Below are 121,898 nucleotides of genomic sequence, written 5' to 3'. Positions count from 1 at the left end.
GAAAAAAAAATCTTTTCTGTTTATATTTTAACATAGCCTATTTAATTTTGTGTTGAACCTCGTTTCTTTTAGAAATGCCTTGTTTCCAAAATCATTGGAATCACAAAAAGCTACTGGACAAACCCAGTGTTCTTAACTGGAGGGGACTGGACCCCCTTTCATGATATTATCATACAGATTGCCACTAATCTTACTAGTCTTAACCTTGAGATTGCCACTGATCTTACTAGTCTTAACCTTAGGGAGTGGGTGTTGGTTTGGGTTCTTCAAACACACAAGGAGTAAACATCGGTCTTATATGACAATCATATGATACATTTTTTTATGTATATTTTTCATGTATATGTATCAGTGCTCACATGTCTGTTATTACTAATTTTGGATGGAAATGTTATAAGAAAATGTTATTGCTCTTTATGAGGGGAACCCAGAGGCATACCCTGTGTTTGCTCATAAGTAAAAAATTATTTAGTCTATCCTCTACATACAGATGTATAGCAAACATTTAAGGGCTAATGTTTCTGAATATAGTAGATGATGTAGGTTTCATTTCATTCAGACAAATATGATTTCAGAGGCAGCTGAAGGTGTCTGAGTGAGGCAGCCAGATAAAGAATGGATGACTATGATTCAGATAGTCCGAGTTACTCAGCATCATCTTCCAGACATTCAGATGAGTCATCCAATGAGTAGGTTTTTATTCTTTGGTACAGTGGTAGCAAATAAGCATGTTTTCGCCTTGGAGTAACTCTGTGATAATCATTACTGGTATATACTGTATTTGTCAAAATTTAGCCACTTTTTGAAGGTACTCCAGAGTTTGTGATATGGGATGCAGCACAATGTTTTCCTTTATTGACTGAGTCCAGGATATCTTATTTCAATTTATTTATGTAATTTGGTGATTTTTTTCGGCTTAGGATGGACTTTCCAATCTGAAGGGTTTAGATATTCCCTTAAATTGCCCTGTAGTATGACAGCCTATCTTAAGCTGAATGAAATTTTCTGGTAGCAACAAGAGTAAACTAAATTGAATGTCAGTTGAATTCTGATAGTTAAATACTCTGCATATAGTAGCTAATGGTGGAGTAATGGCAACATATTCTTTATATCAGTTCTCTTAGATTGCCACATACCAGTATGTTAACAGGAGCAACTTTACTGTGAAGGTGGAATGGATTAATTGTGAATAATGTTTTTGTGTGGTTGGTTGGGTTGTGAGTGCAGTAAGTGACAAAGTATTCTAGAGTGAGGAATGGCATTACTGTTCAAGTAAAGTGGATTGGTTGTGAAATTGTGAATTGTATTTATTTGTTAAGGGAGTGAGGTGGCTAACATAAGTAACTAAATGTTGTTAGGTGTGAAAAATAACATTACAGTGAGGGTAGAATGAATTGCTTGTGGTTTGTATTATGTGTATGTTTGCATGTAAAAGTTGTAAGTTATGGTGCAAAGGGAGAGTTTAATATGTGTGAGGTTTATTTTGTAGTCACTAAATTTAAGTGTAAACTTAAATTCCTCCCCTATGTAGAACCCTGTCAGAAGGTAGGCATATAATCAGCCAGTAGATTTGTGGCTGTCTTCTGGATTAAGACAGTCCAGCCAGATGTGACCTAAAGGGATTTAAGTGATGACCAGTTGGGAGTTACTGTTAATATAATGCCACTCAGAGGCTAGCAAGTAGTCACTATTACATTAAGTGTCTTGACTGAGTAGCTTGGTCTTGGATCCTTACAGTCCTGATGGAACAGTATAGGTGTAGATGATGGATGGATGACAAATTAGTTTCCCCCAAAAAGGTGTGAGGATGCTGAGTGGCTACAGCACGTGGGTCGTGATGGGTCGCTGCTTTACGTTGAGTCGTACGTCTCCAGCACCGTACGAGAGAAGCAGGTTCAGGCACTTAGGGCATCTGGACCCTCGGACAGAAAGCCACCATACTCGGGACAACCTAAGGACATTAAGAAAAAGAGTAAGTATGATTCAGAAAGATCTCAGTACAAATTGCCGTTTTTAAGGGCATTAAGTAAAACGCTGAGTTTGATACAGTAAGAATTCTGTTCAAGTTGTCATTTTTTTATGTCCTTTTTTAATATTAAGACCTAAAAATGCATGTTACTCAGGCTAGCCACAGGACATTAGGAAGAAGAGTCAGTTTGATACTGTAAGTTTTCATTTTAAGTTACCATTTATCACACTCTTTTTCATTATCAGATCCATAGTAAATAAAAGGAAAGTTACTACAGTAGTTGCTTTTTTTTTTCTTTTCTTTTTTTTTTAACTTTCTCTTTTGCTGTCAGGTCTTAAATCACAGAAAAGTTGCTTATTGAAGTTCCACGGTTACCTGTAAATATGATTTGCCAGTTTCTCCAAATTTAGAGTACTGTACCCCATAGGCTATATGTAAAAAGCTGTGATATTTAAGAACCCATTCCTTGCTTACATAAATGAGAACTTCCTTGACCGTATTATGTTTTGATTAGTGTGAAGTATGCTCCTGCACATTTATTTTCTGCTGTGGCTGCCAGTGCAAGTATCATAATCACTGACGTAAATTAAGCATGATAGTAAAGGTATTATATGAGCATTATGACTGACAGAATTTTTTCTTTCACAGCAGACTTACTCTTTCAGATAACTACTGAAGAGATGGCCAAGCATGTCTGGTAAGGTATCAAGACATGAATTCAAGGGCAGGGGTGGATAAAGAGAAAAATTTGGTGGAGGTGGCAGGAACATTTTAATTGATAAAATTTTTGGTTCCTCAACAGACAACACATACAGTTATTGAAGAGACAACTGTGCACATGTGAGAAAGGTATGGGACATGGTAGGTTTGTGAGCAAGAGAGATATCTCATAGTGAATGGATTAGAGAAGCATTATCAGTGATTGATTTTTTGGTTACTCACCTCCACACAAGGTTTTTTATTTACCAACAGACAAACTCCTACGGTTACTGAAGAGACGACCAAGTGTGCGTGTGAAGGGAGCAAGGCGTGGTGGAGTTGGAGGTGAGGGTGGGGCAAGAGGCGGACCTGACCTGGCCTCACCGCCCAAGGTCACCTTCAGGGACAACCCGAGTGGGGAAGTGAGAAAGGTTAAACTCCAGGTATGGTTTGGAGGTTTGGGGATTTTCTCTTACCTACAGTATATTCATGTTCTTCCAGTTTCACATATGAAATTTATTGTCTGTATGTGTATGAGAGTGTCTTGTTTATATATTGTGGCTACCCAGTACTAAAGGTACCTGGTGCATTTATTGAGAGAGCCCTTAAGCTGATGTTAAAATATTTTGCGATCATAGATTTGAAGTAGTATTTCCAGAGTGAGATATTTAAACTCTTCATCTGAGGGTTTCTCTCTTAAGGTGATAACATCATCTGTTTCTGCCACAACAGAATACAGATGCATCCTAGGGCTGAAGAAGTTAAGTATGTTTATGGCAGATGCAAATATGTATATGGATGACTTGTATGATCATTATAAATGCCTTTTTGAGGAGTTGATATGTTACACTCTCGAGTTACTGATTGTATCACGGGTGTAGCCTGTGAGGGTGTCTTCGGCTGTGGTCAGAATTTGACGGTGTGTGTTGTAGATACTATCTATCTATTGCCAGACGCCTCAATCCCGTTTGGGGTGGCCACAAACAAATCGCCTCCAAGTCACCCTGTCCCCTGCCATTTCACTGCCCTGCTCCCAACTCACACACCCCTCTCTCATATACCTCTCCACCCCATCCCTCCATCTCATCCTCAGCCTCCCCCTCCCTCTTCCCCCCTCCACCTCACTCACATACACTCTCTTCATCAGTCTTTCACCCTCCATCCTCTCCACATGTAATATTTATTTTTGTGTTTGCATCTGCATTGTACTTTACCAATTTATTAATGAGAAATAACATTAGGATAATGATGATATTACCATTGCTCTTCTCACTACTGTATATGAGTTACTGATATATTGATGTGAGACCCTTTTGCTACTGTTTTGCCACTGAGTATATCACAGGTGTACGAAGGAGGCAACAACTTAGGCCGACGTGCAAGCCTGTGTGAGACTGTGCTGGGCATCATTCCAGGCCGCTTCAATGAGCCCCCCTACACACGGGTCATGGTGGCTGGACTCCTCCCTGGCTCCCATGCTCTCAGGGATGGGGCCATCAAAATAGGTTGGTACAGAGAGTCCTCATCAGTATTTTTATTTTTTATTTAATTTTTTACATCCTCATTGCTGTTGATTAATAAGCTAATTAGAGAAAAAATTTGCATTAAAGTTCCATTGCCACCTGTGAACTTTAATTGCCATTTTCCTCCAGTTTACAGTACTAGTTGTATGGAAAAAGTTGTAATATTTTAGAACTTAACCCATTCTTATAATGAAGGTTGCCTCTATGCCCAGGAATCTATTTATTATGTTGGATGATATCCATATACAGTATGTGAATAAATGGATGCCTGGTTGCTTAGTGGATTAAGGTCCTCCAGCTGGACGTGTGATAGTCATATGTGTAACTGGATGGATGCCTGATTACCTAGTCAATCAAGACTCCCCAATTCGATGTGGTCCATAAGGTGTGCATCTGAGGGGTGGTTGGTGTTTATTGGCAGCATAATGCCACTCAGGGATGAACAGATGATCACTCTCACCTTAAATGTCTGGAGTGAGTTGCCAAGCCCTGGGCCATCTCCTCTTGATAGGGCTGTAAAAGATGTAGATGATATATAGAGACATACAATAATGAAGTTGCTAGTAGTCTAGTGATATAAAATGCCATTTAGAACAGCATCGTCATAATAGGTTAATGAAATGGAGTTGCTGGTGATGTATATAGTGGTTCTAGGACACCATTTGAGACAGTGGTATTGGAAAAAGGTTTTAGCAGTGGAAATGCTAATGGCTTATTGGTCCAGTGAACTATTTTAAAGGAACAGTCATGTGCTGCAGTAGTCTGAGTCCTTAAGAGACTACTGGAAGTTAAAACAAAATTGATTTAGGTTGTCCTGATTGATGCTTTATCTTGACAAGCTGGGTGTCTGCTGTGGTTTGGTAGGTGAACACAAGCCAATTTTTGGATTACAACCACTGTAATTGAAAAATATTCATTATGGAGAAAAGTAAACATTTTGTATACTGTGCTTTACTGCATAATTATGACTTCTGTGATGCATGTGTATATGAGGCATGTTATTTACAATAGTTTTTAAACCCTTCTCCTAATTCTAGATCTTGCCTCCCTCATTTCCATGTTTACAGGGGACTGGCTAAAGGAGGTTGAGGAAACAGATGTCACTTGGGATAACTTGGACGATGTTTTAGCTGAGCTGCAGGTAAGGGTCTGGGTCACTGGGAAGCTTAAAGGAGTCATTTTTATATTTTATTAAGTATTTTATAGTGTTCTTAATTTCTTTGTACCTGTGGATTGTTGTATTTGGTATTATTTATTGTGTTTATTTTTTTTTATGATACTACCTTTTATTATTTAGTAGTAGTAGTTGTAAAGTTCTCCCTACGTGTCAAGTGGGGTTGGTGGAGGATTAGTGCCCCTCCCTGTAAAACAATGAACTCTAAGCCCTTGACCACCCCGTTTGGGATACATGGCGTCTGGCAATGAATGAATGAATGAAAGTTGTAAAGCCAGACATCTGAAATGTGAACATAGTGAACAACAGGCTGAATTTGCTTTTCTGCAGTCTACCATTCTCCTTTTGGGGGACAGGGAAGTGATCGAGGAACATTTGTATAGCCAGACAGGTGAGACGTCCAGTTATATCAATGCCACCACATGGAGGCATCCCTCTCCAGCCTTGTATGTTATAATTTCCATAATCATACGTTTGAAATCTAGTGTGTGTTAGCTTTCAATGTGTTGTCTTCTTTTTGTTTTCATACCATCATTAGGTGGGAAAACATTTCATGATATTGTTGCTTATATAATTATGATGATGATAATGATGATGATGATGATAATGATAAGAAGGATATGAGGATGATAAAGAGGAGAAGAAGGACATGATGATGATGATGATGAAGAGGAGAAGGAGGCTGTTATGATGATGATGGTGATGATGGTGAAGTTGATGATGAAGATGAGTACCTTGTCATATAGCTACCAGTGAATAGAAAAGATTGTGGTAATACTATTTTGTTCTCTCTCTTTATCAGATCCCATCAATGATCACCCTGTCAGTGCAGAAGTGTGCCTCTGAAACCTTGCCTGATGAGATGGACAGCGATCACAAGGTATCATAAGTAGCATTGTACAGAAAACCTTGTTATATATGTTGCCTCTTTTTTTTTTTTTATTAATTTTTTTTTCACTAATGAATCCATAGTAATGTACAGAAAAATTGTGTATTAAAGTTCTGTTGCTACCATTCTTATTTACTTATTTATTTATTTATTTTTGCTAATAAGTATCATATCGTGTCATACAATTTATAAAGAATATTGAGTTGTTAATACTCTTGAACCAGAAATGATCCATAAGGGTGTACATGTAAGGGATGGTTGGGGATATTGCTCACATGATACTGCTCAGGGGAAAGCACCTGGTTACTCCTGACAAGGCAGCAAAATATTAGATGACAGGAAGATAATGTGTATTTGTGACAGAAGTGAATTTAATCATATTTTCATATATATATATATATATAGTGCAGATATATGGAGCCAGGATTCCCCTCTCTCTGTATTGCTGTAGGGGTGTAGCAACCCCACCACCCAGCATTTTTGTTGTAAGGAACCAAACCCTGTCACAGCACAGGAGAGGGTGAGATATTACCTGGGGCTTCCTCCTCCCTCAGATTCATGTGCCCATAATATAAGAAAAAAAAAATACTTTCCTGATCGGATTGTATGACTGATGAATGGATGGATGACTGGAAGGAAAACAATCATTGCCTTGGATCCCTCCATCTCCAGTACATTTGCCTTTGATAGTTGGTTACAGTTACATTGAAAAGAGTGCCTTGGATCTGCCAGTAATATAAAATCTACCTTTGTATAGTTTGAAAGTGTTTGGGTAATTAATTCAGCCAAGTCATGCATTTGTAAGGGAGGTTATGACACTGATCATTTGCCGTAACCTGTACTGTACTGGCAGTTGTAGATGAATAAATAAATGGGTGGAATAACTAACCACCTCACATTCAACATCACTGTCTCATTCCTTAGCGAGTGACTCAAACACAGCTGGTGAGGGTGGTGACAGGCAGCTCCTCCAGCACAGCCCAGACCCCTGCCCCATCCCCACATTTGGTCCGCCTACCACACACCGTCCTGTACCTTAGTCTCACAGGGGTCACTGAGGACTCACCAGATGAAGCTGATATCAGGTACAGTACTTGGCTTCACCCGGAGTATACTCTCTTCACTTTAACTTGGCCTAAAACTGCCATTTGTTTATCATGCATACTGGGTTACGACAGATTGACACAACATACTGCTGGCCATGACGTGCTGTGGAAAGGGGATTAAGCAATAGTATTGCCATTTTCTGATGCTGTGCTCCATGAAGTAAGCCTCAAAAGGACAAAAGTATGGGCCAAGTTGAAGGGAAAGAACTGTAGTTGTGGTGTGTGGGAATGTATACCATTTTCATACACTCAGTACTGTTGTGACAATTTTTCATACTTGAAGAGACTTTCCCCCAGTGAATGATCATGGCATTTATTTCCTGGCTGCTCAGAAATATTTATCAACATAACAGCTTAGAGAATCCTCTGTCATCCTAAGAGAGCTCAAAGATGATGGTGATGTTGATGGTCATGATGATGTTCATGATGATGATGATGGTGATGATTTACTGCACTGTTCTACTTGAAAAAATATACAGAATGATTGCACGTATTAAAGAACATCAGCAAGCCATTAATCTTGTGCAGTATTACACAGTTTGAAAAGGGTTTTTGTATAACAGGTACCAGTTCCCAGGGTGGAGCAACAAGTTGGTGCAGGTGCGAGGGATGTTCATCACTGCCGCCCACGCTGTGCAGGAAGTGGTGGGTGCTCCAGCCCTCTGGTAAGTCACCCACCTGTCTACTGTGTCACTGTTTATCCATCCAACTGTTTTTCTGGGTATCATTCAACTGTGTAAAATAAAATTAATACTACACGTACAGTGGGATAGTTTCATTGAGCATGACCTAAGGGTTAAGGGACTAAATAGGGAAGCTGCCTGAGATCAAGCAGCATGGAGAGCTGCCATTAGGTGACCAAGGCCGATGCATGTAAGCATGTTGGAGCCTTCACAAATGAAAACAAGCAGTGGGTGTGAAAGTGATACTGGTATACTGTATATCTATGTAACTGTCAGGTCACAGCCCTCTGGTAAGTCAACAGTCAGTACCTCTGTTCAGCCTGCTAACTGTATTTCCGTGCATCCCATTCACCCAAGTAAAATCAAACTAATGATGATGATGATGATTGTAATGAAAATTAGGACAGTTACAATGATGACTATGGTGTTGATGATGACGACAATGATGATGTTTTTACTTTCCAGCTCAACAGTGTGCTTGGATGGGGAGTATTATCACGTGGCGTATACGAGAGAGAACAAAGACGTCTTCCTTCTGGCCCTCCCAAATTCTTAGTAAGTATGATAGGGATCATATTATTGATTTTTTCCCTTTATATCTTGGTACCAAAGAAGGATGCCTTCATGTGGTGGTACTGATATAACTGAGTGGCTCCTTGCCTGCTTTTTTTCAAATGTTCCTCACCTGCTTCCTTATCCCCTGCAGTGAAGTTGATAGATTGCAGAGTGGCAGGTAAAGCCTGCAGTCCACTGGGTTCACATTCAGATGAGCTTGGGGCTGCAGCTACTACTGTTACCCTTGTATCTTGAAAATGGAGTAATGAAGGATTGGTTGTTACTATATTCTTCATTCAAGATATTTTTCAGTTACTGTTTCTTGTTGGTTCTTGTTGATGTCTTTGTGATCCTAAGCATTTTTTTCAATCTGTCTATCCATATTCAGATACATTAATCCCAAAAGGGTTGGTCACAAATGAATTGCCTTCATGTCACCTTGTCCTCTGCCGTCAGGCTGCCTTTCTCCAAGTCACAATCCTCACTCATATGACTTACCTCTCCTTCCGCATGCCTGCATCTCATCCTCGTTCTCCTCCTTCTCCCCTCCCACTCCACCTCTCTCACATACACTCCCCAGGTCAATCTTTCATTCTTCATTCTCTCCACATGGCCACATCATCTCTTACAAGCAATAGTATGTAACAATCTACACAATTTCAGTTTTATTTAGTGTATAGTCTATAATTGTACCGTATTTGCTTCTTGGAGCACAGTAGTTTCAACATATACTGTGAATATAATCATCATTATTACCCTTTGCTGAGCTGTGTGAAATGATTTTTTTTCTGTGTATTTTATATGAAAATTTTACCACATACAGTACCTGTCTGGTGGTAGGGCTGTCAGGTCAAAACAGGCTGTGACTTTTGTACTATGATTTGGGTCCTAGAAGTGCCTGTGCTATGATCTGAGTCCCAGAAGTGCTTGTACTATGATCTGAGTCCTAGAAGTGGCCTGGGTGTTTTCTTTCATTTAAAATGCTACAAGCGATATGTCAGTCTCTTACCCCAATGTGCTCCGGACTACAGTAGCCTAGTCTAAGGGGAAAATCTTTAAAGTATCTCTCTCTCGTGTTGCAGTGTGTCAAGTCATGAGCTGGTGGCTTTGATGGACCAGCTGGCCACACTCATCAGGTTTGAGTTTGCCACACTATCCAGGTGAGAACATTGTTTGGGGTTCCTGTGTTTTTGCTGTCATGTTTTTCTTGAAGTTATATTTGGTATTTATATATTTATTTATTTATTCATATTATTGCTTCATGTTTCCTCAGAGGTTCATGCTCCTTTTTGCCTTCATATTTCATAGTTTTATATATGCTGTATATTTATTTTTGCCTGTGTTTTTCTGAAAGATTTTTCTTTTAACATGTTTTTTTCAAGGTTTTATATTTATTTGCTTTCAAGTTTTTCATTTGTGGTAGGTGGTGGTGACTGTCATCCACTCACTGGATGTAGTGCTGCCTACTTCATCCTTCACCTTTAGCATTCCATTTCTGTGTCTGCCCTCCTCTCTTCCTATTTCTCCCATCTTTCCTGTCACTCTTTATTACTCTTCTTTCCTTTTCGGGTGGCTTTACATTGAGTGACAAGCCTAATGGTTTCCTGTAAGCCAGGAATCCATTTACAGCACTAGGTGGTAACCATATAACCAACCTACAGGTGTTCCCTATGTGTCAGCAAGTGGGTTGACGTAGGGTTAGTGTCCCTCCCCATAAAACAAGTAACTCAGGGACAAACGGCCATCCCTTATGGGATTAAGGCATCTGGCTATAGATAGATAGAGAAGTTTTTCTAACTGTTATTTTTTAATGCTTTTCTGTTATTCTTTTCCTCATGTTTTTCTCAATGTTTTATGTTCATTTTTGCTGTTACATGATCTAAAGTTCTCCCTTTCCTTACTTTTTTTTTTTTTTTTTAAATTCAGTCTCATAATAATAATTTTGCCTATGAATGCAGTCCAGTTTCCCTCATATTTGTACAGCATTTTATTGTTATGCATAAATACTTCATTATGTGCTAAGAGAATATATCAGTGTTAGAGTAACCCTTGTTGTGTGCCTGTGTTTTGCAAATACCAGGTAAATACTATGAGAGTTAAGTAAGTCTCAGTTGGTATTACATATTTTGCATAGTGTTTTCTAAAATTATTGATGTCATGTTTAGGTGAAGAGTCATAGATTGGTTGTATGATACTGTTTTTCTTTTTCGGCATAACCTTGTTGATATAATGGACTGTGATTGCAAATACTTATGATTGAACAACATGCATGTTGCTTTTGGTGCATGTTTTGTGTGTCAAGACTGGAGAGTGCGATGTATGGTACAGTGAGAAAAACATTTTAGAATTGTATTCTTAGTGGCTTTGGAGGTTTTGTAGCATCCCATCTTCATTACTTTATTTTGCTTGTTGCACCTTAACCCGTCAGTGCCCGGTGTTGTTGTGTGTGGAATTTCAGTGGAAGGGGACAGCATACTGCCCATTGCCTGTTGGCTCATGGTCACAAAGCTCATAGGTTCAAGGCTTGGAGTTCCTCCCTTGGTTAATTTTTGAAGTGCTTAGTTCTGTCACTTTAAATTGTTATGGGGCACAGATGTGTTAATATCCTCTTGCATGTCTCTGATACAGACTGTCAGTAATAAAATAATATAAATTGCAAACAAGGGAGTGTTAGGGTTTAACCCAAGTATGTAAAAAATATTACCAAAGAATAGATGCAGTGAAGCCTTCATTGCCTTCTGTGAGTATAATATGAGTCCAAGTGTTGTCATTGTTTTGGAATCTTTCTATCAGTGGTTTTGGCAGTGGGAGACACAAGGCTTACCTGGACCACCTGTTTAGCCTGGTGCTTGGGGGTGTGTTGGGGGGCAGAGGGACAATGAGTGGTGGTGGTGTGGCCGGGGGAAGGGGCTGGGGTAACGGTCTCAACCCCTACCTGCCCCAGCTTATGGCCACATCTGAGAGCTTTGTTCTAGCCAACCCTGTCTGGCTTCCACTGCACCACGCTTCTGAGGCAAAGGTCAGTCTTGAGTAAAAAGAGCCAGAATAAAATAGGAAGATTGTCATTGTAGGCAAAATTCTCTTGAGACAATGAACAATATACTGTTTATGATAATGTTTTCATGGTAGAGGAAGATTGATGGAAGTTGGATTTAACCATTCCAGTCATTGGTCTCCCAAAGCTAAGTAAAACTTTGAAGAGGTAGCCAGAGTAAACTTGGAGTGTCATCATCATCGTAGGGGAGGGGTTAACAAAAATTGCCTCCAACTCTTTCAGTCCCAGAAATTAGTTTAGTAATAGTAGTAGCAGTTGTTGCAAGCTGAAGCTCAACTGGATGTGAACTTGGTGAACTGCTAGCCAGAGTTGCCCATTTCCTGCAGTACAAAATCTTTCTTTTAGCTGATAGGGAGGGAACTGAGGGACATTGTATAACAGGGCATTGGAGTCTCCCAGTCATATCAGTGCTATCACATAAAGGCATCCCTCTCTCACACCCGAAGTCAGTGTAAGAGCAATTAAACCCTTCACTACAAGCAATCTGTCATAACCTGAATAAAATCGTTTGGCAGCAGTATTAAAGAAAAAAAAAAAGAGGAAAAAAGGAAGAAACAGAGTAACACCAGTTCTGTATTAACCAGTTTACTGTGTAAGGAACCAAGGTGAGACTGCAGTACTATTGTCCAGATCAGATAAGGAGAAGTCACTGATTTATGTTTTTTGGTGATTGTATGACCAAAAAGCATTCAGCTACTTCTTGGGGATTCAAACTTGCATGGAGCATATGTCTGTCACCCTTATACCACTTGACCCCCTGGCTTCCTTTTGTTTTATCATTGCCAGGTGATTCAACTTTTGATGACTTTTGCATTGAAGAAGTTAGAAACACTCTCCAATACTTATTTCAAACAGTGAAATCCTTATGTATCATTCATTTCTTTCTGTAAAGACTGAAACAACTTAAATTTCCTTGAATGGATATACAATGTGCAAGTTTTGGTAGAAAATGCCATGGTGTCACTGAGGTATATATTTTATTCTGGCTAATACCACTTGATTTTGTTCAGCTAAGAGAATTCCTAGATTGTCAAAGTATTAGCAGGAGAAATTATGGAACTTTTTTTTTTTTTTTTTTTTTTTTTTTTCTTTTTACTACTACTACAGTATCTCTAAGAAGGTGAGAATACTTTGGTTATGTTATGATTGTTAATGTTTATCCTCATAGCATGGTAATACTCAGATTTCCTTTACATTGTTTGCTTTTAATGTACCATGAACAAGTACAGTATACTGTATGTTTGCATTTTTTTTTTTTTATGTGTCCGATTCTGGGCTTGATCTTTATGATTGCTAAAACCTTACTCCTGCGTCATAATGGATAACCTACACAAATCTGTTGAGTTATCCTTAATGTAATGTCATAAGCAAAAGTCCGCTGACATTCTCCTTTAACAGTGCGTCTTATCCTTCGTATTTCTCAGTCCTCCTTGAATGCCATAAAATATCCTTCTTTCTCATACTCTATTGCTGTGTGCTTCATATTGCTGTCACATAAAAACGTTTCATATAACAGCTTTCATTAACCACAGTTAGCAGGGAATTTTTGGCAAACTTTTGATTTTGATGGTAAACTTTGAAACTGTAAGCTCTTCTTTATTTTAACTTGCAGATGTACAGTATGTGAAATGTAAATAGCTCTGCGTTTGTTAATTTGTGGAATTCATTAAATAATGCAATAAATTTCCTACAGCACATGTTTATATAGGATTTTAAGTATCACTGACAGATGTTTGATGAAGTGCTTTTGATCTGTTGTTAATCCCATGAGAATGATATTGTCTTTTATGTTCTTGCCACTGCCAAATATTTTGCTTGAGCTCAGTGAAGGGGATAATGGAGATCATTTCCCTAAGTTAAAAATGGTAAAAGTAAGAGCCATGTAAAATCATGCCACTAAGAAGCATAGAAAAAATGTCATCACAGTGAAAAGGTTAAGCTTCACAATAGAGTACTCAGATGTTTGTTTGCCATGTTGCAGTATTATTTGTCACAGTAACATTAGCCTGTATTGTAACAGAACGGTGTAAATTTGAGGATGAGTCTGTTTGCTCTCCAGGTAAATCATGTATCTAGAGCTTTTGTTTCTTTCAACAGCTCCAGATTGACAACTGCCTGAGTGAATTGGAATCAGGAGACTTTGGAGATGATGTAAGTAAAGTAATTAACAGTATTTTCATAGTTATTTCCCAATTTTTGATATTTGGAATCACGGTTGACGTTGGACTTATAAGTACCTTAATTTTTTTTCTGCACGTATCATTGAATATACAGCACAGTACTTGAATATGGAGACAAATAAGTAAGAGCAGATTTGGCACTTTCATTCTTCTGCTGCTGATATAGATTCATTTATATACAGAGTTTTGTTCAGATTTTTATTCAGATTATACCATATTGCAGAATTTTGTTCATATGTGAGAAATCATAGCAGTCATTGAGTTGTTAATATGGTAACATTTTTTTTGCTATGACTGCACCAAGAACTTCTTTAGACAACTATCAGACAGTATTATGCTTCTTTCTTAGCAGTCAGAGAGTTCAAAATTATCTCAATTAACACTGACACCACTGTGTATGCACCCAAGTATTTATTCAGGCTTTAATCATACAGTGGTATTCAGCAGAGAAAAATCCAACCAATTAGATGTGTAATCTCTTTTTCTACCCACAGGACTCAGATTACGAAGACTCACTTTCTCTCTACAACATCCTGGGCTCCTGCCTGTTTTATAAGGTAGAAATTGTTGACGCTTTTTGACCTGTTCGGCTTGCTGTTGGCTTGAAGATTAGTGGAGGAGAAGATAAGATTACGAAATGGGTAGTTGGTAGAGCTTAACAAATCCATCTAGTAACACTTTCCCATTCCACCCCTTCTCCAACTCACCACCCTCTTACCATTCTTCTCTAGCTGCCATCCCTTGTGTTATAACACCTCAGAGTGTCCAGAGAATGGTTGCACATTTAAAGATTGGATGCCCCAGGATGTCCAAAAAATGGTAAATTGACACTTAGTGTAAACACAAACTTTTGGTGCTTAATACCAGGTGGTTTCTTGAACACAAGAGCTTGGAATCTTTGTATTTTATCTATAGCCAGACACCTTATTCCTGGTGGGGGTGGTTATAAACAAATTGCTTATGTGGGCCCCTTTCCTCACCCATCGGGCAACCTTCCCTCCCATCTCACACCACTCTCAGCTATATTCCTCTCCACCCACTCCTCCACCTCATCCTCGATTTCCCATTTCTTCTCTCCCTCCATCTCAGTCATACACTTCTTTCTTTTCTAAGTAATAATATCCTGAGCATTGTTACCAAGGTGTTCCTCTTCCTTCTCCCTTGTTCAGGGTTATATAGTAGCATAACACCCAGCACCACAGAAATTGGTGTAGATGTTAATGTTGCTGCATCATCTGAATAAAAATCTTCAATGTTTGTTTATCAAAAATTAAGAAGCATTGTTTCCACTGTCCCACATGTTGTAAACATATTCTGTTCCTGTAATGAATTTTCTGGCCGTAGTGCTTTAGCCAGCAGTTGGGGCTGAAGCCCTCCCCTAGGTTTCAAAGCCAAAGCTGAAGCCATTGGAAAGTTACAAAGCTGAAGCCAATGCCAAAGCCATGACCTAAAAACCATGGCTTCATGAAGGCAAAGCCGAAGCTGACTTCAACCCCATGTCTGAGTATAGTGCTTGTTTACCAAAAACTTCCCCTCTTTCCTTCCATCCTTAGCAAGGTCACTTAGTAGCGCCTCACCTGGTGCTGGAAGAATTTCAGGTATCTACAGTATAATACTTTATTGCTAAAATGTTCCTCTTTCCTCCACCTTTGGCAGGGTCACTTAGTTGCCTCCCACCTGGCACCGGAGGAACTGGTGCATGTGTGGCTGCTGGTGCGACATCATGGCCTGCTGCACCTCACTGCCACGGAGGCCCTCAGTCAGCTGGTGGGGTGGCGACGTGTCCATCCTAGTGCAACAGCATCTCCCAACACTCCACCGGAACGTGCACCACCCACACACTATCTCCTCCTTGTGGCCATGGTGGGTTTAGAGGAAATGTAAGGGTAATTTACTGATGTTTCACTGTATAGTATTTACTTAGTTCTGCATCTGGCCCACGACGCATGACCATAATGCAATCCTCCCCCACATTGCCTCCTTCTCCTGGCCATGGTGGGTTTGGAAATAAGATAGGAGTGTATTGTGCATGGCTACCCATCCAATGTTTCACTCCTGTTTATTTGTGGTACAGTACATAGTTTTACGCCTGCCCCAGCACACCACTTGAATACACACCACCATCGCTCTATCTACTCCTCGTGGCCATGGTGGGCTTGGAGGTAGAGATAGTATAGTAGAGTACTGTAATAATCTTTCACTATATGGTGGACCCTCAGTTTATGCAGGACCAATTTGCACAAGACATATCTTGCATGGAATGATAAATCCTGACCTGGCCCAGTAAATGCAGAAAAAAAAGTTGCATGAGAAAATCGCAGAGATTGACGTGCATCCGCGGCTATCACCCCCAAAGTTCCAGTCAGACCACGTAGATGCATGCTAACCCCACTTTGCCTGACCTTGCTTCCAAGAGGCCTTCACCAAAAGGAGTGTACATATAAACAGAGTTGTAGCTGACCATACTCCAAGCTAATATAATACTGAATAGTATGGTATATATACTGTACCAAGCTATACCTATGTGATATAAAAATTTTACCAAATTTTACAGTGTAAAGCTATACTTGAGGAATCGCTTTGTAAGTGGAACCACAGTTTCAGTTTAGTACTCATTACATTTATTGTATTCGACAATTGAAGCAGATACAAAGAGTACACTGCACTCAAACCCTGCTATACAATCTCCCATTACATAATTGACGACTTATACGATCTTAACATCTTAGCACCCTTTTTTTTTAATACAGTATATGATCACCATTTTCACATCCCATCACTATAATCCCTATGTTCAGTATACGGTCGATCATTATCAAATTGGTTTTCCATGCATATAACCCAGTCATTTAGTGGAGTTTGAGTGTATTTTAGATTTTTTTTGTGTGTGTATCATTGAATATTAATTATATAACTCATTATGAATTAGTATCCTAGTGCTTATTGCCCATCTGTATACTGCTTCTCTCCTCCACAGAACCACTGTCTGCTGTGTGTGATGCTAGAAGCGGGGGGAATTACAGAGCCGTAAGTTGAGTTCAGTGCTGGGATAAGATTTCACCAATATTCATCAGTATAATGGGTTTCATCTAAGCTGAATAAAGTGTAAAAGTTATCATTGTAGAGAAGTGGTTAAGTATCTGTTGCTGTGATGCATGGTAGCTGAGTGGTCAGAGCACCTTGGTCAAAGTGACAACCTAATCATGCATGTAGGCTCAGTCCCTAAGAGGTGACTGGCAGTTTATCAGTCATGTAATGCCATCAAAGGAAGTAGGCTGGTTATCTGCCCATATATGTACTCGATTGTGGTAATGTAGCCTCAGGCCATTTCACCTTGAAAGGAGGACTGTAGATTTTTTTTCTCCAGGGTTTGGCATCCCTTTTTGACTCGATGGTTGCTGGATTGATTCTGTCAGATAGGTGAGTTTGAAACTATGTGCAGAATGTTTTTTTGACATACAGTTTCAGGTTGAGGCAGGCTTCTCAGGGCTTGAATGGTGAGTGATTGGAAGTATGGCCTATTCAGTTGGGCAAACTTTAGTTAGAATCTTATATTCTGTCAAGTTTTTTTCTGGCTGTCTGGACCCTACCTCACCCCACCTTGTAGTGGGAAAGGAGGTCTGAATGATGACGACGATGATTTTTTTTTTTTTTTTTCCCCACTGGCAGAGTGGATGAAGGTGCTGGACCAGACCCTGTTCTAGTGGACCAGGTGGAGGCCTCACTCTACCAGCTTCATGCCCTCCACATACACAGTATCTGTGAGGAGAGGTTTGTTATTTTACCCTTCCTTTGTTCTGTATTATTACATTACAGATCCTCATATAATATTAGGGATATGTTGTAACATATCACAACTTTTTACATACAATTGATGCTGTTATTTTGGAAAAAAACTGGCAGATCAGTTTTGTAGGTAGCAGTAGAGCTTTAGTAAGCAGCTTTTGTGTTGCTACTGTTTTAATAGCAAAAGAGAATGTCATAAAAGATGACTGAATGAGGATGTAATTTATGTCTGCTGTACAATGAATGTTTTCAGGTAAAAGTTTTTAAAATTATCTCATTAGGTGTAATGACTTCTCAAGTTTCCTGCAGTACAGCATTTTATGCTCATGAGTTTTGCAGTGACCCTTTCATTCACTGGATTTTAAAATTTGTGGCCAGTATTCCTGAATTGTGCACTGCTTGTTCATTTATTCTGAGTAGCTGTGAAGTGTAGCCAGAACTGCACAGTTAGGATTTGACTGAAAGATAGTAGAAGCATTTTGTGTGAAATTTAAATTCTTTGTGGAAATTTACAAAAAAAAAAAAAATAAATGCATCGTATAGTACTGTATATGGATGAGCTGAAGTAAACCTTAGCCTCCTCAGATGATGTCATATGAATTTTCTTCTTTGTTATTTACTTCTATTAGAGTAAATTTAGGATAAATGTTTTAACCTGGAGGGTTGGGATACAGCCTTCATTAAGCACTTCACTACAAGGGGGCCCCTCTAAGTAGAGTCAAACCGATTGGCTGTAGCAGATATAAACTATAAAATACCATCCATCATCATAGTGAAGGAGTTAAGTGATGTATGTTCCCTCAGTCTGCTGGGTGGTGGCATAGAGACAGTGGCAGCGGATGACAAGTTTGGCCGAGGAACACCCAACAAGAAGCCAAAGGAGCGTCACGACCCCACAGATGGTGAGGGAGTTGTATTTTGTCCACCTTGACTTGGAGGAATTTTTAGTCTTTTTAATGCATTTTTTCTCTAGTTCTCTAGCTCAGTGGTAGAATAAGACAGTACAGTATTGTGGTTCTACATCCTTTTCGTAGCACTTCTTTATGGCATAGTACCATATTCTACAGTTAATGTGCAATACATGTACTTCAGCATTACATAAGACAGTACTGTGCTTTTACATCCTTTCCATAGTGCTGCTTTATGACTAGCAGCACGATCTAGAGTTAATGTGCAGTGCTGCTGTTCTCCATCTTCTCCATAGCCGTTCTCCATCTTTTGTATAGCACCATATTCTAGTGCTAACATACAGTACAGTGGCTGTATGTCCTTTCCACAGTACTTCTTCATAACTAGCACTATATTCTACTGTTAATGTGAAGTGCAGTACTTTGGCTCATTATTCATTTTATAGCACATCATCTCCAGCTCCACATTCTAATGTTAATGTTCAACACTATGGCACTACATTCTTTCCATAACAGCTCTTCATGACTTAGCTTTATACTCCAGTGTTAATGTGTGCACCTATAATTTGGTTTTCCTTCCTTTAAATAGCTTTTCTTAATGATTGGTACCATATTCTAGTGCCTATGTTTAATACTGTGACTGTACATCCTCCATAGCACTTGTTCATAACTAGCATTTTGTTTTAGTGTTACAGCTCACCATTGAAGATAGGGAGATGGCATTTATACTTCAAGATAAGTGGACAAGGTATAAAGATTTCCTATGTTGAGGTGTCCAGTCTTACTCCAGAAGTCATCATTATACACCGGCTCCTACTTCTCATCTCTCTGTTCTTCAGTGTTCCTTATTTATTTATTTATTTATTTTTTATTTGGGCACACCCACAACTTGATTACTAAGTCGTGACTGCATGAAATTTAGTAAGCCATAATTACAAGGTCAAAATGAGTTTCCTTGGTTACTAGTCAATTCAGCCCTCCAATCTGAGTGCACTTGGCCATCAACTGAGCTGAAAGGGTGTGGGGATCTTCATCAAGTTAAAGAGAGAAAGAGAGAGAGAGGGGGAGGGGTGGAGAGAGAGAGAGATTGATTGTATTATGTTCTTTTATGCTGTCCTACCTAGATTCTTTTATGCCATTGTACTATGTTCTTTTATGCTGTCTTACCTAGATTCTTTCATGCCATGACCCCCCCTCCCACTCTAGGAGGTCTGCGGCTACCTGATGTGCCATCCATACTGAAGCAGAAGTCAGGGGGTGGGGGAGCTGAGGTGCGGCTGGAGGTGGGGCCGGGGGTGGGTGTGGGGGAGGGCGAGGGCAGTCTCAGTGGGGACTCCTTTACCCCGAGTTCCCTCGACTCATCACTCCAGCATGATGAGGACCACCGCCTAGAGAAAGAGGCCGAGGAGGAGGAAGATGAAGAGGACGAGGAGGAGGAGTCTGACTGGAGGATTTATAAGGTAGATGAGCTGTTACGGGGCAGTGTTTTAATTTAGTTTTTGTTCCTAGTTTTATATTCACAGTATCTACCAGTATTTATTAACGACTGACAATAAAACTTCACTCCATCCTTAGGTGAAAAAAAAGTTTATGATAATGATGATGATGATGAGACAAACGTTGCTTCTGTTGTACAATAACAGCATCATTATATAGCAGCACATACTTTCATTCTTTTTCTGTGCCTGCCCTCCTCTTTTCCTATTTCTCCCATCTTTCCTGTCACTTCTTATTGCTTTTCTTTCTTTTACAGGTGGCTTTACATTGAGTGACAAGCCAAATGGTTTCCTGTAAGCCAAGAAACCATTTACAGCGCTGGGTGGTAACCATATAACCATACGTGCTCCCAACGTGTCAACAAGTGGGTTGGTGGAGGGTTAGTGTCCCTCCCCATAAAACAAATAACTCATAGTCAAATGGCCATCCCTTACGGGATTATGGCATCTGGCAATAGATAGATAGATAGACATACTTTCAGTGTTTCAACATAGCAAATAATGACCGACCTTTTAATGGCAGCCGTCGGAGAGCCGAGTGCTGACCCAGTATGACTATGAGATCAGCCCAACCCCATCCCGCCCCACTGTGTCCCCCATTAGGTGAGAGGCACCACACCATCATGTTGGGAGTTGGGTGGTTTGCTTGTATTAAAGGTATTTAAGGTATTAGTGGTGCATTTTGCTGATATATTCAGTCTGAGAGGTCTTTCAGGTTAAAAAAAAAAAAAAAAAAAAATCTCCTGGAATTGTCTTTATACTGTGGTATCTAAAGAGAGTCAAAGATGAGAAGGCCAGTATAGTATTAAGAAATATTTTACTGCAACCAACATCTTCCTTGATCAATAATCAGTTCCAGTCAAGTTTTTCTAAAGCCTTTTCCAGAGCCATGAATCCCGTACTGTATACAGTTTCTTACCTTTTGCAACCTCTGCCAACATCCTCTTTGTGAAAACTTTATCTGTTTATATAACTCTACCTTTGCATAATAATAATAGAAATAATAACAATAATACCGTAATGACAATAACATTAATAGTCTGGTTTTTGTTTTTAACCTGCAGAGTAACCAGTGGGCAAGAATGTGCTCTGTTCCACTTGGTTCAGCTGGAGGTCGGGGAAGGAGTGCTGATCCAAACCCGGCCTCCTCCCTCCTCTGACCCCCCTGGCCAAGCCCCTCCCCCTCCACCTCTCCACTCTCAGGTGCTCCACAACTTCCGCTCTACCTGTGCTCATATTCACCACCTCCTCCACGCCTCTACCCGAAGCAAGGTTGGTTTGTGGATGTTTAGGCTTGCTGTTGGTAGTTCTTTCATTCTAGTACTTTCTCTGTATTTTTCAAATCCAGCCTCTTTTCTCACATCACCATTTGTTTCCATTTTTGCATTTCATTCCAGCAAGTATAGTACTAGCAGATACAGTCATTATTCCATTTATCACTCCAACCACTGTTCTAATTGAATAAATGCCAGGACTGTCTTATTTAAGAGATAAGACTAATGTGATGGTAATCGCATTGCAGGAAATTATGTTTCAGTGTATTTCAAATAAACTGTTCCATGCCATAGCTTGGAATCAAGTTCTGTTTTAATGAAGTTCAAATAGTCAGACTCCCCTGCCCCAGCCTTGAATCAGGCTCCCACCATACCACTTTCAGGAAAACATAGGAGGATATGGAAGCAGTTCAGCCCTAAGTGGGATCCGGGAGCATGGGGTGCTCTTCACGTATACTCCACCACCCAGCCCGGCCAAGAGGAGGACACACACCTTCACATATTGGGTTGTTGGGTTAGTTGGAAGGACATTTTTATTATGTGTTTAGGATTATATCCATCTCACTAGTGGGCAGGGGTGAATGTTGTATCAGTGAAAGTCTAACCCGTTTTACCGGGCATCAGGAGGGAGGCCTGAGAAGACGGATTGAGGTCCTGTAGAATGACCTCGGAGTTAAGGGATCAATTAGAGATGCTGCTAGAGATCATGTTCAATAGCTTGGAGAGTTGCCGTTAGGTGAACAAGGCTGACGTATACTAAGATGTACAATATTTTTCGAAGTGAACAAATGATAGTTTTCCAGCTTTTGTACTTTCTCTTTCCTTGTTTTGGATCTTACCTCACCCCATCTTTAGATGAGAGAAAGGTCATGATGATGATGTTAATGTAGTAGTCGCTTTGGTTGGAGATAAAGGTTAGAGTAATGGTGGTGGTGCAGATGATGATGATGTGTATATTTTAAAATACAGTACAGTATTATGGTGTCATTTCAGACGTATCCTGGGAGCACCATATCCTCGTGAAATCTATGTGTGCTACCATGAGGCCGTCCCACAGAATCTCCTGGAGTTGGCATTCAGAGTTGCTCACGGTGCAGTCATCTGAAGGGAGAAATGCACACACTGGGCCACAACTTCATCAGATATTCCATTTCTTTTGCTTTTCATTGTTTTTCTGCTTGCTAATAATCCAAAACTGAGATGAAATGTTTCTCAATATAATGTTTCACCTCTTATACATTTCAACTTCCTTTGCTAGCTAATACTTCTAAGATGAGAGGGACTTGATATATTATCTGCCTAGTATTTCACCCTTCCAATCTTCACTTTTATCTGTTGGCTAATACTCCAAACTGAAAGAGGTTTATGTATATCCACCTAATGTTTCACCTCTTCTTTAACTCTTCTCTCATGCCTAATGTTCCTAAGATGAGAGAGGCTTGGTATGTTGTTTGCACAATGTTTCATCTCTTGTACATCTCACTCCTCTCTTCCAACTAATGTTTCTAAGATGAGAGATGTTTGGTATGTTTCTCCTCCCATAGATGGTTCTCTTTGATAATGATGTATCAGGGCAGGAAAGTGATGGATATCCTCTAAATATGAAGCAGCAGCAGTGGAATAGTGGTTGAACTTTTGTCCCTGACAATATGTTGCTGCTTGGGTAAATTTCTTTTCACTAGTGGATGTTGCCCTTTCCTGTTTCATTATCAGCACAAAATACAGCTCACAAACAGTCCACATGCCACTAGTGGAATGCAATCTCCAGCACCACAGCACAGTTGCTTATCTCATGTATCTTACTATTGCATCACAAAATACAACTCCCATATGCCCTCCTGGTAATGCAGTCCCCACAGCAAAGCACACTTACCCACTTCATGCACCTCACTTTTACCACACAGACATTCCTTCAACATGGCCTCAACAAGAGATCTCTGGGAGCACCAGGCTGAAGTGATTGGCTTCCTTCAGTCCGCTGTGTTCTTGTCTGGATAAGGTTGGGACAGCAACAACAAAATTAGTGACCTTGACTTTAGACCCTTGACATTCTTATTCAAAATTATATAGTACAAACACTGTGGCTTCTTCAAGGCTGTCTTAAAGTTAAAACCCAAACATGACCCCAAAATATCTGTCCCTGTGTGGTTGATAACAAAGATGAGAAAAAGGAATGCAAATTAGAAATGAAGTGCTAAAAGGAATTAGGAGTAGAGGCAGCAGTCATACAGGTCTTTATTTGTTAAATGAATTCTGCTCAGGTTTGGTTATCCAACTGAACCTCTAAACCATGATTGGAACACTAAGATTTTACCCAGGTTGTCATCATTTTACATTGAAGACCTTGGCAATGCATGAATGTGTAAGCTTTTTTTTTTTTCAAGTTGATGATAAATAACTGATACTGGGTGCCATGTAGCTCCATCACCAGACCAATAAGTAATTATTCATTTATTTTTAAAACATCCTGTATGCCATTTCTATCCTCAGTCCTTACCTAGAGCCTCAGGTGTGAATTCACAGATTATCATCTCCTGGGCCAGCTATCATCCAAGGCTGTTGAGTCCAGTACACCCTAGGGAATAAATTTCAGTTTTGAAGGAGTTATATGCACATGTATGTGCAGTAGAGTAGTGTCAGTCTGGACATTGAATGCATATTCTGCATATGTATAAAATCCCTGGCGTGGGAGTGTGCCATGGGAAAAATATTCTCTTCTGAGGGAAGCACTATGTCCTTCACAAGTTAAACGTAATCTCAGTTAGCTTTAAGAGGTTAGCTGAGACACAGTGTTCATTTTAGCTACTGAAAGAATATATACATTATAGATATATTTTCTTTAGGAATGGGCCCCTTCCTTAACTCATTCAAGCTAGGGACATCTTTTATATTTCATTCTAGCTATCTTATTATGATTTTATTCATCTTAAGAGAAACTTATTGAACTGATTTATAGGATACTGTGTCTTATAGTTAGTGCCACAAACAGCATAATACTCATACATTCCAGTGCAATTTTGGCAGCTAATTCTCACTGCTAGGATGGAAGTGGTGTTTTGTTATTGACCCTAGAATTTACATATATTTTGGTGTATTTTTATAGTTTATTAAATTTGTAATAAATTGATAGCCTTATAAGTAACCTTTGTATTTCATCCCATAGCGAGATGCCTGGTGGTTTGGCAACCTGTTAGGGGTTTAAATCCAAGTAGTGATTGGGGTTTATTGCTCACATAATGCCACCAAGGGGATTGAGACTGGTCATTCTTGCCCTCATTATCTCAACTAAGAACCCTAGCCTCAGGATACAATACTCTTACTTGGGCTATGAAGGTTTGGATAAAGGATAGGTGGATAATTTGGCTTAATATATGATGGAAAGTTTGTACAAGCAACTGAATTAGTGTCCAAATGTTAATATACAAAAGTGTTTGTCAGATTGAGTGTCATGTTCCAGTTTAACTGTTACAAATTTTTTATGAATGGAGGACACCTGTAATCTCGTGTATGGATTTTCCTTTAAACTGAATTTCTTTTTCCCTTTTCTGTTCAGTCTCTGTAAAAAACAAAAATTTAGAATGACTAGGACCTCAGGGAGTGCACCTTATTATATTTCCAATGAGTGATGCATAGAAAAAAGGACACTGGATGAGGGATACAAATTTTGAATGAGGACTTGGCAATGCAGAAGGAGTTCCAGTGTTCCAGTGTGCTTGCTGGGTGCAGCACAACCAAGCTTGCTAGAGGCAGCTTGGCAATGCAGGAGTTCCAGACCGCACACTCCCCAGAGTCCAGCAGGCTTCCCCAACGTGATGCTGAAGCTGGAGAAAATGCCCCCCCCTGCACTCACACATGCCCTCCCACAGGTAGAGGTTGCCCTCCAACCCCTGGAAAAAGAATCCCAGGCTTAGTAACATAAGTTGTTGTCCCAACTGTCTTGGGTCCCTTCTAACTTTGCCCCTAGACCCACTCTGTGCACAAACCACCCAACCCTATCACCAGGCTGAGAGAGAGGAGGCAGACATTCGGGCCTCCACTTTCCGGAGCCTGGGTCATAGCCTATCTCCCCCTTAGCCCTATCATCATTGATCCACTACACTACAACACCCGTTACAGATGTAGAGCCAAACCCCGGCCCCCTTCCTTTTCCAGAGAGTACCCCAGTGGCAAGTGTAAGTGCAATATCTGGGACACCTCCCTCCAGATCTCCCCTCCCAATTCCCCTTCGTTCTAGTTGACCATTTCCTACAGACCTCACGATTATGGATATAAAGCTATATATAGAGGCTATTGAAATAATAAATCTTTCACCTTACCTTCTGCAGTTTCTGTGTCTAACCTGTACCCTTATGGTGTGTCGAATCCTGCTTTGGTATTCCTCCTTGTTTGGAAGAAGCCCATTTGACTAGAAAAGTTCAAGTATAGCATATTTCTTAGGTACTGTGTAGTCTGTTGTTTAGCTCAATATGAGACTACACAATATGTATATTTATTTCAGAAATGAATTCCCCGAGCTGGACCTTGATCGATCATATATACCCGCAAGGTGACGGGAGAGCGCTGCCTCTCCCAGCAGGTCAGCCACCCAGCAGAGAGCGAACTCGCGACCCTTCGGTCTCAAGTCAGGTGCTCTACCACTGAACAGAGACCCTATAGGGTCTTTACCACTGAGCTACCCTGTCCCAAAGTAAATAGAAAACTGAAACATAGATCTCCAATACTGTAATTCGATAAGAACCTCTCGCGATGAAAGGGGTTTATTCATAAAAAGGCATTTCCATTTTGTGGGGAATATATATATATATATATATATATATATATATTAGCAGTCCCATGAGGAATAAGCTAAAAATGGACCTACTTAATCGCCATGTGTGGGCGTTATCTTTATCGGCGTTAGGGTGGATATGAGGGTAGACTGAGCGGGAAGGTCGAATGATACTGATTTGAAGAACTTAAGATAGATCCATGAGAATATTTTGTGACAATGCACCCTACGTTATCCTGAATAGGCTACTCGTCTTAATATGTCAGCAAGTTAAAAAAAAAAAAAAAAAAAAAAATCGCCATTTTTAAATGTACGGTTTGACAGGAAGCACCACTAAAGTGGAGTTTGAATACTCATAATGGCTATATTAATTTATTTAACGTGTTGTACAAGGAGGTTAATTAAACAACGATAAAGTTGGAGAAAGCTGAAAGCTTTTTCTGTTGCCTGGCACCTGTGTTGTCATCTGTGTACAACGTCCTAACTTCCTCTCTGACTTTGACTTAGGATCATTATTCCTAACTTGTTTTCAAAGGCACTATAAAATAATAGTAAATTTATATGATAATAATGTCAGTATACCACAGTGCTAATGACATAAGTAAATAAGATATCATATTTTACTTGATTACTCGAAAGAAATATTATTATCCAGAGAGAAAGGAACAGGAAAAGTGGTTGTGTGGCAGTCGAGATGATACGGAGAGGAGGTGGCCGGACACCCCCATTTATTTTGGTGGGACTCTTTGTCTTACTCCTTATTTTGGGATTTAATTACTGGACACTATCATCCCAAAATGCGGACTTGCAACAGGAGATCGAAAAACTCCAGGCAGAGGTTAAAATAAGGTAAGACAAGGGAGAGAGCGATCGTCTAGCCACCTTCTTGGCCTTGGCATGTTAGTGTTTACCGTAATTATTTTGTCAATGATATCGGTAATTTGCTGTGTCATGTTACACAAATGGGTAATTATCTGGAGTAACACTGCCCCTGTGGATTACATTGAAGTGGGTTGGGTTAAACATCGTCTATTTTTTTATAGAATGAAGCAGTAATGAATCTAAAACTAAAATGACATTCTAGTAAGCAAAACCAGATCCATGCTTGTCGAACTCACAGGATCAGTGTTGTTCTGGACAATTACCAGTGATTATGGCAGTGTGCAGTGTGGTGGATGAGCTTTGCAGTTGCATTATTTGACAGAATATTCCTTGTGGTCTTCATTGTCAAAAAGTTGTATATATTCTACAGGCATAGTAGCTTGAAGTGGAGAAAGCTGTTTGTACCGGTAGGGTTTTCCCAGAAGTAATATTTGGACAGCACTGAAGAATTTGACAGGCTGTTCCTTCAGTATTCAAGTTTTAACTGTACAGTATATCATTGGTAATTTTTTTTTTTTTTTTTTGTATTAACTAACAGATACTCTCAGTCATTGTAGAAGTGGCCCTTATTAAAGTACTGTACTGATATAATTAGGCAAATAAAAGAATTAGCATCCCTACGTGTCAAGTGGGGTTGGTGGAGGATTAGTGCCCCTCCCTGTAAAACAATTAACTCTAAGCCCTTGGCCACCCCGTTTGGGATACATGGCGTCTGGCAATGAATGAAAAAAAAGAATTAGAAGTGAAGAATAAATGAAAAGTGAATGGGAATAGCATGGTAAAAAGTGTTTGAATTTCTGTACTGCACTGCAAAAAGAAAAGTACACTAATTAGTTTATTGTAACCCATTTAATACCATGATTTTTTTCCATTTCGGATTACTGTTGCTTTCCATTTTTTGTCAGGATATTGGATCCCTTCTGTACTCAAGTTGAATGACACTAGCTTTAGATTTTTTGTTTATAGCTACAGTTATGTTTCACCACTACCCAGTATAGTAGGTAGACTTTTATACTGTCATATCCAAAGAAAAATGCTTTAACCTGTAGTTACAAGTAACCCTTTTAGCTCATGAGAAATCTGAGTTATTTTGTGGATAGCCAAGTGATTTAATCAGTCCTAGGAATTATGTAGTATTGTCTGAGTTAATCATTGGTTGGGACTGTTAGAGGTATGGCTATATATATATTTTGTTGTTGTTGTTGTTGTTGTGTATTGAGATAATTTTATAGGTATAGTATTTTTCTTTTGTTTTTCAGTTCCATATTTATCAAGGTTTCTCATGATTAGTACTGAACTGTAAATTACAAGCTCGAGGATCAGGTGTTATATTTATCAATCTATCTATCTATCTGTTGTCAGACACCTCAATCCCATAAGAGGTGGCCACAAACAAATCACCTCCATGTCGCTCTCTCCTCAGCCATTTCACTGCCCTCCACCCAGCTCAAACCCCCCCCTCTCATATACCTGTCCACTCCATCCCTCCAAGGGGGCAGGGTGGCTCATTTGTAAAGTGCCTGACTTGAGACCAAAGGGCTGAGAGCTCGCGCCCTGCCAGGGTAGCTGTGCTGCTGGAAGAGGTAGTGCTTTCCTGTCACCTAATAGGGCTATATGATCCATCAAGGTCTAGCTTGGGGAATTCATTCTCCCATATTGAAAATTCAAATTCCATCCTTCCATCTCATCCTCAGCTTTCCCCTCCACCTCACTTACATACACTCTCCTCATTAGTCTCTTGCTCTCTGTCCTCTCCACATGGCCAAACACCTCAGTTTATTTTTCCTAATGCTTTTTATTGTTTCCACATCCACACCACAGTGCTCCTTCTCTTCCTCATTTGCCAGTCTGTCTCCATGTTACTCCACATGCTCCTCTCAGGTAACTCATTTCCACTGTTCTCGCTCTTGACTTACCGTATATCCATCGAACAAGGTCCAAGCTTCACTTCCATACGTTAGAGTTGGTATCACAATATTATCATGCACGACTTTTTACTTCCATGCTCGCTTCCCTGTTTCTTATCACTGCTTTCAGAGAACAGCAATCTTTCTTCCCTGTTGCACCCTTTCAAGCATTTCATCCTCCAGACTTCCATCCCTACTCATCACACAACCCAAGAACTTAAATGTACTCACATTTTCCATTTCCTCAACATCCAACCTCACTTTATATTCACTGACTTCATTTCTCTCGAAGACCATAACTTTACTCTTCTCTACATTCATCTTTATATTCCGTTTCTTGTACACTCTCCCAAACTTATCCACTAAGCCTTGCAGTTCCCCCTCATCTTCACGTAACAATACAGTATCATCTTCAAACAATAGTACAGGAAGTTTCTAAACACTGTCCTCTCTCATTAGGGCTGCTCCAACATCCACTGCCCTACCTTGTACCTCATTTATAACCCCATCCATATATAGATTGAACAAACATGGAGACATGACACATCCCTGTTTCAGTCCAACATTCAGATAGAAAAATTCACTGTCCACATCACTGTAGCCTTAGCACTGTCATACTTACTCTTTACAGCATTCAGCAACTTCCCATTTACTACTTATAATCTTAATATTTTCCACATTCCTTGTCTGTCCACTCTGTCATATGCTTTCTCCAAATCCATGAAGGCCGCATACAACTTCTCCCAGCCATTCCCCAGTCACATACAGTATACTTACATTACTTTCATTCTCCATGTTTAGCTTTTCTTTAAAGTGTTCTCTCCATCTGCTCATACTTCTCCAGTATCAATCTACCATTTTTATCTTTCAATCCCCAGCTAACAAAACAGTGATAAAACTGTTTTTTGTCAGTTTGCGATACTAATGCTTTAACTCCATATAATCTTTGGTTAAGTTTTGCATTTTTCTTGTACTGTCACCAGATTGTTACTCAGCTTGGGATACCGTAGCCCTCTTAAACTGATGAGTTAGATGTAGCCCTCAATCTCCCTCCACCTGACTCATATACACCGTCTTAATCTGTCTGTCATTTTCCTTCATGTTTTTATTTCAGTGCCGTGAAGCAGGACCAGTCAGAGAAAAAAAATGCAGCTCTTCAGGAGACAGTTCATGAGATGGATACCCTCTCCGATAAGCTCAAGAAGAAGTTACAGGAGGAAGATGACCAGTTGAAAACCAAAGATCAAGATAATCAGAAGAAAGAATATGAGATAACCAGCTTGAAGAGTAAAATTGTTACACTACAAGAGCAGTTAGTAAGTATTTTGCCAGACAACACTTCTTTCTGCATATTATTATTATTATTATTTTTTTTTATTTTTTTATTTATTTATTTTTTTTTTACATGCCACATTCTTCTTGTAGTCTGTTAATCCTTAGCTACAGTATCATTTGAATGAAAAGATTAAGCCACAAACCTGACATCCCTCATTCACGCTTCAGAGCAGTGCAGGACAACAAGTAGAGGATCGTGATTTGGAGTTGTCCAAGCTGAGGGAGACCAACAAGCTTCTGGCGTCCCAGCGTGATGATGCCGTGGAGGCCATCTCAGACAAAGATGCCCAGATCAACACACTACGCAGGCAACTCGAGCAGGTAACATTATCACTCCTTGTCCTCCATTTTTTTTTTTCTTATGGTCTGTAACCCTTGTCAGTCTTAAGCCTCCATTTATAGTCTTTCCTGATGGTCCATAACTCTTATCACTTCATATGCTCCATTTATAGTCATATTTTAAAGATCTGTAGTGGAATAGAGTCTTTATTATTTTATTTAAGTACTGACAGGCTTATGCAAACATCTCTTTATTTCAGTGTTCTTGACCAGAATAAGTATCGGTAGACTTTGATTTCAGTAAGCGTTCTCTTCTTAATCCAAGCTTTATTATTAAATTCATTAATGATTGTGCCAAGAGTATCTGTAGGTTGTAGCATCAACTTAATCTGCACAGTATTATATGCATATCTCAAATCTTTTAACAGTTTTGTTGTGTTCTCATTTTATTCTTAGATATCACACAAAGGTGATTCTTTTTTGGCCACCCCATATGGAATTAAGGCATCTGGCAATAGGTAAATGAATAGATAGATAGATAGATAGAATTAATATAACCATTAGATACTTACGGGGTTATATTCTGGTGTCTTGCTATTTTGGAAGTGACTCATGGTCATATTTTCATCAACGAAGGAGGCTTTCTAGAACTTCAGCTTATTTCCTCTTCAGCTTATTTTGCATATGGCATATTAACCCCTTCATTGGAGAGTGATGCCTTCACATGGCAGCACCTATACCTGGCTATACAAACACCCCTCAGCTCCCTTCGTATCCCCTCACAAGAGGGTGATGGATTATACTGTATAAGGACAGCTTCATCCTACAGTTCACAACTCCTTTACTTTGATGATGTGTTTTGGATTTGGATTTTGCTAATTTCTGAGGGTTTTATAGCATATAGAAGACACTGTACTTCACAGGTGAGAGGGGTTAGATAAAGCCTGAAGAAGAGCTATGTCTACCGGTACTAGATATGTTTCCCAAGTTGAATAAATTTATCTGTAGATAGGAAGACTGAAATAGGAAATACGTCACCAGATTGAATGGAGTAAAAATCTGTTGTTTTTTATGCCATCTGTAATGGTATTTTAATGATATGTTAACATCCACAAGAAGTAAGGTGTACCATGTACAATAAATCACTAATGTAATGTTTTAGAAAGCCTCATAAACCCGTGAGAATGCAGCCTAGGGACTAAAGTACTAGAGAAAATGTGTTGCTATGCATAGTTGTGACCAGCGTGTTGTGGGGAAGGTATCCGTAAGTCATGTTTGAGCTGGCATCCGAGACTGTGTTGCATATTTCTCATGACAATTTATGGTGCATGTTATGCCTTGATGTTCTCTTTTTTTATACATTTTTGGTATCACTGTAGTTTGCCTCAATAAATACAAGAGGATAACGTGGTGTATAATGCAAATTAAATCACTGAGGAAGATGCACAACAAAGTCTCCTGTGCCACCAAGAGTAAGGGTTTGTGTCCGGTGTAACAAGGAGTGTTGGCTGAGGGTGTGCTGGATGGTAGCACTGTGTTTTTTGTGTTCAACTCTGGCCGTTAACATCATTGTCTTTTCCCTAAAGTCCAGCGTCATATGTCACCACTTCAGTGCTGATACTCATCTTCAGTATTGAATGGACTTTAACAAAATTCATGTCACCAGTCAGTTGTCTGTCCCAGCCTGGATTTAAATTCTCCTTTTAGACTGCAGATGACTTCTCTAACCCCCCGTGTATTGGGTAACAGGTACTGATATCTACTGTCCATATTGAAACCTGCATTAATGAAATTCAAGTCACTGAGTTCCCTCCCCAGCCTGGGTTCAAACTCATGTAATTTCAGACGGCAGATGACTTCTCAGACCTCATGGCAGTCAGCTTCTCCTGTGAAGTAGATTGACACTGACGGTATATTACTGCAGCCTATGCACTCCTTGTCTACTCACACTTGCTACCATTTTTTTTATTTTTTTTTCAAGGTCTGTATTGTATATGATTAATGTCATAATTCTTGCAGTTGAAAAATGTAAATGAGTGGTGAGCACCATTCTAGTGAATTCCTTAGGAAGAATTGACACTTTTGAGACACAAGAGACCAGATTATTATTACTGTACTGTATTATTTATGTACAGGGTGGCTTTAGGAGTGACAGAGGATGTGTGGATCAAATATTTGCAGTGAGACAGATAGTGGAGAAGGCTTTTGAGAAGGACTATAAGGTGTTTATGGCATTTATGGATCTGGAAAAAGCATACGATAACGTAGGCAGAAAAGGATTGTGGAAGGTTTTGTGCATGTACGGTGTTGATAGTAAGTTGCCAGGTGCCATCAACAATTTTTGTGATGGTAGTGAGGCATGTGTAAGGGTAATGGGCATCTAAATGAATGAATCATGATCAGTGTGGATGTGCAACAAGGTTGTGTGTCCCCATGGTTGTTCAATGTATGTATGGATGGGGTGATGAGAAAAGTAAAAACACGAATAATGGAGAGAGGGATGGTGTTGGTAATGAATGGTGATGGATGGAATATCTCAGATTTGTTGTATGCTGATGATGCAATACTACTGTACTTGCAAATACTGGACAAGAACTTGGTAGACTAGTGCAGAGTTTTGCTGATGACTGTGAACATCGTGCCTTGAGAGTAAACGTAGAAAAGAGTAAAGTGATGATAATTGAGAGAGAAGGTGACCCCCAGTGTGATGTTGCAATGAATAGAGAGAGACTGGAATTGGTGTGAGTGTTCAGATACCTGGATACAGTGATAGAAAAGAGAGGAAAATATGCAAAAGAAGTTGAAAGTAGAGTGACACAAGGAAGGAAAGTAGCTGGTGCTATGAAGGGCTTTATAAGAAACAAAGGCTTGAGTGTTGCAGCTGTGCAAGGCTTACATGAAGGAGTGTTAGTGCCAACTTTAACACATGGATGTGAGACAATGGTGTGGCATGAAAATGAGAAGTCAGGAGTGAGAACAGTGGAGATGGGACTGCTGATGAATGTATGTGGAGTACAGAGAGTGGATGGGATGTGAAATAATGGGATTCGTGAAAGATGCGAAATGAGGAAGTCTGTGGACACCAGAATCAAAGAGAGTGTATTGAGGTGGTTTGGTCATGTGGAGAGAGTGGATAACAATAGAGTGGTGAAAAAGGTATATCTGAGCAAATTTGAAGGAGGGAGGAGGTGAGGTAGGCCAAAGAGAAGGTGGAGGGATATGGTGGATGAGTGTGTGAGGAAGAGAGGTATGGAAGTAGGTGAGGCTAGGGGACTGACAAGAGATCAAGCTGGCTGGATGAATGTTGTGAGAAGTGCATGAGTAGGGATTTGACACCTCCTTTTTGATGTGACAACATTCGGATTGACTCTATCGGATACGTTTATTTGAAGCTACAGAATGTGCTGAATGTTTTTTGGCAAATCAGATAGAACCAGCATTCCGGGGGCTTGAATGATGAGTGAATGAAAGCGTGGCCCATTGGAGTGGGCAGACTTTGGCAGCCTGGACATTGATACTCCTCACCCTGCCATATGGTGGGAAAGGAGGTCTGGATGATGATGATGATAATTATTATTATTATTATTATTAAATTATTTTTATTATTTGTGAGTTGGCATCCATCACAATGCTGTACAGGAGTCGGCATAAAGCAACATAATTATTTTCTGTCCCAGTACATAGTTTAATCCTCAGTAATTGCTGTATTATAAGTATCCTGCGGAGCAGTATTTTCTTCCTTTTGTTTTTGTCAGTGGAGTGTTAGTATGGGTTTGTAAAGGAATACTCATAAACATAAACTGACACCAGTTTGAATATTGCAGTAGTGTACCTGAATACTGGTCTTATCACACTGTCCATGCACTACATAATTTAGTTTTGGAAAAAGTAAGAAATTAAGTAAATAAATAATATAAAGGTGGTGTCTTACTGTATAGACATAAGGTTGTGGTTGACATACAGTTTTGGTTATTCAGGATGTTATTTGATAGATTTCTATGTGGTTTATATTCTCCACTTGGTTCTTTGTTCAGCAGAGAATCTTGTTATAATCAAGTGCAGGTTTGTAGTTATTGTCTCACTGGAAATAATCACTTATTATTGAGTTATGTTGTATTATGTAGTGGATTTGTTCCTGTGTTTTAGGGTTCCAAGGAGGGAGCAAGGTTTCAGAGTTGTCTGGTTGGTAATCATAGAACCAAGAAGTAGATGCCTCATAGTCAGTTGAGTTGTTACCCCAGCTGGATGTGGTGGTTGGTAAGGGTTTGAATCCAAGGAGTGTTTGAGGTTTATTACTAACATTATGCAACTCAGAATCACATAGCACAAGATTCTGTAGAGGACTGCACAGTCACACGTAGTCCAGTGTCTGACTCACACTTCATAAATATGTCCCGGGATAGATTAGGATTTCACTTATACAGTATTATGTACAGTCAGGGAGAAAAGTTCATCTAATGTACCATACCACTGAGTCTGTGTTATGTGTAGGACATATTTACCATCTTCATCCCTGATGCATCATTGGTGGCATACCGTACCTATGGAGAGCTGTGGTAGGGCATAGACTCCCCCCCTACCAAGTCAGACTCTGCCTCCCTTTCACCATTAGAGCCTCATTTGAAAATTCATATAATCTATTATGACCACTGTGTAGCAGTGGTGCCCCCCTCCCCCCCAGCCAAATAGGGCTCAATCCCACTGTGCCCCCCCTCCCCTTAGTTGTGGAGACTTGGCTGCACTACTATGCATTATATAAAAAAAATAATAATCATTGGGCAGGGAAACATACCAGTCCTCACTCAGCTTAGAAATATTAACCAGCAGAGGAAAGTGAGAAGCACCCAAGAAGAGGTGAAGTAGTAGGTGAATTTTTGTACCTCATTATACCCGGACCTTTTGTGGGGTGTCTAAGGATGTATCGGCATGACCGTTACAGGAAAGAGTCCACTCCAACACGCAGCAGTTCTCCCTCGAGGACCTCAAGAAGAAGCTTACACACACTTTTGGCGACTTGTCAGAGTGTCAGGATAGAGTGTCCGAGCTGGAGGCCTTGCTGAGGGCAGAACGGATGAAGGTAGAGCAGGGAGGGAAGTTGTTTGTTGGGATGAAGGATAATATTCCAAGTGGCTTCGAAGATTTTTTAGCATATCTTCCTAAGTGATTTATATTGCACATTATATAATAGTATCCCTTTTGTATGTTACTGAAGCAAACTATAACGATGTTAAGTCCTTCCTGACGATGATGTATATTTATTTTGTTCTTGCTATCACCAGGTAATATCACTCATGTTAGGAGAGATTTGTCACTTTGGAAAGGTTAAATGATGCCATCATTTGTCTTTCCAGTAGTAGAAATCTCTCTCAAGGTGAATACAGTTGCCAGAAAGTAGCAAGAATAAAATTTAATATCATCTGATTGAAGATGCTAAAAATGATCTGAATAGCATACAGGGGAATGTTAAGGTGTAATATGCTAAATAATCACTAAAGTCAAGTTACTGAGAAACCTACAATGTCACTTAGAATATGCTCCATAAGCCTGTTGTTGGTGCTTGGTGGGGGATGCTGAAAACTCTGTGGGACTGTTGTAGTGGGAATTAGTTGGTCGTTGGTCTGGGTTAAAATTTGTAATGCTGGGTCTATGAAAGCTTATTTTTTCCTGTGCAAGCTGAAATGCAGTATATCTACTGCATTTTTGTGAGAAACTGTATGCTGTATTGGGATTTTGTAAATTTTGTGGAAATGTCCATGTAAAGCCTGTATATGTGGAGGATTTGGATGGTTGGTAGTCTGGCTTGAAGAGAGTCCTGCTGGATATCTATAAGCTTTTTTCTCTCTGATAAATTGCAGTTTTGGTGTATCTAATTGAGTGCATTGTCTAAATACAGCTTGTCCTGTCTTGGGGTTAAATTACTTGTAAATACAGTACTACAGAAGCTACGCTTTGATAGGTGCCAGGTGGAGTGCATTATAATTTCTCTCATTGTACTGATTTTTTTACCCCATATCACAGTCTCTCTCTTTCTCTTTCTTTCTCAAACACAGGAAAACCTTTGTAATCTGGACATCATCATAGATTTTCAATTACTTGACCAGTTTTAAAAGTTTAAACTTCCTTTTTAACTGACATTATTCATCACAATTCATTCATTCATTCAGTAAATATAGGTGCTGATGAGGGATACCATCACTCTGGCACTGATTTAACTAGGTGGCTCTATTGCCTGGTTATACATTCATCCCCTAGCTCCCTCCCTCTTTCCCAAAAGGAGGATGGTGGACTGCAGAAAGAGTGCTTTAGCCTGCTGTCCATTGGGTTTAAGAAAAAGTTTTAATAGGATTTCAATTTTGCATTTTCCCACCATTACTTAAACCTTGGAATACAATACACATGTGGTACAGTAAGTCTTTGTTATATGTTGGTGATATGTTCCAGAACATCACATCATTTTCCTTACAACTGGTACTGTAAACTGAGAGAAAATGGCAAATCAACATCAGAGGTAGCAATGGAACTTATAGAAGCAGTTTTTCTGTAAATTGTTTTGAACCAAGTAGCAAAAAGTACATCCATAAAGGCAACACATGATGAGGATTTTCTGTATACTGCTGGATATATGTTTCAGCTCTGGTACAAACATTTGAAAGTAATTTGATGGTGTGTAATATTTATAATATACTGTACTATATTGGTGACCTGTGTCCAGATTAGTGCTGATAATTAAGGTTTTACTGTGTTGTTATTAAAGAAAAGGTACATTCACCTTTCACTTTACACTAAACCTTTAGCATCTACTGACATCAGTTCATGTCCAGTTTCCCATGAAAAAATGAAATCCCAAACTCTTTACAGTATACCTATATAGTTTCCTCTGTGTTGATAATTTACTTCCGTACCATAATGAGAATTATTTGGAGTACTGTTGTTATGACTTGCATAAAAGCCCATGTAGTGTGGCAAGATATGTAGAGTACACGTCTTGGCTGAAAGGTTATGTTGCACTCTGAGATAATTATTTCAGGGCACAGGATCAGATCCTGTTTCTGACAGTGATTAATTTGTCAAGTTTTGTTTCAGCAGTGATGCAGAATGTATAGCAGGGCTTGGTTGGCGTTGTCTTGGATGTATGGTGTCTGGATAAACTGACAGTATCTTTGTCCTTATGTCGTAGAGATAGGGAGTAGTTTCCATCACCAGTGGTGGTGGCCTCTGATGCTTTGTTACTATGTTGAAAGTGTACAAAACTCACGGTTTAAGTACTGAGGGAGAAAGTAGCCAAGTAATGAACTCTGTTGTTTGCATAGCCTGGCAGGCGATGGAGAATTCTTCATAGCTCAGTGGCCACATTGCTGACTTAGATCTCAGAGGACCCAGGACCAGTTCAATGTCAGATGATTAATTTGTTAAGTTTCATTTCACAAGTTTTCTGTATGTAGCAGTTGTCATTAGTACTGTACAGCAGTTACTGCCATATAGATCCTTGATGGGAAACCTAAGAAAAAGTCTGATTATACAGGTAGCTTTTGACTCCAGTTTGAAATGTTTCTTCGCTGCTGAAAGAAAGGTGTACTTGTATTTGGACAGAAAGAATTATTGGAAGTTGTTTGCAGCTTCACCACTAGGGTGTGTCTCACCTCAGCTAATGAAGATTATCTTGTAATAGCAAGAATACTCATGCAAAGTTTCATGGTGCTGAACAGTCTGTGTGTTTTATTCTCTTTGACTTAACATTCTGTTTCTGCCCCCCTCTCCTCCTAATTCTCCCTTTTCTTCCTCTCACTCTTTATTAGTCTTCTTTCCTCTTCAGGTGGCTCAAAACTGAGTGACAAGCCTAATGGTTTCCCGTAACCCAGGAAACCATTTACAACAGTGGATGATAATCATATAACCAGATCATGGGGTGAAGTGGAGCCTGCTATGGTGCCCTTGCTAACTGGGTGGAAAGACACAAATGTGGCATTCACCCAGAAACCAAACCTCCACACTTTTCCCACACCTTCCTGTAATGAGATGTTAACTACAAATTAACAGATTTTTTTTTTTTTTTTTTTTTTTTTTTTTTTTTTTAAGGGAATAATCTTACAGGCTTCTGGCTTTTGGCTCCTCCTTCCATGCATAAAAAGAAAAAAATAAATAAATAAATGAAACAGAACATCCAGTTCACTGTATAGGATGCCCCTACAGGAATGGTTGCTTGCCTGTGGTTGATGGGTCTGCTCAGCCAGACAGACTGGGGTTGGTTGTCAACAACATTGACAGAATTCAGCATAGAATGTATTAATGAAATAAGGAAAATATTAAAATGCATTAAGTAGAAGGAAAATGATAAAAGAAGTGGTGTTGGAGAACCTTCAGGGCTGATGAAAATAGGGGCGTATGTGTTGGTAGTCAGGGCACAACACTTTTCAGGAGAAGACAAGGACTGGGACTTTGAGAAGCAGTGAGGATAATCTGAGTGCCAAACTAGCCAGTGTGAGGGCCGAGTTAGCGGAGTGTCAGGGCAATGTGTCAAAAGCCAAAGCATCGGTGGTAGTGGTCCAGCAGCCAACAGAGCAGGTGAAGATGGAAAGGTTTTTATTCACTCCTATCTGAATTGCCTCCGTTGAGCCCTTGTATGGCTTTCTCTGTTCCCCTCATTGGTTGCATCGTAATTTTTTTCTGAGTATGTTCATTTTTTTATCGTTGTGAATCTAGGGTTGTCTTTTTCATGTGGTTCTTGCCACCTCCTGATGATTTTATTCAGCTTAGCATTGATCCTTTGAAATGGAGGGGTTAAATTACAAACATGAGAGTGTGAAGTTTGGTGGTATGTGTTTTAACCTATCAAGTGGATCCCAGGATTCCAGGGGCTTGAATGGTGAGTTAATGGTAGTGTGGTTCATTTAGTTGGGCAGACTTTGGTTCGTATCTCATTCTGTCAATTTTTTTCTGGTTCTCTCGACCCCACCTCATTTCACCCTGGGGTGGGAAAGAAGGTCTGGATGATGATGATGATGATGATGATGAACCCCTTCATTTCTGGAGGTCTTTCCCAAGCTGAATATAATCATCTTGTATCAGCAAGAATAGGTTATGAAGGACATTACTCAGAGTCAGGAGGTTAAAGTGTTTGGTCAATCCTCTGGACCTACTTAAAGCTATTCTTAGGCTGTGTTTAGGACCCTGTCTTACTGTTCTGCTTTGGACTTGTCATGCCAGTGTATAAAAATCTTGTGCAGTATTTAGAGCTCCCATGCAATGCTTAGAGCTCCTATGCCTCAGTGTTTATAACTGTTATGCTTGACTGGTAAGAGCTCACAGCCTACAGTGGTTAGAACTCCCCCTTTCTGCTGAGTGTAGCTTTTATGCTGTTGTGTTTACTGTAGAAATGTCTTGCTGTAGTGTATTGAGCTTTTGTGTCGTGGTGTTCAGAGCTGTTGTGTTGCATTGTTTGGAGCCCTCATGCCCTAGTGTATAGGGCTCTCATGCCTCATTGTTTATTGCTGCCATGCATCATTGTTTAGAGCTCTGTACTGCTGCTGTCTTTTGAGCTCTCATGTCTATGTTTAAGGGCCCATCAGGCATGTGTAATAGAGACACCAGAAGAAGACGGGTCACTCATGTTTGTTCGAACTTCTTTTTCCCCTTAGTTGTAGTTTGTATTTCTGGATTTCCATCTCAGGTTGGATTTTGAAATTCCTTTTTGCACTTCAGATATTTTGTTGTTGTTTGTGTCTAAGTTTTATGTAGAATTACTCATTCATGTTGTTATGTCTACCTTGGTGTTAAATGACTTATCAGTACTTTATATGCTCCCTACGTGTCAAGTGGGTTTGTGGAGGGTTAGTGCCCCTCCCTGTAAAACAAGTAACTCAGAGTCAAATGGCCACCCCATACGGGATTATGGCGTCTGGCAATAGATAGATAGATAATACTTTATATTTTGTGTTTGATGGTAGTGCTGTTTGTACTATTACAGTCAAAAGTATGGGGACACATCCCTGTCAGCTGTGATGATGGAAGGTGTTACATGAATTATTTTTATGTTAGCAGTATAAAAGCATACATCATTAGAGTATCAGAAGGAAGACACTTTGTGACATTCAAGGAGGAATGAAAAATATTGAGGACAGGACACAATGATGGCTGGAATTGTCATTAAACTTTTGCATGTGATAGTTATTATTATGTTTTTTGGAAGGGCTGAATACATGAGCTGCCATATCCCATGTTCAGTATCTCACATTGCTGTCATTTATGAGCCTGTTTGTTAGTAGTATGCAGGACAGCACAAATTGCATCCTCATTGTTGTGGGAACAAACCATTTTCCAGGTGTGGTGTTCTGTTGGTGTGTTTGTTATTTGTCACTGTCACTTCTTGTTTATATTTATTTGTTTTTATTTATTTATTGCTATTCAGTCCACATGACATTCCAGAATATTGAAGTTCCATCGTTACCTATAAAATGATATTCAGGTATCAGTTTCTCCTGATTTACAATACGGTACCAGTTATGCGGAAAGAGTTCCTGTAATTTGGAAAACATATCTCACATATACCAGGGATTGCCTTCAGTATACTCTGTGTCAGGACTGAAGTACAGACAGTCATCCTGAGTCAGGGATGTGTTCCAGAATATCACAACACTCTAAATACAATTGATACAATACATTAAAGCAAAGTGGTAAAACTAGATGATGTAGCATTTAAACAGTTGGCAGTGTTCTCTAATTGCTTTGGATTTACTAGTTACAAAGAACAACAAAAGAGAAATAACATGGTCTTGCAATAGTTAGCTAGAATATTCAGTGAAAGTAGAGACAAGATACTAGCTGGAAGTGGAAGGGTTGAGTGCAGTAGGTAAAAAATGCACAGGTAAAGAATGTACTAAATATGGTTGATTATTCCCATAACAGAAGCAGAATGTCACAGGGAAAGTAAGATATGCATTGTACTACCCTGTTTAGGCCGTGTATTGCCCAGTTTTGCCTGTAGTCTTGCTCGTGTATTAGTAAGGTAGAGTATATCTTGGTGGTACTTTCCTGTGCAGTTGACGTAATGAGTGTTGTTATCCACATGTTTCCTAAACTTAGAATGACAAGATGTTTCTTCATTTTGAAATTCGGAAAAACTAAGAGTACAGTCAGATGCCTAATTACTGTCTCTGGTGAAGGCAGTATTCCATGCTTGTAAGCATCGTCATTGTTCACCTTTTCACCAGTCTCCAGGTTCCATGATATCCCTCAGCATCACTGTCACGTCTTCTAGGAACGCCAAGATCCGTTATCAGACTTGCATCCTACATTTTCCTTGGTCTGCCTGTAGGAATTCTCCCCTCCAACCAACTGCTCTCACATAGTGACAGTACACAACTTAATCACATTAGTGCTCCCATGTGCATTACCTTTGAAATATATACTGTACTGGTGCATTTATAGTTGAAAATTAAACTGACATTGGTGAAACCAAAGTATAGTGTACCATAAGAAGAACAGTTAGTCATACATATAATTATGGAGGTAGTAGAGAATTTAATTACAGCAACAAAGGCATCTGTATCTCGGACAGAAGTCAACTTTATTCTGAGGTTACATGCCAGAGCCTTGTGTAGTAAAGACATTATCAGTATATCTGTGGCAGTCTGCTCGAAGAAACATGACTCACCTTCTACTGTAGTTAGAAATGTTAAGGAACATGGCCTTTTTTTATTGATGTACCTATTTAAAACATGCTGCAGTATTGCATTTTATTTCACCCTGTATGTACAAATGTATGTTAAAACTTGCTTTTTTGAGATCTGTGGTTTACCAGTCTCGTAGGCTTGATTATGCTTGATTTGAGCACATTTTATTTCAAATTGATGTTGTTTGTTTCATGGGGAGTTTATACTTCAGTTGGCCTTGGTTTTTGTGCTGTTGGAAATTGTTAGGTTGTATTTATAATTTGTGCGCCAGTTGTGAGATGTTTCCTGGTATATTGGTCCTAATCACTTGAATCGGATGATGTCTTTAACGGTTTGTTCGTGCTATCTCTGAAATGAATTTTGCAGCTTAGGAGAGACTTTCCTTTTTCGAGTTAGGTATAGCTTTTGTTAACTCACCCAAAATAAAAATTCTTTCCCAGGTTGAATATAATCATGTGAAGGGGTGAAAATGCATGTCAGTTCAGATTCCCGAGAGGTGGCTGGAGTTTATTGTTGTTATTATTATTATTATTGTTATTATAATTATTTATGTTATTTTGTCATTTATTTTCAATCATGTAATGCAACCAGGGGCATAAACTGGGTACCTACCCCTAAATGTTACGAACTAGGGTAGCCTATCCTGGGATCTTTGCAACACATAAAGAATGTAATGAAGTGATGTTGCCGTTTGGGGGCTTCATGCTTTGGTTGTAATTCTCTGTGCTAAATCTCTGTGGCATCATGCAGTAGTTAAGCTTCATCATGCATTATTTAAATCCACTTAAGCTTCTGCCTTGTCTTGGCCTCCATTTAAGACAGTAAACCAGCTTTACCCATCCAGCTCCTTCACTGCAAGAGGTCTCTTCGAAACTGCATAAAATCACTTGTTACGTGCAAGAATGAAATAGACTTTTTGGTACTAAAGGACTTAAAGGAGTGTTCCTAACCCCTTCATTAATAAGATTCATCTTAAGCTACATAAATTCTTCTGATGCTGAAGGAGGTACTGGAATATATATCTGAGCTCTTCACTGCCAGATGTCTTCTCCAAACAGACTAACATGCCAGCGTGGTGGGAACAAGATTATCATACTACTGTAGTATTATCCCTGTCACAAAGATTGTTTATTTTCTGTTTCATTCTTGTCTCTGTCAGACTAATTCGTTCATCAGAGGTGACTCAGCTAGTATAATTTGATACGGCCTTCTTTAACCCCTTCACTACTAGGGGTCTCTTCTAAGCTGAAAAAAGTCATGCCTAGATAAAATAGAAAGACATCATCATATCAAAGGTGTTAAAGAGATGTCTGGTACTGATGGGGCTAATTCAGTGATTGAGAATAAATCCTTTAGCATCTGTTGTCATTGCAGCCATTCTTTACCTGTTTGCTGGTACAATTCAGTCTATCCTCTTATTTCTGTGAGTTCTCTTCCTGTTTCTGTGGTATGAGTGTATCCTAGACATTGATCCTCTTGCATTTTCATCTTTTATTGTTAAACTCTGTGCTACATTATTGAGCTTGTGAGATGGCAAGGAGATACTTATGAATGTTAGCTTGTCTCTGTGTTTTTTGGAATTTGGGTAAGAATTCTGGTAAAGTGCTGTGCTTTTAATCTGTGATATTATCTTTGTTCAGTGTTAAACTTTTTATTATATAACGGTACTAGTATATATATATATATATATATATATATATATATATATATATATCAACAGATTCCTGTGATTTGATTGTTATTATAAATTTTTATTATTATTATTATTACAGTAAACTCTCAATTATACAGTATAATTCAGCCAAGCCCTACACCTGTTAATGTAAAATGCCAGAATTTGCGTACTACCCTCCATCGGCTCAATATTTGGTGTCTAGCCGGATATTGCATTACTATCCGTTTCGAACCTCTATCCTAAAAACTTTCCCATGAGTAAAAGATGAAGCTTAAGCATAAAATACAATGAAGTAATGATACAACACAGTAATACAGTGCCATTTGGCTACTGTTTATGAGCCAGTTGATACACCTTAACACTGGATATTGCATAGAACCGCTGGTTACAATCCCATTTTGGTGTCGGATATTGCTTTTATAGAGCCAAGTCAGCAGCACTGGGTATTGCGTTGAGCTGGATCTTGTGATGACGGATAATTGAAAGTTTACTGAATTATTATTATTATTATTATTATTGTTATTATTATTATTATTATTATTGTGTATTTTTGTTGTTATGAAAGTGTTACCATTATCAGTATTATTGTTGCTAGTTGTTTAATTATGTAATGAGATGTCATGGTATGCAGTAACACAGTATTTCCTTTCTCTCCCTACCATCCTCTCCTTTTCTCTCTTTCTCTCTTGTCGTATCCTTCCATCTCTCCTCCATATTATCTCCTTGCTTCTTTTTACTATGGTTGCAACTCTTCCTTCCCTTTCTTTTCTTATATTTTTCTTCTTTTCCCTATTTCCCACTCCTTCCATTTTCTTTTGCATCTCCTTCTTCATTCCATTTCTTCTGTCCTTTCCCTACTTCTTCTCGTATTCATTTATTCCTGTTATGTTTTCCATTTTTCTGTCATGTTTTCCTCGTCCTGTTTGTTTTATTCCCTTTTCCACCATTCCTCTCTCCCTTTTTCATCTTTATTCTTGCCTTTTTTCCTCTCGTCCCTCCTGTCTTCCCTATTTCCTCTTATTCCTCTCCTGTTTTCTTCTCCTTTTTCCCACTTCTCTTAATTTTGTTTTCTCCATTTTCTCTGTCCTTCATTCCATTTCCTTCCCTCCCACATTCCTGTCTTTCTTTTATTTTTAATTCTTCTTTGCTGTTCTGCTGTGTTTTCTTCTCTTATTTTATATCTGCTGTCCTGTTCCTTTTCTTCTTCACTCTCCTTTCTTGCCCTTTCCTTTTTCCTCCCTCCCCTTCTGTCTTCTTTCCCTTCTTCCTTCTTTCCTCCCTCCCATTCTTTTCCCTTTTCCTTCTCCCCCGTTTTTCCATTTTCCTCTTTTCTAATCTCGTCCTTTATTCTTCATTTTTTCTTCATTTTATTCCTTGTTTTCATCATACCTTCTTTTGCATTTTTCTTCCCTTCTTTCCACTTTCCTTCCTCACTTTGTTTAATCTTTTCTTACCTCCTTTATTTCTACTCTCTCTCTCTCTCTCTCTCTCTCTCTTTTCACATCCGCCTCTTCCAGATGGAAGAACAGTTAGCGTCACAGAAACGAGAGGCATTGGCAGCCCAACCCCCGAAGCCAGTACCAGGACCCTTCAACCTGCCAGGCATGGAAAACAAAGGTGAGGTGGAGGGAAATAAGTGGGTTGATTGACAGAAAGGGGAAAAAATTACAAATTGAGGATTCAGGAGTAGAGAACAAAGGTGAGGTGGACAGGCTATCAGGTAGAATGGTAAGAAGAACAGTAGATGTTTGGTCAATACGGTGGAAGAATGACAAGTTGAGGATTATAGAGTGGAGAGTAAGGGTGAGGCAGATAGGCTAGCAGACAGAAGAATGGAGAGAAAGCAGCCAGTTGGTAGGTTGAGAGGAAAAACTGATAAGTGTAGGAGTAAAGAGTGAATGGAGAGTGAATTCAGTAAGATGGGTTGTTTGGAAAGGCAGATAGGCTAGCAGACAGGGTGGAGAGAAATGGGTGGGTCAGTAGATAGAGGGGGAAAATTACCATTAGTGGGTTAAAGAGTGAGTTGACAAAGAATTGAGTGAAATGGGTGATTTGGAACGTTGTTGTTGTTACCCAGGGCTCTTCTGACCATGAACCTGGTGAACTGTAGGCTGAAGTTATTCATTTTTCTACAGTCCATCATGACCCATTTAGGGGATAGGGAAAGAGTTGAGGGTCACATGTATAACTGCAGTGCCACTGCTTGTGTGACTCAGTTGAATAAAATATTTTGACATTCACCCAAATAGAATACTAGAATTGTTCTTACTTTGAGAGGATTGATAGCTTGATTGGTATAATACAGTAAATAGCTTAGAAAAAAGTGTTATAAATCATCCTAAGCCCACAAGAATACATCCGTTTGTCTGTCAGGTGACTAATTTTTGACTGGCAGTGTTAGAGATCCAAGAGCCCTACCAAGATTTGAATTTCAAACTTTGTTATCGTTTCTTACATTTTGTGTGTGTGTGTGTGTGTGTGTGTGTGTGTGTCTTCATTTCAGACTTGTTTAGATTTGCTTAAAATTTCTGGTATGGTTGATCCACTGGGGTATTTTATTTAAGCTAACACCAGATAATTTTGTTTACTTGAGAGAATTCATAGCACTTAGAGGGTTTAAATGTACTGTAAGAGGATTATGTCGCAGCATTAGTCATAGTAGCACAGTATAGTACTGTAATTCCAATTTTGGGGCAGAAAGCAAAAAAAAAAATCTTACAACAACATACCTGAAGCTGATGGTTCGGAAGATGGTTTCCGTCATATGAGAGAAGCATAGAAGCATAAGGATAGATTGATGAAAAGGGTGAGTCAGTAAGATAGAAAAATCCAAAGGCAGTAGTCATAAAAAGTTTTCAGTTTCATGAAGGTGAGGGGTATAGCATAGTTACTTATGTTTTTCTCCCATACTAATTAAAACATTCAGTAGATCTTTGAAATTTACATTAGGTTCCAGTAAGTTTGTTCAAAAGTGTGGGGTAGAATTTAAGTGTCAGAGGTTAGAGTGAAGATTGAATGGATGACTGGGCGTGGGTTCTTGTTGGTAAATCCTGCCCTCCGTGTTTATAACAGTGGAAAATAGGGTTGGGGTGATGATGGGTTCATGTAAAGAACTGAAATGACATAAAGAAGTAAAATGACATAAAATAGAAGGAAGAGGAGTGCTGTATTATAATGAATGAAATACTGGACTATTAGACAATGTACGTGAGGGAGAGATGGAAAGAGGTATAAATATTTAGCAGCTTATATTATGGTCGTTATAATATAGAACAGAAGTATGATGCAAAGGAAATGCATTTGTAAAAGGCAGGAAGACTGTTAAAGTTTCACATGCAGTTGACAGTGCAGCACTGTATATGCAGAACCAGTATAGCTTATAGGAAAGAACATAATGTTTTTAGGTTTATACTGAATGCATGTAGTGATTACAGTTGCCTGCAAAAGTTCTGTTCTTTCCCCTGCACTTCATTAGCGCATAATGATATAATAGGTTAGGTAGTTGTAAGCAGAAGTTAGCTGAATGTTTAACTAACCAAGCTGATTGTAGTAACTACAGGGAAGTTTACCCAGACTAATGTTACGAGTTACTGAAGTTCAGAGAGGAATGGAACTTTTGCAGGAGACTGTCATTCCGCAAAATGTGTAAGGTGTCATAGGTAACTAAAAGTACTCTAAGAGGTGAGACTGTTTTACTTTCTTGGGTTATTTAATGTCAAATAGTTACAAGTTTTTGAAGTAGGGCATACAGTAGAAAACACGTCACACTGCATTTTTTGTGTTCCAGAATGTTAATCAAAAGAGAATAATGCTACTTATGCTACCTGTGTATTGAAGTAAAAAAAAATTATATAATATTTAATTCCTTGAATCTAGGTGATGTCTTTTTTAATTTGTTCTTGCTGATACCTGATGGTTTAATTTAGCTTTGGAAGGGTCTCTCGTATTAGTAGTGGTAGTTGCAACCCGCAGGCTTATCTGAAACATGAACCTGGGTGGACTAGAAGCTGAAGTTCTCCACATCCTGCAGGTCACCAGCCTCCTTTGAGGGCATTGGGAGGGAACTGAGGAATGTTTGCATAACCAGGCATAACAGTTGCTTGGTTATATCAGTACCACGACATGAAAACATCACTCCCAGCACCATTCTCATACTGAAGAGCTTTATTCAGATTTTATCTAACCACTTCCAGTTCAGGGGTTTTATTTGGCTTAGGACAGACTTTGTGTATGTGAAGAGAATGGATAAAAAAATTACAGTTAGTAGGACAGTGTTGGTGAGTGATGTGGAAGGGTAGTGGGCAGGTATGGTGTGGAGAGATATATGAACAAGGATGGTTGGAGTTGGAGGACAATCTGATGCCATAGGACAGGGTGACGTGGAGGCAATTTGTTTGTGGGCATCCCTTTCAGTATTCATGCATCTGGCAATGGATAGATAGATAGATAGATTGGATAGACTTTTTGAACATAGTGGGTTAGACATGATAAGATTTTATATATTACTCTTACAGTACCATTTCCAGGTCATCCAGTTAAAACAGCCTGTTCTTAGTTAAATAAAATTGTCAGGAGATGGCAAGAATAAAAGGAAAAAGACATCCTGGGGTTGAGTAAGCTAATAATGTACTGGGGGTATCAGAGGTTTACCAGGGCCCGGGGCAGCTTGGGTATGTGCAGGGCGGTGCAGTGAGGACGCGCGATGCTGGCCTGGGGGGCATCATCTTCCACCGAGACACCCCCATCCTGCCCCGGGACCCACCCAACGCACCCAGAGCCAAGCCTAGATTCTCTGTGGCGGACATGGCACAGAATGTGGCAGGTGTGCAGATTATCACGCCTGCATGATGCCTTATTACTTACACTATGATGCCTTGTTATACTTACACCAATGCTTTGTTTTCACTTATGAGTACACTGATACTTTGTTATATTTACACTGATGCCTTATTATCCTTACACTAGGATGCTGTGTTTTATTTACACTGATGCCATGCTTTATTTACATTGGTGCTTTGTTTTATTTTACTGAGATGACTTTGTTTTCACTTACAAGTACACTGATACACTGTTATATTTACTCTGATGACTTATTATTCTTACACTAGGATGCTATGTTTTATTTACACTCTGATGCCATGCTTTATTGACATTGGTGCTTTGTTTTGTTTTACTGAGGTGACTTGTTTTATTTACATACCTTTGCATTATTTTATATACACTGATGGCTTGTTTAATTTGTAGTATGACCACATGCACCTTGTCACTCTGTTATACTGCAGTTTGTCTGCCTTATTACTCAGACTCACTTATAGCACCATGTTATATTAGTTTATCCACTTTTTTTTTTTTTTTAGGCCACTGTAACTCTGGCTTGCCACACCACCCTAGTGTAGTTCATCCTCTGTAACACTTTAACTGTCATGATTCATTCACAGTGGAGTAAATTCAATGTCATAAACTGGAATGCATAAACTGGGGTCTGCATCACACAGTCTAGTACAGATTCATGTCCATGCTATTCAGAATGTTATTGCAGAACTTGTATTCTTTCTGCTTTACCCATCTACTGCTGCTTAACTGAACCACAATACCGTACATCTTTAACCCCCTTTCCACAAGAGGTATCTTCCAAGCTGTAATTGATCATCTGAGCAGTAAACAGAAAAAAGAATCATCATGAAGAGGATGGGAGTTGTTTCTCACCTAAGTTGAGTAGTAGCATGTAGAGGCAGCAAGAATAAAATAGAAAAAGATTTTATAAATCTGAAGGGATCAGTGTCAAAGAATGGTAAAAGTTGCAACATGTGAGTTTTAAAGATTTTAGCTGTGTGAAAAGATGAAGGAACAATTTTTGATGGATAAATGAAATTCTGCTGAGAACACAAAGCCAAACAACCGTACCACTATTGTATCAAATCGCCCTTTACTAATAGTAACAGCCGATCCCACAATACCCCATTAAGGTGTAGCGGCCCAAGGCTAGGCTTCTGTTGTTCAGTAAATTCACAAGTAGATGATCATCCTACTTCGCTTGATGGCACTATATGATCAAAAAACTTCCAGTCATCTTGAATGTAATTTATGCAAGGCCATCGCTTCACTTCGGCCAGTCTAATAGCTATACCCTTAGAAAGTTGCTTTCGAGTTGTTGGCCTTGATGTTAAAAGTGTTAATATATTTTGTTGAGTGATATGAGCAAGTTCATTGACAGAGAACATTTTTACTAAATGTAGCCAGTCTACATTTCTGTGTAAGTGGATAGGTAGGTTTTTCAATCAAGCCATAACACCAGACAAGAAAGTTGCCTTGCCTGTTCTTTATTCCCAGTCATGTATTTTGTTCATATATTCTTGCCATCTAAGATTGTTTTCTTCACCTAGGGCTGAATTGCTCCAGCTGGAAGGGTTAGATGTAGCTTCTAATAACCCCTTCAGTACTAACATACAGGTCCATCCTGATGTGAATATAATTGCTCGGAGGTAGCAAGAATAAGATGAAACATACTCCACAGGACAGAAGAGAGTAATCTTTTAGCCTAAGAGCATCTTTGATATATTATTCAAACTACCACCAGGTGCTATTGTCCAGAGATTTTTTGTGGACTAAGAAGTTAGAAAAACCCCTAAGTCCTCTCAGCCTAATCAAGTTTTATTTTCTTTTTTATTATTCATTTATATTTATTTTATTTTATTGTGGTTAGTATCAAACAGTTTTACACGTTGTAGGAAGAAATTTCCTCAGGCTGAAGGGGTTAGCTGCAGAAATTTTTGGTTGCGCAGTCCTGTGCAGTCAGGGACAAAAGTTTACCAAATATATTGTCTTTATTCCTCACTTCCATCAGCTGGCTAATACTAATAAATTAACCCCTTAAACGCGGTTGTTTACAGTCGTTCCCCCCCGAGTGGCGGGGTTGTATCGCGGTCTGAGTACCTGTAGGAAAATATTCGCCAAAAATCAGAGATTAACCCTAGAACATTATACTTGGTATGGCAGATAGTACTTACATTCAGCTTTCTCCAGAGACAGGTGTTGAGCCTTCGTGGACTACCCAAGGACTTGTGGAGACTTGCAAAGTTGGGTAACCAAATCTTCACTTTCACACCTCCAGCAACCCGGTTTCCCCTCTACCACAGCCTCATTCTGTCACAGTAAACTTTATACTACAACGTAAAGGTAGTTAGGAATCCGTATTTGTACAATAAGCACTGAAAATAAGGCTAAAATCAACAGAGCGTACGGCCGACATGCACTGTGGCGGCGGTCTTCCCGTCACTCAACAAGCATTTCCATTTTCAAAGCTAAAAACATGTATACTACATTACTTTCAATCATATTACTTCCCAAAAGATCACCTCGGCGCGCTTTTTATTCTGCCTTACGCCCGCCACTTTATTCTCGTTCCTGTCGGCCGCTTGCACTGACTGGGAAGAGCTAGAACTCGCCATAATGTCACTTTGAAAGCCTGCAGTAAACAGACTAAACAGGGGCAAACCGTGAGAAAAAAAGCTAGTGTTACAACTGGGGAAACAAGCGTTTCCTAGTAGCATAAACTGCTTGTGAGAGGAGAGCGCAGATTTACAGTTCTTGAGCGCTCAGAGCGCTGCCATGTATCACAGCCAGGCTGGCCGGGCCGTGGTGGGGGGGGTGGGGACGGGGAGAAAACGTGATACTTGGCAACAACTGAGGTCAGTAGTACAAAGGTAAAGTATGCTAGTTGTAGCTAGAGGGTGGTGGTACTGATAGACAATACCAGCTGGAGCCTGCTTGCCGGCGGTTATTCAAAATTTACTAGAATCGCAAACGCGACGATCCGCCACTATGTCCTTTTCGCCGAGCGTCGCAAACACGACGATCCGCGTTTAAGGGGTTAAGGGAGGCTTGGTATATTTCTCTGTCCATGTATGATTCTCTTTGACATGATGCATGAGGGAGGAAAGTGATGGGCTTGCCCTAAGCACCCTAAGCATGCGGTATATACAATGGAACAGGAGGCAAACTTTTGTCCCTGACTGTACATAACTGTATTGATATAAGAGGTAAGGTGATTGTTCTGTATTTAATATATACATTTGTGGACATAAGTATTGATTACCCAGTAACTTCATTATGATAAAAAAAACAGTGACCACTGACCCAGTATTTCTGTCCTCAGAGTCTTACAAGCTTCTCAGAATATTGTGTATGAGTTTTGTAATTGTTCATCTAAAAAGTAGATTGATATTTCTGCACTGTCCGCAGTTGTACTTTTGTCCTTCGATGGTCATTCCTCTGCTTCATCCCTCCCTCATGGTGCAAATTCTCTTATTATCCTTTCCTGTCCTTTATAAGTAGGTGATATTTGTAGCTTAGATATAGAGCATCCACTTTCACATGACAGATTTTTGTCCTTTTGCACCTCAGTGCAAAATAAGATAGTACAACAGCTCTGCATTCTTTGCATAGCACCTTTTTGTGACTAGTTGTGTATTCTAGTATTAATTGCCTTCTCAGTATTCAGGATGGAGAGATAGCAGTTTTAGGCCATGTTAAAGTGGATAGAGTATAGTGCTAAATTAACAGTTCTTAAATGGGATTTATGGGTAGTAGGCCTACAGTATAATACAGTAACTCCTCCTCCTTGTATCCCCTGACAAAGCAGATTTCAATAGTCTCCTCATCTGCTTGATTATGACATTAATCATCATATTCTTGGAACATTTTGTTTGGTGTGTGTGTGTGTGTGTGTGTTTGAATGCTGGAGAGAAAGAGAGAGAGAAAGTAGATGCATGGAAGGTAATAGTAGTACTTAATTCCTCAGCAAAGAGTGGGGCAGCTGCAGGGAAGGAGGGAGCTGCCCAGCCTTACATTGAAGACCACAACAACAACCACCCGCAGCTGCAGCCTCCCGGTATGTCACGTTTACACTTAACTCCTTCACCACATTGACTGATGCTGGAGATTGATGCCTTCATGTAGTGGCACTGATATAATCTTGTGGTGCAACTGCCTGGGAATACATATATACCCACATACACACATTTTTATTGTACTTTCATCTAGCTCATCTTCCTTTCTTCTGTGCCGAAGACTGGGACATCCGTATACAGTATTTTTGTCTGGTTAAAATACCTTTCTCTTTAATATATTTTACACACTTTTCCCTAATACAGATGCCATCTCTTGGCATGTCATCTCAGTACCCATACCATATTCACTTTTTACTGTCTTGGACATGTACTACTCATCTTACATTCTACACGTCTCCATCTTCATTTGTTGCAAATATTGAATGGGAATTGAGTTATTGTGCTGTGTGCATAAGCTTGAAAATTACAGTGTTGTCTGTGTTATGTTGAAGGGTTGTGTGCTGTGCTGATATTCTTGTAAAATGCCACTAACTATTATATTGCTTAGCAGTGTGTTGATATATTGTTCCAATAATACCGCTGGCATTGTATCATCCCTGAATAGCATTTGACTTTAATTTCACCGTTTTGAGTATTAAGTTGCTGTCGAGTGGCATACCCTGTGGAATGGCAGGGTTGCCCTGGCCACTCCTGATACATGCTTGGCCATTCCATATTTCTGGGAGAATACATCTGGATCTTCCTAAAGAGTTATCCTTGGGTCTCCCCAAAATTAGGCTTGGCCACCCTGTTTTAAGTTATAGGTACGCCCTTGTTGCTGTCCATCTCCATCCATCATCTAGTCGTGTTACATTATTAGTTGTAATATCGTGCTTATGTCAGCTATCATCTCATAGTTACTTATCAACTTCAATAACTTGCATATACATATTTTATTCAAGGCACATATTTTATTTAGCAGTTCACAAAGGGCAGTTCAAAACATAATGTAATACTTTTGAATCAGAGTCATGTTGTTAGAATGAGAATACAGTGTAGTATTATTTGTGTTGAAAAATGTCTGGAAATCATCATTAGTTTTCCATATGATGATTTATGGTAATATTTAAATGGTATTACACAACAGTATGATATTACAGTAACTGAATAGCTGTGTTTCAACTAAGTGAATCTGGATGACAGCCACTTGTATTCTTGCTGCTACCAAATAGTTCTCTTCAGCTTAATAAAGACATCTTGTGTTGATATTATTCATTAAGGTTGTATTTGACTCCTTGATATCAAAGAGTCTCTGCTCAGGTGAATAAAAAGAGATGGCAGGAGTAAAATGAAGAGACATCTCTGTACTTAGTAGGATTGATAATATGATCATCCTTTGTGCATTATTGTGCTATTGGCCTATTGTGTGTTGTGTTCTTGGACATATGTTATTGTGTGTGTGATTTAGTGCATTATATTGCTATTGTGTGTTACCCTGTTGTCTTTGTTTGCTATTGTGTGTTATTGTGTGTTGTGTTGGTGTCAGGACTGTCCTTCATTCCTGTTGCCCGGCCACCGCCTGTGGCCAACCTGGCCCGCCCTCGCCATGCTCAGCCCCGCCCCCTCCCTCTGGCCATCCCAGGCCAAGGTTAGTTTCTATCCCAGCTCATGCATGACCCCAGCACACACTTTCATTTCTTACACACACCTCATTACTTATGCATGACACCTGCACACCAAAACACATCTTATTTTGTTTTTTTTTGTTTGTGCATGTGCCTATATACACTGTTTTATATTTTCTAAGTTTTTATTAAAGGATTACTTTTGTGTAGTACAGTACAACATAGATTCTTTACTTATATCATCATAGAAACACACAAATGAAGTCTTAGATGCGTAGTACAGAGCCAGACTATCTAGATTTACCACAAACTATTAATCCTTGCATCCTGAGGACATTTTTAGATTTACTATAATCAGACCAACTCCAGGCAGCTTCATTCAGCTTAGGAAAGACATCCTTAGACAGAATAGATTATAAATGATCTCAGTTATCCCCTGCAATTAGAAACAACTTACAGGTTTTATTCTGGCTAACACCAGATTGTTTTATTAAGCAAGGATAAAATTGGCTGGTGCATTTTTTAGGAAAGTTGTTATTCAGCTGAAGGTGTGAACATTAGCAGTGTTACAAGAATTTTCTTTCTTCTGTCTCTAAATACCAAGATTTTTATGATTGTCAGGTTAGGGCACAGCTTGTTGGAATGAAAGTAAGAGGGGAATGAAGGAACAGAGAAGGAAGTGGCTAGAATGGATGCAGGAAGAGGGTTCAAATGAAAGAATACTTGGAGAATAAACAGCACACAAAGAGACCAGTAATTAGAGAAAGTAAGAAAGTAAATAATTATCTTGTAAGAAAAATTAATATAAACTGCTATGGAAATGAGAATATTTTAACATAAGTTGAGAGAGTGTGTAGGAAACGGAATCTAAAGGTGAATGTAGGGAAGAGTAAAGTGATGGTCTTTGAGAGAGGTGAAGTCAGTGAATGTACAGCGAGGTTGGATGGTGAGGAATTGGAAAATGTGAGTACATTTAAGTACTTGGGTAGTGTGATGAGTAAGGATGGAGGTTTGGAGGGTGAAGTGCTTGAAAGGGTACAGCAGGGAAGAAAGGTTGCTGGTTCTTTGAAAGCAGTGATAAGAAACAGGGAAGTGAGCATGGAAGTGAAAAAGTTACTACATGACAGTATTGTGATACCAACTCTAACGTACGGAAGTGAAGCTTGGACGTTGTTGGAAGGACACAAGTCAAGAGTGAGAGCCGTGGAAATGAGTTATTTAAGAGGAGCCTGTGGAGTCACATGGAGAGACAGGCTGACGAATGAGGATATAAAGGAGCGTTGTGGTGTGGATGTGGATGTGATAGGAAGCGTTATGAGGAACACACTGAGGTGGTTTGGCCATGTGGAGAGGATGGAGGGTGAAAGACTGACGAAGAGAGTGTATGTGAGTGAGGTGGAGGGGGAAAGAGGGAGGGGGAGGCCGAGGATGAGATGGAGAGATGGGGTGGAGAGGTATATGAGAGAGGGGGGTGTGAGTTGGGAGCAGGGGAGTGAAATGGCGGGGGACAGGGCGACTTGGAGGCAATTTGTTTGTGGCCACCCCAAACGGGATTGAGGCGTCTGGCAATAGATAGATAGAGAAGTAGCAGCTGTAGGGCAATATTTTCTAACAGATCTGATGTCTGATAAATTAAGAGTACAGTATTTAAATAAGTTTCATTGGAAAGTAGACAGGAATATTTTACTGTGTTCAGTTTCATCATGGATTTTTTTTTTTCTTTGAAGAGTAAATCACACCTAATATTTATATTATTGGAGAGCATTCATGATAAGCTGATATAATGGATGGGAGGTAACACACGATAGTTTTTGTTTGCCATGTTTTCCTTCCCACTTAGTATATCCATATGTCTCACTGAATACCATGATGGGAAGCTTTTCTCTCATCTAAATGCTACCTGGGACAAAGAATATTCTCCTATGGTGTAAATGATCTTGCCCTGTGCCCTTCAAAAGAGTACTGTGGTAAAAGATTGGATGCTTCCATTACTATTACAATGAATTATTATACAGTACATATATTCTTGCAACCTCCACAATAGGATTTGGTTGTGTTTGTGACACTATGTGAGTATGGACTGTATTCTGATTGGTACGGGAAGCCTCGTAGCACCTCTTCCAGAAAGATTTATGTTGCATATTGTCGGTATATATACATACACACTTTAACATTTTCTTGTATATTACCATATTGAAGTGTTATTGACATCAACCTGGTTTGCATTAGTTCCATACAAGAGGATACTGAGATATAATATGCAGAATAAATCGCTATGGAAGAAGCATCACATAATAGGCAGATCCATTTGGAATTCGACTGTGTTTCACCGTCAGCAGGCCCTGGGGTAATGGAACGTCCAGCTGCACCCGTGGCAGCCAGCAACCGCCGCCCATTGCCGCCACCCCACAACAATGTCAACCAGCCACAACAGCAGCCACAGCAGGAGGTCTTGGCCCCACCACCCCAAATGCCGCGTCACCAAGGTAGGAGCACTGAGCCTCATACTCTTGGAAAACATTCACTTGACCCAGATGTTTTTTTAAGATACAAGAAAATTCTACTTGGTGCAATGAAGTTTGTTTCTTCCATGTAAAAGTGTGGAGGCAGTGTGCACCCATGCATGTTGAGATTCACAGATGTAGAAAATTGATCCAGTAATTCTGTAAAAATACTGAATATTACAGGAAAATTCCACTTGCTACAATGAAGTATTCATCTTCCTTGTAAATTCATGGGAATAATGCACATCCTTCAGAAAAAGTATTTTGCCCCTTGCTGTACTTACCATTTTGCAACATTGGATGGTGCTTGAGAGTGGTGCCTTCACATGGTGGTTCATACGGCCAGATGGTTCCAGCGCCGAGTTATACAGACATCCCTCAGGTCTCTCCGTGTCTCCCCAAAAGGACAATAGTGGACCACAGGAGAAAGACAGCTTCAGTCTGCAGTCTATCAGGTTCACATTCACATGAGCCTGGTGTTACAATTACTGGGTACTGCCACTGTTAAAGTTAGAAGCATTTTGATATATATACTGGAAATACCACCATCTTGGAGTACAGGGTGTGTGAAATACATAAAGTAACCAAGTACAAAGTATTATGTATTGTATAAAGCAAACTTAACTGATCCATATGTATCCAAGACTGATTATTTTGATACCCATTGGACCTTAGGGGTACAATACTGTATGTTTTTCTTTGGATATATGTAAATTATGTCATCCTCCAGTCATTGATAATGTTCATAGATACAGGGAATTCTTCTTGTTTGGCTAATGGATGTATTGCCATAGTAAATCCAGGGAGTAGCATATGGAGTGTGCACCTTTTAGTTGAAATTCTCATGAAAAGTAAAAATAGTAGTCAGAATTTATTAATAGTATTTCATACCAACAAGTAGGATTTTCTTGTATCACTTTGTCATGAGTTTGTTACGTCTGTTTTTCTCTCTAGTAGTGTTTGTTCACGGTTAATTATTGTAGCATGAAGCTAAGCTCTTCTTTAAATAGAAAAACAGAATAAACATATAAACAGAAATCTCTAAAAATAGTTGTACATTCTTAATGGCTTAACTTTTTTGGTTTATTGATATTGTACTGCAAGTCTGTGCATTTGATACATAATATTAGAAGAGGTAGCTGTATCTCAGATGGTTTGACATTTCCGTGACTTGCTGCCAAACATTGACGGGAGGATAATTTGATTAGTCCCCTTGAATCTTGGACTTTTTTTTTACATTTTATTCTTCATGCCTGTAGACTTGTGCAGGAGAGGGATGCCTTCATGTGTTGGCAACAATTTGACCATGGTGCTTCACTACCTGGTTATACAAATGTCCTTCAGTTCCCTCCCTGTCCCCATAAAGGAGGTTGTTGGACTGCTGCACATGGAAGAGTTCAGCCTACAGTCCACTGGGTTCGTGTTTCAGATGAACTTGGTACTACATCTGCTGCAACTAGTAATGCTACTCTTATATCTACCTCCTTTAGACTCTTGTATTCATTTTTTTTTTTAAGTAGAGGGATTAAATATAACCTTCAGTAACTCCTTTGTTACTAGAGATCCCTCCTGAGTTGAATATAAGCATCTGGTGATAGCAAGATTGAAATTGAAAAAAGCGTTATCAGAAGAGGCCAACCCCTTAAATCCAGTGATGCCCCCCCCCCCCCATCAAGCCACCAACCAGACTATAGTATTATATTCAGCTTAAGGGAGGTGTGTTTTGAAGGCTTTATTTAGCATTCCCAGAAAAATCTCCTCTAAGCTTATTTTAGCTGTCTTCTTGTGAATAAGGGCATTATGGAGTTTGAATCAAGCCTCTCAAATTTAAAAAAGTTTCCTTAAGCTGAGTAAAACCATGTGGTGTTGACAGATATAAAATTGTCACCAGATTGAAGGGATTAAGCTGTAGTTTATGTCAATTGCCAAGAAAATTTAAATCCACTTTTGAAACAACTTTATGTTGTGGCAACTGTATTTATTTTTTCTGTTAGCTGAGGTGTTTTTGGTTCTGAATAACCCTTTCTCTGCAGTGGTTGGATTTTTTTTTATTTTTTTATTAACACCAGAAGATTTTGTTCAGTTGATAGAACTAGCAGCCAGAGACTAAATAACTGTCATACAATATTTAGTTCATTCAAGAGAAATCTTAGCAGTCAGAGGATCAAGTTAGTAAATAACCATTAAACCCTGGCAGGTTCACAAGTTTCACTCATTTTAATCATTAACATGTTTTCTTTCTTAAATAACAGTGGATTATAACAGATTTAAAGTAAGATTAAAAGCTATATTCTTTTATTTGCAAATAGACAAGAATACTTCTGTAGCTTTTGTCATATTGCTCTAGCAACAAGTTGAAGTATGGTAACTTACATCCATTTTCCAGGGGAAAAAAAAAAAAAAAAAAAAAAAAAAAAAAAAAAAAAAAAGGAAAAATAAGTAACCAGTGGGTCTGTGAGACTTAATAGAGACAGAGGAGGTGATCCTTTCCTATTCACTGGTCCAGCCACGAGTGACTGGGATGACAGGAGAGGCACCATATTTAGCAGAGTTAAAGAGAGGGGAAACGTTTGTACATCATATGATATCCCCCAGAGTGCAAGGGTTAAAATTCTTGGTGGGAAAACACCAGATGTTTCCATTAAGAGTAGGAAAGATTTCCCATTTTGAAGAGGTTAATGAAGCATATATCTAACACCTTCAACTTGAAAGTCAGTCCTAAGGTTAATGAAATTATGAAGAAATAATGAGAACAGATTTTCTGAACTGGTGGGATTGGATAATATCTCTCGTTAACCCGTTTGCTAAGAGATCCTTCCGAAGTTGAACAAAATTATATGGAGTTGCAAGAATAAAATGAGAAAAATGTCAGTGAATTGAAGGAGTTACTGTGCCTAACACTGATTTGCGTTGTTGTAACCCTGAGCTTCTGAATTACTCTACCAACATTTTCCTTTGCAAGCAGTGCTGGACCAAAGACTTGATGATAACTCAAGGGACAAAAGAGGTCTGTCCCAAGTTAGCTTTTCTAGGTCTGTATTCTTGAGGGCTTCAGAGGCTTGCCAGCATGTCTTCTGAAACAATTTCTTTTCCATTTGACAGTGTACTAATTACTGCTCTATTCTGTGGCATTAAAATAATTTGTGTCAACATTCTTCCATAAGTAACATGCAGAGGGATAGTAACAGCTTATATGCATAAATTTGACAGCGTACTACTGCCTATTCTTTTTTGTGTCATTAAAATAATTTCACTGTTGACATTCTTTGCATAAGTAACGTACAAAAGGATAGTAACAACTCGCATTATTAAATAAACTGGTGAGAAAGTACATGGGTGAGCCTTCTTAGCCAGACAGAATACAGGCCTATAGCATTTGTTTCACTCCATTATTTTCATGTCTAGGAGCCATATTAAAAAACACATTAGCCTAAGTTGTGAATAAGGTATGCTTGCTTTTGCTTTTATCTGACTCATAAAGTTACCTTACTATTCACAGCCAGACTAGAGAAAGTAAATAATGTGACAAAAGAATTCCTGATGATAATTAGCTGTTATGGATAATTGTTTATGATAGAAGTTGACTAAGATATTTAATAGTTATGGCTCCTGGTCTGTTTGTAGTGTTGAGCTTGGTAGTTTGTGTAGTAGGTTATGATATGTGTTGAAATATTTAACAGGCGTCCTCACTTAACGTTGTATCGTTGTGCAGTTGAATAAATACGATATCTATGCTCATTTGTATATTGTATTAGTGGGCTAGTGATGATGACTTACAGTATTGTATTTTTGCTACTAGTTTAGGAAAGAGTTATTGAACTGTAGGGATTAGATACAGCCTTCAGTAACCCCATCACTATTGGAGGTCTCCCTGGAACTGAATAGTCATTCATTATTGGCAAGAATAAACTATAAAGGAAGTCACTGTCCTGAAAGAGGGAAAGTTAGAAATTAGTAGTTTGTGATTTTTTTTCCTCTTTGTGTGAAGGTTTTGTGACCTTAGCTGTGAACCTGTTGGACTGGAGGTTGAAGAACTCTCTCCCCTGTGGTTCACCATCCTCCTTTAGGGGATAGGGATTGAGTTGAGGAATGTTCATCAGCCAGTTACATCAAAAACACCGTTTGAAGGCATCCTTCTCCACCACCCTCGTGTATATATATATATATATATATATATATATATATATACACACACACACACACACACGTCACTTAAAGTTGCTTCACTAAAAATACAATCCTTCCCCCTTGTAATTCAGAAATGTGTTCCAAAAGTACTTCAATTTTTTTTACATCCAAATTTTTCTGTAAACTGGGGGAGACTTGCAAATTAACTTTGTAGGTAGCAATGGAATTTTAATAAGGAATTCATCCTGTAATTTAGTGTGGACCAAAAAGTAAATGAGGAGATTTGAAGAGGTGACTTTAACACATATGCGATGAATTATTACCTTCACCAACAAAGTTGGGTGGAAGTTATGTTCTGCATTTAGCAGTGTCTGTTCATGTAGATATCTCAAATAGTTATTGCCAGATTTCAGTAGAATGTGGTGGGTCCAAAAAAATTTAATCATTTTTAAGGTGGATCCAAATCCAATGAAGAAATCATAAATTTTATTGGTGTTGATGGAGGTATGCACTCTCTTAGATTGTGTAGCAGGGCAAACTAAGACCAAAGAATTAGTTGAGTATGTGAGACTGTGAGAGTACTTATCTGGTAAGAAAGAAGGATAATAGTAGTAATTCATATTTATTCGCATTGACAGAGGTATGCACTCTCAGAGTGCGTTCTGGCTATATATTTCATCCTTTTTACCTCAAAATTATTATGTTAAACTTAGGGGAGACCTCTTGTAGTAAAGGGATCAATGAATGCTTTATCTACCGTATCCAGTTCAAAGAGTCTGAAACGGAATAAAAATTGTCTGGTAGTAGCAAAAATTAAATATGAAGCACATCGTCATACTGGAGAGGTTGATTAGGACTAACTGTGTCATGTTGCTAGTTCACATCCTCGGCTTTAAGTGAGGACCACCAGTATTTATTGTCCATTGCACCTGGAAGCATTGTGCAGTGTGTGTTTGTCTTGATCTCCTCAGTGTTAAATTTTCTTGCTTGATTTAGCATTTGTGCAAGTTAAACTGTGAAGTGCATGTTTCAACCAATACTCTGTACCATGTTTTGTTTTGCTTCTCGCACTAATATCTTCCATTTGGGGTTCTTACCTAAGTTTTCAATACAGTGATAATAGTGTTAGTTTATTCATCCATCCATCCATCATCCAATCCTATGTTGCCCCATAAGGTTAGTTTAACTATTGAAAATAAAAACCAAAAAGTGTCATCTTCATGAAGGGATTAATAAGTCAGACACCCATTACGATCTGTCTATCTGTCTATAGCCAGACACCATAATCTGCAAATGGTTAACACTCTCTGGCTCCTCTGCTCACTCTTGTCTGAGTAAAATCATATGTTTGCTGGAGCAGAATAATAGAGTTGTTGTAGCTGTAAGAATGTTAATGACACTTTCTTAAACAGTTGGACTCACTTTTAGCTGAATAAATTTGTGTGACAATATCTGGAAGAGAAAAATAGAGTTGCCTTGATCATAAGAGGGTTAACCCTTGGACTCACTCTTTGATAAAAGCATCTGGCAATAGGTAGAGTAGAATACTAGAGATGTCCCAGGTATGAGAGGGTTAATCATTAATACCAGTACTGTTATATTGTTGCCAGTGCTTGTATAAAGGTGGTGGAGGTAAACTTGTCAAACCACACTGTTATACTAAGCTAATATGAACTTTATTGCTGCTATATTTTAAAGTTTTAAAAGCATTGGGCAGATTTTTGTTAGTTCTCCTTCCATTAGATTTTTTCTCGCTTTTTGGGCCCTATCTCACCTATTTATACGTGGGGAAAACAGGTCTGGAAGATGATGATGATGATATTGTTTGGTACAAGCAGTCCTCATTATAAGTTTGGGAGGTATTACAGAATTTCACAACTTTTTCTATGCAGTTGGTACTGTAAATTGGAGAAATCTTGTAGTTCAGCTTAGTAGATAGTAACAAAACATTGATATTTAACTTTCTTTCAATGTCATGGACTTAGAACAAAAAAGAATGTCAGCATAGAAAACTTAGAATGAGGACTGACTAGTACATTACTTACTTACAGGTCTCCCTCGTTTTACGATTGGTATTCGTTCCTAGAAAGGCAATCGTAAACCGAAATATCATAAACCGAAATTAAGGTTTAATGGGAAAAATAGGGATGCGTTCCTGGACTCGTGTATAAGGAACTGAAGACCCATACAAGTGATCTAATATGCAATAATAATGATGATGTTTTATGTATTGTAGTGCATCTGAATCACATATGTATGTACATTTGCAAACATAAAGACATGAAATAGCAAAAACAACATGAAATACAGCTGTACTGTACTGTACTGTTATGTACCCTCCTACTGTACTGTAGCTCCATCCACCCTTAGTCGGTCCCTCCCGAGGCTGGAGGACGTAATGCCGTAATGTCTCCTCCTAGGCTAGGAGACATCCTGGGCCAAAGCCCATCACTCGTCAACACAAGAGGTGGAGAGGGAGGAAGCAGGGGTGGTGGAGGTTTGGATGGCAGGGATGGATGACTCAGGAGAATGAGAGGTGGTGGAGGTTTGGGTGGCAGGGCTGGATGACTCAGTGGTAGCAGAGGCAGATGGACTAGCAGTGGGTTTGAAGAAGCTGGAAATTGTTGTTTGCTTTGCAAGCCTCCTCCTGGCCTCGTACATCTCCTTGTAAACTTTTAGGGCTTGATCCACACCATGTGTAGCTGTTGCACTCCGAGCTGGGTTGCAGTCACGTTCCCTGAGAAGTTTCATGCCCCTCTCTATGCTCTCAAACGCCTTTCAAAGTGTTTTTACATCAAGGCCCTGTTGTGGATCCTTGTCCTCATCCTCATCGTCCTGTTCAGTAAAGGCCCTCTCCAATCGTAAATGGGAGGGAGCTCAATCGTAAAATGAACACTTGGTACTAAAGAAGAAGGATCGTAAATGTGAAATATCGTAAAACGATACAGCGTAAAACGAGGGAGACCTGTATATTGAAGCCAAGAGGGAGTGAAAGAACCATAGGTGTGTTTACATGTATGTTTTAAGTACTTGAAAGTATTACAGGAGTCACAGTAGGCTGTTTTTAGATGGGTGTGTGGTACTGGAAAAGGTCACCTTCATGTGATTGCAGTGATGTAACAGGATGACTCTACTACCCTGGTATACAGATGTCTCTCATCTCACTCTCTGTCCCCTGAAAAGAGGGTGTTGAACTAAAGGAGAATGAGAGTTTCAGTCTGCAATTTACTGGGTTCACATCCAGATGAGCCTGGGGTCACATCTACTACTACATCTACTCTTGGATGGATTTATCAATTGTTAATCCTTTTACTGGCATGTTGAATGAGGAGTCTGACTGGAACAGGCAAGGTTTGGAGCCAGCAGATCCATTGTTTGTCCCCTGGCCTCTGATTGATGCTGCTACTGTGAGCAGTGCAATCAGCAGGATCCAGTTGGGGAGGGCAGCAAGTTTGGGTTGACTGCTTAAATGCTGAAATCCTCAGTTGATACAAGAATGGGGTTAGTTACCGATCTGATAAATACGATTATATGTGAGTGTGTTGTCCCAGTTGATTGGCTGAAGAGTGTACAAGGGGAAGGGTGATGCCCTGGAAAGAGGAAATTATAGAGGCATAAAGCTTTTGGACCAGATAATGAAGGTAATGGAGAGAGTTCTAGAAGGTATGATTAGAGAAAGAGTGACTATTGATGAGATGCAGTTTCAGTATATGCCAGGCAAATGGACCACTGATGCCATATTCATTGTTCAGCAGCTTCAGGAAAATTATATAGGAAAGAAAAGGGATGTGTACATTGTTTTTGTTGATTTGACGAAGGCCTTTGATAAGAGTCCTGAGGGAGGTGGTGAAGTGGGCAATGAGAAAGTTTGGGATTGAGGAGTGGTTGGTTAGGGTGGTTATGGCTATGTATGTGGGTGCTTGCACCCTGGTAAGGGTGAATGAAGATTTGAGTGATGAGTTTTCTGTGAATGTTGGTGTGCATCAGGGGTCAGTCTTGAGCCCCTTGTTTATCATGGTATGTGAAGCCCTCTCATGTGGTTTCAGAAATGGACTCCTGTGTGAGATGTTGTATGCCAATGATGTGATGTTGATTGCAGAGAATGAAAGGAAGGCAGAGGAGAGGTTTAGAAGGTGGAGAGATGGTATCATCATCATCATCATCATCATCATCATCATCATCATCATCATCATGACCTCCTTTCCCACCCTAGGGCAGGGTAAGGGGTAAATGCATACAAAACAAAAATGATGGTATCTAGGGCTGGTGGCGGTACTGTCAAAAAAGAGGGAGAGTCACCATGTGCCATTTACAACAAAGGCATGAGATGTAATTCCATCTTGTCCAGTGTTTATGATAAGTGGGTGCATAAGAAATGTAGTGGTATTATAGCTAGACTGCAGGATAACGCTGTTTTCATGTTTGCAATGTGTCGGAGAGAGTGTGGGGAGATTGTCAGGTATGAATGTGTTGAAGAGTTTTATTATTTGGAAAACATGTTATGTGCTGGAGGTTGGGCTGGAGCTAGCTCTGTGGCTAGAGTGAAGAGTGGTTTGAAGAAGTTCAGGGAGTTGCTGCCTCTCCAGACATTGAGAGGGTTCTCCCTCCGTGCTAATGGATCTTTGTATGTGGCGTGTGTTAGGAGTGCAATGCTGTATGGTAGTGAGACATGGGCAATAAAGGAAGAGGATATTTGCAGACTCAGACATACTGAAACAACAATGATTAGGTGGATGTGCAGTGTGTCCTTGAATGCGAGGCCTGGGGGGCTAGGTTTATGATGAAAGAGTTGAGAGGTAGGATGGGACTGGAGTGTATCGGTGTTTTAATGAAGAGAGGTAGATTGAGATGGTTTGGGCATGTGGAGAGGATGGGGGATGATAATTGGGTGCAGAAAGTGAGAAGAGTTAATGTTAGGGGTAGGGTTGCGAGAGGTAGACTGAAAAAGACCTGGAATGAGGTCAGTGAGTGTGACCTCAAGGATAAGGGGCTGAATAAGGAAGGCGCCAGAGATCGAGCAACATGGAGAGCCACCATTAAGTGACCAAGGCTGACACATGCAAGCATGTTGGAGCCCTTAAATATGAAATGAAACAAAACCAAACACTTGGGTATTGCACTGGGGCTAAATCCAGACAATTTTATTCAGCCCTAGGAATTTCTGGAAGTCTAAAGGTTAACACTAGAACTCCCAAAACTGAGTAAAATTATCTTCTGGTAGCTTGTTTGTAATAAATATGCCCATAGAAGGTGAAAGGGTTAATATAAGAAGTTATCATAAAGGTTGCACCTTTTTTTGAACCAGGTTTTCATTAGTGTTGTGAGAGTGACTCAATCAGATGAAGAGGATTTTTGCTTGTGGAGCAGAACCAGAAATTTCAAAGGCATGACGATAAATGAATGGATTTATTTCCGTGCCAGTATTTAGTGGATTTAATGCCACTTTCACTGTACACTGCACCAATAGATCCACTGTTTTATTATCTTTTTAGTGTGTCTGGAACTTGCCCATCCCATTTGCATGGGAAATAGGGTTATAATCATGATGATGATGATTATATGCTGTAATGATTGCACTAGGCTTGCATATTTATACTGTCCTGTACTTACACGTAGTTATGATACAGGGTCTTTCGTGAGACACTCATGTAGAATCATGTAAGCACATTGATCGCATATTGGTAGTCTTATTGGTTGATCAATCTTACATAACTGTGTTGAGATATTATAAAGTGTGTTTTTTGGGATAACTTTCTATGCTGCAGCCACTGAGATATTTTATAGTGCACATTAGTATTATTACATTATTGTAAGTGTAAATGTGTGAATTGTGCATATATTGGTCTGGATATGTTTTGGACAGGTAGTTTAATTTTTTTCTTTTTTATAATCAGTGTTATTTGGTGGATGGAATAGAGCATTTAATTATCTAATCATTCTGTGTCCTTTGTTAACTCTCATGAAATATTTTCTGATACGTAGTTAATACTTCATGAATGTGATATACGTTTGTGGATATATCTTATGTTTAAGGCAATAGGTGATATTATTTGGTTTTTTGTTGTATTTTTTCATGTGAGATTATTGTATCCCTGTATACAATTATATGATCATCTTTTTAAAAACAGTTGTATTCTGTTGTTAAGTTAGGGTATCATATTGTGATTAGTACAGTACAGTATTGTGAATACCAGCACTTTGATCTGAAAAGGATGCCGCAAAAGAGTTATGATGAACACATCATGAATAGGATTATTTCTGCTTATGAGAATTGCAATACCAGTTGTTGTGCCACCTATTCAAGTTGTTTTCTTAGAGAGCCTGTGCCTGATGTGTTTCAGATACTAGTATAAAGAATGTGCAGAGTGCTGTGGACAAGCCCGAGCCAGCGGGCCAGAAGCAGGTGACAAACAATCAAGAGAGACTGATGGTAGTGAGTAAGCAGATGCAGCAGAGAGAGAACCAAGAGCAGCAGGAGAAGGAAAAGGGACCTGGAGAGGGTGAGAGTAATAACAAACCCCTGGAGAACACGCGGGGGGAGACGGAGGACAAAAATCACGCCCAGGAACAAATAGACGAGCCACTAGTCGAGCACCACAAACCAGACGACCACAACCATGCCGGCGAACAGGATGATGACGCCCCCATGCTGGTACAGAATCCCCTACCAGCCCTTCAACAGCCTATGCCAGCCTATCAACCAGAGCAGTTCAACCAGATCTTGCCTGCCTTTCACCAGCCACAGCTAGAACCTCAGCACTTGCAAGCCTATTACTAGCTTTCTTGGCTTTGTGCAGGTGGTTAGAAGCCTTGTCCAGCTGCTAAAAGAAAATGGTGAGATGGTGCAGCCAGGCATGCATGTCTTTTCATTGGTGAGAGAGAGAAAAAAAAAATCAGTCACTAGAACTGTGACTATCAGCTTCTCCAACTCTGGTAAATAAGGTGAACACAGACTAGGAACTTACTGTATGGAACTGTGCAGCTCAAGGTTCAGATTCATTAACAAACTTACTCTGTTGTAACAGAGATTTGTTTTTGCAGGAATAACAAGAGACATGGAGAGATTCTACACTCTCCTTTCTCTGTTTTTCCAAGAAAAGCTGATGTTAGTCACACAGTAATTTTACTATAGCATTAAAGTTGTTGTTGTTGTTGTTGTTTATTAAATAGGAGAGAGAGAACAAGAGATATAGGTAAATTCTGCTTTCTCCTTTCCTTGTTCTTCATGCAAGCTAAATCACAGCCACAACAAGGAATCGATCACAAGTTTGTTGGTGAATCCTGACCATTTGTATTTCTCACGTTTCCTGTCGGTATGTTAATGGTGTTTGTTTATATCTGTTTGGGTTGATGGATTCTGGGTGGTTGAGGCTAATCAGTCAACTTACTGTAATATTTCTGCAGTATGTAAGTGGTGTCAGCATTTGTCTGTTTGGGTTGATGTAGTCTGGGAGGTTGGGGGCTTTGCTTGGTTTATGTGATCTGTATTTTTTTTTTTCAGTTTTATTTTTGGCATGGGAGATTCTGTACTTCATCCTTAGATATTTTTTAGTAACTTGGGACCTTATTACTAATGCAGACTGTTTCACTTTTAGAAAGACGTACCCATAACTACCATACAAGTCAGTGTCAAGGTAAAATATGGAAAGAAAATTGCTAAAGAAGTGCTGTGAATCCTCTGATGCCAACAAGATTATGATGTTATGGTATATGGTAGGATTTGAATTGGTGAGTTGTGGTGATGGACTGTATGAGGTTGATTTTGCACTTCGGTGAGGTCTTACTTGCTGGCTTTAACCCCTTCAGTACAATGACATCTCCCCCCCCACACACACACACACACACACCTCCAGATTATTTTTTTTAATCTAAGAAAAATCACTTGTATTGAAAGTGTTAAGGAGGGCTGTATCTGCTCCTTCCAGTTTGAAAAGTCTATCCACAGCTAAATAAGATCATCAAAATTTATCAAGAATACAGTGGAAAGTACATCGTTGGATTGAAGTTGGCGTCCACTTCAGTTTAAGTGGTTTTTCTGTAGCTTGACACCTTGAATAATGTGACGTATTTTTCAGTGCATTCTCTGTGTCTCCAAACTGTTTTATCAACAGTTAGCTATGGAGACCTTTTTCAAACTGGAGAGGTTAGATGTAGCCCTCCTTATTCCCTTCAGTACGTGTGGTCTTTCCTACGTTGAATTAAATCATCATTGACAGAAATGGGTTAAAGCATATTCTTTTGGGAGGAGTCTTTTCAGTCCCATTTCTCAGGGGGAGGGGAAAAAAACTGTCTTCAAGCTTTGGGGGAGGGGAAAAAAACTGTCTTCAAGCTTTGGGGTCATTATTTAGCCCTCTCAGCCTGGGGGCATAGTTTTTGTTTCAGTTAAACCCCAAAGATCTTTAATTAGGAAAGTCCTCTCATGTTAAAGTAACTAATGAAGTTGGTTTTTACCACCTTCACTCTAAGGTGCCTCTCCTAACCTCAGTAATATCATGTGACAGTAGCAGGAGTAAACAAAAACGATGTCTTACAGTTGATTTAGGTAATGCATGTCGAGTGGATTTAAGGATATGGAGAATCATCCATTATCACAGAAGTTCTTGGTGGTTTTTGGAAAGAAGCTTTGATACAGTAATTCCTTCAGTCAGAGATATCCTTATAACCAGTGTTTCCCTCCATCTGATAATTTTATTAACATTGAATTTACTTTTGAAACTGGAGGAGTTAGACACACAGTTACATTTCATGAACCGTTTTGGTACAAGAGGCCATGACAGAGTTGAATGAAATCACCAGGAAATAGCAAGAGTGAACTAATAACATTATGATCAGACTTAGTTACGTGGTAGAAGTGAGTCTCCTTGGTTATTAGATAAAGCAAACCTCTAGGCTTACAACCCAGGGTCATTAGCTGAGCTGGAAAGGGTTAGGACTCTTCATCATCCCCCTTCCCCCATGATTGTAGTGGTCTAACTCATTTTTGGGGAGGGAAAGTTGGATGCTCTGCACTTCATTATGAATCCTTAACCCCCTTCACTCTGATGATGTGCATTCTGTTTTATTCTTGTCATTACCAGACAGATATAAAAGCTCTGGAGAGACTGTTCAGACTGGAAAGGTTAGATGCAAGATACATTTACCCCTTTCACAAATGGTCATCTCCCCAGGCCTGAAGAAAATCAAATCATCTAGAGGAAGGAATAAAATAGAAAATAAATCATTGGAGTGAAGGAGTTAACTGTACATTTTATTCTTGGTATCTCTTGACAGATATACCGTCATAGTGAGAATTCTCAAACCATAAGGATTGGATGTGACCTTAACTGAACTCTCCATTTCAGGAGATTTGCCTTCATTTGAATAAAATTGTGTGGAGGTAACAAGATAAAATGAAAATTTTTCAGGCCTCTACAACCTGCGTGATTCATTTCAAAGTTGATTTCCTTTCCATTATCACGATATTCCCCAGTAATATTAAGTGTTCTTCTCTCACTAGCATGTGACAGTGGGATTGGTACTTTGAGCATGATGTTAGTAGTTTTCCCACTTTTATTCTTTGTTTTCTGGCTTTTACCTCACCCCATCCTTATGTGGGAAAACTGATCAGGGAAAAATATTTTATAATTCTCCAACTCTGCCCTCTCTTTCTTTCGTTCATTGTTTGGGGGATCGTGCCTAACCCCATCCTTACCTGAAAGAAAAAATAAGAAAGAAAAGAAAAAAGAAAACAGCTAGGATGATGATGACGAAGGAATAGACTGAAACATTATTTGATAGTGCAGTGCATGGCTTTTTAATTGCATGCTGAGCTTAATACAGGTAGTGTCATTATCAGGCTTGATGATGTATCTATTAGTTGGTGTAACCAGTTGCAGAAGTTGCTGGTATAGAGGTGGCAGCTATGAAAATTTTTTGCTTTTTGCATATTAAGGATTTTGTTTATCTCTGTACTGAATTTTTTAACATATGATGGAGTATATAAGAAAATTGAACATTGTCTGATGTATGTGTGAGTTACTGTTTTATTATTGTCGTGATCATCTTTGTCATCATCATCACGATCATCATCCTCATCCTCATCATCCTTGTCATCATCATCATCGGTGGCTGCAGTGGTGGCATGTCATCATCATCATCATCATCATCATTATATTCCAACTCCTATTCCCAGGATGGTGATGATGATGATGATGATGATGATGATACAGTTTAAGTAAAATAATCATAGAACACATAAATGCTTTTTCCATCTGTTTGAACTTATTGCTGTTATTTTTTTTCCCCCTAGCAGTTATCCATTTACTTTTCCTACCCCACAGACCCAGTCTGCCTCTCTCATCAACCGTCCACACCTTTTCTCCTCATCTACCTGCCATACCCACTCCTTATTCACCTTACCTACCCACTCCTCATTCACCTTACCTACCCACTCCTCATTCACCTTCCTTCATTAATTCCATCACCACAGGAGACTGTACCTAAGTGAAAGGAAATTGCAAGAGTAAAATATAAATTACATATATAAGCTCCACACTGCTGTACCTCTTACATGTCTGCCATCTATATCTTTTGTCCAGACACCTTAATGCTGTAAGGGGTGGCCACAAACAAATCGCCTCCATATCGCCCTGTCCCCTGCCATTTCACTGCCCTGCTTCCAGCTCACACCCCCTTCTCTCATATACCTCTCCATGCCATCCTTCCATCTCATCCTTGGCCTCCCCCTCCCTCTCCTCCCCTCCACCTCACTCACATACACTCTCCTTGTCAGTCTCTCACTCTCCATCCTCTTCACATGGCCAAACCACCTCAGTATGTTTCTCCTAACGCTTCGTATCACATCCACACCGACACCACAAAGCTCCTTCACTTTGCCATGTATCTGTCTTATATATATATTACAGCGTGGTTACTTCACACAGCTCACTTAAAACACCCCATTTCACACGTACTTCCATACTTCCTTACTTATCCCATATCATCATTTTCATCATCATTGTAATCATCATCATCATCATCATCATCATCATCATCATCATCATCCTTATCGTCGTTGTCGTTGTCGTCGTCGTCGTCGTCGTCATCATCATCATCATCTTCATCATCATCATCATCATCATCATCTTCATCTTCATCGTCATCGTCATCCCCTAATAACCCATTGTTCCGATTTACCACAGACAACCTAGATGCAGCGGTGGACCCAGAGGGGGGTGGCGGTGGTGGTGGAGGTGACGACTTGACGGGGGACCAAGACGAGGAGGGTAATGAAGTACGTCCCCACCCTGACGACCCTGAGGATGGGGGCCGGGGGGCAGAGGAGGAAGGGGGGGCTGGGGCTGTGGAACTACCTCCTCACCCCGGCATGCTCGAGGAACACTATTTTGACCACAACCTCGACAACAACAACAACAATCTCTTCCGACCAATTAAACTTCACTGAGTTTTTTTTTTTGGGGGGGGGGGAGATTTTTTTTTTTTTGGGGGGGTGGGAGATTTCTTTTTCCGTGATGTAAGATTTTTTTCTATGTGTGGTGTTTAGGGTTTTTTTTTTCTGTTGGGGTGTAGGATATTTTTTTTTTTGGGGGGGGGGGTATGCATAGATGCCAGGAAAACAGAACCATGGTATAATATCACTTTCATTACTGTATTTGTTATCATTCATCCACTACCCGGACAACAATAACAATCACCTCCAACCAGTTATACTTCACTGAGGAATATTGTGAATATGTTTATTTTTCGTACAATAGTAGCAATTTTTTTTTTTATTGGAGGGGGGAAACTCGTGATATATTCTTATTAATATTACTGGATTTGTTCCTTTTCAGCCACAAACTTGATAGCAGTTACAATCTCCTCCACCTGGTTAAGCTTCAGTGATGCTTTTTTTGTGATTGTGTTCATTATTACTATTATTTTTATTATTTTTCACTCTCATCTTAAATGTCAGGACCAGTTTGCCTTGCCCAGGCTCCTGCGCTCCTCATGGGGCAACATGAGATTGGATGGTGGATGGATGTATTATTATTTTAGGGGGACTTCATATCATCACTGGTTTTGTTATTACTCACCCTAAGCCTCGACAAGAACAATACCCTCCACCTACCCAAACTTCACTGGGGCTTCTGTTATTCACTATTTTTGGGGGGTTAAGATATTTTTGTGTATATAGATGCAAGGGAAAAGGCAGAGTGATATACGGTATAATTTTACTCTCATTACTTTGTCAGTATTTGACCACAAGCTTGACAACTGTAACATACTCCTCTGGCTGGTGTAGTTCTTTGCTGTTTTGTTTTTTTCTCTGAGTGTAAGTGATGTTTTATATATTTTTACAATGATTATTAATTGTTATTCACCCACAACCAACATTAACAGTCTCCTCTGGCTGTTTAAGTTTTGGTGAAGCTTTTAGTGAAGGTTTTTTTTTTGGGGGGTGAGGGGCATAGGTGGTACTTTACTGTCATCATTCTTCACTATTCAGCTACAACCTCAGCAACAATAACAGTCTCTTTCAGTCTGGTTAACCTCGCCAAGACATTTTGTGAGGCAGATTTTGGTGTTGGTGTCACTCATCATCATGAAGCAGTCACACATCTATATTTTTTACTCTCATCATTTGTCATCTTTCCATGACGGCCTCAACAACAGTAATATTCTCTTGCTGGTTAAACTTCACTGAGGCTTTCCATCAGGCCCTTTATTATTATTATTATTATTATTATTATTATTATTATTATTATTATTGTGTTATTGTTACTGTATTATTATTATTGTTACTATTGTCATCATTACTGTTATTGTTGTTATTATTATTATTATTATTTTCATTTTATTTTTTTTTTTAAGCCCAGGTCCAAGTCTTTACAATCCTGATGGGGCATTTTCAGGATTGATAGATGGATGGATTGTCATTATTGTTGTGGTTATTGACGTGTATTTAGTTTTGGTTATTGCTTGAGGGACAGGTAACTAATAACTTTTTCACCTGTTACATATTATATATTTTTTGTTTTTATTATCATAGTTATTGCAGCTATTATTATTGACTTGCTTGAGTCACAGGTAACAACAGCCATATAAAAGAAAATGGTTGTTAGCTTTATGTAAACAGAGACAGTCAGAACAAAAGTTTGCCTGCTATTCCACTGTATGTACATCACACTTAGGGCATGTCTGTCACTGTCCTCCCTGATGCATCATATTGAAGAGAATTATATATATGGGCAGTGAAATATAAGCCTCTCTCACCATAGGAATATTAACTAGCAGAGGAAAGTGAGAAGTAAAAGTGGTGAAAAGTTAGGGGAACTTTTGTACCCACCAGTACACCAGGCATCACATAAAAGACTGATGTAGCTGTTGAATTTGTAAGAGCATGAGTAGTAAGTCTGGGGGGGGGATTCTCTCACAAATTTACTATCAAATTCCCTGTCATAACTTGATTATTTTTTTCATTTAGTACAAACGGGAGACATGAGAAGATGCAGTGCTGTGCCTTGCTCTTCCATGCTGCTAAAACGTACATAAAAATCTACAATAATTTTCCTCTCAACCAATATTTGTTTTGTAAGGAGAACGAGGGACATGGGAAGATTCTTTCCTATCCTTGTCATTCTTGAAAAAATTGCATACGGTTACGGCAGAGGATCAATCATAAATACGTTCAAGAATTCCACCCCTGGTCTCTCCAACCTCTTATACAGTAATATACAGCCATCCATGCCGATAATGTGAAATGGATGCACTTCAGCTTTCCCAGTTCGCTATATATATGCAGAGAATACTAAAAGGTGTTGAATTCCTTTATCGTATTTCCTTAGGTTTGGTTGTTTGTGATAATGGTTGATGTTATCTGTACAGTATTTGTATTCTGATACAGGAAACAGACACCATAGTCAGCCATTAACTGCTAATTGCAGCAGAGTTTCATGTTAATATTTTTGCAGCTAAATGTTCTAGAGTTGTAAAAGGGCTGAGTTAAAGCTGAGATGTTGTTTATTGTGGCACATTTATGGTCAGACAGTACTTATGTCACTACTTACTTTTCTTTAACCCTGCAGTAGTTGGAAGAGAGTATCAGTTACCCCCTTGTATCCAAATGATGTCTTTTTATTTTTTGCTGCTCTCAAATGATTTTATTCAACTTCAGAAAGGTGTTTCATGATAAAGGACTTTCAATAAACTATAAATTAATCCCCTCCTATTCAAACAGTCTGTTCAGAAATGAATAATAATGTCAGCAGATGGCAAGAATTTAGTGGAAAAGACATCCCCAAATTCAGTAGCATAAAGTAAGGGAAAGCAGATTCATGAGAAGACCAGAGGTTAACCATAGCCACCCCATGTCAGGAAATCATTAACCTTTTAAGTGAGAGAACATTTGTATTTTATTAGCATCGGCTTCAGTTGATTTTATTGAACTTAAGGGAGACATCTGGAACTGGAGGGGTTAGATATAGCCTTTCAGTTATCCCCTTCAGTACTGGCGATCCTTCGTGTCGTTTTCATTTTCGTTTTTGAAGGCTCTAACGTGCTTGCATGCGTCGGCCTTGGTCACCTAATGGCGGCTATCCATGCTGCACGATATCTTGTAGCCTCCCTGTTCAGTCCCTTAACCCTGAGGTCACACTCAATAACCTCGTCCCACGTCTTTCTCGGTCTACCTCTCACAACCCCACCCCCAATATTAACACTTCTCACCTTCTGCACCCAGTTATCATCCCCCATCCTCTCCACATGCCCAAACCATCTCAGTCTACCTATCCTCATCACAATTCCTATGTTGACCTAAAATTGTCTGATGGTAGTGAGAATACCGTGAAGTGAAAAAGTTGTTGCCCAGTTCAGGGGGTTAAACTGGAATAAGATGTTGGCAGTTAATTATGACAGTACATTGATTTTACACTAATGGTTACAACGCCCCAGTTGGAATGATTACCCTACTATCATGTATAGGTTTTGTCCCCTTATCATAATTATAATGTCACCTTTTGGGGGGGAGTGGGTTTTGGGGAAGTGGGTTGGTCATCAATTTCAAAATGTACTGGACTATGGTAGCCACACCTCGGGCCCATACACCTCAGAGGGGTTAATGTGGGACTGGCTGTTTACTGTTTTTATATTATGCTGCACAGTGTCCAGAAGTACAATACAGTATTTAATTTCAGCGCTGTCCTTGTGGCTGTCCACCTCCATTCTTGATGTGTGCAATTCAGTATCCTAACATTTTGCAATCTGGTAACTTATTTTCCACGTATTCTTGGTGCTAGCAGATGATTTTATTCAGTTTAGGATAGACTTTAGCTCACCCATATGTAGGTGGGAAAAGAGGTTTGGATGATAGTGATGATGATGATGAGGAGGAGAAGGAGGATGAAGATGATAAATGGATAGACTTTGAAGTGGAGGGATTAGATTAGCCTTCATTAACCCCTTCATTGTGAGACATCCTTGTACTGCACTGAATAAAACTGTCAAGTGGTAGCAAGGAAGATAAGTTGCTTAGCCCTGGGCCCCTGCACACCTGATGGGGCAAAAAAAGTTATTAGATGGTGGTAGCAGGAGTAAGGTAGAGAATATGTTACCAAACAGAAGGGGATAATTGAGTTTTGCTTCTCACAATTTAATTCTACAAACCAATGACTGTTTTGTGAAGTACGTATGGTATTGATGGTCACGTTTTTCATCTGATATTTTTTTCACATATATTTAGATACTATAATATTTCATTAAGATAATAGCTTGTCTGTATAGGCCTTACATAGTGCTAAGATTTTTTATATAAGCAAGTTTGAATGTGGTTTATTGTGTAGATTAAGCTTGTCGATAATGTTGTGAAGAGTATGTCAGTGTTTGCATGGGAGAATGAGAGTGAGAAGGAAGTGAAGGGAGTAAGTTGGCAGCAGGAGAGGAATGTCATGAATCAATAGTCATTCATGGCCACGTTGTTAAAACTGAATGTGCAAGGGTGTTAGCAAATATCTAATTATTTTTGGAAACCCTGTACTTGTTGGATGTGATGAGCCTGCATCCCACGTGACATAGTACAGCTGTCATGTTCAATGGGCTTGCCATATACAGCTTATCGAAACTGGGTGGAATCAGAGGCTTTTTGTCTCATCAGCTTCACCCCTCTGACTGATACCTTTAAGTCTGCCTTTCTTGGCCACAATTTGCATTTCTCTCTCTCTCCCCATTAGTACAGTTTCATTAATCACAGCATTCGTTAACTCTCTGCTTGCTTTCCCCTTCCTTTGTGGCATGCTTGCAGCATCTGTCTAGCAAAGCACTCCCACCCTTTCTTTGTTCAGCTTTCCAATACAAGAGTTAATTGGTACTCCCAGTCCTTCATATATGCAACCAGTCAGCTCTGGAACCATTATCCTAAGACCTCCAGTCTTTTAAAAGCAGTGTGTCCAGATAAATGCAGTGTGTCCAGACATATCAGTATGAGCAAATTTTGGTTTGGGCAATTTTTAATAATTTTTTCCTGAATTTTTTTTTTTTTTTTTTTTTTTTTTTTTTTTTTTTTTAATAAATAAATAAATAAAAAAGAATACCAAAAGCTGTAGTATGTTGTGTCATCATCACATGTTTCTGAAACAGATAATAAAAATATGAGCTTGCTACTCACCTTCATGCTATCAGTTTTAATAATTCAGTACTGCCCTCAGAGTTTTTGAAGACAGGTGTATGTTTACTTGAGTGTGTGAGAGTCTTTAATGAGGGCCCAAAGACTTAAGTGGCATCTTTCTTGCATAGTTTGTATTAATAACTCATTGCAGCTACTCCAAGTTCCAACATAAGTTGCAGTGATTACTCATGTGGCGTGCAATGCTTTTGTCATGAGGCTGACTGGGTACTAATTTTGCTTTTCTACTTCAAATAACTGCTTTGCTCTGTTGGTATGCCAGATTGAACTGTACAGTATATCCAGTGGCACTTGATAATCCTGTAGTCTGTTCACACTATTATATTCCACCCTGTCCCACATATTCATCAGTTTGGTCACACAGTCAGTTGGGATTTAGCATTAATTCATTCACACTGTTAATGTCCACTTTATTTTGTTTTTGTTGTTTCCAGATTACGTCATTCAGCCTAGGAGAGTTTTGTTTGAACTAGAGGAGTTACATACAAATTTTATTAGCCCCTTTACCTCCAGAGGTACTTCATAAACTGTGTAGCTAAATCTAATAGGTGGTTTGAATACAGAAGATGTCACTGTTTGAAAGTAGGGAGTTAACTCTGAAGTACTGCATAATATATAGTATGAAACTCCGAATACTTCTTGGCTTATCCAGTTTTCTCGCAGCTGTCTTGTGTTTTTCTGTATTAAAGTCCATTGCCAACTTGATGAACAGTAAAATTCTCCTTATAAGATATATTCATATATATGTTCATCCTTGATTTTAGCTCCTTTAATCCTAGGATGTAAAATTTATTTTCGTACCACTTCTTGATTTTCGTATTCAGTTTAGGGGAGACCTTTTGTTGTGAAGGGATGATAAATGAGTGGATCCATCCTCTCTAGTTCAGAAAGTTTCTTCCATACTGAATGCAGTCATGTAGAGACAGCAAGAATAACATAAAGGTGGAGTACTCAGGCCAAAGGAATTAATACTTGATTATAAAAAAAAAAAAAAAAAAGTGTCTCCCTTGCTACTTTTGGAGCTTATTTACCAGAATTCCCTAAGCTACCATTCCAGATCTACAGAAAAAAAAAAAAGATGTGATATTTTGAAGTGGATCCCCAGTGTTTATTTATTTATTTTTGTTTTTTTAAACCCTTGCACTTTACAAGGGATTGTAAAGAATTGGCTGTAGCTGTTCACTGTTTTTTCCATTAATGCTGTTTTTTTTTTTCAAGAATTTTTTTTACTTGTGAGGGGAGGGAGAGAGGGAGGGGTGGTAGTATAAATTTTTTTTTGGGGTCTGGCTAGTACTTGGATGGGTGACCGCCTGGGAACCCCAGAAGCTGTTGGCATCCGTACGTGTCAAGTGGGGTTGGTGGAGGATTAATGCCCCTCCCTGTAAAACAATTAACTCTAAGCCCTTGGCCACCCCGTGTGGGATATATGGCATCTGGCAATGAATGAATGAAAAATTTGAACTGTGTGGTTGTAGACACCCAACTCACTGATGAATGTGTGTGTGTTTGATACTACAGTACTATTATTTTTCCACAGCCATATTGGCTTATAGATGCTGTTATAGTGTTCTCCATTTAATTTGTAGATGGTACATGGGCTTTGTTAAATGAATTACAATTATTCCTATGTTCACTGAGCTTGAGGTTCCGGTATAGTACATAGTAAAGCCCCAGGTTTCGTGCCTAATTGGTCCCGTGATAAGTACCGCGAACCATGAAACCGCAAAAGTTGGAGAATTGATCCTATGGGAAGTAGGATAATTGTTGCGGGTCCCATGCCAACTCCCCCTAAAAACCATTTATGCAATGTAAAATCTACTGATCACACCTGAAAAGAAAATAGCTTTAATAGAAAGTACATAATAAGCAAGAAAACTTGCTTGGAAGGCTGGAGTGAGGGTCTTAATGGAAAGGATGGGGTGTAATTTCTGAGGCAGGTGGTAAGGCTACTGCACCCCACCACCTTTGGCACCTCCACCCTTCTCTGCCTCTTCTGCCTCCGTCTTTCCATGCACCACATCCATCGTGTGATGTTTCTCTTCTGTGGCAATGGTGGTGAACAAGTGATGATTGCTTTCCGTGCTCATGGATTATTTACGTTTTCTTGCCGCTAACGGGTTTTCGTGTGAAACCCAGCATTTGGGAATATTTGCAGGCCACCGCTAACCATGAAACCGTGAATGAAGAAGTTGCTAAACTTGGGGCTTTACTGTAGGTTGTTCATAAACAAAAAATTTTGTACATAGTTTTAAAGTCAATTTTACACTTTGTGTGTTACCACATTTTTCATAGTGATTTATGCAAGAAAAAATAATATAAGATGTAGCAGCTGTGGCTCAGTAGGTCAGAGCACTCCACTCTGGCCGAAGTGTTGGAGGTTTGAGTCCACCCAAGGGTCTTTGGTAGACATCAGGAAGGGCATGTGGTCATAAAATGCTGCATGCTCCAAACTTAAGTCCTTTACCCATGGGCAACACTTTAGCCCATATCGAAAAAAAGGGACATGGCTTAAAAAAAAAAAAAAAATTAAAAAAAAAAAAAAAAGTAGTGGTTCACCATACCAGGATTATTTCAGATTAATAGATTTTGAACAACATACTGAAATATAGTATGTCTTTATTGTGAGGACACAGGATTCTGCCACTAAGATATGTGAAGTAAACATTTATATGACAAAAACCAAGGCCAATTAAAGGTGAAGAATTATAGGCTGAGGTATTTGTCTTTCTGATGTTTATGTCCTGTAGCTCAGTGGCAAAGTAAAACAGAACTACGGCTCTGGTTGTTGCTTGTGAGGTGGAGCCAAGCTTTCAGAGGCTCAAATGGTATGTGAATAATTGTGTGTCATTTCTCTGGACACTGTGTTGATAGTCTTCATGCTCATGTTTTCTTCACCAGAGTCCTGCCTAGCGATATCTTTTGTGTTTTGGGAATGGCTGAATCTGTTGTTGTGGGCATGGGTGAGACAGTGGGGATAAGATATAAATTAATGATGCTGGATAGTCATTGATAATGCTGACTGAACCATCCCCCTAACACATGAGAAGTCACCTGGTGGAGTGGAAGAAGAGTTATAGATGTGCTACCCTATACAATATATCATTAAAATTTTGCAGAGTTGTAGTTAGCGATTAATGTATCATTGTTTATGGGTTCACAGTTGCTGCTTTTCATCCGTGAAGTACCACTCCGATGGGGTACTCTTAATCATATTTTTGGGGGGCTACCCTTGGACCAATTCGTTCATTTAATTCTCAAATTAAAGGGGTTAGATAATTATGTTCATTTATCCCTGCAGAGCTGTAGCAGTTTTCAGGATTGAGTAGAATTGTTTGGAGTAGGAAGCATGAAATATAAAAATGCATCATTGGACAAAAGGGGTTAAATGAGTGAGGATTTCTGCCATGGGAATGTTTGCTGTACTGTACTTCGTTATATGTGTACATATGTATATACGATATTTGGAATGGTGAGTACACACTTATTATGCAGCTTGATTTTACTGTTCACTTATTTCTTATTACTGTACTATTCATTTTGTACTGTACTGTATGTATTTGTACATCCTATAAAATGTGTTTATGGTGTTTAAAAGAAGTGAAAGTGCTTTTAATTAGCTGGTTTATATGTTTCGTATTCAGTAATGCAAGGACTGAGGGTGTTTTTTTTTGTGTGGTTATCAGTAAATTGCAGAGTATTTATAGGACTATTAGGTATATTTGGGGGTTCAGAGACTGTAACCCTCCAGATTTTGAGGGTTTACAATAATATAAAGGCAGGTCTCATCGTAAGTAAAAATTTTTAGACCTTTTTTCTACTAAGCTCTCAGTAAAATGAAGAAAATTGCTGCAGGAACAGAATAAAAATTACATCATCACATTGAATGGGTTAGTGGTTTGATAAGATGGGGTTTGGTAAGCTGCCTGTCCATATCCTTTGACTTATTATTCTGGGGAATGTCTCCTTCATTTTTGGAAGGTTTATTTACAGCTTCAGTAAATGTCTTTAATACAGAAGCCTTTCCTAAGGTGAGAATAATCACCTTGTAGCAGTATGAGTAAATTAAAGAAGATGTCACCGGGATTCAAAATGTTAAAAACAACTGGATTCTCAGACTTTACACCCCTGTAGCACTTTATATAATGTCTAAGTCTTTTTAGCCCGAGGATACTGTTACAGTTGATTTTATTCAGCTTAAGAAAGCACCGAACCTTACCCTTTTTACTCTAACCTGGCCTGAAATATCCATCTCTTTATAGTGAATGCTGAGTTGTAACAGCAGATTAGCACTAAATTATATTGGTTGTCATGAAGAAGTTCTGTGGAAAGAATTTAGAGCCACAGTGTTGTCACATTGTCCCATTAAGCTTCATGAAAAAAGCTGCAAAAGGATAGAAATCTGGCCCAAACTAAGATGAACAGAGTATAGGAAAGGAGTTAATGGAGGCCGTTGTCTAACCTTTGTGATTCACCCAGTCTCTCATGATCTTATTGTAATTATGTGGAGATGGTGAGAATATAATGCAGTAAGGTGTAACTGTATTAAAGGGGCTAGGAATAACTAACTAGCTTTAGGCTTTGATTAACTGCCACATTATTATTATTATTATTATTATTATTAATTATAATTATTATTAATTATCATTATTGTTAAATTATTATTATTATTATTATTATTATTATTATTTATTATTATTATTATTCTCTGCATCCTTGGGTGGGAAAAGATGTCAGGATGAAAATGATGAGAGTTATTATAATTTTCATCATAATTTATTTTCTAATATTGAGAGGTACATAATACAGTACTATATAGAGTTGTTAGTAATATATTAAACATTCCAATAGCCGTAAGACATTGCAGAGGGATGTGGAAGAGTGTCACATAGAATTAAGAAAAGAACAAAAAGCACAAAGTTTCAGAACAAAGTATATTTTATTATCTTTATATCATGCCACATTTTTCAGCAAACACTAGGTCAGAATTAATTTATGTAATTGCACTACTAAATATTTCCAAAGCTGTCTGTGCGCTGTATTTGAGAAACAGTGTCTTTGTATAACTTTTTTTTTTTTTTTTTTAAAGCAAACTGCATCTTTACGTGACTTTTTTTTTAGGCAAACAGTAACTCAGAATTGATTTATGGAAGCTTTGTATGGGTTGGCTTGCACAACTAAATATTTCTAAAGTTGTATATATTAAGGAGCCTGTCCTCTATGACTTTTATATTTTTTAGCAAACACTAAGTTTTGGTTGTGTTAGGATGCACTACTAATATTTCCAAAACTGTTTACATATTTGGGAGACTTTGCGTACTGGGATGGAGTGTAGACGCAAGTTATTCTCTGATTTAAACTTTTTCTCTGTTATGTTTATTGTTTTTACTCTTGTTGCTTCCAGATGATTTTGTTCACCCTAGGCTAGACCTCTCATAAGGAATAACTTTAATGTTATATCTGACTTCCCCAATTCAGAAAGTCTCTCCCAAGCTGAATAAAAGAGCCTGGAGTTAGCAAGAGTAGAATAGGATAACTGTGTCTTAAGATCGGAGGGAGCAGTTGGAGATTCTGTGCAGGAAGTCCCCAGTACGTTTCTTTTTCTTGCTTTTTTCTACTACATACTCAGAAATTTCATTTGTCAATTAAATCTCCATTACTGCCAGCCATTTCCCTGGTTTACCCCAGTGTAGGTGCTGGAGAGGGATGCCTTCATGTGGTGGCACCAATATAACCGGGTGTCTCCACTGCCCAGTTATACAATTGTCCCTTAATTCCCTCCCTAACCCCCAGAAGGAGAATGGTGGACTGCAGCCATAGAACAGCTTCAGCCTGCAGTCCACTGGGTTGATGTTCCAGATGTACCTGGGGCTACAACTATTACTACCCCCAGCTCATAGTACTGGTTGTATGGAAAAATTTTTAATACTATTTAACATGGACTCAAAACAAGGACTTGCTTTATTTTAGTCTTACTGTTGTTGTGTTTATTTCAGTACAACAAAGATTTATGTGGATTACCCAGCTATATGCCTTCTTGTGTAGTATTCTGGAGCTAATTGGTAACTGTTGCCTTTATTTCCATTGACCACATTATCAGTTTAGAATGAAGTGTATGAATATCTGCTTGACCAAAAATTGACCTTTGTCACTCATCATCATTAACCATGATCACATCCAGTTCCATTCTCCCTCCTGTGAACCCCATGACAATTGATGTCCATGACAGAACCACCTCCAGCCTACCTGGTCCACACAGACTTTTGTCACACTTTCAGTCACTTCTATCCTATTTCTTCTTCACATACAGTTGTCCTCTTCCAACAGTACCCTGCTTTGGTGCACAGTCAACAGCATATTCATTCTTTTAACACCCAGGCTCCTATGATTCATTCAAAGCTGGGATCAGATGGTATAGAATACTAGAGTTTCCCCACCCTTGAGAGAGTTAATGGAACTAATATCAGCACTCAAACTTGCGATGACTCAGGTGGAGGAACTCATCCACCTGTACTAAAGTTGTCATGGCTTTAAGAGAGTTAATATAGTGGCACCATCTCAGCCTAATTCATCCAATCCATTCATCCGTGCCACATCTCATTCCCATAGTCCTTTCTTTTATTCCAAAGCTGTCATGGATTTCTTTAGTACTTACACCATCCATAAGTCACATTTCAAGTTGTGAGATGTCTGTGCTTAGTTCCTGTGTGTAGAGCCTCTCAGATGTGCTGGTGATGGGAGATGGCAGTCTAGTTTTTGTTCTTCTGAATGCAGGATTCGAGGTTACTGTTCACAAGAGTATGTTTCTTTTATGTGTGGAGCAGTTACATAGTGTCCATAAAGTACTGCTAGATGTACAGATATTTATTGTGGGTAAATATATCCATCTGTGTCTCCAGATGCCTTAATCTCATAAGGGGTGGCCACAAACAAATTGCCTCCACATCCTCCTATGTCCTCTGCCATCTGGCTGTCCTTCCTTCAACTCACACACCGCTCTTTATCTCTTACTCCATCCCTCTACAGTATCTCATCTTTGAAATCACCCATCTGCTCTCCCCATCCACCTTACTCATATACAGTATACTCTTCTGGTCAGTCCCATTCTTCATTCTCTTTACATGGCCAAAACCATCGCAGAGTATTTCCCTTTAACACTTTCAGTCACATCCATATCAACATAACAACACTCTTTTACTCCCTTATATGTCAGTCCCTTTCTGTGTAACTCCACATTACTCCTCTCAAATAACTCATTTCACTTAACTTACAGAGATGCAGTACTGTATTACAAATTAAGTTAGCCTTTAGTAAGAGACTTCAAGTTATCCTTCCATATGGAGAAAAAACTGCATTTCACAGTTACCCCATTTACATGCAATACATTTTTGTAAGCCCAGCAGGAATTTCCAGACACTATATTAGTAATGCAATAAGTGGGGTGAGAAAATAATTGGTGTATTTTACTTACATAGGGCTTTAATTTCTTGATGTAGATTAAGAATTGTAGTTTCATTCATTTAAGAGCATTCTTATTTCCTCTTCCCAAGTCATTTTGTCAGTTTCACCTTAATATTCTTGTGTATGTCACTGATGCAAACCATGTTAATATTAGAAAGATATAGGCAGTATACAAAAGAACATTAAATGTAATATGCTAAGTAAGTTGCGTAGGGAGAAGCGATATGAAGCCTCCCATGCCGATGTGAATATGAGGCCAAGTCTGATGCAAATGATAGCAAAACAGTACTGATTACTGTACTTCATTCTTGATTTTACAGACTTACATATGTTTTACCAGTGCAGTTGTCAGTCTCACCTACTGCCCTTTTTTTCAGCTGTTTACTTTAAAATATCTTATTTTATACTCAAGATATGCAAGGTAAATGATGGACAGAAATATCCTTACCGAACTATTCTCATAAGGATCTGTAGAGAGAGCAAGTTTGTAGAAACCACAGTTTTATATGGTGTATGATTAGGGTTTATTTTTCATATTACTGTTTATATGTTAATTCTAGCCAGATCATCCATATATTTTCTGGACTCTAAGCAGATTTAAGAATCTGTTTAGGATTGAAGTGTTTGCTGGCCACTTAGTCCTAGTTAGAATGCTGTTTCTAGAAACTGAGGAACAAATATCCTTCCCAAGACTGTTTTATTTAGGATGGAGGGTTTGCATGCAGTAATCTGGTCATAGGAGTATAGTTTATTCCTGTTTTTATTATTACAATAAGTCCTTGTCATGTGTTGCCTTTTGTATGTTCTTTTTTGTTTTTTAGTGCAGAGCAGTGAAAAAAAATTTACATATTATGCCCACAAATCTGATGACACATTTTCATTTATTCATGTTATTGTATTTCTAGGTGATTTTATTCAGTTTAAAGGGATCATTTGTAATGAAGAGGCTAGAAACAGACTCTGTTAACCTCATCGTTACCCAGGATCTCCTCCCAACTTGAATAAAAATGCCTGTAGACTGAGAGAATATAATGTAAATAATATTCTTGGGTAGGAGAGGCTAACCACCTCATTCTAATTACATACTTATTATTTTATTCTTGTGTCCATTAGATGATTTTATTAAGCTTAGGATGGACTTTTCAAACTGTGGGAGTCAGATTTAGCCTTTGTTAATCCATTAATTTGAGTCTTTTCCTACATTGAATAAAATCAAGAGGAATAACTGCCTCCACTTATAATTATTATAGAGGATGGCGTGTTGGAGGTCTGTGACACCAGGGTATTTGTTTATGCCTCACGTCTGTTGTGTTGAAAGAACCTCGTTGTGGTGGTCAGACTAAAGTGGATGAAAGACCTAAGCAAATACACAGGTGCTATGTAAGGCTTCCAACACACCATCCCCTATAGCACTCATAGGAGGTGAGTGTACCAAGAATATAATATGAAAACACATCATGGAATGAAAGGGGTTAAAGTTCCACTGCTGCCTATGATGTTTATTTCCCAGTTTCCCCAGTTTACAGTACAGTACCATATGTGTGAAAAAAGTTGTAATATTATGGAACACATTACCAACATATAACAAGAACTTATTGTATCGTTATTGATTGCAGTAAGTATTGTCTGTTCTCACTCATCAGCCCGGGATGTATGTTTGCACCTCGCTTTGAACATCTTTAGTTGGCAGCATCTTTTAGTATTTTATTCTGCTAACTCCAGGTGGTTTTACTTGACTTAGAAAAGCCCCCTTGTATTGACAGGATTGCCAGTGCTGTATAGTACAGTCTCTCCCGGTCAGAAAAGTAGATCATCAGGAGATCGGAAAAAGAAAATTGAAAAGACATCCCTGTGCTGAAGAGGTTATAACTATTTTATATTTTTTTTAAGAATTGTCTCATAGTGTCACTTTTGTTACAATTTTTTTCAGAATTTCTTAGAAATTTGGGGGGTGCACCTTGTACATAGTCTTCATATAAGTAATAGCTTGCCATATGCAGTACATAGCTGATGATGATTTTGGGGAACCAAAGTCTTCTGTTAGCCAACAGTCTGATGCAGATGTATTTTATCACAAGTTTGCAATATATTAGACTCTCTCTCAGTGACAGACATATATATCCATTTGCTTTCCATGAGTGAGGTTTTATAATAAAATCCACCAGGAAAAAAGTTGTTTAGGGATTAAAGCTCTCAATCCTGTGCCCCATGAGGGTTTATATCCGAGGGGTAGTTGGGATTTATTGCTCACGGAATATCCACTCGGGCAAGCATCTGGTCACTCGCCTTAAATGTTTGAACTAAGTAGCATAGTTCTGGGCCTGTGTAATTCAGGGGCAGTAAATGATTATATGAGAAAATAGAATAGAGATAAGTCAGACATTTGTTTGGTATCTCAAGAATACTTAAATGTATCACAATATCACCAGATTTATTGTGGGTTTTCATGGCTGACAATACTTTCTTTACATTCCCTCCCAGCCATCTAAGTTACAGATCTGCATTCATATTTATTACAAACAGGAAAGAACCAAACAGTTTTTTCTTTCTTAACTCTTTCAGTACGTTGATTTTTTTACTTTATTCATCTTGCTACAAGTTATTAATTTCTTCGTTTTTTAGGGAGAACTTTCTTATTGATGGAATCAGTGAAGATAGATATATAAATAATGGAAGTGTAATGGAAATAGTTAATGGAGATGGTTATTGTTGGCAGTTTCTCTCCTCTTCTTTATGAGAGTTCTTTCCAAAATTTCATTACAAGAGGTTTGGGCTCGGCTGAATTGATCATTTAGTGGTAAAAAAAAAATAATTAAAACTGCATCATCGTACTGAGAGAGTTAAGAGTGCTTAGGTAGATAGGCTTGTGTTACAGTTAGTACGAAGCACACCCAGAAAGGCACAACATCGTGTGTACTAGAAGCCATATTCCTGTAGTTACTAGTGCAGAGTTGTACAGTTTGTTACGAGTGTTTTATTAAAAGTGGTGCTGATACAGGTGTATCCTTAACACCTTCAGTCATTAAGGGACAGTTACGTATGTTAACTCCATTGATCCCTCTCCCTGATTCGTAGAGAAGTTATAACTCATAGAACAGTTGACGTGTGTAATAGTTATAAAGTTCCATATAACCAAGTCTTGCCCAGCATTACACACAAGTTGATTTATTGCTATATCCTTTCCTTCCCACTCCTTTGTACAAATTACGTTCAGAAATTTTAGGGCTTGCCTTAACCTTTGTAGTCTTTATAGCATCTCTACTGGTCAAAGACATCTGTCATTCTGGGTTTCACATCGACTTCGAGATTTGGGCTTGCTAACATTTACACACAGTTATGTTATTACCGGTACCCTCTTCCATAATCAGATACAGGTACACTTTATTTTCATTATGGGTTTCACTCTTTACAATCAGAAATTGGAGGACTTACCTACACCTCTACGGTCTTTGTTGTACTCTCATTTGTTTCACAAATGAACTACAGCACCATTATTAAAACTGACCATAATTTTTGATGATCATCAATGGCAACTTGTAACTGTTCGATATGACCAGCTTGCATCACACAGTATAGAATACACTGTTGTCAGCAGTGACAGAAAAGTCAGATGTGTTCTATCATCATAATGCACTTCAAAAATATAAAAGAAGGGATCTTGTTCACACCTTTATGCTTTTTAACGTATTACAACCCTCAGAAATTTGGGCTTATTCCTTTGCGATCTCTGTTAGTATTGCCACTACCCAAACAAATACGACCAATAGATTAAGTTGAAGACCAAGCATACAACTGCAACTGTGACCTTGGTGGCCATAAGAATCCAGTGACTATCCCTGTTGGCATTTGAATTCCCACAAGATATGATACATGTTGCGTTTGCAGTGTGCCTCTTCATCCCGTGTTCCTTAGCTTCCTTAGGCTTTCTCCATGCCTGGGTCGTTTGATCCACAATCTTGATGCTTCCTTTGGTCTTTGCACCATTCCATGGGTGAGTTGGGTTCCTGAGGTTGTATTCAGATGTTAACCTCCTCAATCATTAGATGTATTTTTCAGTTCATTCTTCCTGTCTCCCACCCTACCCCCCAAAAGCAGGATGGTGGACTGCAGAAGAACGACTTTAGCCTGCAGTCCACTGGATTTACATTTAGATGAGCCTGGGGCCACAAAACAGCTTCCTCATGCAGCATACATATTATTAGATGTCTGTGCATGTCTATAAGGAGCAGCTCTGACCATCTGTTTCTCACCAGCAATTTTCAGAAATAAAATGCTTCACACCCATAGACTTTTGTGGCTAAGCTACACCAGTGGCGGGCTTAGCCCCCCCAAATCAAGGACTCAGCCCCAAAAAAATTGCAGCCCCCCAAAATAATAATAATAAAAATCACCAGCTTACATAGTATGCTTGCAGCTCGGCATTGACCCACCTAGCTTTCCCCCAACCCCCTACCGCCAATCCACTTTTATTCGTGCATCCATATTAGTTTAATACAATATTATTTATAGCTATATGATGTGATTAGTTATTCACAATTTACGTAAACCTATGACTCAAATAATAATAGTTATAATATATTAGTTTCCCATATACTTTTTCCAAGCTTGGTTTTCTTTGAAATATATTTATTGCACAAAGAAATCAAGATTGTATTACATTTATCAGACTTATTATATATTTACAATATATAATATGGTATACCTGTATATTAATCACGGAGCTTTAAAATTGGATTATGCAGTCTAAAATATCTGATCTATGCAATTTTTCACAAATTTGAATGTTCAGAGTATCGGAACGCGGCAAGTCGGAATGTTTGTTTACATTGAGAAGTGTCTGTGAACTGTGGCTAAATCCTGTGTTGTTTTCGGCTTTATTTGAATGTATTGGTTTCAGTGGCTGTATAGACGTTACTACGTTCCGGTATATTGCTAGCCACCTCACTGTACCTGTTCATTTTCGTTTTTACAGGTATGAGATCTAGCCTATACTCTGTACAAAGAGTCAGCAGTACTTAGTTGGTTCAGTCGACACCCCACTGTCAGAACTGAATGTCATTTCCCTTTTATAGGCTATTCTACAATAATACATTTGCGGATATCAGCCAGCAGCCACTCAAGTGATGAAAAGGTCATCTAAAAATCCTCAGGGACAGGGTGACATAAGGAAATTCTTTCGCACCCGCACCTCCAAAGATGACTCAGATGAGTGCCAAGAAAAAGTGGCTGTTGTTGGAAATGAGGTGCCAGAAGCAACCCCAGATAACCCCAAAGCTGAACCCATTCAGACATGTGTAAGTAGCCCTATATCAAACTATTTCAGTAGTCATTTTATGAAGCTTAGGCCAGGATTTTTTTTATTTATTTTTAAATTGGCTAGGCCTAGGCTATTTCTCATTGTTGCAAATATTTTGTCCTAAACATACAGAGTGGGAAAGTAGGCTAAAACTCTCTCTCTCTCTCTCTCTCTCTCTCTCTCTCTCTCTCTCTTTCTCTCTCATCTATAGGCCTCAAAAATGCCCCTAAAACTGCTCAATTTCCGAAAAATTTTCCGGGGGGCTTACAGCGCCTCCCACCCGTACCCCCCAGCTGCATAGGCTCGCTTCGCTCGCCCCCCCCCTTCTACCTACACCAGGGCTACAGCCCCTCCAAAATCTGACCCCTGGTGACGCCACTGAGCTACACACACCACACCTTATCATCCTCACATCACACCACACTCACTCTTCCACACCACACCACACACACCCTCTCACAGTGCATCACACGCTCACCCTCTCACACCACACCACAAAATCATTCTCCCATACTGCAACACACACACACACACACACACACACACACACACACACACACACACACACACACTCACCCTCCCTCTGTTTTAATCCTCAGAACAAAAGACGTTTACCTGATAAGAATAAAATCGTATTTTAGCCAAAAAACTCATCCACACTCGTTTTACTCCAACTTGGCCTATAATTGTCTTCTCCTTGAATGCTGCACCATAACAATAGATTAGAACTAGAATATGATACTAGTCACGAGGAAGTACTATGGAAAGGATGTAGAGCCGACTAGTAATGTTTTCCTGTCACTATGCTACGTGGGTCAAGCAGCAAAAGAACGAAAATGAAAGTCAGGTTAAGGTGAAAGGAGTATAGCACATTTTTAACTTACTTTACCTATCCTAACTTACTGGCCTAACATGAAAAACAGTATAGCACTTTTTTACATCTTAACTGACCTACTTTAGAGACTGACCTGGCCAGACCCGACTCCCAGCGACCTCGATTGACCACATCATCAACGACCACGTGGAAAATGATGGTGAGGAAGGTGATACCGATGCAAAATATTAGCCACACGTCCACCATTTTAAAGTAGGACGTCTTGGGCAGCGTGGAGGATACCTGAGAGAGAGAGAGAGAGAGACGTTAAATACAGCCTTGTTTCTTACATAACAATACTTCGCTGGTGATATAAATGAGACAGACAGACATGCTTACAGTGAATTACTTATCAAAATGCCTCAGTAATCACCAACTGCATATTGAGAGAGAGAGAGGGAAAGTAGTTCCTTAATAACTGTCTCTATATGAAGCATGCAGACAGACATGATCAAAAAGGAATTACGTATGAAAACATTGCAGTAATCACCAGCTTGCATGTTAAGAGAGAGAGACCCACAAAGCCACTCACATCTACACAAAAACACCAGCCTCATGCAAGAATAATGTAACAATCATCAACCAGATGATAGAAAAAAGGCACACACACACACACACACACACACACACACACACACACACACACACACACACACACACACACACACACACACCAAATTACCCTAAAAAATAAAGTAGCAATGACCAACTGCACGATAGAGAACACACACACACACATACACACAGATACACACACACACACACACACACACACACACATACACACACACACACATACACACACACACACACACACATACAAATTACCTGTGAAAATAACGTAGCAATGACCAGCTGGACGGTAAGCGCTGACATCATCCTGACGTCAAAAATATCAGCCCTGAAGAAGAGGGTGACGTAGCTGACAATAAGGAGGACGAGGCTGGGGAGGTAAATGTTCAGGATCGCGTACCCATATCGGCGCTTGAGTGGGATTCGAACCCTTGCCTCGCTGTAGGATCCTGCGTCGCCGTAGATTAGCGTTAAATCCCCTATCTGTGAGAGAGAGAGAGAGAGAGGGAAAGGGGGGATTTGTGTTATTTTTCGTTTATTTTTTTCCGTATATGTTTGTGTAAATGTCTGTCTGTCGAACTTCCCTTCTGTCTGTCTGTCTGCACATCCTTGAGTCATTATAAAGAGTATTTTCTCTCTCTCTCTCTCTCTCTCTCTCTCTCTCTCTCTCTCTCTCTCTCTCTCTCTCTCTCTGCATGTATGTGCGCATGTACTGTCTGTATGAACGTCTGTCTTGCTAAACGTCTGTCTGTCTGTCTGTCTGTATTTACGATGCTTTACATATTTCATTCTTGTTATCGTCAACTTCTTAATGGCCTTCATTGTCGACGTGTCAGATGCAATATTTATCAGTCTCATCCACTCTACACAATTTCTTTCCTAATACTTCTCTTCTTCTCTCTCTTCTCCTCCTCCTACTATTACCACCACTGCTACTACTACTACTATTACTTCTACTACTACTATTCATTCTATAACTAATACTAATACTATTCTCCATCCTACCTATCACCGCTCATGTTACAACCAACTGAAAGACACACAAACACATACAACTTCCAATATCCATCCCACTAAAGCCACAACAACAGAAATGAAACACACACACACACACACACACACACACACACACACACACACACACACACACACACACACACACACACACACACACACACACACACACACACACACACACACACACACACACACACCTCATATTCCACCAAAAGAGTGCTGGCAGAATAGACGACAGATGATGAAGCTGAATCGAAGACAATGAACGATCTAGTAGCAGAGGTGAGTCGCAGGTGCATAAAACATTCCTGGGCATCGAACGGGTACATCCCCAGGTCGAGATCGCAGAGGAAGACCGTACCGTACTTTCTACTGATTTGAATGGGGTTGTCTCGGCCTGGGAACTGTTCCACTGTGGGCGAGAGATAGATATACAGAGTAGATATAGATATGCGCATATAGATAGGTGGGTCGATATAGATACGCGTATATAGATAGGTAAGATTGATGGACGGGTATATGAACAGAGGTAAATTGATAGCGGATATTTATATTGATAGCTATAGGTAGATGAGAGAGAGAGACATTTAATCTTACCCTCATAAGGAACAGCATCATCCCTGCCAACAGCATCATCTAGTCGTTCTATATGCATCGTCGTATCATCATCAATAAGAGTATGTTCACTCGTAATCACATTTATAAACCCGACTTCAGGCGCCCAGAGCTTGGTCATGGTGCTGGGGGGGAGAATATTCAAAGTCGAGTTAACTTTGAGGTTTTGGTACAGTAAGCGACCGTCCACCCACGTCAGGTCCAGTAAATACGAGACTTCCATGGTCATATCGATGGTCTTCACGTTCAAGGCTTCGATGTGGATGGAAAGCGTGATGGGTAGGCTCTTCTCATCGTTGTACCCGTGTCTAGGCGGGAGGTGCTTCTGGTAGCCGTCGGGAAAGGCGACTAAATGGCAGTCCACCTCGTCGCTCAGGTCGCGGCAGTCGTATTTGAGGTCACAGCGCTGCGGCAGAGGGATACAGGAAGCATCGTCGCAGGTGAAGTGGTCTGGGGGGCAAGGGGAAAGGAGCAGCTCTCTCAGTCCGCCTGGCTTCTGTCCACAAACGGGGCGCTCTAGTCTCCACCATCGCCTCCCCATTGGAAAGTTCGGCTTTGTTTCCTGCATGTAGGCGATGGTGAAATTCTTGACCACGTTCACCCAGACCCATTCACCTTCCTGCTTAGTGATGTGGAAAGCGCCATAACCTATTAAAGTCAGCTCGTCCTCTCGCGGCTGGAATGCGGTGAAGAAGACATTGCGAACTTCATCTTCACATGTCCCCAGGAAGGAAAATCTCTGCTGCTCTGAGATGGTGCACACGACGCATCTGGAGTTCGATTTGCAGTCCACATCAGAGACCCCATAGCTAACCACGGAGCCACAATTTTCGTATTGCAAACCGTTTGGCTCTTGCGGTGCCCATGCGATCTGACCATCGACGGGCGTGTTGCCGATCCTCCAGACTCCCTCTTCCTCCTCGTCAGTCAGGGCCGTCCAGAAGTCCGTGTAGCAGCTGTCATTGGCGGGAAAGATGGCCTGGGATACATTCAGCATATCCCAAACCACTCCCATGTCCGTTCCAGTGGGTAGGTGGGATCCAAGGGCCTGGCAGAGGTACATAGCCGTCGTGTGAGGCAGCTGGGGGAACCAGAAGTAACTCGGCCCTCTCTCCTGCTGACAGAAAGCCGAGAGGGGGATGTCATGACTGGTGATGTTTTGTAACGTCCACCCCACATCCCAGGACACGTAGTTGCCTTGGAGATCCACCTCACACGACGCAATGCTCCTCACCTCGTCCTCCGTCAGCGCTCTATCCCATACGTTTACCTGCATCGGGATTTTGAGACGAGGTAATTAATTCTAAAGTCGAAATATGTCAAATTATGTTCACTTTTACGTTATTTATGTTAAGTATGGCGATCGTAAAAATGCATACAAGGCATAAAAGAAAATATGATGATGAAATTGGCTAAATAAATCGCCAAGGAAAAGGTATTGAAACGCTTCCCAATCCGAAAAATATATAAGAGGCTCTGAAGAATGAAAACTACGTAACACCTCTTCCTCAGCTATTTATTTTGGATTTTACACCTTTTAAATCCCCCACCGAAGGTCTACAATCCCTCCACTAAAGCTCTACAGTATAATCCCGCCACCAAAGCTCTACGGCCTTAAAGCTCTACAGTGCTCCCACCTGGCTTAGATCTCCACTGAAGCTCCTCTCCTTCTTGCTCCCTTGACCCAGCTTCACCTTGCTTCCGGCCATGGTGCTGCGGACGTCGTAGAGCTGCGTGGCGCTGAGCTCACCGTCCACGTAGGTGTTGATCAGGTGGTGCAGGTGGTCGTAGGTGAAGCATAGGTGGTGCCAGCTGTGTGGGGGGGGTGCAGGGGACTAGAAACATACATCCGTACATACATACATGCCTGAATACATACATACATACGTACATACATACCTGAATATATTCATACATACATACATAGGTACGTACATACATACATACATACCTGAATACATACATACACACATACATTCATACACACCTGAATACATACATACATACATACATTCATACACACCTGAATACATACATACGCACATACATACTTGCATACATACAACCATATATACACACATTTATTCATCTATTTATTTATTCAGTTATTTTCCTACCCTGACGTATGGAAGCGAGGCGTGGACCTTGCAAGAGGGGAACAAGTCAAGAGTGAGAGCAGTGGAAATGAGTTACTTGAGAGGAGCATGTGGAGTGACGTGGAGGGACAGGTTGACGAATGAAGAAGTGAAGGAACGTTGTAGGGTAGATGTGGATGTGGTTGAAAAGATTAGGAGAAATACACTGAGGTGGTTTGGACATGTGGAGAGAATGGAGAATGAAAGACTGACTAAGAGGGTGTATATAGGTGAGGTGGAGGGAGGGAGAGGGAGGGGTAGACCGAGGATGAGGTGGAGGGATGGAGTTGAGAGGTATATGAGGGAGGGGGGGGTGAGTTGGGAGGAGGGGAGTCAAAAGGTGGGTGACAGAGTGACTTGGAGGCGTTTTGTCTGCGGCCACCCTTTGCGGGATTAGGGCGTCGGGCTATAGATAGATAGATAGATATTTTCCTATCCTTTTTGCCCAGCCTCAGTCGCCCCTGAGTCGCATTACGTGAGAGAGATATCCCAGCCAACCCTCAGATGTAAACCCTGGCAGGCTCTATTCGGCTGAGACGCCTGAATATACTTGACCACAGGGCGTCATTTGATTATATGGTTACCACCCAGCGTAGTAAATGGTTTCCTTGGTGGCGGGGAATATTTGCCCTGTGGGGGTGTGGGGGGGGTGTTTGTAAATCATTCTCTCTCTCTCTCTCTCTCTCTCTCTCTCTCTCTCTCTCTCTCTCTCACACACACACACACACACACACACACACACACACACACACACACACACACACACACACACACACACACACACTCACCGATACACCCACAGTTTCTCTCGCAATATCTGAAAATTCCAATTGCGAGCGAAAACAGGCCTTACGCGCTCCACCCATAGGTCTGAAAATTGAAAGAAAGCAGTGTTAGCCTTCTCATGGTAGGAAGAAGTCTGTATTTTGTGTTCTAGCTAAAAGGTTTATTATTATTATTATTATTATTATTATTATTATTATTATTATTATTACAACAACAACAACAACTACTACTACTACTACTATTATTATTATTATTATTATTTGTCTGCGGCCACCCTTTGCGGGATTAGGGCGTCGGGCTATAGATAGATAGATAGATTATTATTATTATTATTATAGCTAGGAGTGAGTCATAGGAGCCTGAGTGTCTTAATGCTAGTTCCACCACCTCTCTCTCTCTCTCTCTCTCTCTCTCTCTCTCTCTCTCTCTCTCTCTCTCTCTCTCTCTCTCTCTCTCTTCATTTACTCACTCCTATCATAGCCTTTGCAGTGACACATTATTCCTCTCCTCATCACTCTCTTTAACAACCTCCTCCTCCCCCCCTCTCTCTCTCTCTCTCTCTCTCTCTCTCTCTCTCTCACCTCCCTCCAGAATATGCTCCTCATTCTTCTCATTGGTCAGCATGAAGAAGGTAGCCCAAGCATGCAGGGTGAAGAGGGCGAATCTGGCACAAAGGGAGACAGAGGCAAGATTGATGTCCTCTGAAAGGGAGCCATTGTACCAGGCAAGGGAGTCCAATCTGGCCACACGATCCTCTTGAAATCTAAGGACCAACACGCCCTCGATCCAGCCTGTGGGAGTGGATGGATGGATGGATGGAGAGGGGATAGACTGGAATGAAAGTCTGGAGAGATGGATGGATGGATGGATGGAGAAAGGATAGACTGGAATGAAAGTCTGGAGGAGATGGATGGATGGACGGACGGATGAATGAATGGATGGATAGACGGATGGACGGATGAATGAATGGATGGATAGACGGATGGATGGATGGATTGAAGGGGTGGATATGATGAAGGATTTGCTCTGAAAAATAGACTAACATTATATTCTAGTGTTAATCTACTGTTACAACTCAGCATTCAAGATGGAAGGATGGTTATTTTAGGCCAGGTTAGAGTGAAGAGAGTATAGACGAGTAACCACGTGCCTTACCCTGAAAGATGCACGTGAGGACGAGCAGGGAGGCTAGGGGACGTGCACGGCAGCCCTTCATTACGTGCTCTTTGGAATAAATCACTTGTATTACGTGCTTCTGTAACGAAAATACAAAATATTCCTGTTACGTGCCTCAGTTACGTGGATACAAAATGTTCTTAAGTTACGTGCCTCTAACTACAAAATTCCCGTAAGTTACATGCCTCTGATATGAACCAAATTCTTAAATCACGTGCATCCGAGACGTGGATATAATTCTCTTAAGTTACGTGCTTGTTACGTGAATACTGATTAATCTTAAGTTACGTGCTTCTGTTACGTGAATACTGAATAATCTTAAGTTACGTGCTTGTTACGTGAATACTGAATAATCTTAAGTTACGTGCTTGTTACGTGAATACTGAATAATATTAAGTTACGTGCTTGTTACGTGAATACTGAATAATCTTAAGTTACGTGCTTGTTACGTGAATACTGAATAATATTAAGCTACGTGTTTTTCTGTTACGTGAAAATATAAAAAATACTCATATACAGATAATTACTTTCTTCCAGGTCACACTTTACCCCTAGAATACCACCTGTAGTAGTCAATGTTACATCCCAGTCCCTAATTGTACTTCTGAGTGAACAGGGAGTAGTAGTAGTAGTAGCAGTAGTAGTGGTGGTGGTGGTCGTAGTAGTGGTGATGGTGGTAGTAGTAGTAGTAGCAGTAGCGTAGTTTTAGTAGTAGTACTGTAGTAGTAGTAGTAGTGCAACCCCAGGCTCATCCGAACGTAAACACAGTGCACTACAGACTGAATTTGCCCTCGTCCTGCAAGCCACCATCCTCGTTTACGAGGATAGGAAGCTGAGAGACGCTTGTATACCCGGGCAGTAGAGCCGCTCAGTTATACCAGTACCACCACGTGAAGGCGTCCGTTTTAAGCACCGGGAAGAAACGGGTCCAAGAGGCTGACCAGGAAAAAAAATAAATAAATAATCAAATCTCGGACGCGTACAAACCACACATCAAAATAATAATAATAATAATAATAATAATAATAATAATAAAACTCAGAGGCGCAATATACTCACCCACCCTCCACCGGATCCGCAGACCCACTGACAGAATGATGGGTGTGGCTGTGTTTATATTCTACCTACCGTGAGGGCCTTTGACAGACTCCTAACGATTGCCATTATGTTTCCATGCTATAATGAACACACACCTTTTCTGACTCAACAGAGGCCTTATTTTGTTTTTATTTCCCTTATTGATTTCTTCTTGGTTTTCTTCTTCTTCTTGGTCTTCGTCTTCTTCTTCCTCCTCCTCCTCTTCTTCTTCTCCTTCTCCTCCTATTCTTTTTCTTTTCTTCTTTCTTTATCTCTTCTTCCTGATCTTCTTCCTCCTATTCTTCTTCTTCTTCTTCATTCTTATTATTCTTATTCTTATTATATTTATTATTATTATTATTATTTGTTTTTTATATTATTATTACTATTATTATTATTATTATCATTATTATTATTATTAATATTATTATTATTATTATTTTATTATTATTATTATTATCATTATTATTATTATTATTATTATTATTATTATGGTACCATGTTCATGATATAGAAATAAAAACTACAGGCCAAATTAGAGTGAAATAAGTAAATAATACGGGAAATGGAGTCGTATTTAGTCGCATAAGGAAACTAGCACTTCGTGACTAGCGTATTGCTGCTTCTGGCGTGTTAATATATCACTTGTATTATCCAATGAAGTGTAAGAAGAAATTGCTAAGGAGGAGGTGTTAAGAATGAAATGTAAGGTGTGGAAGAGGTGTTAAGGCTGAAGTGTTAGGACAAATCGCTAAGGAAGAGGTGTTAAGACTGAAGTGTTAGGATAAATCGCCAAGGAAGAGGTGTTAAGACTGAAGTGTAAGGATAAGTCGCCAAGGAAGGTGTTAAGACTGAAATGTAAGGATAAATCGCTAAGGAAGTGGTGTTAAGACCGAAGTATTAGGACAAATCACTAAGGAAGAGATGTTAAGACTGAAGTGTAAGGATAAATCGCTAAGGAAGTGATGTTAAGACTGAAGTGTAAGGATAAATCGCTAAGGAAGAGGCGTTAAGACTGAGGTGTTAGGATAAATCGCTCACCATCCACTCACTCAATGTAGTGCAACCTTAATGTGCCTCTACAAAGAGTGACAGGCCAAATCGTTTCTCGTAATCCAGAAAACCATTTACTACGTTGGGTGGTAACCATATAACCAGATGACGCCTGGTGGTTTAGTGTATTAAGGCGCTCCGACCACGTGGGTATCCGTAGAGATTTGCATTCGAGGGCTGGCTGAGGCATACTGGTCACATAATGCCACTCAGGGGCGAATGAGGCTGGTCACCCTCGCCTTAAATGCCGGGTCTGAGTAGCTTTGCCCCACGTCCCTACGCTCCTGGAGAAAAAAGTAGAATGGATGATGGATTGATGGCTGGAAAGTTATTTATGCAATCTACACACACATACAGAGAGAGAGAGAGAGAGAGAATGTCATGTCTACCCGCATCCACATTCAATTGTCCATCATACTGGCTCTGTATTTTTTTTTTTCTCTCTTGTAGCGAAGCAATCATTTTTTCTGCTATTATTACTAGGCACCAGTAAATAGCAGTTCAAATAGACCCATTAATCAAGTGTCAAATGGAGTGAAATTGATATAGTTGCGATTCAGAATTCTCGTGGTTCTGAGGGCTCCTGGTATTGGCAGTTCTCCGGTATTGCTGCGTTATGTATCATTCAGGGACTTTTTTTCTGCTATTAGTGTCAGATTTATTCCTTCTTCTTCTACTAGAGTGTGACAGGAAGGAATAATCTATCTATCTATCTATTGCCAGACGCCATAATCCCGTAAAGGGTGGCCATTTGACTTTTGAGTTACTTGTTTTACGGGGAGAGGCACTAACCCTCCACCAACCCGCTTGTTGACACGTAGGGAGCACGCATGGTTTGGTTATATGGTTACCACCCAGCTTTGTAATTGGTTTCTTGGCTTACAGGAAACCATTTGGCTTGTCACTCAATGTAAAGCCACTTGTAAAGGAACGAAAAGCAATAAGACGTGACAGGAAAGATGGGAGAAATAGGAAGAGAGGAGGGCAGGCACAGAAAAAGAATGATAAAGGCCAAGGAAGAAGTAGGCAGCACTACATCAAGTGAGTGGACGATGGTCGCCACCACCTTCTGAAAAAAGCCCTCAAACTGTCAAAGGAATGCGATTGATAATTTTGGCGGTTCAGAGGACGTTCAAAATTTATCATTATGCGGAACTGCTATGTTGTGTGTCATTCGGGGATCTCTCTCTCTCTCTCTCTCTCTCTCTCTCAGTGCTATAGAAAACTGTCAAATCACAAGTTACAGAGGTTTGCCGAACTCTTTGCCTTTCTGATTTCTGTATTTGCGGTCTGAGCCATGAAACGCACAAAGATGTATTATATAAGATGTGGGGGCTCCTTTGAGAGAGAGAGAGGGGGGGGGAGGGAATTAGAGACTGACGAGGAGAGGAAGAATGCGTCACTGCAAAAACTATCACAGGAGTGCATAAATGAGAGAGAGAGAGAGGGGGGGGGATTAGAGACTGATGAGGAGAGGAAGAATGCGTCACTGCAAAAACTATCACAGGCGTGAATAAGTGATGAGAGAGAGAGAGAGAGAGAGAGAGAGAGAGAGAGAGTAATCTATACAATAATGAATGTAGGAAAGATAAAGATAAATATAATAAAGAAGCAAAATAAATGATAAGGGAACAATATATGACAACAACAACAATAATAAGAATAATAATAATAATAATAATAATAATAAACAATAACAGTAATACCAATAATAATAATAATAATAATAATAATAATAATAATAATAATAATGATAATGGCAGTAGTAGTAGTAGTAGTAGTAATGGTACAGTGCTACTACTACTACTACCACCACTACTACTACTACTACTACTACTACTACTACAATACTTTAGGCTTGACAAAGATCCCTAACCCCTTTCAACCCAGTGGAAGGCCAGCTGGAGTCAGATCGATTTGACTAGTAACCAAGGAGACGCATTCCCCCCTCATGACAAAGGCAGATCAAACTACACACATCCTGGACACGGCATTCATGTTGGATTTGCCCGGTCCCGTCAGATGAAAAATGGGCGAGATATAACGCTACAGATTTATCTCTCTATCTATCGAGAAAAAAATAGATAAACCGGTACGAGTAAATCACAACACACCAAGCGCTCGTGTGTGTGTGTGTGTGTGTGTCGGGAAAGCTGTTTGCATACGTCACACAACTCTAATTTGCGTGGCAGCTCCAGAGAGAGAGAGAGAGAGAGAGAATCAGTCTGGTAAAGAAAATGAGAGAAGAGATGGTACTGTTGAAGAGAGATATCAGTGAGGTTAGAGAGAGAGAGAGAGAGTAGTCATTTTGAAGGATACATTTGACTAGTAACCAAGGAGACTCATTCCTACCTCGTAACAGTGGATCACTATATCACGCAACCTCAATTTTATATTTCAATTTTGAGAGTGGTTCAGTTCCGCCAGATGAAGAAGGGTCAGAAAAAGGAAAAAAGAGGAAGAGGAAGTAAGAGAGGAAGGGGAAGGAAAAGGAAGAGAATGAAATAGAGGAAGCAAGAGAGGAAGAAAGAGGAAGAGAGAAAGAGAGGAAGAAGAGAAAGACAGGAATAAAGACGAAGAGGAGAGAGAAAGATAGAGAGGAAGAGAGAGAGGAAGGGGAAGAAAGACAGGAAGAACGACGAAGAGGAAGAACGATAGGGGGAAAGAAGAAGAGGAAGAAAGAGAAAGATAGAGAGGAAGAAAAAGAGGAAGGGGAAGAAAGACAGGAAACAAGAGGAAGAGGAAGAAAGAGAGGAAGTAAGAGTGGAAGGGAAGAAAGAGGAGGAGGAGGAAAGGGGAAGGGAAACATTGAGAGGAGGAGAAATTACCATACTCCTTCTACTCTAACTTGGCCTAAAATTGCCGTCTCTCCACCATCAGCGCTGTGAGGTAACAATGGATTAACACTACAACATGGTTAAGATGCATAGTGCGCCAGACGGGGAGAGCGCGGGCATTTTCGAATTCCCAGACCGATTTGTTTCATTCCTTAACTGAACTTTGGGCTTCGATTGGCGGTACTTCAGCCAGCCTCTGTCTCCGTGGCTATAAAATCTGTGTGTGTCGGTTAGTTTCCCCTGCGTCCTCGTTCACTATATACAGTTTAATAATTTGTATATGAACTCGATTTTTGCGTGTTGTTTAATAGAGGAAGATTGTCATTTGGTTTAAGAGTACCCGCCTACGTGACGCCGCTGCGGTCGAGAGGCGTTAATTCCGAGCATTCACGAGCTTCAAGTGAATCCTCAAACCGATGCATTTCACCAAAAACGAGTCTAGCGCTTCGGTAGGCGGTAGGGAAAAGCAGCCTCCTAATGCATCCCTTGTAGTCGTGAGTGGTGGTTGTGTAGGTGTCCTAAACAGTGGAAATTTGATGATACATCCGTTTTAATCGTCAGTTCGTGGGTTTTATCGTCCTGGGTGGGTGAGGAGTGGAAAGTTGTGCTGTAATTCGTGCTGTGGTGTATATCGGATGAAAAATGAAGGCGTGTGAACGCATTTTAAAAAGTGGAAGTTTGACTAAGCGTTCTTATCGTCAGTTAGTGAGTTTTACCTCGTCGGTTGGATGATGTGAAGTGGAAATCTGTGCTAAAATTTTTGGTGATTATATGGGCGGGAAAATGAAGACGTTTGAAGTGTTGAAGTGTGCGAAGTGATGGTGAGTGACATCCAAGGAAGCTAATGTAACTCTGACTTTCCTGGTGACATCATAATATGCTTCAGTAAAATGACATGATTTTACGCTTGCAACTCCCTCACGTTTTTACTTCGATTTTTTGGGGGAGAATTTTCGAACTGAATTGGTTTGGGTATGACCTTTATAGTAACCCTTTTCACTCTAGACATTCATCTTAATGTTGAATAATCGGTCTGGTGACTGCAAGACTTAAATGAAAATAAAACGTCATTGGACTGAAAGGACTAACTGAACGATAAGTAACGTAACATGGTGTGAAGTGATGAAACTCGTGAACATTGTTATCAGATAAGCAGTGAAATATGAAAATTGATCTAGCGATTTGACCCACCCGTACTCTAGTCGGATAAGGGAGCTCCCTAACGCCCCTTCCTAAGCGATTTATTTTGCTTATTACACCTTAACGCCACTTCCTAAGCGATTCATTTTGCTTGTTACACCTTATTACCCTTTTCCGTGTAATGTAAACCCTTCCAATATCGTCATACTCTGCATGAGAGTACAAAAGGATGTTAACCTGCCGAATCCAGAAATAAATCGCTAAGGAAGAGGTGCTAGGGAGAGTACTGATGAATGAGGTGAAATTAGCGTGTTTTTAACTAAGTGATCAAGGTAATTACATTTTTTATAGAAATTAGAGATAATGATAATAATATTGATAGTTAATGAAAGAAATTGATAAGTGATGAAATTATGAAAAAACAATGATTGAAAAATTGATAGAATGGAAAAATTGACTGAAAAATTGATAGATTGGAAATTTGATTGACTGAAAAACTGATAGATGGAAAAAATAGATTGGAAAATTGACAGACTGAAAAACTGATAGATTGAAAAATTGATTGAAAAATTGACAGACTGAAAAACTGATAGACTGAAAAATTGATTGAAAAAATGAGATTGAAAAATTGATTGATTGATAAATTGAAAAATTGAGACGAAAACTGATAGATGGAAAAATTGATAGATCGAAATATTGATTGATGGAAAAATAATAGATTGGAAAATTGATTGATGGAAAAATAGATTGAAAAACTGATACATTGAAAAAATAGATTGAAAAATTGAGGTTGAAAAAATAGATAGGTTGAAAAATTGATAGATTGGAAAATTGATAGATTGAAAAATTTATAGGTTGAAAAAATAGATTGGAAAATTGATAAACAGAAAAAATAGATTGAAAAATTGATTAATTGAAAAATTGATAGATTGAAAAATTGATATTGATTAGTAGTGAAAATGTAGAAAAATAGTAATAGTGATGAAAAAGATGTGATGAAATTGAAAAGGTGATGAAAATAAGTAAAAAAAATCATAAAGTAAAAATAGTGATGAAAGTGATGAGTGATGAACATTGTGATGAATCAGATAGTGATGAGTGATGAAAATTGTGATGAAGCAAATAGTGATGAGTGATGAAAATTGTGATGAAGCAAATAGTGATGAGTGATGAAAATTGTGATGAAGCAAATAGTGATGAGTGATGAACATTGTGATGAAGCAAATAGTGATGAGTGATGAAAATTGTGATGAAGCAAATAGTGATGAGTGATGAACATTGTGATGAAGCAAATAGTGATGAGTGATGAAAATTGTGATGAAGCAAATAGTGATGAGTGATGAAAATTGTGATGAAGCAAATAGTGATGAGTGATGAAAATTGTGATGAAGCAAATAGTGATGAGTGATGAAAATTGTGATGAAGCAAATAGTGATGAGTGATGAAAATTGTGATGAAGCAAATAGTGATGAGTGATGAAAATTGTGATGAAGCAAATAGTGATGAGTGATGAAAATTGTGATGAAGCAAATAGTGATGAGTGATGACAGTTGTGTGATGAAGCAAATAGTGAGTGATGAAAATTGTGATGAAGCAAATAGTGATGAGTGATGAAAATTGTGATGAAGCAAATGGTGATGAGTGATGAAAATTGTGATGAAGCAAATAGTGATGAATACAGTAATTTAAAAATCCTTATGTAAACAATTAAGTGATGATATTGATAACGTGATGAAAATTATGTGATGAAGTAGATGTAGTGATGACATTGATGAGTGATGACAGTGATGAGGTGATATGAATAAATAATCCCAATGAATTAAATGAAGTGATGAAAAGTGATGAGTGATGAAAATTGTGATGAATATGAAGTGATGAAATAGCGATAATAATAATAATAATAGTGATGATAATAATACAGCAATAATAATAATAATAATAATAATAATAATAAGTGGCTGAGTGAATGGTGAAAATATATGAAAATTATATATATAGAAAAAAACGAAAGTACAGGAAAATAATTTTGGTTCCGGCGAAGGAGAGACCAGCTGGGGACGAGAATGCAGCAGGTGGGTGAGAAGCTGTATATCCTTTCAGTGGCACTTCTTCGTGACTAGCATCATAATCTAGTGTTAATCTATTGTTACAACTCAGTATTCAAAATGGAGAGATGGTAATTTTAGGCCAAGTTTGATTAAAAAGAGGTTAGATGCAAAAATAACAGATTATACTGACTCTTCATCGTTTCCATAGCACTTCTTCGTGACTAGCATCATATTTTAGTGTTAATCTATTGTTACAACTCAGTATTGCAGATGGAAAGTTGGTAATTTTGGGCCAGGTTTGAGTAAAAAGAGTATAGGAACACCAGTGGCGGAGAAAAGGTTGCTTGACAGTGTGTGAATAAAGTAGATTTCGCTAAGTAAAGGGTAGTCCATATATAACGCTACACATCTACTCCACTGGGCCCACCTACGCCCACACCAGCAGACAGCGTTATCAGTGTCTATCCTGCATCATTTATTCATTTCCTACTCCCACTGCCACACCCACGCCCACACCAGCAGACTGAACCGTCCTCGCAATACATAAACACGTGAATATCCAGTGCGGCGCTATTTAAGGACTATCCTGTATAATACCCAATGAATTTATATTATTTTCTCTCGTTTCAGATGGTGACGAGATGGAGGGGTAAGTGTTGAAATTAGTGTTGTTGATTAAAGAAAGTCTTGTTGATTTAAGATAGTTTCATTCATTCATTCATCCATTGCCAGACGCCATGTATCCCAGACGGGGTGGCCAAGGGCTGATTAAAAATAGTGTTGATTAAAGATAGTGTTGGTTAAAGATAGAGTTCTTTAAAGATAGTGATGATTAAAGATAGTGTTGATTAGAGATTGTAGTTGCTTAAGCCTCTTCACTTGCGGGAACGTGTATGGTATGGCTACTACGAGACCAGTTTTAAATGTGTGATCATATTTGTTTTTGTTTTTTACTGTTGTGTTTGGATTTAAATGTCTTTTTTATCGTTCTGCGTTTTACTCTTTTTTACTCCTGTTTACTTTTTTTTTACTTTTTTACTCTTTACTCTTTTTACTCTTTTTTACTCCTTTTTACTCTTTTTTACTCCTTTTTACTCTTTTTTACTCTTTTTACTCTTTTTTACTCCTTTTTACTCTTTTTACTCTTTTTACTCTTTTTTACTCTTTTTACTCTTTTTTACTCCTTTTTACTCTTTTTACTCTTTCTTCTCTTTTTTACCTCTTTTAACTCTACTCCTTTTTACTCTTTTTATTTTACTCTTTCTCTTTTTTACTCTTTTCTCTTTTTTACTACTTTTTACCTTTTATTATTTTTTTTTCCCCTCTTGTTACTGTCATGACCTTTTTAATGTAATCAGATTGTCAGTCAGTCACTCAATCAGTCAGTCCATGATGATGATGAGGAGGAGAAGGTTCGAACAGTAAGCGATTCCTAGCAACCATCACAGAGAACACTTGTAGGGCCAACTATGGTATTGTTACAGTGTTATGATTTCCGTTTTCTTTGAGCCCCTAAATTTTGTCTATTCTGGTGTGGTGAGATTTTTGCGGATTTGTGTGTGTGTGTGTGTGTGTGTGTGTGTGTGTGTGTGTGTGTGTGTCAACTTTTCATAAATCATCTTTCATTAATCAACGCTTATATTCATCTTTAAAATCAATCTTATTTGAATTCCACTATTTTATTATTATTATTATTAATTAATTAATTATTTGTTTTACTCAGTCACGGATTATCTGATTTGGATTTCTCTATCATTTTTTTTCCTCAGTTATATATTTTTTCATGTTTAGGAGAGAGGAGGGGGAGGGGGAGAGAATTGAAACTAATATAACAATAGTAATTCATCTTTATTATGTAATGAACGATTACATAGGAAATCACAGAAAAATACATATTTCCTAAAATATATATATATATTTATTATATGTAGGCTAACCCCTTCATGACTATGACAAATCTATTTTCTTCCATATCCTGTCTATCGTTCTGTCTGTATGAGGCAAGTCCGTCTATTTATTTATTTATTTTTAAGTGTCACAGCCTGCTCTTAAGGCCCAGCAGTCCTCCTTGCATACCGTACACCTCTACATGTCTGACCATCTGTTTATCAATCAGTCAATCATTCAATCACAGAATCCTCTCTCTCTCTCTCTCTCTCTCTCTCTCTCTCTCTCTCTCTCTCTCTCAGCAACCTGATTGTTAAATATCACAAAATAATTAAGGCACTTTCATGCACGAAGGCAGTTTTAATGGAGACCTGGATTAAAATAATAATAATAATAGTAGTAGTAGTAGTAATATAATAATAATAATAATAATAGCACTAGTAGGAGTGTAATGATAATAATAAATAATAACTAACAATAATAAAACTAGTGAAACGAGTTTACCTGCGGCGATGTCGACAGGTCTGTGTGACACCAGGGGGATTTTTTCTCTCTCTCTCCTCAAGGAAAGGAAAAAAATCTGCTATTTTAGAATTCCGAGTGATTTTCTTATACAAAGTTCTCAGCTTGTAAGTTTGAGCTGATTTAACCTGTCAGCTGGTGGGACGGCTGACACGAGAGCTGACTATTAGGCGGTTTAGCGACTTATAAAATCCAAAGTTGGTCAAATTGAAAGTTGGAGTTGATGTGACGTGAGGTGTTGGAAGGCTGTAATGGTTTGGCCGCGGGTTTATGGAGACAGTCTCATGTTTGCGCGTAGGTGATGAAACTCATGGGCTGGTGGAGCTGCCAGACTGGTGAAACTAGGGATGGATATGGCCAAGCAGGTGAAATTACTAGGCTGGTGACTGGCTGGTGAAACGCAAGAGCTGGAGAAACTCTTTGGCTGGTGAAACTGTTGCTGCTGATGATGAAACTGCCAGGCTGGTGAAACTGATTGGTGAAACTTTTAAACTGGTGAAATTCCTTGGCTGGTGATGGCTAGATTCTCTGGCTGGTGAAACTCATTGATTGGTGAAACTAACTGGCCAAACTTAAACTGACAACCCCCCCCCCCTGGCTGCTGAAACTCCCAAAATGTTGAAACTCCCAAACTGAAACAGCTCCCAGTCTGGTGAAACTCATGGCTGAAACTCCCAGCTTGGTATGCTGCTAGGTTCTGCTGGGTGCTGAGGCTACTGCTGCTGCCTTCGTCTGCTGCTGGTGGTGGTGGCCAGCAGAACCCCAGCGGCAGCAGCCACTCCCCCTGCTACTGCTAACCACGTAGATGCTGTTTGTACCTGAAGAAGGGAGCCGGGGTGAGAGAGGAGCGTTGTGTGTGTGTGTGTGTGTGTGTGTGTGTGTGTGTAATTCACGGGATCGGTCAGGATCACGTGATGGTTGTGATCGTCAGCTTTTTACCCTCCCGGAAGGGAGCTGAGAGCTCATATAGTCCAATTTAAGGGCAAGGCTGTGACCTTCACAGATGCACAAACCCATCCCCTTGCTGCAGGGGGACAGTAACCACCCGCTTAGTAAAACTTTTCGTAACCTGAGCAAGGAACGAACCCCCAATCTTACCAGATGGCAGACGAGAACGTTACCACTGACCCAGTGAACGGTGTGTGTGTGTGTGTGTGTGTGTGTGTGTGTGTGTGTGTGTGTGTGTGTGTGTGTGTGTGTGTAATAACACAATAATATTTTATTTAGCCACAGCTGAATATGTCAAGCAAATTCTGGTGTGTGTAGTACGGTTAAAAATAATGAAAGTTTAAGAAAGGAAAGGATAAGAAAAGAGAGGAAAAATACACGACAGTTTCTTTTCTCGCACGTTCACTCACACACCCGATTTGACTAGTAACCAAGGAGATCCACTCATGCCTCACCTGCTGGGATTTCGCTTTGCCATATCGAAGTCCTGTGACAAAGTGCTCGCAATTCTTGGACGTGATGCTGTAGGGGAGCGTCTGGCCCACCTGTATTTCGGCGTTGAGTACAATGTCTTCAACGGGACGCGGTCTGCATTTCCCGTCCATGATGTTGTTGACGCGGTACTCGTTGTTCCCTACTGCCTCCCTCAGCAGCTGCTTCCTCACCACCGCTTTATTACACGTCACAGACATGATGCTTCCCGGCCCGGAGTTCGGCACCTCACCTGCGGATATTACACTTCCATAATTGTCTGTCTATCGCCAGGCGCCGTAATCCCGTAAAGGGTGGCCACAACCAAATCGTCTCCACGTCGCCCTGTCCCCCGCCATTTCACTGCCTTCCTTCCAGCTCACAGCTCCCCTCTCATATACCTATAATCGCCTCCATGTCGCCCTTTCCCCCACCATTTCGCTACCTTACCCCCAGTTCACGCCCCTCTCTCTCATATACCTCTCCACTCCATCCTTCCATCTCATAATTAAGTTTAGAATTTCCTAGTAGATAGGCTTTGAATTTTACGATATTGTGTACAAATGGGAATGATTAAATAATATTATACCGTAGTTAAAATGAGAGTGACCTGTAGTGGCGGCGCACGACTCTGAGGTTGTCATTATCGTATCCTGGCAACCTACCATTCAACAGCAAGGACTATACATTGTGTCTATTATCCTTGTTCAAAAGTGCGTCCGATTTCGTATCATATTATACACGAATCATATTATTATGCACGAATATATTATACACGAATACTATTATGCACGAACATATCATACACGAATCACACACGTATCATAATTATAATACACGCAATCAGACGCTCTTTTGAATGGTAGGTTGCCAGGGTACGATAATAACCTCAGAGTCGTGCGCCGTGACTATAATAGTGAGGATCTGAATTGTATTTTGTAGACAGATGGAATGATTATGGGACGCTGTAGTTATGATGCCTTTTCTATCTACATAAATAGAAAGGTAGATAGATAGACAGATAAAGAGAAACAGATTGATAGATAGATAAATAGATGAATAGGCAGATAGATAGACAGACAAGATGCGTAGATAGGTAGACAAAACTTTATAGTTATAGATGGATAGATAGACTGATAGACATTTAGATAGATATACAGATAGACTGATAGATAAATACTTACTAGGGGGTACGAGATGTTAAACTGATAAAGACAGACAGATAGATATACAGATAGATAGATAGGCAGAGATACTTACTAGGGGGTACGATATGTTAAAATGATAGACAGATAGATATACAGATAGATAGACATACATACTTACTAGGGGGTACGAATGTTAGACTGATAGACAGATAAATAGATATACAGATAGATAGAGATACTAGGGGGTACGAGATGTTAGACTGATAAAGACAGATAGATAGATAGATAGATAGATACTCACTAGGGGGTACCAGATGGACCACATAGCCGTCACCCACGTAAATGGCCCAGTGCTGGTACATGGGACGGAATATCTCAATCAGGTCCCCAGGCTGTGGTTCCGGCTGTCCCTTTTTGCACAAGGGAGGGAAGGGAAAAATATTAAACATATATATATATATATATATATATATATATATATATATATATATATTTCCTATCACCAGACGATTTTATTTAATTTCAGGGCAGATGGCAATTTTGGGCCAGATTAAAATAGACAAACTATAGACGTGAAGTGTGGCAGTGAGGGAAGTGAGGTGTGGTGGTGAAGTGTGGTAAAGTGAGGTGAAGTGTGGTGGTGGTGTTGTGGTAGTGGAGAGGATGTGGTGGTGGTGGGAAAGATGAAGTGTGGTGTTGGTGTGGTGAATGTGGTGTTGAGAGGGACAGGTATTCTAAAAGTGGTGGTGTGTGGTGAAGTGTGGCACTGATGTGTAGTGGTGGGAAGGGTGAAGTGTGGTGAAGTGTGATGTGTGGTAAAGTGAAGTGGTGGTGTGCAGTGTGGTTAAGCGAAGTGGTGAAATGTGAAGTGTGGTCAAGTGAGGTGGTGGTGTGTGGTGGTGGGAAGGGTGAAGTGTAGAGTGTGGTAAAGTGAGGTGGTGGTGGGAAGGGTGAAGTGTGGTAAAGTAAGGTGGTGGTGGGAAGGGTGAAGTGTGGTTAAGTGAGGTGGTGGTGGGAAGGGTGAAGGGTGAAGTGTGGTTAAGTGAGGTGGTGAAGTATGAAGTGTGGTGGTGGGAAGGATGACGTGTGGTAGTGAAATGTGGTGGTGTGGTGAAGTGTGGTGGTGAGAGGGATAATAAATTCTAAAAGCTACTGAACATTCACTTACTCTTCCAGGCGCCATTCTGCCCACTAATTATGTGCTCTTCAGTGTTCTCTCCTGCGTTCTCTGTGTTCTCTCTCTGTTCTCTGCGTTCTCTCCTCTCTCCTTCAGTGTTCTCTCCTGCGTTCTCTCCTCTGTTCTCCTGCGTTCTCTCCTCTTTTCTGTCCTTCAGTGTTTTCTCCTGTGTTCTCCTCAGTGTTCTCTCCTTCAGTTTTGTAAATAAATGTTCTTCCAGTTGTTAAATATCTCTAGTTTTGTAGGTTTGTTCTCCAGTGTTATTAAGGACTCTCCCCTGTTCTTCACCACGACTGTTCTCTCCCTGTTCACGCTTGCTCCTTGCTCACTCTCTCACTTTCTCATACGGACTGCAGCAAGAGTAGAAAGAGGGGGTAGGCGTGATAGGAAGAAGTTATATACTGAGGCATCGGAACGTTTCGGTAGGGGGGTAGAGAGAGTGGGTGGGGTGGGGTGGGGGGTGAGGCGGGGAGAGAGAGAGAGAGAGAGAGAGAGAGACGTGTGCAGAACCTGTGAGAGGACGCAGTGTGTGTGTGTGTGTGTGTGTGTGTGTGTGTGTGTGTGTGTGAAGGAAGAAGCGAAATATGATAAAGATAGGAAACCGAGAGATAGATAGATAAATAGATAGATAAGAAAAAAGTGGATACCTGCTGTAGGCCAGTTGGTCCATGCTAGGCAGCTCCTACAAGAGTGTGACTAAACAAGCCTACTAGAATAAGACAAGGATAGCAAAGAATATTGATTGAGAGAGAAATGAAATATAAAGAATGAAATTGGAAGGCAGATCGATAAATAAGCGAACACACACACACACACACACATTGCATCATCCCTCAAGGTGGGGACTGGTTAGGTGTTTGCCCTTCTCTTCATTTTTCTTCCTTTCTGTCATACCTATACCTACAGCTGTCTATGTCTACCTATACCGTAGAGAGAGAGAGAGAGAGAATTTCCTTCACCCTTACCCCATCACGTACGTAGGTGAAGATAAGATTTGGTATCAGGTTTATATACGATTTAGGTAATCACCGAAATCCACCATCTCTCTCTCTCTCTTTCTCTCTCTCTCTCTCTCTCTCTCTCTCCGTCTCGACCTATCTCCCAGTTAACTCATACTCTCTCTCTCCGTCTCGACCTATCTCCCAGTTAACTCATACTCTCTCTCTCTCTCTCTCTCTCTCTCTCTCTCTCTCTCTCTCTCTCTCTCTCTCTCTTTCTCTCTCTCTCTCTCTCTCTCTCTCTCTCTCTCTCTCTCTCTCTCTCTCTTTCCAGCGCCTTCAATTTTAAGTCTCGCCTAGCGTATGCACCACTATTACACAAATCAAAACTATCGTACATAAATGGTTATAAAGTTAAGATTCACCGTGTCACCGTATTCAAAGCAGTAAAGTGCTAAGAAGGTCAGAATTCACCGTCACTAAAGTCAAAGGAATGGTCTTTAAAATGGCTACGAGTCACGTCACCGTATTCAAAGCAGTGAAGTGTTAAGAATTGCTAAAAGTGCTAACAGTCGCCGCATCACCGTATTCTAAGTGGTAAAGTGCCAGAAAGTTGCCAGAATTCACCACGTCAAAGTATTCAAAGTAATTAAAACGTTGCTTCAGTTCACCACGTCACCGTATTCAAAGTAAAAATGCGCTAATGAATTCACAAGTGCCAAAAATCACTAAATCACGGTAATTAAAAATATATATATATATATATATATATATATATATATATATATATATATATATATATATATATATATATAGTGTTAAAGAAATGGCTGAGATTCACATTTCACCTTAATCAAAGCAATCAAATTTACCGTCACTATATTCAAAGTAATAGTTTGAAAAAGGATCACCGTATTCAAAGTAGTAAAAAGTGCCACAAAAACAAAAAAAAAAGTGCTAAATTCGCCACCTACGTCATCAAGTGTACTGTACTAAAAGCTGCTGTACTAAGGCTTGCTAAAAAGTACAAAAAACTGCTAAGAATACTACAACTCGCTAAAATTCACCACGTAATCCCATTCAGAGTTCTAAAAAGTGCTGAAAACATGCCAAAATTAACCAGGTCACCGTATTCAAAGCTGTAAAGTAGAAAACAGCTGGTAAAAAGTACGAGAATTCACCGTAACCGTATTGAGAGTGGAAGAAAAGTGTCAGAAAGTGTCAGAAAGTTGCAAAATTTGACCACAATATTTCGCGTCCCTCCCTCCCTCACCGAATGTTTGTTTACACTGGCCCTGAGGCGTGGGATGCCGGGTGTCGCCAGAACGGAGTCTCAATATAGCCTGAGAGAGAGAGAGAGTCTGTACTCTCTATACCAAGAATATATTAGTAGTAGATCTTAATTCTTACCGTGTAGATGTCAAATAAAAGCCAATAGAGAGAGAGAGAGGCTGGCAACGCAAAGGGGTAATGTCTTAATGTCAACTCTTACTCCCAATAATATTGTACAGATGTTAGAGAGAGAGGAGCAAGACTTCATGGTTTGTTCGAGGCTGCTTGTTACAGATAAGACTCTCACTATATGATATCTAGGCCTAGGTCTAATTCTGCAAGGTGAAGGTAAGGATAGTAAAGCAAGGAGAGTAAACCAAGATAATATTAGTAGTAAATCTTAATCCCTATTGAGAACATGTTAAGTAAAAGACGAGAGAGAGGGAAGGGGGTTAGGATAGGGGTAGTGCAGTCATCATGGCAAGTCTCACTCCTAATACTACAGATGTTAACCCTGGAGAGAGAGTCAGAACGTTTTGGTACCGACAAGACCTGGCTCACAATGGGTGGGTGGGGGGAGGGGGAGGGAAGGGGCGGGGGAGAGATAGAAGTGGGCAGGAAAGGGTAGGGGAGGAAGAGAGAGATGGGCGTGTGAAAGGGCAGGGATGTGTCGTGGCTCCTCTCATTTTCGGCATCCATCTGAGTGCAGTCACCTTTTTAAATCACCCACAAATGAACCCTGATGGTGGATCCAGTTCCGTCTAGATGGTAACTTAATCTCAGATGTCATAAAGCACAAAGACTGATATAACTCACTTCCTAGAGCTGCTATATGCTGATGATTGTGCTGTGCTTACACGTACTACTCTCGCTCTCTCGTTTATGTAAGAAATTGAGGCGGATTCATAGATCATACAGACCTTCAACTATGTATGAGTTTATGTAGGCAGGAAGAGGTGTTACGTGGATACAAAGCTAACACAGACCCATACGCCTGACAGTTACAAAGACAGTACAGACCTTACAATTGCGCAAAATAATAATGAGTGTGTTACATAGACTGATATAACTCATTTCCTTACACATGCCCCAGAATCCCTACTACAGTCTCTTACCATCATTTCCAGTATATACCATGCAATGGGTCGCTGAATAAATGTCAATAAAACGGAAAAAAAAAATCAGAGAAACAACGCAGCAGAGCCTCTTGCATTTCAGATAAATGGCGAAAATGTAAAACAGGTAGAGAGTTTTACCCACGATGGAAATGTGCTCGCAGATAAACATAACATTGATGCAGAAGTCCTTGCACGAATCATCCAAGCCTCAGCCTCTTTCGGGCGTCCCAGATCCAGAGTGTATCAGTATAAACAGCTGTATGCCTCCCCACCCTCTTACACGGTGCTGAATCCTGGACTACTTATCGGTGCCACATCAAACAGCTTAAGTCTTTTCACATCCAAAGCTTACAGTGCATCCTAGGACTCACATCGGAGAATGAAGTCCCTCACTCATACAGGCAAAGTCAACCATGCTGGCTTAAAAAAAACAACTGAGATGGGTCGGGCACGTGTTCTGCATGCCTGAGCACCGCCTTCCCCGCCAGGTTCTGTATGGCCAACTCCCTACAGCACGTGGCAGACCAGGGGGACCGAATAAGAGCTGTAAAGATCATATAAGGACAACTCTGTGCAAATGCAACCTCATACCAAAAGATCCTGAAACCAGTGCCTCTGATGGGAAACAATGGCCAGCCCTCTGCAGTGAAGGAACCATTCATCTTGAAGAAGTTCGGATCCTGGCTAGAGAAGAACGTGGACAACGGAGGCACAACCAAAACAGTTCTCCCAGCAAACCCAGGCTTGACATGCCGGCTGTGTGGGGAAGTTTGCGGATCCAGGATTGGTCTGCACAGTCACACACGTTGGTACCAAAGACTGAGAAGCACACCATCGTAGTGAGTATAGTAGCATGAGAGCTTTAAGTAAGAGAAAGGATAGGGAGGAGGAGAGAGTTGGGGGTAGGAAAGGGATGATGGGAGAGATGGAGGGAGGGAAAGGGAAGAGGGGAGAGATGGAGAGAGGGAAAGGGAGGAGGGGAGAGATGGAGAGAGGGAAAGGGAGGAGGGGAGAGAGGGAAGGGGAAGAGGGGAGAGAGGGACGGAAGGAAGAGTATGGGAGGATGTAAGGGGTGAGGGAAAGGAAGGGGAGATATGTTGGATGTGGAGAGGAGGGGAAGAAATGTGTGTGTGTGTGTGTGTGTGTGTGTGTGTGTGTGTGTGAGAGAGAGAGAGAGAGCAAGTTTCAATAATATCCCATCTTTATTATTACCCTCATGTCCCCTCACGGTCGGTTCAACTCTAGCTTTATGTACTAGCTACCACCAGACAATTTTATTTCTCCTTTTGTTATGCAAAGAAGAAGGAACCAAAGGCCAGAAGCCCACACGATCGTTCCCTCCAAGAAAAAAAAAGATATCAGAGAGAGAAATTCCGACTTGGCCTAAAACTGCCACCTTGAATATCGACTTGTAGATTAGCATTAGAATACGATGCTAGTCACGAAGAAGTGCCACGGAAAAGGGCTGTAACATCAGAACCTGCCACAGAGCTACGTGAAAGAAAAAAAAAAAAAACTACAGGAAGGTAAATAATCTGGGCCAAGTTGGGAGAAAAGAACTATGGAATAAAAAGTCTTGAAAGCAGAAAATCATTTGAATTAGAATACGATGCTAGTCACGAAGAAGTGCTACGGGGAGGATTTAGGGTTGTAATACTGTCCGAACCTGCCACTGAATCTTTTTTTTTTTTTATGCAAAGAAGAAGGAACCCAAGGCCTACGTGATATGGGCCGCAAAAAGCAAATATCTGGGTCAAATTAAGAAAAAAAGAAAAGAAAAACAGAAAATACGTGAATGAGAATGCACGTATTTTTTGCACGTGTTTTAGTGATCGGAATGCACGTGTTTTAGTAATCGGATTGCACGTGTTTTAGTGACTGGATTGCACGTGTTTTAGTGATCGGATTGCACGTGTTTAAGTGATCGGATTGCACGTGTTTTAGGAATTGGAATGCACATGTTGTAGTAATCGGATTTGCACGTGTTTTAGTGATCGGAATGCACGTGTTTTAGTGATCGAATTGCACGTGTTTTAGTAATCGGAATGCACGTGTTTTAGTGATCGGATTGCACGTGTTTTAGTGATCGGATTGCACGTGTTTTAGTGACCGGAATGCACGTGTTTCAGTGATCGGATTGCACGTGTTTTAGTGATCGGATTGCACGTGTTTTAGTAATCGGATTGCAGGTGTTTTAGTAATCGGATTGCACGTGTTTTAGTAATCGGATTGCACGTGTTTTAGTGACTGGAATGCACGTGTTTTAGTAATCGGATTGCACGTGTTTTAGTGATCGGAATGCACGTGTTTTAGTGATCGGAATGCTCGTGTTTTAGTGATCGACATGCACGTGTTTTAGTGACAAGCTACAAACCACCGAAACGTACGTAAGACTGTTTTATCAGCGGTTTAGTTGGGTGTACGTATGAGAGAGTTTCAGTACGATGGCGGAACGTATACACGGCAGAGTGTATACGTATTTGAAGTTATGTACGATAGTGAAACGCACACAGCTCATACTGACCTAGGTGTGTACGTATTTGAGGTTATGTACGGTAGAGAAACGCACACGCAGCTCATACAGACCTAATGTGTACGTATGACAGTTCGTCTCTCTCTCTCTCTCTCTCTCTCTCTCTCTCTCTCTCTCTCTCTCTCTCTCTCTCTCTCTCTCTCTCTCTCTCTCTCTCTCTCTCTCTCTCTCTCTAACACCTCTTCCTTAGCGATTTATTTTTGGATATGAGTGGTTAATATCCTTTATGCAGAGTATGGCGATAGTAGAAGGATTTGTGTAAACCGGAAGTGGACAGTAAGGTGTAATAAATAGATAACTAGACAGACAGATAGACTGACTCATTAATAGATAGACCGAGATAAATGTAGTTAGACAGACAGATAGATAGACTGCGATAAATAGATAGAAATTGACGGATAGATAGACAGACCGAGATAAACGGATGGATGGAGGCAGACAGGCAGACACAGATAGATATATAGATAGGTAGATAAAGTAAGCATACCGCTGACCTCTCTCTCTCTCTCTCTCTCTCTCTCTCTCTCTCTCTCTATCTCTCTCATGTAAGAAATTAAGACGGATACATAGAAAATACAGACCTTTCAGTATGTATGAGTGTATGTACGTAGGAAGAGGTGTTACATAGATACAAAGCTCACACAGACCCATACGCCTGCCAGGTTATACATTGCATATACAAGGCTTATGTATCGGTACACGGCTAGCACCAATAAATGTGTTCTGCTGTATAGTATAACTAGACCACCGTGTTGGATCGACGACACTGTCTGTAGTACACGTCAGCTACTCGCCGTCACTGCCCGACACTTCCCACCAAAGGTCCTCTGCCACGAGAAGGTGGAAGCTGGTCTGTTATTAAGTGGTAGCGTAAGGTGACAGAAATGAGCAGATTAAATCTCTCTTTATTGGGTACAGAATGATATAACTGCGACCCGAGAGATATGTAGGAGCGACACCACCTCCCTTTAAAACTGTAATGCGGGTTCTCTGACGCTGTCCAGTCACCGAGCCGGACAAGGGCGCGGTGCTTAGGTCAGCTAAAAAATGAGGTGCCGAGCATTACATATACTCTGGGCTTATGCAAAAAGTAGAGATAAATGACAACTCTACTAGCACATTATACACCTCTATAAAATGGTATTAAGTACATTCACATATGCCAACATAATAAATTGTTCCCCAGGACTTTACACTTATGCACTTATTCAGATATCTTATCACTTCTCCTAACCTTCTTTTGATAATTGAAACAGGGTGGCCCTTGTGGTCTGCCATCCACCTTCTTCCTATACCACAGCTAACAGCGAAATGATATTTGGTTGTTCATCATTTACACTTCATTACACACTGTTAATTATGACTAAACAGCTTTAAAAATTATTATGTAAAATGTGTGATACTACAACTTCATATGGAAAAGATGTTGACACCAGAACACTTACATGTATACAGGAGAGTTGTATGTACTGTATAGTTAGCAAATATACGTATACATAACAGTTTAATAGTGCCCGAAGCAGTTTGATAGATAGACAGACAGACAGACAGACCCTACCGTACGTATGAAGCATGGTGTAACTCTCTCCCTCCTCCTCCTCCTTCTCCACTTCCTGTTCCTCCTCCTCCCCCTCCTCCACTCCCTCTCCTTGTTCCTCCTACTCCTCTACTTTATCTTTCTGCATCTATCCTTATTCCTCTTCATCTGTCGCCTCCTCCTCCTGCTCCTCTTCCTCTTCTTCCTGCTCCTCCTCCTCCTCCTTCCTCCCACATGTTCTCCCTCCCTCCCTCCTTATCTCTTCTTCCCCCTTCCCTTTCCCCCTCCCCCTCCCCATCCCCTTCCCTTGGAATGTGCCGAAACGTTCCGAGGCTTTCTGTCTCTCTCTCTCTCTCCTCTTACTGTGATATAAAAACAACTTTAGATAATAAATAATTTATTATGTATTCTGCAGTAAGGCTATTTATTAGACCGTAAACTTTGGGTGAAATGATATTGATAGATAGATAGACAGACAGACAGATAGATAGATGGATGGATGGACAGATGGTTATAAATAAAAGATAGATTGACAGGTGGATACGTAGGTAGGTAGTTAGAAAGACAGACAAAAGGAGAGACAGACAGGCAGAGACAGACAGACAGGTAGACAGATAGACAGAGATGGGCAGATAGATAGACAGACGGACATAGATACACAAAAATATAAATACGGTAGACGATGAAACTACAGTCCAGCATAGCGGCGCGTGTAAACGGTGAGAGAGCACAGGTGACTCAGGTGTTACCGCTTGTGTTTCTTTCACTGTTATTGCTGTTATTGCTGCTGCTGCTACTGTTGTTATTGTTGTTCTTGTTATTGTTATTGCTGCTGTTACTGTTGTTATTGTTATTCTTGTTATTGTTATTTCTGCTGCTAGTGTTGTTGTTATTGTTATTGTCACAGCTGCCACTGTTGTTATTGTTGTTATTGTTATTGTCACTGCTGCTGCTGTTGTTATTGTTGTTATTGTCGTCGTCATCGTCGCTGTTGTTGTTGTTGTTGTTGTTTTGGATGAGAGCATAGGCGGTGGCTGCCCCCATACCCGTACCTGCCATCAGGGCTGTGACTATTAACCCAGCGGCTTTCACCTGGCGACAGGAGGGGGTTAGGGCGGAGGAGAGGATGGGGAGAAGAGGAGGGGAGAGGAGGTGGTTAGAGGAAAGGAGAGATGAGGGGAGAGGAGAGGAGGTGGTCAGGGCAGAGAAGAGGAGAGGAGGTGGTCAGGGCAGAGAAGAGGAGAGGGGGTGATTAGGGGAGGAGAGGTGAGGAGAGAAGAGGAATAAAAATGAGAGAGAGAGAGAGAGAATTGCCAATCAGAAAAGATATGAAACTTACCCACAACCTTCACACACTCAGACAGACAGATAGATAGATAGATAGATATAGACAGATAGATATAGATTGGTTGATAGATAGACGGATAGAGAGATAGATATAGATTGGTTGATATAGATATATAGACAAACAGGTAGATAGATAGACAGACAGATAGATAAGTATAGATTGGTTGGTCGATAGATATAGACACACATAAACAGATGAATAGATAGACTGATTGATAGATAGACAGGTAGATAGACAGATAGATAAAATAAGTCAAATATATCTCTGACCCGCCCCGATTTCTCTTTCCCATATCTAAGCTAAATAGACAAATAGATAGATAGATAGATAGATATGTCAAGATATCCCACTAACCCATCTCCATTTTGCCTTCCCATTCTAAGCTAAACAGATAGATAGATAGATAAGAGGCAGGTAGATGGATAGATAGACAGATACAGACAGATTAAGGTAAACAGACATAGGCTACATACATACATAAATACTGACAGAGAGACAGACAGACAGACAGGAGGTAAATAAACAGACAGACAGACAAATTAATCCACACCTGCCACACACCTGACTGGACCTGCCCGTGACGTATCTCAGCTCCGTGACAGACAAAGAGACAGACAGTTAAACAGGCAGGCAGAGAGGCAAATAAATAAATAAATAAATAAACATGCAGACAGACATACATAAATTACTCCACACCTGCCACACACCTGACTGGACCTTCCCGTGCCGTATCTCAGCTCCGTGACAGACAGACAGAGAGAAAGACAGTTAAACGGGCTGGCAGGGAGGCAAATAAATATATAAATAAATAAATAAACATGCAGACACACACACACATTAATTAATTCACACTTGCCACACACCTGACTGGACCGCCCCGTGCCGTATCTCAGCTCCGTGACAGACAGAGATAGACAGTTAGACAGACGGACTGGCAGACAGGGAGGCAAATAAATAAACATGCAGGCAGACAGACATTAATTAATTCACACCTGCCACACACCTGACTGGACCGCCCCGTGCCGTATCTCGGCTCCGTGACAGACAGACAGAGAGAAAGACAGTTAAACGGGCAGGCAGGGAGGCAAATAAATATATAAATAAATAAATAAACATGCAGGCAGACAGACATTAATTACTCCACACCTGCCACACACCTGACTGGACCGCCCCGTGCCGTATCTTAGCTCCGTGGCAAAGTGCTCGCAGTTCTCGGCGGTGAGGCTGTAGGAGAGGATCTTGCCTATCATCCCCTCTGCTCTCCTGACTACCTCCGCGGCGGGGAAGGGCGGGAGGTGCCTGTCCAGGGTGTTGTTGACGCGGTATCGATGCTCCCCCGCGACAAGGCTCAGCAGTTCCT

At 39.8% G+C, this 121,898-nt stretch overlaps 4 protein-coding genes across 4 annotated transcripts; 2 read left to right on the top strand and 2 right to left on the bottom strand.

The window, feature by feature from the left end:
* Positions 1-615: 615 nt before the first annotated feature.
* On the top strand, positions 616-22,520 carry in (inturned planar cell polarity protein). The gene is made up of 22 exons (XM_080279538.1): positions 616-689; positions 1,800-1,972; positions 2,942-3,111; positions 4,014-4,173; positions 5,259-5,332; positions 6,168-6,245; positions 7,179-7,339; positions 7,924-8,025; positions 8,509-8,598; positions 9,681-9,758; positions 11,392-11,617; positions 13,751-13,804; positions 14,328-14,390; positions 15,490-15,696; positions 16,811-16,860; positions 17,503-17,604; positions 18,424-18,521; positions 19,734-19,987; positions 20,547-20,626; positions 21,088-21,295; positions 21,681-21,811; positions 22,291-22,520. The coding sequence occupies exons 1-22, from the start codon at positions 616-618 to the stop codon at positions 22,400-22,402; spliced, it is 2,745 nt and encodes a 914-aa protein (XP_080135664.1). The 3' UTR covers positions 22,403-22,520.
* A 4,221-nt stretch (positions 22,521-26,741) lies between these two features.
* LOC145409095 (uncharacterized) lies at positions 26,742-72,340 on the top strand. Its single transcript, XM_080279639.1, has 12 exons — positions 26,742-26,914; positions 29,969-30,170; positions 30,358-30,510; positions 35,408-35,545; positions 38,884-39,030; positions 45,330-45,429; positions 48,455-48,634; positions 52,613-52,702; positions 54,187-54,288; positions 56,605-56,751; positions 59,735-59,776; positions 72,078-72,340. Exons 1-12 carry the CDS (start codon positions 26,760-26,762, stop codon positions 72,338-72,340), a joined length of 1,719 nt encoding a protein of 572 aa, XP_080135765.1. The 5' UTR covers positions 26,742-26,759.
* A 16,414-nt stretch (positions 72,341-88,754) lies between these two features.
* Positions 88,755-97,524, bottom strand: LOC145409094 (uncharacterized). The gene is made up of 9 exons (XM_080279638.1): positions 97,464-97,524; positions 96,890-97,099; positions 96,311-96,392; positions 95,025-95,199; positions 93,370-94,657; positions 92,970-93,184; positions 92,011-92,238; positions 91,277-91,425; positions 88,755-89,016 (listed from the first exon to the last, which is right to left on the bottom strand). Exons 1-9 carry the CDS (start codon positions 97,522-97,524, stop codon positions 88,755-88,757), a joined length of 2,670 nt encoding a protein of 889 aa, XP_080135764.1.
* Positions 97,525-108,761: 11,237 nt separating this feature from the next.
* On the bottom strand, positions 108,762-111,798 carry LOC145409093 (phospholipase A and acyltransferase 3-like). Its single transcript, XM_080279637.1, has 4 exons — positions 111,784-111,798; positions 110,917-111,025; positions 109,452-109,720; positions 108,762-108,866 (listed from the first exon to the last, which is right to left on the bottom strand). The coding sequence occupies exons 1-4, from the start codon at positions 111,796-111,798 to the stop codon at positions 108,762-108,764; spliced, it is 498 nt and encodes a 165-aa protein (XP_080135763.1).
* Positions 111,799-121,898: the final 10,100 nt, after the last annotated feature.

Source organism: Coenobita brevimanus, chromosome 79 (genome assembly GCF_032717465.1).
Source record: "Coenobita brevimanus isolate Jiangsu-jjx chromosome 79, ASM3271746v2, whole genome shotgun sequence".
In the NCBI taxonomy this organism is placed as follows: domain Eukaryota; kingdom Metazoa; phylum Arthropoda; class Malacostraca; order Decapoda; family Coenobitidae; genus Coenobita; species Coenobita brevimanus.
This window is presented reverse-complemented; position numbering and strand designations above follow the sequence as displayed.

What these genes read in the sequence shown, in the direction of transcription:
- in (XM_080279538.1), top strand. Translation starts at nt 616, where the DNA reads ATGGATGACTATGATTCAGATAGTCCGAGTTACTCAGCATCATCTTCC. An exon ending in TGAGAAAGGTTAAACTCCAG is followed by an intron (nt 3,112 to 4,013) that starts GTATGGTTTGGA and finishes AGTATATCACAG; the next exon opens with GTGTACGAAGGAGGCAACAA. An exon ending in ACCACGCTTCTGAGGCAAAG is followed by an intron (nt 11,618 to 13,750) that starts GTCAGTCTTGAG and finishes TTCTTTCAACAG; the next exon opens with CTCCAGATTGACAACTGCCT.
- LOC145409095 (XM_080279639.1), top strand. Translation starts at nt 26,760, where the DNA reads ATGATACGGAGAGGAGGTGGCCGGACACCCCCATTTATTTTGGTGGGA. An exon ending in TTACACTACAAGAGCAGTTA is followed by an intron (nt 30,171 to 30,357) that starts GTAAGTATTTTG and finishes TTCACGCTTCAG; the next exon opens with AGCAGTGCAGGACAACAAGT. An exon ending in TGAGGGCAGAACGGATGAAG is followed by an intron (nt 35,546 to 38,883) that starts GTAGAGCAGGGA and finishes AACACTTTTCAG; the next exon opens with GAGAAGACAAGGACTGGGAC.
- LOC145409094 (XM_080279638.1), bottom strand. Translation starts at nt 97,524, where the DNA reads ATGAAGGGCTGCCGTGCACGTCCCCTAGCCTCCCTGCTCGTCCTCACG. An exon ending in GAGAAACTGTGGGTGTATCG is followed by an intron (nt 95,200 to 96,310) that starts GTGAGTGTGTGT and finishes CCCCCCACACAG; the next exon opens with CTGGCACCACCTATGCTTCA. An exon ending in CTCTTTTGGTGGAATATGAG is followed by an intron (nt 92,239 to 92,969) that starts GTGTGTGTGTGT and finishes TCTCTCTCACAG; the next exon opens with ATAGGGGATTTAACGCTAAT.
- LOC145409093 (XM_080279637.1), bottom strand. An exon ending in GGTCCATCTGGTACCCCCTA is followed by an intron (nt 109,721 to 110,916) that starts GTGAGTATCTAT and finishes TAATATCCGCAG; the next exon opens with GTGAGGTGCCGAACTCCGGG. An exon ending in GCAAAGCGAAATCCCAGCAG is followed by an intron (nt 108,867 to 109,451) that starts GTGAGGCATGAG and finishes TCCCTTCTTCAG; the next exon opens with GTACAAACAGCATCTACGTG.